This window comes from Anopheles ziemanni, chromosome 3, assembly GCF_943734765.1.
Source record: "Anopheles ziemanni chromosome 3, idAnoZiCoDA_A2_x.2, whole genome shotgun sequence".
Taxonomy (NCBI): Eukaryota; Metazoa; Arthropoda; class Insecta; order Diptera; family Culicidae; genus Anopheles; species Anopheles ziemanni.
The window spans coordinates 20,871,885-21,016,063 of record NC_080706.1 but is presented as its reverse complement, the minus strand read 5'-3'; the positions used below and the strand labels follow the sequence as shown (position 1 = coordinate 21,016,063).

General features: G+C 47.5%; 5 protein-coding genes across 5 annotated transcripts; 4 read left to right on the top strand and 1 right to left on the bottom strand.

Moving 5' to 3' along the window:
* Positions 1-47,063: 47,063 nt before the first annotated feature.
* Positions 47,064-108,374, top strand: LOC131284332 (transcription initiation factor TFIID subunit 1). The gene is made up of 13 exons (XM_058313188.1): positions 47,064-47,147; positions 101,422-101,526; positions 101,627-101,751; positions 101,844-101,941; positions 102,027-102,235; positions 102,305-102,457; positions 102,534-102,682; positions 102,756-102,953; positions 103,488-104,345; positions 104,475-104,621; positions 104,696-104,842; positions 104,912-106,052; positions 108,129-108,374. Exons 1-13 carry the CDS (start codon positions 47,064-47,066, stop codon positions 108,372-108,374), a joined length of 3,660 nt encoding a protein of 1,219 aa, XP_058169171.1.
* An 8,442-nt stretch (positions 108,375-116,816) lies between these two features.
* Positions 116,817-121,516, top strand: LOC131284331 (pickpocket protein 28). Its single transcript, XM_058313187.1, has 5 exons — positions 116,817-117,419; positions 117,493-117,644; positions 118,538-118,907; positions 120,720-120,924; positions 121,068-121,516. Exons 1-5 carry the CDS (start codon positions 116,817-116,819, stop codon positions 121,514-121,516), a joined length of 1,779 nt encoding a protein of 592 aa, XP_058169170.1.
* Positions 121,517-123,336: 1,820 nt separating this feature from the next.
* LOC131284330 (prolyl 4-hydroxylase subunit alpha-1-like) lies at positions 123,337-124,284 on the bottom strand. The gene is made up of 2 exons (XM_058313185.1): positions 123,652-124,284; positions 123,337-123,582 (listed from the first exon to the last, which is right to left on the bottom strand). The coding sequence occupies exons 1-2, from the start codon at positions 124,282-124,284 to the stop codon at positions 123,337-123,339; spliced, it is 879 nt and encodes a 292-aa protein (XP_058169168.1).
* A 5,138-nt stretch (positions 124,285-129,422) lies between these two features.
* LOC131287442 (heat shock protein 60A-like) lies at positions 129,423-133,098 on the top strand. The gene is made up of 3 exons (XM_058316490.1): positions 129,423-129,542; positions 130,973-131,136; positions 131,367-133,098. The coding sequence occupies exons 2-3, from the start codon at positions 130,975-130,977 to the stop codon at positions 132,924-132,926; spliced, it is 1,722 nt and encodes a 573-aa protein (XP_058172473.1). The 5' UTR covers positions 129,423-129,542; positions 130,973-130,974; the 3' UTR covers positions 132,927-133,098.
* LOC131287443 (uncharacterized) lies at positions 130,049-130,795 on the top strand. The gene is made up of 2 exons (XM_058316491.1): positions 130,049-130,380; positions 130,444-130,795. The coding sequence occupies exons 1-2, from the start codon at positions 130,156-130,158 to the stop codon at positions 130,681-130,683; spliced, it is 465 nt and encodes a 154-aa protein (XP_058172474.1). The 5' UTR covers positions 130,049-130,155; the 3' UTR covers positions 130,684-130,795.
* Positions 133,099-144,179: the final 11,081 nt, after the last annotated feature.

The window sequence follows — 144,179 nt, the reverse complement described above, 5'->3', positions numbered from 1 at the left end:
CACCAGTGGTCCTTTTTATTTCCGACCTTTTCTGTGTTTGGGTGTGCTTGTGTGTGGTTATCGGTTTCCGGACACTTTCTCGGATCACTGATGGAATGCATCGGACTCGATGTGCAATCGATTGAAAGTGTCGCACCCCAATAGCCGTGTTTTCCTCGATCTCAAAGGGGAGCCATGAAAGAAAAAACACCATAATGACAATTGTCTGTAACTGACAGTCTGAATTTCGAATACCGGCTGTCTACCATGGCGAACCAGGTTGAAAGGACTAATGGAATTCGAACATCCGGGAGCATCAGTTGTATGTGACTATGCGTAAATTAAAATTGAAAGTTTATCATGATACGGTATTTCATATGCGACATTCCAGGAAAAACCTTACTGGATATATTCCACATCAATACATCATTCAACTGTCAAGTACATCATACCGAAATAGACAGATAAAGTATCACATATCGCTTTAAAATTGGTCGTTTTTTCACTATTAATCATAGCACGATTTGTGAACAAATTAAATATGTTTGTATAGGGGTAGAAAAATCTTCTCCTAAGTATGAAAAGACCCTTACAGTCACAAAAACGTAATTATTTATGTCACGTCAACATGCTAATAATGTTGGATTCAAAGCGAAAATACTATCTTAACTTTTGATGGGATATTTTCTACTTTCCTCGGATATCCATCACACGCTTGTCACGGTTTAAATCCCTACTTAGGACCCTTCGCCCTTCGATGCCCACGGCACACGCAGCGACAAACGGACCAATTGCACCAAACACGACGACTAACGGATTTTATCCGTGGCGAGCCACGTTTATCGCTCAATCGCCGAGAACAAGCCGACGAGCGAAACTTCTTGGCCGGACCTGGCGTGTCCGACCCGCCCGGACTAGCAGACTTTAATTACACCATCCGGCAGGTAGTGTATGTTTCTGGCTGCATCATTTTATTTTATTACACTTTCCTTCTTGTCGGCGGGGAGAAAGGAATCGCCAACGGAAAATAACATAACCGTCCGGCAAATCGGTCGCCAGGGTCTTCTCCTCTTTGGCAGACCCCCCTCGGCAGAACCGAAAGCTGCGTCGCCGGTCGAACCGGTTTTCCATTTCACCCGGGCGGCTTTGGCTTTCCCGTGCGGTGCCATGGGTGCCAGGAGGGCGAAAGTTGACACTGATGGGAAATAAATTGTAGTCTTTAGAACAACAGAAAGCGCTCCATTAATCATGCATGGACAAGGAGACGGGTACAGTTGGCTGTTGGGTGCACGGGGTTGGTTCTAAGTTCTGTTCCGCGGCTCGCGGACAAGTTTGTCGCTTCCGTTCCACCAGTTCCATCCGGTCGAACCGGCGTCCTAGGGCAAGGAGTGCCCTAGCTGTACGTGTTCTGGCGCAAGGCAGTGAATAGATTATCACAAATTTGCGCTCCTAAGCTCCACGAAGGCAGGTTGTTGATTCATTTGCGCAACAGGGCCGAAGATCGTGTAGCGCCGTCTGAACAGGAAAGGATCCGTCACCGCGTTCGAGAGTGTCGATCGGACATGCAACGCCATTTGCCAAACTAATCGTTCTACCATAAAGCATACGGTTTGGAGAAGAGCTGAAGAGAGATTGATATTTGTCAATTAAAATAGATGCTTCATAACATGGATACGAATAAGCCATTTTAGGTGGATATTAAAAGAATGGTGAATATTATTATGCATTAAAGGAATGGAAAAATTCCCATAAATATTCTGTACTGTAGCATAATATAAAATAAGAAAGGAATAAAAAAAAGAAATAGAAGGACATAAAGCCATTCGAATCAAATGCAATATAACATGAAATGCAATCTCTCCTCAATTAAATTTTAATTTGAAAGATTTCACATTTTAATTTAACGATACATTTCCCTATTAACTGCAAGTTTCTGAACCGTAAAAAAAGGAGAAAAATTGTAAATACCCCAGAACCTCAAAAAGCGATAGAAAAAACCAAAACTTTTGTTAAGAATTCATTATATCGGGGCGTGTAACTCTTGCACTCGAATACTCGCATAAAAACAAGACAAGCAAACAACAAACTAACAATGACTGATTGTGTCGAATGCGTCTGCCATAAAATGGCGCTCGCATGAATAAATGGATGAGAAAGTCTTTAGCAAAAAAAACACATACACACACACACACACGCATGCACCGCGAGCCACGTTGTTCTGCATACAAACTACGCACAAAACGGGCTTCACAATGGGCCCAAAACAATGGCCTCGTACGCCCGCCTCCGCACAATGGAGCCGAACCCCATGGTGGAAATTCGAAGGCAAGGACCGGCGTACCGGGGTGGTTTTTCCTCGTCGTGTAGGGCGCCCACTTGCTTTCTTCCATCCTGTGGTAGGACATCCGAATCAGTGGGTGGGAATGTAGAAAGGTTGTGCGCTGGAAACGATGTCAGTTTGGCGGGTTTTCGCGAGTTGCTCTGCCCGAGCAGAGTGGAAAGCTTTTTAATTGATTCACGAAGCGATACGATCTTTTGGCTCTGCTGATGCAGATTAATACTTCTTGTTTTCAAAGTTTCTCTGGTTGCCGGCAATGCAAATGAAAAATTTTCCACTCCAACTACTAGCAGCAGTGGGGCGGGCGGGGAAAAAGGAATCAACACGCAACCCGAAACCGAGGGTAGTTCGTGAAAAATGTCAACTCATTTGTCTTGAGTGTGGAACTAGAATGAGAGATTGCGAATGCGGAGTGTATCTATACCAGAAGCTTTTGGCGCTTTTGGGAATCCTTAATTTTACTGTTGTTGTTTTTTCTTGTTCTCGAATCAGTCATTTTGGTCTCCCGGGGAAGGCGGGCACTATTTGGCCATCGGAAAATGGGGGCTCGCTAGCCTTTGAGTGTTCGTTTGCTTCAATTTACTTTTTTCTCCTTTTTACAATTGCCCAGATAGAGGGAGATTTATATGAATTTTATGTTTATCAAAGTTGTTAGAGCAGCTTTGTGTCGCCGGAACTGTATGGTACGGGCCATACCCTCTCCCTCTCCTCTTCACCCAGAAAGTAGCTGAACCTCGCCAACCTCGCCACGTTCCCCATCTCCGATCCCATTCGCTGGTGGAAAAGGGTTGGTAAAAATGGTAAAAGTTGTGCAGCTTGATTTAAAGTTAGTCGCTGCGATGCTGCCAGCATGATAAGCCGTCCGGATTGCGTCACACGAAGGACAGAGAAGGGACGGGACCGGAGCCCATCCATGCGAACCCTAGAGGCTAGTGTAAATATTTAACGTGGCCATAGTGGCAGGACGGCACGCGGGTTGTCCATTTATCTACAAAATCAACGCCGGAAGGGTAAGGCAAACTGGGGGGAAAAGAGGAAAAATATATACACACACACAAACACCCTAACATACGCACACGGAATCGAGAATATAAAATGGAGAAAAGCTAGATCCCCAGAACCATTTCCACCCCAACCGGGGCGCGGGAAACGGTGGCCCATTTTGTCCGCTAGGCAAATGAAGCGTAGCAGATTTATAGTTTGTTTGCTAATGAGTTGAAAAATGGGTCGTTTATGGATCATTGGCCGGCTGTGAATCGGTTTTCCCGGGGCCACTAATGGTGGGGCGGCGATGGGTACAGAATACTCATCCCGTATGCGAGCTTTGTTTTCGGAGTGGCGAAAAAAAGAATACCATCAGCAATATTGCAATGCCGTTCATTGCCCAGTTTTCTCATTGCTTTCGGTGGTGAAGCAACCCGGCCAGAATAGGGGTTGAAAATGAAGAAACAATAACATTTACCCGGCATGTTTGTTTCAACGAGCTTGAGGCGAGGGGAAAATGTTGTCTACACCATTTGCTTTACTGATTTTTTAGTCACTTTTTTTTTTGTACGGTTGGATTTTGAAAGCTTTTGTTCCTATTGAAGGCAGGTAAATTAACAACAAAAAATTCGCAACACAAAAGTTTGGTGCCTCGCTTGGTTTTGCGTGTATTATTTACCACCGTTGAATAGAACCGGCAGCGCTACAGGCACAGGACGAAACTGTACACCTTTGGGCCGCTATTCTCTCGAAATGATAAGCAGTCTGGCAGGGAAAGTTTACATGAAACTTGAAACGATCCATTCAGTCGAGAAAATTCGCCCTCGAATGAACCTGCTTGAGGCTCGTGCTGCCAATATCAGAACCACAAAGCTCTACACAACAATTAGGGGGAGGTAAATCAACTAGTTTTACTCTACTTTCCGACATAAAGGTTAATTTTCCTGTAAATGCTACCAAAATTAATATTATTTAAAATAAATGTACATTTTTTATAGATGAAATTTTGATTATTCATTGATTGAAGCATGATAGGTTAATTTTTTTCTAGTTCGCAATGAGTAGTGTAGGATTATTACAGGTTTTAAAAATTTTATCTGTAAAAAAGTCAAACATAAAGTTGAAAATACCGTTGCATTTATTCCATTTATTCACATGTAAATAATTATTCTAACCGCTAATTTTGTTTTATTCAAATCACAAGTTTAGCATTCGTAAGATTTGACAATCATTTTTCTGTACATCATTCAAATTTCAGCTAACAATAGAAGAAATGAATTTGTAGAACAATCTATCTCTACCATAACTATTGTAAATATGATTTGGTATTTTTCAATAGATTCAAAAGAACTCTAAAGAATGGAAATATAAAATAAAACATGAAAACGGATGGAATATGAAATTCTTTAAAAAATGCAAAGCAAACAATTGTTGTTCTGTTTTATTCAATTTAATTTATCAGTAATTAAGCCCTATGTGTGTTTGAAAATGCTTTTTTATTATGTTTGCCAATCGAAAACCACTTAACAAATATTTGAAAAGCCTATGTCTATTATAAAACAGATAGCATATTAGTTTTTACTCATTAGTCAGTGTAGAGATGCTTCAAAAGCAATTTAAGGGCAAACAATTGTGACGAGTATTTTTTATGGCCCCGTACTGGTCCCGGATACTCCATGGAAAACGCACCAAACAATTGTTGCGAGGTGTCAACGCACCGCGAAAATAAAAGCCCACACCACGGTACGCAAAACAAACATCAACATTCACAAACACCAAGCCAACGCCTCCATTCATGACGGCTGCCGAATGGAGGCCCGAAATGAATGACTTTGGCGCTCGATAAACCACCCAATCGCACTGCCCCGTTTTACGCACCCTCTCCTCCCGGGGGATTTTAGCAAACCTCCACCTCCCCCATTATCCTACCACCATCGGTGGTGGTGAAAAAACAAATTATAATCCCATCAATCATGCCTTCCGATCAAATGTTCACGACACATTCCAATTATCTTATCACGGATGGGTTCAGGGAGCGAGGAGAATGGTTGGTAGAAAGTGGTGTTGGCCCTTAGCCGGTTCGGTTGCTCATCAGGTCGCCCTTTTCGAACTATCGAACCGGTCCAGTGAATGCCACCCGTTCCCAGCTCCAACTCCTCCGGGAGTCACGGTGTAACGGAGACTGGAAAATAAAGAAGAGAAAAAAGAAAGGGAGCAACGGGATGGAAAGTCGGGGCTACACTTTCGATGAACAAACAATCAGCACGATTGCATGAACTGGAAAAACGATGGAAAACTCCAAACGACTCGAACTTCCATCGAGACGCCGATGGAAAACAAGGTTCAGCCGAGCGTTTGCTTGCGTAGAGGGCTTGGTTTGTGTTAGGTTTCCTTTTTAGGGAAAATGTTGCTTTTTTTGGTATCTTGCGTCCATTTTACTCCAAGTCTTGGATATCCTGTTCAAAATTGTAGCACACTTGATAATGGGCGGTTTGTTTGAAGGACAAATTTACATTTTCTACACTTTTTTTTAGCAATTTCGTACATCTTAACATGTACCCATTTCTGTAAAGGCGTTTTAAATCAGAATATTGGTTGTTTTTCTTGCAAAAACTGGGATATCCCTTGATAGAACTAAAATTTTAACATTTCCTCGACTAGAACTTCACTTCCGTTTGTCAATATTTCCACCCTCTAACTTTGTCCAGCTTCCTTTACCCACTGTTCCCAGCTTGCCCCAGTTTTGTCGCTTGCGCCTTAAGGAGCGGATCATAAATCAATTTCATCTTTCCGCACGCTACCATCACTCACCAGCTGACGGGGGTGAAAAATCACCGAGCGGGGGTGTAAATTTATGTTGATCGCAGACCGGTCTGTCGACGAACCTGCCGGCGGTTCGAGGCTTTCCTCGGATTAGCGGTAGCCCCGACGTGAAGAAAAAGGAAAAACGCACGTTGCCCCGAAACGATACGGCTGGGAGCAGCAAAATTCGATTCGAAATCTGTTACCATATCACCGGGGAAATTGTGCAGCGTGCCGGGGCCACCTAATCGTACGGTGGTGCGATAAGAATCGAGGGAAAATGGTTGGGATGAAGAAAAAAATCTTCCCTTCAATATTTTGCTCCGGGTCTTGGGATTTGGAGCCGTTAACAGTTAATGGTGTGCGAGAGCCCCGGTGTGCCATATCGAAGTCAAATCAGCTGGCCCGGGTTATGGGAACACATAATCGCCGCCCGTTCCGTATTATCGCGATCGGTAAACCACGAGCTTGGACCGGGCGTTCTTATCGTCGGGATCTGCACAGTGGCCAGACGTTGAGCTCCAACTTGCCTGTGGAAATGTAGTGCTAAATTTTGCCTTAAGGCACGTGCAGATCAACTCGGTCAACATCGGTACATGTTTTTGTTCTGCAAATCCATCGGATTTAGGTCGATGAAAAAGTATAGGCGTATTTTGAAAAAATGGTTCAAATAAAATTCATTCGAGTTCTTATCCTCAGGAAGTCAGGATAAGTTTATTCTGAGGAACGTGGGTTCATCAAGAAACAGACTTGCGATAGTATCTTTTGCACTCGCTTTTGATAAACCCAACATCATCCACGACCATCGCAGAGTGTCAGCATGGAATTTCAGCATGGAACCGGCCAAAGTGGCACCACAATAAACCGGCGCGTTTGCAGCAGCGCACTCGTAATCATAACCCTCTGGCCGGCCTTCACAATCCATCATTTATGCGTCTTGGCTTCGGTCTCGGGGCGCAGATTAACGGTCGTCAGTGTTTCTCGGAAGTTGTCCGTTGAAATATTTGTATTAAGGAAAGGGGGGGGGGGGGGGGGGGGGAGCTGAAAGGAGACACCGTATGGAAACTGTTTTCGCAGCTTCTTGCGCGTTCGGTTGCAGGCTTCCCGTTTTTCCCCCACTGGTGCTGCCGAACGTTATGGAAATAAAATTCCAAGAGAAAAAAACCGGAATCCTCCTAAAACTAGCGAAGATGAAAGGGATGCGCGTGTTGGTTCACTGGCAGCGAAGATCCTGTGGCGTATGTGTATTTAATCGTACGCTCCGTCTGGGTCTGCGCTTCGAAAGTGGGTTATAATTTGATGCCGACCTGCGCCCAGCCTAAATGGTGGGTGTTCCAAACGGGAATTCTCAGAACAACATTCGTTCACTTCATTCACCCGGGAGAGCGTATATTTTATGGACCGCTGGATGATGGGGATGAAGAAGCGAAAGCAGCTCCAACAAATCTCAACGAATCGGGTCGAATCCTTTATGGCGATCGACGCTGGCGGTCATATTTCATCAATTAACCATTTATAAACCATCCCCGACGCCGAAGGATAATGTTTCAGCTCTAACAGTGTGCAGAACGCTGCGAAGGGCAGAAGTGTGAGTGGGCCTCGACGACGCCACGGCGTTGGAAGCTATAAAAGCAAATTTAGATCACTTGTGGGATTTAAGCCGACGCCGACTGTCTAACGGCCAAGGTTGTATGTCCTCCCCACACCAACTCCAACCGTTCCCTTCTGCAGTGAATATCGAGTCCTGATTGCGTCCCGCCATAATTTTCCCCGCTTCGCCGCTGGCGGTACCACACAATTTACGGATAGCTCCAAATGATTTGCCCCGAACAGGTACTTCGCGATGGCCAGACAATTGAACTAGGTTCGCCCCGGTTCAGCGTTCGGCGGGTCCCATTTTCTTGGGAAACGGAGCTCGGAACGATTACGCATCGTCAAATGGCGTTGGCTTGCGGCTGGCTCGAGAAGCTGCTAATATTTGCATGTTATTGTATCATTAAATTCATTCACAATTTTTCTCCCGCCCCTGTCGGCCGCTTTCCCAGTGCGGTGGCCAGGATGGTGCTGGTGGTGGTGAGCACGAACTAAATGCAGCTCAACAGTTACAGGGCAGTTCTCCATTACATTTGCGCTACCGCTCGAAGGGCAGAGAAAATTAGCAGAAGAACGTTGCACAAGCTTCTTCGTTTTACGGTGGCTTCAGTTGGGGCGCAGTGAAGTTCTTTGTGTGCCGTTTCCATCGTGCGGTCAAACTCGACCACATTCAATTCGAAACCAAAAATTTGGACGATCCTTATCCACTTGAGCGGCCGACCAATTGGGATCGATTTGGGTTACAAAAAGAGCGCAAAACCCTGGCCATTCCCATCCATTGTGGGCTGTACAACCGTGTGAATTTACCCGTTTTGAGAATTTTCTCGAGCGCACTCGGTGAACGTTGGGCTTTGGGAAACGCAGGACGGATGTACTGGAAAGGCCCCAGGACCTCCTCGGCGGAGATCAAGTGATCATACACCGCAAGGATTACGTAGCCTCGGGCCACCGGGTCGCGTTTGTCGGAGATCTCGCAAACCCCATGCCCCGCAGGATGGGTGAAGTGGTGCAATAGGTAAGTGCATACTTGCACTTGCATCCTCCGTTCTTCACCACTTGACTTGGGGCGCTTTTTGTGGGTCAATTATGCCGGCCGGGTAGGAAGTGCACGACTCGATCGGGTTCGCTAATGATTCATCCGACGATTCTGGTCCGAATGTGCGTGTTTTGCTTTTCGAGTTCAAGTATTGGTAGCGTTATGCCTTTTGTATCTTTTTGTTATTTTCCTTTTCGGCCAAGGCTCTGTTCGCGAGCGGTGGTTATTAATTTTTGCCTGGATCCTCCTCTCGACCGGCGGGTTTAGGGCTTACCTTATAGATGGTTGATACTGTTTTGCTTTTTTTCTGATTTTGAAGGTTCTTTTGTTTTTGTACATGTGTGGTTCTGCAAAACTCGGTCCCGATTGGTAACGGACGGTGGGCGATTAGTGTGCACTGTGCATCGAAATGCAATCGCAATGCGCCACCGAATCGAGCCAACCCCGTACGGATTGATCCCCTACCATTAGCGGGATGAAGATGAGCCCAACATGGGAGGGCGGAAGCAGTGGAAGTTTGCTTTTCTTTCCTTCCCCTTTCTCTCTTTTTGTTTCTCTTAGTTTGGCCACGAGAAGGTTGATGTTTGAAGGGTCCTTCATAAGTCGAAGCCACCGGTTTGGAGTAGCACATCCGTATGAAACATATAATTTCCGCATATGTTCTTTAATTCTTGTTTCTCCCGAAATGACTCCGAGAACGTTTGGGCAGGTTTGGGATCGGGACAGAATTTTATGAATCATAAAGCAACAACGGCAGTAACATTAGCCACACTTCGTGTGATGGGAGATTGGTAACTAATAAAGTTTATGCAATTGCTCAAATTGAAGATTTATTTGCTCCCAATTTGGACATTCCACGCGGATGACCAATGGTTCGTGCAGAATGCGGTAAAGGATGTTTGCCAGTTTGAGTTTTGATTCCCGCTTTGCTTTTAAATTTAAAAGTTTAAACTTTAAAAATTTAAACGTTTAAACGGTTAATGAACTTTCTGTGCTGAGTTGTCTTTTATGATTATCATTTGCTTTGTGCAATAAATAAATAAAATCGACTCCGAGCTTACAATAAGAGTTGATTGTTGTTTTATCAAAACTCGACATCAAAATATCTGCAGGACGCGTCGAGTTTTCGTCACATAAAATTGTATATAAATTGTAGATCAAATATTATCATGTACCTCTCAACTGAGATTGATCGGTTTGTTTGAGCTTTCAATTTAGAATTAATTTGTTTTTGGGCCGACCCTCAATTTCATTGGGATGGTAAAAGTTTCATTTATTTCCGAAAATACAAATCCGATGTTATCAATCATCGCTTTTCGTTTCAAATCGTTTAGATTGAAACTCCGAAAAATTAATTGATATCAAAAATGTGCCGGCAAACGCTCGCGAGTTCGCAATGACAACTCGATCCATTTTGCGCGCAACAATGGAAAAAGGGCAACCCCCGCCGAACAGCCTTTTACGCAAAGGGGAACCCGGGGATACCGAGCCGGCGTCAAGCCATTTGGGATTGGTACCCCCATCCCCGGGATGACAGGTCAGATGACAGCATGGCCATCTGGGGCAGGGAGTCAACGGACAAAGTAAACTTTTGCCCGGGTGTCGTTCGTTTTTCATTTATCATCGATCTCGCCCCGTCAACACAACGGTGCTTATCGAAACGTGCGATTTGTCCTCCCGGACGGTCCCGCAAGCAATCCGCAACAAGTGAATCGCTTCGGCAGAGTTTCATTTTAATTTCGTTCTTTCTTCCATTCTTCTTCTGTGCGTTATCAGATTTCAGTTCGGTGTTGATGATTTCATGGAAGATCTAGTGAAAAATAGGAAAACATAACATTTGTTTTGAATTTTTCAATTAAATCCAAGGTAATAATCAAAACGATAAATTTATCTATTTATATGCACACTCACCATGTGCCTCGATGCAATTCGACTAAAGTTATTTAATCTAATGAATTAAATATAGTAAAATAAAAACTGATGGATAAAACACATCTATCTAATGGCAAGATGTCTAGCAAGGACAATATTAATGCCCAAAATTTTCTATTTTAAATAAAACTTTTTAATCCATCTCCCAATAATAAAACGGTGGTTCGAATACTAGTGCACGAAGTGTACCATCTGTATCCGAACCTAGGTTTCTCGCAGCGTGATTCCATCGAAAGGAACGCTCCCTATCCGATTACCGGTTCGACGAACTTCAGCGGTTGCTTGAGGTCGCTTATTACCGTTAACGGAATAGAGAGGGCAGGTGCAAGGGAACTTCGGACTTGTTTCATATTTCGGACGGAACGCCGGCGGACCTGTTTGGAATCTTGCGAACCGGGACAGCCGAAGCGGGACCAGTTGCCGGCAAGCTGTTGAGCAGTGAGGTTCGTGCGAGCGAGCGAAAGTGTAAGCGCGTGCGTGTGTGTCGGTTTATTTTTCCAACATTCGCTGTACGCAGTTCGCGGTTTAAACACACGAGCTTCCCACCCCTTGGCCCCCCGTGGACGTGTGGTTGTTTTTCCACCGTGTGCTCAAGGAAAACCGTTCGTACCGGGCGCGAAATCCCTCCGCCCTTGGATTTACTGTGCGGAACGTTTCCCCCGCGGGTTGCGGTTTGTTTTCCAACAAGGGGAGAAGCAACCTAGAGGGAAGGAAAAAGCGAGAAAAACCAGTGCATGCGCTATGCGGCGCGGGAGGTCCAGCAGGGGAGGTAGCAGGGTAGCGTGGTTAGATGCACCCCATTAGATCGCGTACTGGTGCTGTGTTTGGTGATCCAATTTTCGAATGTAACTTGCCGGCGCAGGAGGAGGCGAGGCAGGCGTAAAGTGGAAAACCCAACTGGGAGGGCTGAAGAGAAAAAAAAATTGATAATTAAACAGAAACGCGTGTGTGCGTTCCGGTGCATCGATTGCACGCATTGTGCAGGGCCGTGTAAATGAAAGTGAGCCGCCGAATCGTACGCAGGTGAAATGACGACCCGGGGAAAAGCTGGAAAATCACCATCGATACTAACGCACCGTTTGCAGTGATCATCGCGAGGTTGATCCACTTGGTTGGTGATGTGAAGTTTTCCCGCCGATACAAAGTATGTGAATGATTCGCTTTTACTTCTCCGCCGATATGTCCACCGGATGTTGTGTTGTGTGCCCACAGTGAGCAGATAATTACTACAACTTAACAACGCGTCCCGCGTGCCCAGATCGTGTGAAAGATTATGAAGGTGTGATAGCAGACAACGCGACAGGAGGGCAAGATTTCCATCCTTCCGTTCATGTTTTATATCGTTTGTATTGTTGTCGGCAGTGAAAGTACAACATTGTGTTTTCCTTTCCGCCCAACGGCGAACCAATAGCGTTCTGGTGGGAATTGCGAGCGTGAGTGCGTCGTGTTTCGCGAAGATCCGCAAACCTGTGATTGTGAGCGGCTGAATGTGAAAATATATACCACAATCTACCCGGTCGTTACTCCACGATCCTTTTTGGGCGATGCGTGGGTGTGGATGCAGGTGAAAGTGAGCAACAATAGGACAAGCGGCATCCGAAAAGCTGCGCTGCGGAAAAGCCTGCAAATCGTGAGGAAAAGCCCCCTGTGCAGCACGCCGTGAGAATCTTGAAGCTGGGAGAAGCTGCAACACACAAATAAAAAAACGTAAGATCTGAATGGCGCTTGTCGCATGGTAATGGTATAAGGTTCTCATCATTGTCCGACGTGCTGGTGTGAAGGTCTTTGGCATTTTACGGCCTTTGCTGGGTCTGTGCAGGGTCACGGTGGACATTCGGTTGCGACCGTTTGGACTGGCATTTTATTATTATTACATCGAGTCAACAGGTTCTCTGCGGAAGTGAAGCATTCGCGTTACGAACCGCCAACAATATTGCTTCAAAATGTCGGACCACTTGAGCCAACTCTTCACGTCAATCATCCTAATGGAAGTGTGGGGCAAAAACTTCTCCATCTCGCTAAGCTGTCGAAAGAATTCCTTGGACATTCGATGCAAGTTGTAATGCATCAGCAACCGGTAAGGTTCGTGTGTTTGAAGCTCGATTAAAGATGGAGGTTGCTTTTGGGATTCTCTACCTCGTACAAATTTTATACCGCGGCTAACAAGATTGTATGGAAAAAGAGTCTTACCCAAGGTTTTTTGGGGAAACCTCTTCCATCGCAGACCGATCGCAAACGATATCCGCTTGCAGAGTCTGGGAGAGATCACCATCAGATGGAGAATAATAATTGAAACGTCCCTAAAGAGGTGTACACGAAGTCATCGCCTAAATACACGACACCGTCGGGATTTTTTTTCGCTAGTTCTTTGTTTCGAGTAGGCTCCCCACACCATCCCTCCCACCATGTAACTACTCCATCGACTCGAGCCGGTGCAGATCCGCCCGGGATGTAATTACAAGTCGCCAAGCGAAAAAACAATGCTCCGGGTGCGTATCTTCCGAGAAGAGTCAACTGGTGAATTAAAAAGCTGATGCGCTCCCACGCCGCCCACCCCACGCCGAGAAGGGGGAGGATCGGTTGGGGCCGTCTGATTAGGGTGGGTTTGCTTGTATTTTGGCTTGTTATTGTCTTTGTGGCCCGCCGGGAAGCGCTTTCGAAATGGAAAATTTGTTCCTCCTTGTTGTCGTCGCGCGCGAAGTGTGGAGGAAGAACACGGCGCGGGGTTGCAAAAGAGGACGTTAAACTTCTTTCCCGAACCGTCGCACGATCGTATCGAGTTTGATGGATGGGATGGGATGTTTAGCAGGTTTCAGCTCGCGCTGATGGCATAAATCGATAACACGTTGGGAACTTGAGAGACCCGCTGGGTTATAGTTAGGGCATTGTTTTCACATTTAAATTTATTTCATAGTTAAAAAGACCTATTAGACGTTATGAAATGATAGGTAAGAGTTTGGTTGATTGATTCTAGACGAGCGTTTTAAATCAACCGATTCATCTCTGGCCGCCCTAGAACTATCCTCAGGGGCGACGAAAACCTCTTCACTTTCCAAATACGCATCGACACACACGCACACACACACACACGCACGGGCACATCCTACACGTCCGAGATGATCTGAATTGCTGACAGGTCCTCACAGAAGTCATCCGATCATCCGCTAGCCCTTTCAAAGCTAGTCCGACCGACCCAAGAAGTCGGCGGGATTTGAAAAACTCATTAAAATTTCATAACAAAAATCCCCGCCCCCTCCCCCACCCCTCTCCCGGCATGGCCACGAGATTCCCTTGCTTGGGAAAATGCCGGGGCGTCTGGGGCGTGGCACGGCGCCGGACCGACTGACTGCACCGGCGCGCCGAAAGACGACTTAGTAATCGTGAAAGTTTTTCAATTAAAATTAATAATTTTCCAGAGCGGGGGGAAGAAGGTAGCCGACCAGGGGAGGGCGCGATGTGTGGCAAAGGGTTGGTTGTACCGGGGTTTTTTGACGAGGCGGTTTGAGCTGGCTGTCTTCAACCTGCCGGCACACATCAGAGGTCCACGCGTATGCTTCGTGCGCGTGCCAATTTGCTAAGCGTGCATACAATTTCGATGCAATCGGTATGCAATCGAGGAAAATCACTGCCGGCCAACCGGTGGAGGTTGATGGGGCACGAAGAAGGGAGGGAGCTATTGTTACGCTTCGATACCTCAAAACACTCACCTATGTAATGGGAAAACAAGGAATGAGGAAAAACGACGAGCTAGTTAATCACCGAGGTAATGAGTTGCGAGTTCGAGTTCTAACCATCGACTGTTGGTGGGTGTCCTTTCGAATTTTCCACCCGGCACGCAAAACGATCACATGAATAATTAATGCAGTGAAAGCAAACGGGCGCGCTTCCAATTGCGTAACAGAGTGTGATGAATAGGTTACGACTGTTCCTTACCCTGCCCTACCCTATCGCGTTGGTTTTTCCATCCGGGAACAAGTGAGCGGTATGATTTTCCCGCGTGCGAAATAAACCCCCAACACCACCCTACACCCTGCCTAGTGGTTGTTGCTCGCCTGTTACAGCTTGCTCGGATTACCTCCGCCAGTAAACAAATATATCATCGGTTATCAGGCAATTTGTCAGCTTTGGCTTCCCCCTGGCGGTGCCCGGCGGGCGCAAGGCCCATCTCCGCGAAATGGGCGGGTGGAACACTAGTCATCGGCACATCCTCGGGCGCCCATTGTTGGCGCTCCGGTGATGTACGCGGAGAGCGCTTGCGATTATTAGATTGATACTTCCATCTCCGGCCCGCGCACGGCCCGGATCCCGAAGAGTGCCATAATCTTTGGCCATATTTCACCGAACCCTGCCAGGGGTTAGGGTTGGTTTCTGAGGGAACCAGACGTGGGTGTCGGTGGAAGTCGTTTATTGCCACCCATTAGCCCAGGCGGGTGTTCGATGGCGCCACAACGACACACACACACACGTGCCCGCCTCAAGGAAACGACGCCGGAGGATTAGAAGCAGAGATTTATCTGTTTACCGATGATGGGAACTTTGATTGACAAATTGATCGTCGAAGTTTCACACGCGCCACGAAAAAGGTGGTAGGAAGGTTTTTATTTCGGTATGTTTATTTGTTTTCGCACCGCGAGAGTTTATTCCGTGGCTTTCGGGCGCCTTGCGCTCATCAATAAGGAAGGGGCCAATTGAGTTATTGTAATTTATTCACTGAACGAGCTTTTGCGACTGTCAATTTGGGGGGTTTTACCTTCCCAGTGGAGTGGCATGAACTTGGCATCGGGTGGGAGGGGGTAAAATAAAAGACACCGGATTCACTTCCCGTGACAGATTGCCCCGGCAATTGTCGATCCCAATTATAAAAACAAACCCAAACGAGTCCGATTTGTGTTGTTCGCATTCGGGTTTTCTTCCTCCGAGTGGAAATTTGGAACGGATGCGTCTGGCTTGGCAAGGACGAACGGGAACGGTTTTGGTTGCCCGACGATCTAGAGCACTCGAACTCCCCGGGGACCACGAGGGTGGAAATGGGGAACGTAGGAGTGCTGGTTAATTAAAAATTCCTTTGACTTTCGCACTACTTTTCGGTTTGTTCGGTGCGGAAAACGGCATTTCGGTGGGATGATGACCAGCACCGACCGACCTATTAATTGTTGCCAATTAAAAACGGCTCTAAGGTTGGTGGTAATGAGAGGGGAGGGAGGGGGACCCACTGTGGATGCCATTAGATGCGGTGCGTAGTAAAAGAAGTGCAACAGAAGAAGAAGCGACTGTCCGGGGCTTGGCCGGTCAGATGAGTTTCTTCTGATTAATTCATGAACTCAGCAAGGCGACTGTTTGTTCCAGCGGCGAGGACGGGGGGCGGGGCATGGGGTCCGTTTGCTTGGTGGTGTTTTGGTAGGTCGGAACGCTCCAATTAGTGGAAGCGCTGGGTACGAGACCAAAGGATCTCGCTATCTCCCATGCTGCCGTCTCAAAAGCGCCAGTCCATCCGAAAGCGAGTCCTTTCCCCGGGAGAAGTTGGTATTTCTAATTTGATTCCATCAAAGGAACATCGGTTGGAGCATTGGGGCTACCGGCTCCCCCTCCCCCGACCGTCGTCGCCTGCAGACATCAAAACAAAACCATGTCGAACCATAAATGTGCGAGCGGGCAGAGGGTGGGCTTTCATCATTTTCATCCTTCGTTGGCTTTAGAAAATGCAAAGCGCCACCAGCAAGCGATTCCAGAGATTACCGGCTCCGGGGGCCATTACCGATGTAACTCTGTGAACATGCTAAAGCTAAACGTAAATGGTTCCATTTTGAGTAATTTGTTTGAACATGAAGCAAAGCGTTCGGGTTGGGGGTGGAAGAAAAACGGTAAAATGAATAATTTGTATCAACGCAAACGTTTAGAAAAGACACGATCTAATTACTAGACCGGGCTTCTCGCCGGACTGAGAGCCCCTTCCCCCCCTCCCCCTCCCTTTTCTCGACCTTTAACGCGTCCCACGTGGAGGGTAAATCAAGCTTATCTTAGAATGAAAATATATATGTTTCCAATTCGAAGGAAAAACGGAAAAATAGAAAGATTCATTCAACTCCCACCAACAACAAGTGAAAGAATAACTTCTACAAAGGCAAACAAGGGGCTCCCAGCCCACATCGATACCGATTCACCACTCGTGTGCGGCCGCTCGGCATCGTTTACACGACAATTTCACAATTATCTGTTTGCCGTCTGCGACGAAGCGTGCAAGGGAGCGCGCGCGTGCACGAGGGGAGGAAAAATAAAGTCCCAACAAACTCGAGCAAAGCATGTTTGATTTTGTTTTTCTTTGACCCTCCCACCCCCCGCCAAGTACATCCGGGCCGGGAAACAACGCTAGCCCTCGGAGTTCTGACGAGCTCGGAAAATCCCACACCGCAGGTGGGCAAATGTGCGGCCCGGGCTCCCGGGAAGTGCTTTTGCTCTTTTCAATTTGCCTACTTTTTCGGCTTTGGCGCACGAGTTTTTCCGGGAAAATGTTGTTGATTTATCGTACAGTGAAAAAGAAAATGGAGATAGGCCACCCCCCCGAGGCCAACGCAACCATTGAGCAACATTTCACATGAACACCCCACCGCTTGGGAAACGTTGGGAGACGGTTGGAAAATTCGCTCCAAATCCATTACGAAGCCACTTGGCACCAGGTTATCCGGAGGATGGATGGATGGATGGCTACAATCCAAACCCGGCCCCGGCGAAAAATGTGTTGACCGAACGGCAAAACAGCCAGCCAGCCTCCGAAAATGATTTGGTTAGCAGTTGTTTTACTTTATCTCCTGCTTGTTTCTTCGTGTTTCGTTCCACCACCCCACAACGAGCCCGATAATTTTCCGGATGAATAAATAATGAACCAGTTTCCGATGAGATTTCGAGCTCCCTGCCCTTCGCCGGGCCTGGCCGCATGCGAACCGGCGTCAGCCTCCCGCATTACGCTCGTTATCTAATTTTCCCTCGTTTTTTTCCCCGGTGCGTGACCTTTGACGGGCTTCGGGACGGGCCCGAGGTTTGTACCATTTTCTCTGGACCGCACCGCACAGGACGAGAGGGAGAGGAAACGGAATCGAATCCCCCGCAAGCAGGGAGCAAGAACAAACGGATCGAACAGACTTTTCCCTCCCCCAAATGGGTTGTCCAATTTTTCCTTTTATTCGGTTCCCTGCTAGCTCGTTCTCTCACTCAGTCCCTCTCTCTCTCTCTCCCTCATAACCGGAGAAAAGGTTACGTTGCGAACCGACGGTCGTGCCAAAACAGGACCATTTGTTCAACCTCTTTTCCGGCCGGAGAAGAAGAAGAAGAAGAAGATCAAAAGCAAAAAAACAAGGCAGAAAATAAGTGCAAACATATCACAAACACTCCCGGATGTTCCGGATGCTCCGTCGACGGTCGGGGGTTTGGTCGGAATATATGTTCCGGCTTGTTTCCACCGCCCGAAGTGCTGTACGCCGTTGACAGGAAACTGATAACGGAGATTTACGTGCTCGTGGCTTGCCCTAACCCGTCCCATCACAACCCCCGTTCAACCCTCCCCCGGGGTGGAAGACAAAAAGGATATTTCATATTTTTCCCGCTTCTTCCGTTCGCTCTTGTGTTAGATATCCCGTGCGGTGTTATTTAATGCCGAGCGTGAGTCGGTGCTGACTTTCCCAATTTGTGTGCGTGTGTGTGTTTGCTAGCTGAAATCAAATCCCTTTTGCGTACGTGTTGCTGACACACGTCTCCTAATCGGTTACAGATTGAACCGAGGGAGATAATTTGATACACGTCTGGTATTTCGGTCAGCAATGATGAAGATGGAGATCGATCATGTTAGAACCGAGGGCCCCAAATCCGGTTGCCAGCGAAACGTCCATAACGGTTATAACCGGAAATCCCTAGGCGAGGCGCTTCCACCGGACGGCTAGCGAAATTTCATTGCACTTTCCGGCAGCCTTTCCGGAACACCAAATCCAAATCTTGTTGAAATGAAAATTGACGAATGCTCGAATTTCCTGTCCGGCGAAAAGAAAAAAAGCCCCCTAGTCTAAAGCCCCTGACCATGCTACGCTTCGACTCCGCTGCTCGAGGTGGAAAACGTCGGTCCCAGTAATCTTAGATTCTCTTTGATATCCGAGCGTTCAAACTGTTGCATTCAGTATCGATCCTTCGTGTTGGGCCATTTTTGCTCCCTTGCTTCGGTTCACCCTGCTCCGATGGCGTTGATCAAACACGTTCAAATTACCGTCCGGTTGGGGCGGGAGGGCGGGAAAACGATGTGCACCACGACACAGTCCCTTCTGGGTTGGGAGAAAATGAAATTTCTTTCCGACCTCGCCTTTTCTCGGCTCGGGCCTGTCACTGAAGCGAGATGAGCTGAGGCGGAGAAAATTGGCTCACAGGAAAAACAACTTCCCCCCCTCTCCTCCCCCAAATGACCGACCGAGGTGTGTGTGTGTGTGTAAGCTACGTTTTCCTACGGGAATGGTTTGGGCTTTTACGATGGCCGTTTCGGTCCCACGATTGGTTTATGGGTTCTCGTCCCGAAAATGGCACCAACAAGCAGGAGACGGTAAATCAAATGGATCCGAAGGAAAATCTGTCCATCCCTGCCGGAGAAGACGATGGCTGCGAACTGCTGACAGGGCTTTCCCCAGTCCCGTGGCCTTAATGAATAAATTAGCCATTTTTTTGGGTTCCACAAGACAAACAAGCCACGAAGTGGGACGTAGGACGAAGGCAGGAACGAAATTGGTGACTAATTATTTCCTTTCCACGACGACGGTGGTGATGTTTTCCAAGGCACCGGTACTACGTCCTTAAGATGCTTGTGGAGTTCGAGTCCAGTTACGTCCCCGGGGTGAAGATGTGCGTTTTATCGATCGGCCTGTCAGATGCAGGATTACCGTACCGGCTTCGAGATTAGGGCTAGGGCGCTAACGGTAATGACAGCGTCGTAAGGAGTGTGACATTGTAACACTTCAATCCGCTAATCAGCAGTTTGTTCTAGCCCCCCTCGGATACCGGGCCGGATGGTCCGGATGGTGGTGCCATTCGCCGCACTTCAACGCGAGCTGTCAGCGAACCGAACCGAACCGGCTTCTTGACGAGTGACTTCCGCTAGCCGCGACTGGTTTACGTTCCTTCGTTTCTTGTCCCTCTCTCTTTCTCTCTCTCTAGCAATTTTCTTCCACTCATCTTCGTCCAAACCTCCCCCTAGAGCGTGTCGTACGGCACTTGTTGAACTTGTTATGCAAATAGGTGCCGTGGCACCGTAATCGATTTGAAGATGACAATACATCTTACATGCGATAACGATATGTGTGCACATCGCGTGCGACCATCCGCCTGCCCCTTGCCCGAGCAAATCGTTTCAAGTTGACAAGACGAGTTCGAGCTGCAACTCCTTGCGGGTCGGTTGTGAAAAAAAGAAAAACGAATGAAAACAAACGAAGGAAGCGGTAAATATTGATCCCGAGCCGAGAGGAGGTGAGGTGAAAATGATAGTCTTCTCGCGACAGCCTCATCCATCCATCCGGTTTGATCCACCTTTCTCGCACGCGCGCCTGTCCGTATGTGTGTGTGTGTGTGTGTGTGTGTGAATAAAGCTGAAAAAGCCATCTCAATCCTTTTTTCCCTTTCCCTACCGACCCCAACCAAGCCAGTGTCACTCAACTTTGATTCTATTTTCGACGCGACATTTTCCTCGAGCGAGTCGAAATCCTCGTTATCGCTGTCGTCAGCACGCGACACACGGTGAGGTGGGGGATGGGGCGGTATGGTGGGGCTCGGACGGAACCGGAAAGTGACTCTTTTTCACACCACACCATCATGTGAGCAGCTCCGCCCCATTCGGTGTAGTGCGGGATACGCTCAAAGAAGCGCCGGGAAAAATGTAGTTATAATAAAAGAGTTGGAAATTTGCAGCCCTTTGCTCTTTGATCAAAGAGGCCAACGTGGGTGACGTTATTTTCCGAGTGTCGCTACAACCCCCTCCTCTAGCCGTAACCAACGATTTGGCGCATCGTTGTCTTTTATTGCGAACAGTTTTCCTTGTCAGATGATGCGAGTTTTCGCCGGAGTGATGACGGCGTGATCATCGTTTGCAATATCATAAAAGAGGTGAGATGCGTGCGTGCCTCCCCCCCCCCCCCCCCCCACCAAAAAAAAGGAGTCATAAAAACACAGCAGGGTATAGGGGGAAGAAAATACCATCCGAGAAAGTCGCTCGTTCTAATGATATCGGCGAGACTCCATCGCAAACTCGTCGAAGAGCGGAAATAATCAACCGAAGATAATCCCACCCGGATTGATTCCGCGTTTTTCCGAGCCCCCTCTCGGAGAAGGGTGTGGGACGGTGGGAAACGGGGTGGAGATTGATGTTGATGATGATGATGATACTTCGGGGTTGTCGGAAAGGGGGGTCCCGGACCCGGAGTTCTGGCCATTTTCAAGGTATCTTTTTCCTGATCGTGAGCGTAAAAGGCGTAGAACGTTAATCATTTCCCCGTTGGCCGTGGCCGATCCCGACTGAAGGCAATAGAATAGGGGGTGAGGAGGGGAGAGAGAGAGAGGGAAGCAGGAAGATGCCGAGTACCAAACCTCTAACGAATCGAAGAACGGAAGGGCCGGAGCAACGCATTAGCGAAATTCGTACGGATAGCAGGATGAAATGGGGGGGAAAGAAAGAGAAACATAAAAGTGGACGAAGAAAGAAAGCAAAATAAAAACCACCGACGGAAGAGTAAAATTCCCGTTTTTGGGCTCGAGGTTTTTTTTTCGGGTTCGACGCGATCTAATCGGGCGCGTCCGTTTAATTCTCGCCCATCCGGAGTTCGCGCGGGCCGCCCGCGCGGGGCCACCACTTCCCCTGCTCGGAGTTTGTCTGTGTCTGTTTTCCCTCTGTCGGTGCGTGGCGTCGTTTTCCCTGCCCGCGACCGGTTGACCGGCTCGGGAGGACGGAAATTTTATCGCCGATATGGTTGGGAATCGTTTTCTTTTATCATTTAAATTGGATTGATTTCCTCCTTCTCCACTCCCTCCTCCCCGCTGGGTGTGCCGGTTTTCCTCCGGAGATTCTCAACCGGTACCTCGGCCAAGGGCCGGCCGGCCGGTAGTGTTACGTAAAACGTGTTTTTTTTATCTGCCTGATACCAGCGGGGAGTCTCGCGACGAGGTGTTAGGGACTTCGAGGAGGGGAGGGGTTGGAGGCTAGAAGCAGTCTTCACATTCGCAATCGCAAGCGATGGGGATGGAATTTGAACGAATGGCCCATTTCGGGGGGCCCCCGTTTGGACGAGGAGCGATTTTGTCCGAGTGACCGAATGTGTACGTGTGCGCGTGTGTGTGTGTGTTAAGGACGGGGTGAAAAAAGGGACCCGTTTGTTGTTGTTGTTGATGATGATGATTATGATTATGATGATGCTTTATACGGTTCCGATCGATCGGTTGTTTTGTTGCGTCGAATCGGTTTTCCTAAAGTGTTATGACGGTTGTTTGAAATTTTGGGCAAAGTTTAACGGTTCTTCGGGCGGATGCCTTATTTCCGCGCCCTGTCCTCCCCCGGAACCCCGGGACCCGTGGAACGGAAAAGATAATTGTGTTAGCATTGAAACAAAAGGGCGCGCAGTGCCGACCCCCGGATAAAATTGGAGCTTATAAAATTTTAAATTGCTTCATTAATGGCTAATAATGCTATCCCTCCGCGAACCGTAATTTCAATCAGCTTTTGAACGTTCCGTTTTCTAGCTTCAGGCTCGTAACCTTAGGTTCATTGCGGTAAATTATGGGGCTTTGTGAAATAGCAAAAGTTTAATCTACAGGGCTGCATTAAACTAGAGAAACTGCCTTAAGGTCTATATTTTAATATGTTCTGAAGAGTCTATCATGAACAATGTACAATATTCGAGCGTGTACTCTATCACTCTCACTTGTTTCCAAGACTCCCGAAAGCTTCCCCCCGTGACAATGTGTTAATTGACGGCAAAGTGTAGCATCATTAACACGCGAAAGAACAACGCGCCGGGGCTTGCGCCAACATGCTTTTTACCAAACGAGGTGTCTGTCGCCTCAACCGGGCTCGTTGTCAGCATAACGTCCCATGGGAAAACTGAAGAAGAGAATCCGTGTGGGTTTCAAATAAAACACGAGGAGAAAAAACTACCGCCCAACCCGGGATGATTCATGGGGAAGAGGACAAATTTCGTGGCAACGGTGGTGCTGATGACAAAGTAATTTCAATCCCGGCCAGAACTTGCCCAACCTCGACCGACCGACAGCCAGTTCCAGCTGGTAGATCCAATTGTCGACGAGCTGCCGGACCGGATGCTGTAGCCTTTTCTTTATGCCAGCTCCCTCGTGGTTTTCCTTTTCCTTTTTTCTTTGTACGTGTGTGTGTGTTTGTCCCGGCTCGCTAACTAGGGAGGGAGTATCGTTGGCTGTCGGTTTTGCGGTCGAAAGACAAACAGCTTCCATTTAACTCGATCCCCGTCCCAGGATTCCCTTTCCACGGCGTTGGATCGGGCTCATGTTACGGCGATCAATTTCGTGCCGGGCTCCGGTGGAGAACATACACAACACATAAAAAAACAAAAAACTGGGACCGAATCCGCACGAAAAGTTCCGGCTGTTGTTCTGAGGCTCTGTCCTTCCCAGCCCCTTCCTCGCTCCCACCCATCCGGTGTGTTCTGGGGCGCTTTTTCTCCTTCCTTCGCTGGCGACTGAAGCGTTTAATTAATTAATTAGAGAAAGATAAACACTCATACGTTTCATCCCCGGGTCGATGTTGAGAAAGACTCCTTCGGCGGAAGGATGGATGAAAGGAAGAAAGTTGTGTCACGTTGGAGAAGAAAAAAAGTAAGTTCCAAGGTTTGAGGTTATTCTTCCTTCCCAGAGCGCACATTAAGAACGATCGTATGTTGGAGCTCTGCTCTGGAACTTCGCTGTCTCCACTCCCGATCCGGTTCCGGTTGAGTGCGCGGTCGAGTTTCTTCGTTGCTCCAATCAGCTTCTATGACATTCCCAATTTGAAGCCCTTGTGTGCCCAGACCGACCGGTCCCGGGTTCGAAATGCTGCATTTCCATGGTACATGCTGGGAATGGCACAAGGCGTGAGTTGAGATTCTGCCACGCTTTTGGCACACCTGAAGTCACCTGAAAGCTGGGAGGAGGAACACGACACCGAACGGAACGGTTTGGTGATCCAATTCCCTCGCAGGGTTCGTGCCGGGAAACCCTTACTCCCGTGGTTTTTACTGCCCCCGCCTGTGTGACGTCCGCCCATCGCGGAATCTCTTTCTTTCCGCGGGAACCAGGGAACGGTTATACGGTTCATTTGAATAAAAATATAAATTGTTAACCGCGTTCCATCAACCGGAATGAAAACAATATGCCTACCCATCCCGCCACCCTGGTTTCTCCCTCGTTTTTTTTATTGTGAGGAGTAGGAAAACTGCGAACTGACCCGCTTCTTTTTACACTCCCTTTCCCAGCTGGTGGTGTCTGGTAACCCTTTTTGCACCCCCTCCGACGATCTGACAGCCTACAGACCGGCCGCTCTGCGAAAGGAGGTCAGAGAATCAAACAAGGAATCTTCCCATCAGTACCGGGGGGGAAGAGTGGAAGTGGTGTGTGAATGCACGCGCGTTTTGCGCGACCTGAAGCGCGAGATCATGACATTTACCGTGAGTGGCAGACGTTCAGGTGAAGTGTGGTGGCCCGACCGACCTGGCGTAACAGGTATAACAAAGCGTAACGTTTAATCTCGTCAAAAACACGTCGAGTGGCGGTATGTTTACGTCGTTCGCCCCGGAACGGAACGGAACGGAATGGACGGGGAAAAAAAGTAGGACCCCTAACGGGGAGGACGCGCGCGCCCTCGAGTAAAAGATGTTTGCGTTTAATTTTCTCTCCCGATGGTTGCTTCTTTTCTTTGCCCATGAGTGTGTGTGTGTGCGTGTGTGTGTGAACAGCCTAGCGCCCCACGCTAAGTGTGTATCTTCCACGGTTTAATCCGTTTTGTACCGTGACAATACCCACCGGGCGGGGAAGCCCTGGCGATGTCGAGGTTAGACCTCATGTGAACTACAAATTATGAGCGGTAATTCTGGATCGCTTCCTTCGCCTATTCTTTGGTGCACCACGCTGCGTATCTAGGCCTCTGAGGCGAACCATTTAACGTCCCATTCGCCTCCATTTCATTAACCTCGTTCGGCGAGCGATTCGGATTGTGTGCCGCCGCGAAGGAGTTGGAGGAAAGCTAAGGGAATCATGTCATCCTCCCATTGTGCGGAGGGGTGGTGATTACTGGCGCTAAGGTACACAACTCCAGCTGCATGTCTTCCAAGCCGAAGGCATCCCAGAACATGGTGGAGTTCGGGCCCTGGTGGAGTTTGTATTGCTTTATCCAAAAGACTGGCTCACTTTATAACCGAGCTGAATCGACGCGTGTGCGTGCCTCACCGCTGAGTCATTCCGGCCATCGGAAAACATCCGCACGGAATCGGTATTTCTCGGAACAACCGGCGCAAACATCTCCGCCGCGTTCCATTCGCTTCACCGGAGGACATTTTCAAAGCCGACCCGACGAAGGCGGAGTGTGTGTGTGTGTTAAAAATAGTTCTCCAACCGGGACGGCCGGGCGAGCGGATGCCATCCATCGTCGCCCACGACCCTCCCAACGCCCTTCCGCCGAGGGACAAGTGGACACTACTCTTTGGGAAGTAAATGGCAACCATCTGGAGTCATGCCTGTTCGATGGCGACATCGGTTCCGGTTCATTTGGGGTTCAAGCTTAGGGCGCCACTCGACCGAAGTCTGCCTTAGTCTATAGGCGGATTATTTTCGTCCCGGAACGGCTGACTTTTGGTTTCGGCTTTGCGATGATTCCTTTTTGTGCGGACGCACTTGATTTGCCATTTTGCCGCTGCTTCGTTGCAGGTGGAAGGGCACTTCTAGGGAGAGTTCATGGTTCTGGTGGATCTACACGATACGACACGTATGGAACGGTAGTTCTTTCACAAGTCATTGGTTTTAATGCGCTGCGCACGGGCGAACGACCTCCCGGAACTGGCCGGAAAGTGAATTCGTAGACCAAATGTTTATAATTAAAGAACCTTTCACCGCGGGCCGCCCGCCATAAGAACGCATTAGCGGAGGAATGATGGGTTGGAATGGATTTTCTTGCGTGGAAGGTAGATACTCCTTCGCTTCTTCCCCATCAGTCCATCCAGCGCCTTAGCCGTAACAACTAGGTATCAGTCACTGTGTAAAAACGTTTGCAGGTTCGTGGCGTCGGACCAACCTACGGTTTCAGCTCCAACGAACCATGGCGGACGGGCTACGAGGTAGAAGCTTCGTGCCAATCGATTCCATCTTTCATCCCCACACTGGAGAAACGGGTTGGGTAGAAGAAGCATGGTAGAAGAAAGATATCAATCATCTAATGAGATTCTATTCCTCGCTCGGGCCAGGTTAAATCGGGAAGATGAAGTTGCTGCGATGAAGTTGCGCTACCAGCGAATGGGCGAAAGTGATTCGACGCCAAAAGAAGGGGGCGATGCCTCCGGAGTCTAGCCCTGCTTGTGCCGCTAGACGGATCACGGCAACCACGGCAATTGGAGAAGCACCATATCGAACCAACGAAACCTCATTCTTTTTTTCCGCCTCAGATTCCATCTCATGCTCCAGAACGCGATCCAACTTCCGATAACACTTGCCGGGCGGGCGTGCTGGACATCGTTCGTTACGTTTCTTGACGTGTTGGGGGTATTTTTGTATTGTTTTTTTGTGTCTGCTGCCTGCTTGGTCTGTTCTGGTTCCCCTGATTGAGATATGTGATTATCAAGCCGTGGTCTACACACTCCACCACATCGTTGATCGCCGGTACAGATCGTGCCTGGCGCATTCCTCTCGCTATTCCCTCATTCCAACTGCCACGAGGTAAATGGCCACCGGAGCCACCAGTGATGGCGGAAATCGGAAAGGTAAACATGCGTTTTGTGGATTGTCCACTGTTTTTTGGGGAGAGGGTTCTCTTGCCAATTCCAAGAAATTTCCAGGAATTAACACGATATCGATGAGGAAAATGGAATTGGACTAGATCGTTACTTCGGTAACCGGGAAGAATTCAGGTTGGATTGATGTGTCGGATGCCTCTCCATGTCCTATTCTCCTGCTTGACGAAGGTGCCAATAGCAGGTACTCAATTGTCTTAGCCATCCACCCTCAAGTGGACCTCAAGCTCTCACCCATCTGTTGCTGTTCGAGGACTTCTTTCCTGCTTGTACTAGATATCAACGAATTCTGAAATACGGGTTTTGGGACGTATAAAAGAAGCACAGTTTCCGGTTAGTCCTCAGTTCCTGCGCGTAAATAAGCCCACGTACATTAGTGCCTCTTGCAACATAGCCCCGAGAAGGGAGTTGGTCTGTACGCAAATTTGTCGTTGACAAATAGTCGCTAACGAGATGAAATAAATGGCAAACTTCGGGGTGCCGCCTCTCCCTTCCACTGCCTTCATGGTCCATGGTTTTTTTTCTGTATTCCAATCGCTAATGATGCCCGCCGGTAGCATCCGTCCGTCCGAGGGACAACATTCTTGTGTAAATCAACAGCGAGCTGGAGAAAGCAGAAAGCGCACGTTCTACGCAAACCACGTCGTACGGAGCAACCCTCCTCCGGGGGACTGTTATTAGCGGTAATTAATTACATTAAGTTAAAGTACAGTTTTGTTCACCCCATTCGGGCGAAACATTGGTCAGAGAGCGTTGCGATGTTGGAGGAAATGTCCTATCATTCTTTGTCCAAGTCAACCGTGGGTTTCGGGTGGAGTAACTTCTTTGCTTTCAGGAGACACTCCTTCCGGTCAAGTTATTTACACCCAAAAGTGGCAAGAATTATCCCCCCTTGGAATGGGATGGGAATAAAATTGTGTGGTTATTTAGTTCGTAACCAAAATTCGGCGGTTTCATCACGAACCACCTCGAGAGGAACGATCTGAACTGGCGGTTCGAGGTTAAACCGATAGTGGACGGTGAAGCGCTTCGGGATTCGGAACAGAAGGGAATCTGCAACTGCGTTTGGCCATTCTGCTTTGCATCCGCGTACGTCATGCGGGGTTAGCGTAGCGAGCCCCTCGAGCCCGTGATCCTTCGGTCAAAAGGGCGATGCTATAATCCACCGGAAACCACAAATTATCCGTCCTCCCTTTCCTCTCGTGTCGGTGGCGGTGTGGAGTGTGGATCAGAGAACATTACGCCTTCCAACCAGCACTCCTGCCTTCACACCACAGCCACCGGCAAGCGGATGTTGTCGTCCTGCCCAAGGTGGCGCGAACTGTTACGTGACGCGTCGCCGGCTTTCGTAGAGAGAGATAGAGCTTTCCCACTTTCGAAGGGAAGAATGATGCCGATGTCGGTGCGAGTTGCACACTGGAGGCGACGGGTCGGGTCGGTCTTTGCTGCAGCAGCAAACCGCTACCGACTCATCTCACCTCGATCGGTGACCGGCTTAGGAACCGCAATGCCCGGGAACCTTATCCGTTCTTTAATTTTGGCGTTCGACCACAAAGTAGTCCACCGATCGGGGGCGAGGTGGTAAGTTTTGGGGTAGGGTAAAGAGAGGAAACAACCGCAACGAGAATCACTCCGAAGACGACAAGACATCCTCTGGATGGCCTGCTGCTGGAGTTGAAGAAGAAAATTTGCATTGAAAGAGGAAATTGAATCATAAAATTTATACCTTTAATGGAACAAATTCATAAATTTTCCTCTCGCCCGTTCGCGGGGAGGGTCGGGAACGGGCAATAGGGTGATGGTTAAGGCCAGGTGGTTGTTGGCCCCGTTCGTAGGCCGAGCTGTCGTCATTCTTTCACTCGGGAAAACCGACTGGCGTGAACCGAAGCTGCGTGCGATTTCTCGCTCGGAATGAAACGGTGGGAATGGGGTCCAAACCCGGTGGGTACGGGAAAGACGATGGTCCGCCAGTGTGCCGCTTCTTGTGATGATGCTGATCATGATGATGATGATGATGATGATGGTGATGAACTGCCGAAGCAGCTCCGCAAACGTTCCATTCTATTCAAATTTTACGTAATGCACGTTCCGGATGGAATTGGGTTTGAGGAAGCACCGGATCATCGCGCGGGTAGAAAGAAAGGGCCAACAGAGATGGGAAGCATGGAAGGGCCGGCGAACACGGCGCGCTAATAAACATCTGCGTGCGCCCGTTCCATTCGCGCTTCGAAGGTACCGGTTGAGAGCCACTAGGTTTTCCACGCCGTCCGTCCGTTGGGCATCCAGGTGAATCTTTTCTTCGGTGTAATTGAAAGAAATTAAGCGAGCGCTTGGTTTCCCGCTGGGAAACGGCGCAGGGAGGGGAAGGTGGGGCACGGATGGACGGTTGGCAGAGGAAAGCCAGAAGCTGCTGGCGATCGGTAGCGTCCGGTGTAAATTGCTCTAATGCCCATTTTCCATAAGTCACTCCAGTGGGCGAGGCGTTGCGCTGGATGAGCAAAGGAATGTCGAACAAACACACACGCACACACGCACCCGGGAGAGGGCTATATAGGGCGGACAAGCACTGAATTCGTGCCAGGAACGGTATTCACTTTGAGATCGAATTTGGTCTTAAGTGGAGTTATGCTTTTCGAATGTCATCATATCCGCAATTGCGGGCATGGAGCTCGTCACGGAAGACTTTCAACGTTGAATGTTTACACCGGGCAGACATGGCACGGCAAAGGAAGCGAAGAAGGGCCGTCGGGTGGAATGGGGGTGGATTTTATGGACGATTTCGTTCCGTGCGGAGGGATTGGGCAGTCATAAAAACGCTACGGAAAAGGCACATCTGCAAGCATAAACACGCGGGACGGTGATGTAATCCGGGAAGCGACGGATTAAAAGGAAGAATTGCATGTGCAACTGTCGTCAGACGAACAGGCAATTCGGTTCCAGTAAGTGCCGGGCAGATGATGGTTCACTTTATGTTGGGTTGGAATACTTCTGCCATTAAAAATGTGTAGCAGAAAGATAATTAAAATGAGAGGTCATAACCTCCATGAACGGCATGCAAAGTAACATTATGGAGTTACATTTAAATATCTAAATTGAATTGCACAGCTTAAAACGTATGCAAAATTCATATTGTTCAATGGCGAGAGGGGTATCTAACTTCTTGGAAATTGTTTTTTAATTCTCGACAAAGATCGAGATGGAATATTCGTTTTATGAGAAAATCCTGTAGAGGAAGGCATAACCGAATACAACCTTTAAGCAAAAGAATAAGCATTTAACAGTTTTGGTAAATAAGAACATTGAATTATCTCTTTCTAGTGTAGACATACCTTTTAAATGTTTTTTAAAGTAATCAGTACTCTTTAGTGTTTTATACAATGAGTATAACACCTTCCGTTAGCTTGTCTCCTTAAAATGAAAAGCAAGATAAGCAAGTGTATTTCCAAGGCTTCGGTGTCCGCAAATGGCGTCATTCGATTAACACTGTCGATCGAAATTGCCAAAAATCTTGGCGCGAAAACCCCCCCATGTGCCACTCGAGGGATGATTTATTGCGGATCATCTTCAGAAAGCGCAAAGGTGACCGTGCAGATTGGGCCGGTTCTTTTCTGTTTGTCTTGTTGGCTGCCTTGCTGACCTACGACCTGGCGGATTACATCACAGCGCCACAGGTCACCGCCGGGCCTCGGGGTTTTTTTTTTCTGTCGGTTCAATGTTGGTCGAATGGTGGCCACGATCGGTGGGAAGATTAATGAATCGCACCCCGTACGGCGCGAAGTTGGCCAATGGCCGAAAACGGAGGGAGGTCGCGGTGTAGAGGTTGCCAGTGATGGGTAGGCTTGACACGGCGGATGAGTCTCGTTTCTCACGAGCCGAACGGGGCGGGGAAAGCAGTGTCCACACCGGGGCGTACGAAATCGGCGCTAATAAAATTTCATTTAAACAGTCTTGTTGCGCTCGGCGCGAGCTTCGTGCGCGAAGATCCTCACGCGGTCGTTGCGGCTTGCGGGATTCTGGCGGGCTTTAATTTTAACACGCCACCGATGGGCGGCTGGGAGGGGTGTGCAACGGACCGTAAAACCTCCAACCTCCTCCGAGCCGGGAAACCATAAACCAGGTGTAGAGTTTATGGTATGCCAGTTTTGCACGGCTCCGGGGGTGAGATTGTAATCTTCTTTCGGTTTTCAAATCAAATCAAATTACAATCATAGGCTCGGCGACTAAGCGTCCGCAAATAAAAGTCGTTGCCGGCGAGAACCGACCATCCGACAAGGCCTGTGGACACGGGCTAGCGTCGAAGAATTAGCTCGCACTCGAACGGCTCAAGCAGTCTCGCAGCTCAACTCCAACGCCTCGTCCTCCTCCCATCCTCGCCCGCATCATCCATGCGCAAGACGGCGGAGTTAAGGTTTTTTGAAGTCAGCGATGCGCAACGACGGATTTGTGATGCGGTCAGTCAACGCGTAGTTATGGCGCAGTCATCGCTGGAGTTACCTCAGCCCCGGACGTGGCACGCCGGAGGGCGATGGCTTGAATATTTAATTTTCCCCGAAACACCCGTGGCAAAGGGTGGAAATCCTAAAATAACATCACAAGAACCTGGAGTTGGACTGGAACGAACAAACCAACAAAAAAAAAAACACAATCCCGAAAGAACGGTTTAGTTGCACGAAATGAAGCGTGTTCGTTCGGCGGTGTTGAAAGTATTTAGCTGTGGCTCCGTGTGGAGGCCTCCCTGGTCGGAGGCGGGGTGAGTAGTTAGAAAACGAAAACCTGGCGGGGAGAAAGTACCGCGAGTTGTAGAACGATTGGCCCCAGAGTAGGTTGCTATGCACTCGGACAAGAGGTGAATGTAAATGAATCCCGAAGCGATCGCGTGAGTCTGTAGGCGGGTAGTTAGAAGCGGCCAGAACTCCTGGTTCGCGGCGTTCCAGTACTCGAAGCTGGTGAAGAACAAAAACAAAATGCCAACAGCAACGACGACGACGACGAGAAAACACAACGTCCAGAAGTTCGGGAAAAAATGCTCGGGATGATGGAATATAGACAGGCGGACAGGATTCAGGGGTACGGCAGCACTAGCAGCAGGAAACGAGTTACATCGCGAGCCACGGAGGGACGGAACGAGTTGTTGTGTATGTGTGTGAACGAGGGTCTGCCCGGCAGACAGTAAATATTTTTCCCGTTATTTATGATTTTATTGAAGTTGAATGAATTTTTTCCACCGCTCCCGGGGTTTCTTGGCCTCGCGTAAGTCGCATAAAACAGATCTGACGAATGGATGGGCGGATGGATGGATGGATGGATGGATGGATGGACTGATGAACAACCCTTGCGAGGGGCAGGTGGCCAGGTCCCGCACGGAAGACACAAGAGCTCCCGGCAATGTGCCAGTCCAGCGGGCCGCGCACGGGAATGAACGAAAGACCGGTCCAATGTTTATAGTTCATACATCACCTCGAGGGTGCGATGAGGTTCGAGTAGTTTGAAGTTTCGTCTCGATCGGGTGCATCGGGTTACGTGTAAACAGAGGACGAGTGCACGCTAAGGAAAGTGTTTGCCTTAACTACATGATGGGTCCGGACCATCCCGCTGCAGGAAGAAAGATAACATTCTTCATCGGACGAATGGTGTTCTGGAACTCGTGGAAGTAATGCAATGGCAAACTTCTATTTTCTCTTCAGTTAATAAAAATTATTTGTTTTGTTTTCAACCGGCGTTTTTCGAAGAGATCTACTGTACATCGTCACTTACTCGATTCTTTCTTCAATTATATTTAATTATCTACTCAATTCTGAATTTTTGTTTGGTGTTTAAAACCTTTAAGAAATTGTTTGTAACATGGTATGAATTAATCCAAGCAACAGTATCTTCTGTATAAAAATGGGTTGATGTATTAACCACGAGTTTGATAAAAAGTTAGTGGTGAAACGTGGACCAGATTTCTGGATTAGTCCAGGCTATCCATTAGCCTATGGTTAACCATAGCCATTAATTTAAGATGATGTTTTTAAATTTTTTGAAATACCGTACTGTTTAGAGAACGAACGATGTGATGGTTTCCTTATGGTCGGCTCGATCGATGACTCACTTGACGGAATCATAATATTCTCTTAGCCCTTCAGATTTGTGGTCATAAGGAAGCAAAAGTAACGCCTGATGTGGTGCAGCGTGGAAAGTTTCCTCAATCTCGTGGGAGGACCGGAGATTTTTCAAGATATTATTGAAAATGATCCACTAGGCAGGCAACTGTCGGCTTGAAGACGATATGAGAAAACTTTTGATCCGGGAGGCACTTCCTGGAGGTCGGGAAAAAGTGAACTGACCAAAGAATTTATTCGTCGTGAGGTGGCGCACCTCGGCGGAGTTGTGTCATGGCGCAAGATGAAGGAAAAACCCTCCACTACGGGCCTGGCTGGGAAGGGAAGAGTGTGTTGAAAAAGTTATCACCGTAAGGAAAGCGCACCGTAGCGTAATATGTTCGGGTGTTTCAAAAGTAAAAACTTTGCGTGCTTTATGTAACCGTTCGCGAACGATGGGCTGCCGGGGTTTGGCTTTCGCGGTGGAGACGGTCCGAGACGTTTCGCGTACTGCCCATTGCACCATATGGTGCACCGTCCCCTTCCCTGCTGCCCAGCTGCTGTAGTAAGTCCTCGGAGTCGACGAATCGAAACTGACTGATGGCGCATCGTGTCGACAAGCAACACGAGGGCGCTCCGAACCGAGTTTGGCTGGCGTTTGTTGGAATTTTCTTCACCGCGCGCAAGTTACGCTCCGTCTGCCCTCTAGGAGGAGAAGGGTGGGAGGGTTGTGTGGTGGAAAGAATTTTGCAATTCCCGATTGCATTATAAATCACACTGTGCCGCTCCTCCCGGCCCATCCGTCCCTTCTCACGCTCCGCTCACCCCACTGGGGGGTTTTTCTTGCACAATGCTACGAAAAATATCCCTCCGTTTGCCGAAATGCAACCCGGCGGGCCCGAAAGAACAACTATCCCGTAATGGGGCTGCTCCCAAGTCGTCGGACGACTCCACATGTTGACGCTGGCCATTATTACGATCGTGACCGTTCCGTTCCGTCGCCAGCAGCGGCCCGCTCGACGGGCGGACGCCCCGGAACCAACGGGGTGGATGAAGAAGTGGTGCTAAAGCGGCGGACGGTCGACCCCCCAGCGGGTGGATGGACACAATTTTCGACCCACGACACGCCGACAGCCGAGCCAACGGTAGAATGGCAGCGTCGTTACGTTTCCGTGACTCCGGAAGACTCGTTCTCGTTTTCCCCGGGGCAGGAAGAGCGATTTAGATTTAAACGATTGTTGACGGCAGCTGACTGAAGTTGAGCAGCCCCAGATGGTGGCCCCGGACGGTAACGGGCATGATGTACCGATTTTTCTCCCCCACTCCACCCCTCTCTTTTTATTCCTTTCCTTACGACTCGGCGGAAAGCTGACACCAGACCAATCACGACCTCACAAAATGGTACATTTTATTGCGATTGCCTCCAAAAAAGCGCCCATGGTGCATTGGCCCTTGCGTCTAGATCCTGTCACTGGGGCTTCCGTGTGATCGGACGGTCTGCGTAGGGGTTTCATTGCATTTGAGAAAAAGTGCATCAAAATAGAAGCACTGTTATTTAATTGTTTTGTACATTTTCATTACTTAAAGGCTGGTAATTTGAGACGAGAATGCTAACACCATTATCTTAAGGATTTAGGAACACCATTAGTTCAAGAAATTTTTTACTAAATATTGTAATTGAAAAGTAAAGTTAAATTTTTGTCAAAAAATTAACAAAATACTCAAGACAAACTAATTTGTTGCGTAAATTCTGATGCAACGACAGCTCACATAATAATCAAAGGACAAAAATACAGGTAAATTTCAAGTATCTCATAAATAGTAAAGGCTTACTTTTTTGCCAAAAACTACAAAATTACAAGCACCCTTTGGTAAGAAATATTTTAAAGGGTTCATAGCTTCGATAATATTAAAAGTATTCTCAATATATAACCACATTGAGCTGGATTAAGTTGAAAAGTTAGCAACCATTGATAACGAGGTTTAGATTTTGTACTGAATAAAATAGTATCGTTTTCTACAGTACAAAATATGCAAGTTCATGAATAATTTAGATGATATAACAAAACTTACGAAGAAACATCAAGAAAAAATAAAGAATGTGGTTTTCTGAAGTAGTAAAGGTTTAAATTCTTTTTTTTCAAAAATTTAGAATACAAGATGAAAGCATCTTTTAGTCAAAATCAACTCTTCAATCGTTCAACATTTAAAAAATATGGATAGTTGAAAATAGTCTCAATTACTATGGTTTTCACATGTTACTTAATCACATTGAACTTGATTTATTTAACAAATCAGCAACCATTCGCACATGTTAGTTACATTTAGACTGTAAACTGTATAGAAAGGATTGTTTTATACCCTGCAAAATAAGCACGACCATGAATCATTTAGCTGATATAACGAAACCAACCAAGTTGACATCGGAAAGAAGCACCAACAAGTGGCAAGAAAGGCACACATGAACAATCAACTTTTACATGATCCATTACTTAGAGCAAACACGCTTCCCGCCACGTTTGTCCAGGTGAAGTTGCTGACGACCAGGCCACTAAACGCGGAGTGCGCTGTCACCTACCTTCCCGGTGGAGATTTTACGGCTCGCAATCTGCGAAGACAAATGAGATCGCATTTTATGTTTCGCTTTTGTGTGCTGCTCCTTCCCTTGCGATCCTATCGCAGCCATCGCACCCCCACAGGATGACATCAGGAGGCCGAAGAACTAGAGAGCGAGAACCGAACAACCACAACTCCCCCAACGAGTTCACGCAAATCCCGGTAAAATTGAACCAAGATGAATGAGTTTGTTGTCACTTTCGGCAAATGTAAGGGTGGTTAGCTTCGTTTTTTCTTGCTTTTGACGATCGTCCATTCGTTCGTTAGTTCGTTTTTTGGTACGCCGGGTTTATGTCATACTTCTGCCGTCGCCTTTAACGGCTTCCTTATTAATTTGATGGCGATGGGCCGTTCCCGGTCAGAATCATGGGAGCAAACCGTGGACCTACCCTCTTCCCCTTCCTCCCGGTGGTAATGGTTTTGTGGCCCAAATTTGTTCGTTAGCGGTCGCTCTTCGATGGCCAGATGGTCGCCGGGCGTTCGGAGCTTTGTGGCGTGCGAATTCGCCGACCATCCCGAGGGTCGATTCGGGGAGTTTTAGCCGGTTCCGAGAACGAACGAGCCGGTAGAGGTAAATGTAAAGAGGATTATTTGAAGACGTGGGCTTTTCGCTGGCTCGGTAGACTACCGAAAGCCTGTCCGCGAGCACAGTTGACACAGAAGGTGACATCCCGATGTGACCGCATGGTTTGAGAGTTCGAGGCCCCAAGGGATCAACGGAAGGCTGCGGGATGAGAAGCTTCCCCGGTTCGCCTATGCAGAAAATTGTGGAGGTGTCCAGCGAGGGTGACACACACACACACACAATCACGTACCCAGTTATGCAATGATTTATTGTTCAAGTATCCATCACGTCCCTCCGCCGCACAATGTCCCTTCCTCCACGCGAACTTAGTGTTGCCACAACTGCGTGACAGTTACGCCGGACACGCCCGTCGCTAGCGAGCACTCACGCACACCCCATTCCCCCTTCCCTGGCCTCTTGGAGACCACATTGAAGTTCTAGCGACTGGAAGTCATCAACGCACCGCCATGACGCTTTCTTCATGGGGTGTGGTTCCGCTCCGATGTGTGACATTAATTTTCCGCCAAGAGTGGTAATTCCGTGCGCTCGTCCAAGGGTCGTCGCACGTGACGGGATACGGCATCTTGCACAGTGGACCGTGCACCGCGGACATAACCACCGGGAATGCGTTTGACGGGCCGAGATGCAGGTACGGCCGAAGCGCTTCTAGCTGAAAGTACTTTGTTGGCTCGATTGGCCCTGGTCAATGTTTGCCCAGGTGGAAACGGATCACCGGGCATATGGATACATAGTTTGACGTCTAGCTGGCAAGAATCCCAAAAGCTAACGGTGGTTAATCATATAGAATTCGAGACATGGCCGAGTAGCTCCTTCACATCGTGCACATCGATTTCTCCCGACCCCTTTCCCCGAGGGAGGGGGCCCATAGGCCGATGACCCAGCACGGGTGATAAGTGGAATTAATTAGGCTCGCAGGAGACGAGCTTGGAGCTCCCCCGCGGGGTAGGAGACCTCCCGTTAGTCGGTGGAAACGACTCCCGAGGGAAGTGAATACGGCGGCGACTGGCAGCGAAAGCGAAAAGCGTGCCTTACGCAGGACGAACGACACAGACAACGACGTTGACGTAATGCGCAGGCCGAAGTCGCTCGGCTGTCTCGGGAACCGTTTATGGGCATCCGCCGTCCCAACAATGTCGAGGCAGTCTCCCTGTTAAGCTTGATCAGGTTTTCCCAACAAGCGTTCGTCTAGGGCGGAAAGGAGTGGAGTGATCGCGTGGAGCTTTTTATGCGTTGCTCTTCTTGTGCACCCCAAGCCAGCACCGAGAGGGCTTTGACTCTTCGACAGGCTCTTCCCCGTACACTGGGTCAAAGGTATCGTGTGGCAAGCACGTCTTCCTGTGTCGAAGCAATTTTGCAGACTCCGCGACTACGCTCCGATCGTGTTGGCCTCGAACTTGAATCGAGCTCGGTAGCAGGGGAGTTCCGTAACCCGTAAATCGTAACCGGACTCGAACCGAACACAACCGAAGTCAGTTCCACCTGGGACCTCCGGCATGGACGCACCTGGTTGGATCACTCGCCAGACGCAGAACGTTAAACTTAGCTAACGTTAAAACCCTCCACAAACGCTCCAGGGTACAAGAAATCGCTCAATGAAGTAGATAAAATAATAACGATGCAACAAAATTGAGCAGAAAAAAAACAAGAACCATAAAAATGAACACACATTGAGTGTTCGATAGCGGAATGACAACACCCGGGTGCTTAAATTAGGCTTCGTTCCTAATGTGCCTCGGGGCGTCCAGCCTTAAAATGGCTAACTGCAAAGTGCATTTTCCTATTCAACCCCCCCTCAAGAGGCGGGGTAAGATTACGGTAAAAAATACCCACCGGAGAGGAAGTGTGGGGGGTTGAGTCAAACCCGAGGCTCAGGAGATCGGAGATGAATGTACTAATAAAAACGTCACCCCGGTGCCGATCGAGACGGTGGTTCGGTTCTCGATGGCCTCGGACCCAACCGAACGGTAGCCGGCGTGGCCGCCGGTAACTCGATCACATCCGCCCGTGGTTCGACCGTGCGCGCAACGTAACGATGCACTTTGCGCGAAACGTTAGCTGCGCAAAGACCGACACAACACCGTGCCGAACGAGATGATGAAGCACATAATACGATAATTGGCCGCGGCATGCGCCCCTGGTTCGGAGTGGGAGGGAGAGGAGCGAAGGGGTGGGGAGGTTGGAGCGACCGTAATTGAAATGAATCCGCGCACTTTCATCCGCGTTTGGCCGTTCTTCTCGTTTTTTCTCGTTCCCCACATCTCCTCGTTCGAGAAGAGAATCCGCGAGAGCCGGTTAACTTTGGCGTGTCGGGTCCATCTTCACGATCAATTACTTGCTCGTGGCGAGGGGAGGGAGATTGAAGTGGGGGCAGGAAGTGTCCCGTGGGTGGGTAGTTTATAAACCGTAAGGGATATATTTAATCCTCCTGCTGCTCGATCCAACGATCGGTTTATTATGGACTAAACGCTCCAAATGTGTTGGAACCGCACGACTCCAACGTCAATATCGGCTTCTCCTTTTCCCTGTTTTTTTTTTGGGATAGCCCACTTCCGGTAGCGCCACCCTTGGAATGGGTAGTGATCTATCTAGAGGCACTTGTCCGGGAGGTTTAACTTTAACTAACCTTAGTATTCTACCGTTTCTTAATTGGGGATCGCGCACCCACCGGAGAGGGGAGGCTAATGTTGAGCTAAATATTATGCTTCGGTCCGACTAATGGCGTAACACCCCGTTGGGTTGAGTTTAGTTTTTGCACACCGAGGAGAAAAATGACCATCAATTTTCAAGCACAACCTAACGGGAACGCGAACCGGGCGGGAGTTCGCATTGTTCGTGCAGATTAAGATGGCGCGCAGCGGCAGCGACGTCGAGTCCGCACACACTCGGCCCGTCTTTATCTGGCCTTCTGCCATCTTGCCAGCGGGCCTGGCCGAGCGTCGCCAAGCTGCGGTCGTGGTAATTCTTGGGAAAGAAAGCCGTTTCACCGAGCAGTTACTCGAAGACGATCGAGATCGAAAACCGGCCTAGCAAATGCTAACAATAAGTAATTATTTTATGATGACACGATGATTTGTTTCGTCGCGATATGGCGAACGGTGGACTAACGACATCGGTACATCGACGAACCGTCCATTCACACACCCACACAATGGCGGGGTGAGAGTGATGCGATGCATTCTAATGATTCCGATTTGATGATGGTACCGTCTCACCGTCAGAGGGAACTGTGAACGCCGTGGGACCTAAACGTCTCCAGCGTTCCTTCATCGTTTTCCGCTGAAAAGAGGCTCGGTTCTGCAGATTTAAAAACCCGTCCGTATGTGTGTGAGTTTGTTTACTTTTTTTTTGTTACCGGAAGGATCATTTTTTCCTGTCCACCATAGCCGTTCCAGAACCGACGGTGGCAGATGTTTGGTTGGATGTTTTAACCTCACTTTTGCACCCCGGATGGAGTTCGTTGACTCGCCGGCCGACGGCGGCCACTAAGCGGCAAGAAATATTACCTCCTTTCTGGGCTAATGCAGTGTCGAAGTATGGATTAAGGTAGAATGCATTGCTGCAGTTGTATCGCGTGGCCTCTCATCCAGTCTCTCGCTGCGTTGTCGCAAAAAAGGATCATGTTTTATAACTGGTGGCAGCTTGGTGGACCTAACGTCTCGGAGGGAACGCGTGCGCACGCGATGGAAACACGAGTCGGGCAATTGTTTTTTTTCTCCTTAAGACCCCGCTTTATGTCACATTTGCCTTGGGTTCGCTTGAGGTGCGATCGAACGAATTCCGTTCGCGGGGAAAAATGGGGCCACCTTTTTGGGACCAACAAACGACGACGACAACGACGATGATCGTGATGGAGATCATACTCACGGTGACTCACGGTGTCGGATTTGCCCGCCGGGGGATAAGGTGTCGCGGAATTGCTCACTGAAGACCCTAAACATTCATGATCCGGCCCGTCTAATTCTTGGTGACAAAGTGAGTCGGAGTACAATTAACAATCACTGACTCGACCTTACTCCAATTGTAGGACGCCATGATCGCAACGGTGCGAACCTCAAATCGTCGGAACAGCAGGACCTGGCCTCGATAGCCTCGATTCCCTTTTTTGAACCCCGCTGACGCAAGTGGCGTGCCGTGGCATTCTTCCCTCGCGTTGCTATTACTCTGTTGCGAAAGCGAAAGTACGCCAACTACGGCGTTGTTTCCGTCCTCGCTGAGTTGTTCAGTTGTTTTCCCCCCTTCACCGTGACCGTGCCGTCCGACTCACTAACAAGTAACATTAATTAGAACTAGCACGGACGCCCTGGCATGATCCAGGCTCGGGTCCAGCTCGGACTCAGCTCGTCGCGTCAGCTGGGCGTGGGTTTGGTTGTCTACTCGACACTACATCGTCTGGACGTCGTACCACCGGACATTGGCACGCTGGCGAGCCCACGCTGCTTTTGGATTTCTTAACCGACGCAAGATTATCGGGTTGAAATCAAAAGTTCTATTCGCTTGCGAAGCACGGATGAAAGAGATACCTTTTTCATTAAGACCTTGTTGGACACAGTGTGTTCGAGGCTGAACACATTGTAGTCTCATACTTCACCTCAACATACATTCACCCGTTATATTTTCAATGGCTTGTAAAATGTAGGACAAGTAGCACAAGTAGGAGTTCTGGACAACAATTAGTTGAGATTTACTATATTGTTCAAGGATTATTCTTGTTGCAAAAAACAATAGCAATGGTTAGCAATACGATACTTCACAGTGATTCGCACTTGACATGGTTGTTAAAAACCCGTATAAGGGTCAAATCAACTAAAAGGCTGTAAATCATGTACCAATCTTGTGGTGTACAGAAAATACCCCATTCGAAGGCAACAGTAGCCCCTAAATCAACATTGATGAACTCTTTATGAAGTCTCCGAAAAGTCCTTAAAAGAAAACCATGAGGTATTTGATCAGAACATGATACATATCGCGCTAAATCTATGTTTTAAGATATCTCCACCCAACTACCAGGAGTAGAGCATTCAAATTCTTTACTTCAAACAATTTTTGACTCCAATATCATGTGCTTCAAAAGAGGGCGCATGTAAAATAGTGTCTCTTCACATACCGTTTGAAGAATTTACACACACCTTCACCAAGGAGAAATTTTACCTCCTTATTCCGTTCAGAAACCGTTCCAGTCGGATTAATTTACGCTTCCACCCTCGAACCCTGCGAAATAGTACTTTCTCACTTGCCGGGGAGACTTGTATCCTTGTCGCTGAAAGTTTGCATCACACAAGACAGTCTTAAAAGATGAGAAGAAAAAATGGCGGTGAAGTGTACCCGCACGCTGTTCGTGGGCAACATAACGTTGACGAAACCTGGCCACGACGAACTGTAGCGTTTCCTTTTCCGGAAGAATCAAGAACGTCGCAAAACCACACCTTGCTCTCCCTGGCTCTTTGTGTATGTGGGTGTAGGCGGAGGTCGTGGGCGAATGGTTTCAAATATTCATTTCATCATTTCCTTCTGCCTCTACCCTGCCACACCGCCGGTTACAAACCGACCTCCGTTGGTTACGTTCTGCGCCAACCATGTAAAACCTTTCATCTTTTCCTTTTGCGAAAGCGGTTGGAGCCATCGTCGACATCCCACTCGCCTCGCCTATATTGCTGCCGCTTTTCGATGGTGAAGAATTTGTCTCGCAATCTCCCAAAGGCTTCCCCCTCGCTGTGCTGTATCGTCAAACTCTCAAACTCCCGGGATGGAAGCTCAGGAATTGGCATGTTCCTTGCCGCTCGCACGGGACAGAGGACGAAGAAATTCTCGAAATTGTTCCAACGTTTTTCGGGCAAACCCTCCATGGCATGGCCCGGTGAGCGCAGCGCACGTGAGTACGTCTGGTTGGCCAGATCCTTGTCAACAATGTTGGGTGCGAACCCGGTGATGAAGTTGTTGCCCGCTATGTGTGCGAGTTTGCGAAAACTTGCCAGCAATGTCGATGAAAATTGTTGATGTTGCGAGGGTGACGCTGTATTCGGGGAGATCCCTTTTCGGACCACAAACCTGGAGCTACGCGTTAGTGTCCTTAGTGGCTACAATTATTATCAGTGCACAATTATGGCGTTGAAGCGCCGTGAAGTCAGCGAGGCGTTCTAGTTTAATGATATTGTCACCACCTCACTCCTCGAACTGGTGGGAGGTGTTCCAGCAGGCAAAAGACGAAGGGGAGGCAAAAAATAAAGAACCCGCATGAGGCGGTGCCTTTGCGCCGGTGTACAACACCGCAACACTACGGGACTCCGGTGAGCAACTTCTGTAGCAATTATAGGGCAAACTATACGGTGCCGCAGCCAACAACCCGCCCACGAATGTCCTGCCGAGTGCCGGGCCCCATGTCCCGTCCGTCTTCCACCCCTTTGGCCCGTCGGCGTTGTTATGCTTCGGTCCCGTTGTTACCGTTGTCACCCGAGTGAAAGGAGATCGACGATAATTGCCAACTTGTTTGGTTAGCTGTGGATGTTCAGGCCCGGTCCAGGCGAGTACGCGCGTCCCGAGGGACAGGTTTTTTCCTACTCTTTCAACCTCACGCTCTCCATCGCGAGAGTGCTCCACATTTCGGTGGTTCTTGGTGGTACCTCAGGTGGTGTGGGGAAAGGACCCAACGGGATCATTTGGAAATGATTCCTGCCCGGAGCGAACAGCACATGTCAACGGCGAAGGTATCGTTCGGCCGGGCACGCTCCGCCATATTGCCGCTGCCTTAGGGAGTTTGTTGTTGTTTGCAAACGCTTCTGCAGGGGTGAAGGGGTGATCGGGAAAGGGTGGGAGGGGGGGGGGGGGAGGAAGAACGATAAACGCGCGCGCGACCCGGTGCACCGATACCGTTAATGATGTGTCCCTGGGAAGTGTTCGGTGCGCGCGCGATGGTGAGAGGTGTGTTCTTGATGTTTTTTCGCTACACCCTTGCCCGGGCGTCGGAATGTCACCGTACCGGAAGAGATTGGTGAATCGAGGGGGTGAATGGCGAGGAGTGGGGCCCCCCACTCACCACACCCCGGCATTCATGGTCGCGGCGAAGAAGCGACTCGCAAAGAAATAGTCGTAATCATTGATTGGATGGAAGTATCTGGGGACACGCGAATGTGTCATTAGCGTGATTTGCAGTTCGCTGAAGGTCTTTCGCTTCCACTTTTCCTAGTTTTTGTTTGTCGTTTTGTTTCCCCTCCGCCGTCCCGTGGCAACACCCGAAATGGCGTGCCGATGATACAACATCACAACACCGAGGAAGCATCAATTTTCGCGCGGTTAAGCATCCGAGGCATGTTAAGCGGATTTTAAACGAACCTACCGACGTCTCACGCTGCGACGGAACCGGGGCTCCCTGCTTGTGGACGTTTTGATATCGATGTTGAAAATAAAAAAAGAAAAACGACAACGACCGAAAATGGTTTGCTAATTTTTGAAATAATTTTCCAACACCAACCGGAACATATCGGAACGGTGTGTTGCAGGAGGAAAAAAACATCTTTCGAACAATGTCCTGCTTTGCTTAAGATATGCCTTCCTTCGGTGCTCCTTTTTGCTGCCACCGTTTGCGGAGGACACGTTTGGGCTGACGCGCCCTCATTATGTATCGAAGCGGCACGTTTCGTGCAGAGGAGAAGGAGGAGGACACTCTTTCCCTTTGCCCTCAGAATGGTGTGCGTTGTCATTAACTGATGTCCGCGGTGTGCGTAAGGGGAGTTTCGTAATAACACGAGCGGTGGCGCGCGGCCCATAGGCATTTGAAGGCACTCCACTAGGCACTTCATCTTCGTTAGGTCTCAATTTCGGGTGCGCTGCGCCAAGGGTGTGTTTTTAATGGGAAAAACTGCTTTATATAAACCGGAGCCCATTGCCAAAAAAACGGAGCCAAGCATAAGAAGCTGTTTTAGCGTACCCAACCTGAGGAAACGGCATCTCAAGGGACCTCAGCGAGCGGATGGCCAATTTGGAGATCCGATAAATTAGAGGGACGGTTTTTCTTTTGGGGAACGATGTTTTTTTCCCGGGTTCGCTTGGGTGGCCCTCGGATAAGTTTATGAGCTCCACAGCATCAAAGTGCTGGTGTCGAGCAAAGCAAAAAAAACCAAGTGAAACATAAAAGAGAATATTACCTCGCTGTTACGCGATGCTAAGGAGACGAATAATTACAGTATTTACCGAGTAAAAAGCCGGCTCAAGTTTACGATGGAAGAGGACAGAAGGTGAGGTGTGTGTGTAAATCTCGACCTAACGACGATGTAATTGAAATAGTTTCCAAAACTCCGCCACCGGTGGGCGTAGAGCCAGTTCACGCCAGGTGCACCAGGTCCGTATGCGAGACGGACACCCGTCTCTGACACCGATCGTCACTTCAAACCACCTTTCCCAATGACACTCTCCGTCGAGAGAGGGAGAGAACGAACGATGGTCCACTTGAAACCGAGCTGGCAAAGGTCGCCCTCGTTGGAAGACACCGTACCGGCTCGGGAATCTCTGCTCTGGGAAAAAAAGGCGTAGGATACGGTCGAGTCGAAGCTACTTGAAACTGCTGCCGGTTGCGTCGGTGAGTGGACAACCTGTCCGTGCACTACCTGGAGGTCGTTACCTAAAGTGCGCTCGATAAGGAGCGCGTCCCAAAATGGCCGGCATGACCAGGGCGTCGCATGGCGTGGAATCTAAAGTGTCTAACCACCACCAGTGCATTCACGCCCGGTGTGGACGGTAGCGCATTTCCTTCTTTGAAATCTGAGAATCTGCTCCTCCGCTCGATAACCATGTGCCATTGTGCCGAGGAGTGTTCCCGAAGGTGTCGCAAGGATGCTTCCCCAGAACTCCAGCCGAGGGAAGCATCGGAGTTGTTGATAATTTATTTCAATTACTCTTCGCTTTTCCTGCCACCGCTTTCTCTCGCCCACCGACCAACTGCGTGATCTGGTGACTCCGGGTTGGTCCGCGACTCCACTTGGGAACTGATTGGCACATCCAACTAGACGCGAGACGGTCTCGCTATCGATGTTTTCCGCCGCGCGATTGAATCATCCCACCGAGTCGAACGTGTGGTCGCTTGACGGTGCTGGGAAGAGTGTACGACCAGATAATCGGAACCTCGAGTACGCGATCGCTGGAACCTCCCGCCGGTAGTCCGTTGATCGGCATCAGGCCCGCGGACAGGGGTTTGGGTGAGGAGTCCTTTTTCCGTAATTGCTGCATGATATCGTTTATTTGAAGTCGCTGACAGACCGACCGCCGACGAGAGGTCAACTAAGGCGGCAACTGGAAAATCGTTTGGCTTCCCTCTTCTGTGTGTGTGTTTGGTTTTTTCTTTTCAACTTCCCACCGATGCCTCTGCCTTTGCACAGTTCGCCAGCCACGGCGGCGTCAGTGGGGGTAGCAGTCTTTTTGCGCATTTTCTCGCTCGCTCGCTGTGTGCGATAAGTTATGACCGCATCGTTGCAACGCATCGCTCGTCGACGACATCGGACCGGCAGGTTGGACTCGTTAGTTCCTCAAGAGACCTCGTTTGTGCAAGGTGGATGTACGACGGTGGGGAGATAGTTAACTCGAGTGTACGATACTGCCGATGATTTGTGGCGCGCTGGATGAAGGGGAGGAATTGGAAATGGAGCAGAAAAATCCCACCAGCGTGGTTGCCATGTACCGGCACCTCCCCCGGTGCCGAAGTGATGCAACTATGGTCGAGGCGATATTTAAAGATAATCTCCATTCTGCCAGATGGAAAAGTAATTGGAATTCTAGAGCGCCTCATCCATGAACGATTATCACGGGATGGGATTTAGATATTAAAGATAGATTGGAACAAAAACTTAAAGTAGTTCCTTAAGAAAATGGCTATTGAATGAACGGTCTATGCAAAGTAGAACAGCTGGTTCGGAGGCAGCAAATCATTGGACATTTTCGCACAAAATAATTGGAACTGGAACTTACCCGGTTGGATAATAGCACAACTTTCCATTACTTTTCGAAACCCGCTCGTCGTGATTGAGTACAGCTTGCATGTGTTCGACGTCTGGAACTTTTGGTTATTGTGCGACTTGACACTCACTACACGCTTCTGCGATTGTTCTGAAACACAAGCTCAATCTGATGTCATGGCTTGCCTCTCCTTGCCGGCGCGCACAACTCCAGTAGCAACGGCGTAAATCCCCGTCCCAAAATCCACAGCAACTTTGATGTTTTCCTTTCAACTGCCAACATGTTCCCACTTTTCACACCGACCGTTGCGAAGATAATTCGACCGTTTTATATCTTCACTCCACATTCCGTGCCTTGTAGATTTTAATATGGTTTCCTGCTTTTTATTTTTTATTTTTTGCGCTAACTTTTGTACCCACTCTTCTTCCATTCCAGGTGCGCGAGATAATTACGTGTGAGACTTCGGGCAGGTAATCGCCATCAGCGGACGAACCTCGCGCGCACATTCCGGCGTGTAATTTATCAAGCTCGACCAATCAATCAATCAATCACGCCAGTCACCCGGTCGATCCTGTTCGGCTTGGCCAAACCTCAGTGCGAAGGACGAACCGCTCTTCCCCAGTCCGGTGTGATACGATCGTCCGTACGTCCTGGCTTCTCTGATAGCAGTTCCCGGGCGTGACCATATTACCATTGTTGGCGGGGCGATAAATACTTCCCGGTGAATTCTTCGCCGTTTCCCAGTGCAGTACTGGTTCGAACCACTGGTCCGTGTTTGTGGTTTGCCAAGGGGAACAACAAAAAGCTGAAGGAAAAAGAACCTAAACAAATTCGCTTGAACTCTAGTGATAAAAAAAGCGGAGATCTTCGAGCGTCCAAGGAATGATGCTTAGGAAGCACGCACGTCGGAAGAGCGATGAGCTCAATAAGTGATCGCCGCGTGATGTCAGCAACCGAACAGCGACGACCCGAAACGACTTCCAACTGACCCCTCCGTCCAGTCGGGGTAGCAAAGGAGGAGGTGCACAAAGCTGGCGCGTGGCAGCTTTTAAGGAACGGTTTCGCGTGACCGAGTGCAGTGCGAGCAAGTGTGAACGGTGGTGCATACGGAAAAGAGGTGTTAATTGGGTTCCAGCACGTAACCCCCGAAAAAAAACGTAAAATGTACTGCCTGTGCCGTTCGTCGAAGACCATCGCGGTGCGGATCGTGCTGCTGGACGAGACGGACTTTCTTCACGAGCTGCAGGTACGTTCAGTCTTCGCTCATCAATTTCCCACCCTCGACCGAACGGGCGCCGGAAGTCAACGTAATTTCTACGCCCCGCCAGAACCCATGCGTAAATCGTAGCCCCCGGTAGTCTCTGACGCACGATGGTCTGCATGCTCAAGCAAGAGCTGAAGACGAATTGAAAATTGAATGGAAATTGAGCTCGTTAACAATCGGCACCTGTGTATGCGAAACCCTCTGGCTCGCCCCATCGTCCGCAGGAGTGGCGGGCATCCTTAGGAGCCACCACAGGCGGGGCTCATCGGACCAACTCCGTAATCGGGGCGTACCGATCTCGGGCGGTAATTCCCGCAACCGGATCTCCCGGAGCCACCGGCGGGGGTTGGCGAATGAAATTTATTCGAATTGAAAATCAAATTTATTCCATTCCATACAATAGTTATATTATCGCCTCATTGTTCTAGGCAAGAGCGGCGCGGTGGCCATCTTGTCTTGTTGCCTGCGGCCAACCCCATTCCCCCAAGTTCCCCCACCGCCCGGGCATTAAGGACTAGCTTCGATCGTAATTTTCGTGTTTCATTCCGGAGAATGTGTCTTTCGCATTATGGCGATTGCTTGCCGTGGGGCTTCCTTCGCAAATGGCTTCCACCCCTCGCGGCTCGGGTTTACCCGCGGGAGGGTGGGTACGGCGAACGAGGGATGGCTTTCGATGGCTGTTTTGCACCGAACCCGGTGCCAAGTGGCTTTACGGTGGCCGGTTGGTTGGTATTGGATATTGAATTCAATTGTAAAACGTTATCGGTCCAACCGGTGCATGGCTCCGATGGCTTACGCCCGGTGGAATACATTGAGCGTAAGGAAAGTAAAAATAAACAGAAACCACCAACACACACTGAAGCACAATGGCGAGCTTACGGAGAATGGAAAAATATCGTAGCGGAATTTTTATGAAGCTGGATTTAATATAATCTTCCGTAAGCTTCCGGAGGAATAATTTGCGTTCTCGGTAGTTTCTCGTTATCGCTACATTTTCTTCCATTTTTTTGCACAGTTTGCAAATTCATTTTAGCTTTGTGGTTAAGTTTTTCCAATTCCAAACATTTGCTGGAGGATAAAACTTGCTTTTCAATTCAAATGAACATTTTTATTATTTTTAACAGTACAGTTCTAATCGTTTGTCTTTAAATTTGAATTTGTTTTTGTCCTCCATGTTCTGAATACGAAGCAAAACATACTCTTTAGCAAACACACTCACACGGCGTGGGAGTTCGAGAGCTAAGTGAACTTCAGGCGAGGTGAATAAAGTTGTGTGCTCCAAGCCGAACCTTCGCCACGGTCCTTGACCGCTCCTGCGCTGGGCACCATTTCCCGATAAGCAGCAAGCGCTAAAGCGTTGGCAATTTACAATTGTAAAATAAAACTGTCCTCCGTTGGCATTCCTTCTTGGCGGCACGAACTCCGTCTTGGTCTCGAAAAAGATGGTTTCCCGGCGGGGAAGTGGAAGACCGTCAACTGACCGCTGCTAAGACCCTGAACCCGGATGGTGGCAAGATGGTAGCACTGTGCACCTCCCGGGCACTCGAACCGCCCCGAGTAGAGGAGTGAAAATTATGTGTCTTAAATTCCAACTACGGGCAGACCGGAGTCTTTTCCCTGTCATTGGCCACGCTTCCACGGGGTTTGTTCGCCATCCCGATGTGGACGACGTGATGTCGCCGACGGAGAACGGCGAGCTGGCAGACTTAACTGGGCAATAGATTTCGATGAGATTGCTGCCGGGGATAAGCTTGTGCCAGAGATAAGCAGTGAAGTATTCCGCCGGAGTACGTTGGGAGTGAATTGTTATTGAAACGAAGCCATTTTGTAAATGATACACACACTTTCGAAGGCCAGATTATATTTTCAACACAACAAAACCCCTATGGTTACAGTGGGAGGGTCGAGACTAATCTAGAATTTATGCGGGTTACTTCTGGAACAAAGTTATGACCTTGGGAAACCATATTAAAAGTTGTGTCAGGGTTGACTGTTTGTCCTGATCAAAACCACAACCGCCGGGCCAAGGATCAGGGCCGAATGGAAACCTACATCAAACAATCGGTCTGGGGGTATAACGGTTTCACACCTAAGGACCGTACCGTCCCCGGTTTACTATTTACTGATTCATTAGCCCAGTGGAAGCTGAAGACCGTCGCCCCCATTCCCAACTTCCACCAAGCCCGAAGAGTCTTCCACAAACCCGAAAAGGACGAAGAGGAGCATAGCAAGGAGCGTCGCTCCACATCGATCTTATTTATGGGGCCCGGGTCTCCGTAATGCCTGGTGCTTGTCGTCATCGTCGGCGTCCGGCAATTACTGCCACTACCACTGGACCGAATCTGCCATGAGCCCGCATTCGGTCTGTGGCGCACCGGGGGCACCGTACGTCTTAAAGATGAATGGTCCCAGGCGGCCGCACAGAGGCAGCAAACTGTTATGCCAGTGTTTGTTATCGAGCCGGGGCCCATTTGTTTTTACTCATCCAGAACGAAACCGAGCCTTCACCTAAAATAACTCAAACGTGGGTTCTGGGTCCGAAGGTGGTACAGATGTCTGCTAGCTGGAACTTCTTCTGTTTTAATGTTCTTCATCGATAAAAAAAACCCCTGAAATGGAAGAGAGAAGCACAGATACGATCGATGAAAGGATGTTTATTAAACTCTCCCCGGCGCAAGGATAAACTGTCCTTATTCCTTCCTGGTTGGTTCCATTTTCGGATCCGAATGGTATATTTCGTTGTAGTCTGTTCCGTTCCACTGGACGACGGTAGTGTTCGTAATCACTTAATCGGATTGTGCGGTAGGCGGGTCAGAAAGCTGTATAAACTAATGACAACCGATGCATGGCTTGATCTTCACCGGGTCGTATTCGTTTGGCAGAACTATTCTGCTCCACACAGACGCACCAATCGGCTCCAAGTAACAACTTAACCAGGGGGCTTAGTGTTTTGCTCCAGTTCCGGCGGAACCGGCACCGGCAGCTAATTAACTTCTGGATTATGGGTTTGGCATCTTATTTATCGCGGTGCCAACGGTGAAAGCAGGCGCTCCAGTGCCCGGATAAAAGCATATCTTTGCCACGGCACCATCGGGGAAGCTAAAACTGCCAGCCCAAGTCGAAACGAAAGACAATGGGTAATGGGGTTCTGCTGCCGACAATGGTTTCCTAAATGGGTCGGGCGCGGCCGAGAATCGTCTCGGGCTCGGGAAAAAGCATGAGCCGTAAACTCCCGTAAACTAGGTGAAGGTTATTGGTGGGAAAATTGAAATAAGAGAAGAAGCATTAAGATAGAACTGGCTCACCGTAAAAGGGCCGGTGTCGGATCTCGGTGGAAGCCAAATGGAGCATAAGTAGCGTCAGCAAAGGCGTTGACTTAAAGACTCTGGTTTTTTTGGGAACCTTTATTTAAAGATTGTGGAATAGATTCGGATCTTTAGCATGGAAATAAATTGTTTATGCTAATGCATGGCAGCACCAAACTGTCCCACTTTCATACGGCAGCTAGTCCGTTCTCACGGACGTTTTCAATAAAACTGTACAACTTCTTTCCGTTCTCCCTTCCCCCCACGACATTCGCTTTCCCATTCGACCTGTTACATACGTCGGGCCTCGGGTAAAATGGATTAAAATTTTAAAGGATCCTCATAAAACCAGTCGAATTGTTTTGCCGCCCGAGAGCGGATGTCTTTACCTTCCCAAAAAACACTCCGGTTTCGATTACCCTCAAGTACACGACGGCTATAAAAGCTTCCGTCGCCGCCCGTCCGGTAACGCTCGTAACGATCGTCGTTGTGGTATAAGAAAATAAAAACCGGTTCACTGCTCCGCAAGATGCCCAAGACCGGCGGGTTCGGTACCTGGGGCCGCAAATCACATACACTTTCTATGAAATGACTACTACCCGGCCCGCCTTGGTTTTGGCCACTCGCGCGCGGTGCTCTATAAAAGTGAGAGGACGCACATCAAATCGACAAATATGGATGCACGATGAACCGCGATGCATTCCGCACCGCTGCACACTAACGGCCGACGGTTTGGGGAGATCGTTGGCGAAGATGATGGCTGCTGAACGCTTTCAGGGTTGGTGCTGCGAGTGAAACAACAACCCTGGGAAAGTGCAGCTAGCTCCTGGCTGCGCAAGCAAAACCTTCCCTTCATGGAATGGGGGATTTCTTCTCCTACATCGCGCACCGATACCGAAACATCCCCGTCAGCTGCCAATTAGTTCGATCATCGCATTTGATATCGGAATGAAACGTACCCGGTGAAGATGCTTCAGTTTCAATAACCATTTTCAGCGATGCGTTTTTCTCTCGGTCGCTTTCCACCGCCTCCCATTAACCATCCCGGTGGAGCGGATATAATTCAGTTTTCACTTTTGCTACCCTCCCAAAAAAGGACCACCTCGCGTCCACCCGCGCACCCGATGGGCGGCCGTCTCTCCGGCTACGCCAAATGGTTGGAACAAAGTTAATTATGCACGTGCGTGCAATCCATCGCGCTCATCGTGGGCTCGATTCGCATCGAAAGGCCCTTCAGCACCGTGAGTGCCCAATTGGTCGATCGAGCTCGGTCCAGTGCCCGCATGGCAAATTATCGCGACCAGCTTTGATAGACCAGCGTTTGGCCGAGGTTTTATCGATGGCATTTCAGCTTTAATTTATACCCACACACCCACCCTGGGTGGGAGGGAGCGCCTCGCCAGGACTATGTTGATGAATAGTTCGATGTTCGAATAATTGCGTCCGAATCGAATTTCGGTCTTATTGAGAGTATGAAGGACTTGTGGAGTGGCGCTGCGCATAAAATGGCCTTTACCAGGGAAACGGATAAAACCCATGGGAAACGGGAGAATGGGGGAGGAAAAGAGAGAGAGAGAGGGTTGGGGAAATGACACGGTTTTAAAAATCATTACCTCGTTTATTATGCAAATTTAAATTTTTGATCTGATGCGAACCGGAAGAGAACGATTGGCGCGGACGGGGGAAAGGGCGTTGCATCGATTGGCAAAATGCACTCGGTTGCATTGCAAAGAGCAAATGATTATTTTTTCGTATGCTCATGAAACTGAAGTCCCAAAAGCTACGGGGGAGTAGAGTGGGGGGGGGGGGGGGATTCAACTCGCGGTCTGCGTGTTTTGGTGTTGATGCTGCGGTTGATTTTATTTGATGAGTCCAGGGTTGAAGGGGAGGTAGGATGTGAGAGGTAATGCAAATAATTAAATCATATTTATTCTAGGATCAAGAGAAATTATTCCAACCCATTTCCACCGGGAACTCGGGTGATGTGCAGGTTGCTAGGGAGGAGAGTAGGAGAGGTGGTGTGGGCTGCGTTGAATGTGCGTTGAATTTTTTTTGACTGCTGGTTTTAACCACTGCACGATGGAGCGAAGCCGGGATAAAAATCAAAAATTCATTTTTGGATTTCAGAAAAAAGAGACATGTTTTCTTAAACTACAAGATGAAACTAAGAAATGACCCAAAAACTAGAGCCTCTGCTCTTCCAGGTTCTGAGAAACAGCCTCTCAAAGTCAAGATTTGTGAAAATATTGCGTGAAAAATTGAAAAAAATCCATCAACTTTGAAGGTCTGTAACTCCTATAATAATGGTCGGAATCGGATTCCAAGCACAGTTTTGGAAAGGTTTATTATCAAGCTTTAAAATTATTGACAGTTTAAGCTAATTGAAATTGAATGTCACAAAATATTAAGCATTGTTTCGCAAAACTCCCGGAAAATTTTTCAATTTTCTGTTTTTAACCTTATGCCATCGCTAAGGATTGCGAAAGATTGTAATATGATGCATACCCACTTATAGCCTAGAATGTTTTGTAACAATAAATGATAGTTTTATTTGCGCATACGCGCGCATCTTTACGTTATTCTGTACTTTAGATGTGAAGCTTATAGTTTATCAGCTACTAGGCGCCTCCATCATGCCATATGCAGCATCATGTGTGGTAAGAAATATGAATTCTCATTCAATGCATTCAAATTTGAAAGTCTCATTCAATGAAAAATGTGAAGCAGGGTAGTGATTGAACATCACATAAAAGGGGAAAGACAAGCCAAGTCACTGGCAAAGAATGAAACTTGGTTTGGTTTGCTTTGAATGTATCAGGTCGCTTTTACTTGTTCTACAGCTCACAAACCCATTTTTTTATACCCAAAATTCCTCGGAATAATGTACCCTACACTAAAATAATAAATAATAATAAATGTACCCTACACTAACACTTTGTTCTGTTTGTACCCTTACCTGTAAAAGCCGTGAATTTTGGGTAGATATACCTGTCACTCTTTTTCTACCCTAATGGTAAAACGCCGCTAATTGTGGGTGGATAACTCATAGAAGTGAACACAAATATTTGATAATATTTGCTTTTGAAAACAATATACCCTAACCATACAGTAACAGCTAAGGTAGATGTTAAAATTTTGACCTTCGAACGGCATACCATAGCGGTATGCATTTGAAAAGATACATATATAACATACGTTCGTTTATAAAAACATCATTCAAGCTTTACCTTGAACAGCATAAACACCAATTGTCAGAAAGCTCCTTGGAGAACGAACAACGTTTTTCTAGTTTTCAAGTAAATAATCTATCTGAGATTGATTTAATAATTTCACGATGGGTTCCTTTATAATCAATGATATCATAAACGTTTTGAAAAACAATGCTTCTTGCAAGGAAAACATTGGGTATGCTTTACAGTTCATTGAAAGTAAAGTAAGCATCAAACCGTGTGATAAATTGAAAGTGACTAATAAGTTGATGATACTGGAAAAAAGTTTCAAGGCTAGATTGAAGAAATGTGCTAGAAACTCGAAGAATTTTCAAAAGGATTCGAAAATCTGGTTGAACAAACCATTTGACATTAGTGCCTATACGGAAAACAAAAGTCGTGGACGGCCAAAAAAAGAGTTTAATGATCTCTGCGTGAGGAATAAACGTCGAAGTGTGGCCAAAGAGACAGATATCAACGGCAATCTCGAAAAGGAATTATACTCAGTGAGGTTGTTAGCTTTTAAAGAAAAGCAGTTAAGGCTGATGAGTATGATAGACATGTTTTTGAAAAATCCTTCAAGTGTTATGCCAATGACAACCAAAAGTGATGTTTTAGTATCTGCCGAAGAAGCGTTGGCATGTTTTATAGACAATAGTTTCTCAAAATCCCAGTATAATGATTTGCATAAAGTATCAAAAAAAGTTTTTCCGTCATATTACCAAATCAACAAACTTAAAAAAACCTGCGCACCAAGTGAAGATTTTATTTCTATTAGTGAAACAAAAGCTGAAGTTAATCTACAAGAGTTGGTTAATCACACTGCGTGTAGAATAATTGAAATACAAAAGGCAGAAATCTTGCGACACCTTTCATCTTCTTTGTGTGATTCACTAAGCGTCGTATTATTGTGCTCGTGGGGCATTGACGGATCTAGTGGACACAGCATTTACAATCAACCGCTTCATGGTTCCGGAGAAAATACTGCATCAGACAGTGATTTATTAGTATCGGCATTAACGCCTATCCGTCTTTCGTTCATCAGTGACGATTCAGATATCATCTGGATAAACTTGATGCCTCAAAGTGTTAGGTTTTGCAGGCCAATTGTGATCGAGTTTGCGAAAGAGTCAAAAGAAAAAGTTTTACAAACAGTAGACGAAATCAAAAGCCAAATAACCAGGTTAGTTCCTTATACAATTCAGCTAAATGAAACAAGTAATGTGACGGTAAACTATTCATTTTACATGAGTTTAATTGATGGAAAAATTTTGGCATATTTAACCGACACTCTATCTATGCAAACATGTTGTATATGTGGTGCAAAACCAACCGAAATGAACAGTGTAGAGCACTTAGAAAATGGATTTATTCCAACTCCTGAGAATTTATCTTATGGAATATCTCCACTGCACTGTTGGATCAGATTTTTCGAATGCTTGCTTCACATTTCGTACAGAATTGAATTTAAAAAATGGAAGGTTACTAAAAATTTTAAAAGCATGTACAATGATCGAAAAAAAATTGTATTGGAAAAGATGTACAAGGAATTTGGTGTAAAAGTAGATGAACCAAGGCAAATGGGTGGAAATAGTACGACGGGAAATGTTTGTCGTCGGGCTTTTTCAAACATAGAAAAATTGAGCGATATTTTGCAAATAGAAACAGAACTCATAGAAAGGTTTCGAAATATTTTAATAGCCATCAACTGTTCACAGCCTTTAAATCCAAAAACTATTAGTCTATATTGCAAAGATACATACAAGTTTTACATACATCATTACAATTGGTACAAAATGCCTTCCACTGTCCATAAAGTTCTTGCGCATGTAGGTGAAATCATTGTAAATGCCCCAGCTCCATTGGGATCCTTAGGAGAGGAAGCAGCAGAAGGTAGAAATAAAATATACAGAAGGGATAGAAGAGAACACGCCCGTAAAATGTCACGAGAATTCAATATTAAAGACATTTTTATGAGAGCATTACAATCATCCGATCCATACATTTCAACAATATCTCTGGCTAAATCGTTGAAAAATAAAAAACAAATTCCATACCCAGACGCAGTAAAAACATTCTTCGTAGATTACAGCTCCTCAAATAGTAACAGTCCCTTGCCAATTCAAACCCAAGAAGATGATGGTACAAGTTCAGAATATTCAGATAGTAGCTCTTCGTTAGGAGACGTTATGTCCGCGTTAGATGCTTTGAATATCAATTATATTCCAGATGACAATATTTTGAATGGAAGTTTGTAGTAAATTTAGTTTGTTTTATATCAAACTTTAAAAAATCTTTAAGTTAGTATAAAAAAAAAAATTAAAAAATAATGCACCCATAGAAAATTCCAAAAATATGAGGTTTTTGCAGCGCCACCTGGCGGGATTGTCCCGAAACATCATAATTTCGTGTAATATAATAGTATTACACGATATTACAATGAAAAAATTGCAAAACATTTGATTCTGAATTTTATCCCGGCAATTTGCTCTTTTCGCTCCATAGTGCACTGGGCGGAAAATAATTCCGATAGTCTAAATTGAACTTTATTGAAACGAAAGCTTCTATTTTTCTGACGGAGATCAATTTTTCCGGTTTTTACTGTTTTCTCCTAAATTCTACAAGTCATCTTGTAGGTGCGAAAGCTAAAGTTAAAGGTACGTTAAAGTCTAACTTTTGTGGCAAAGGTTTCAATATATTTGATCCTGGAAGAGTTTTGGCAAACATTAGTAAATATTACACTGCAGCTATGGTACTATTTTGAAATTTTTGCTTATGCGAATTTCATTACAAATTAAATAAAAATATTTTTGATATTGATTCTGATTCTTATTCTGGCACAACTTATTATACGAAACGTGAGAAGTGTTGCTGATTTACAAGCGTGCTTTCTTTTTGCACTTTTTTATCATTTTCACCGTTGTACAACTTGATACTAGAACTAAAAATAATAATTTTATCATGTATGTTTATTTGCTTTGTTACAAAGCATATTTTTAAAAGCATAATTTAAAATTAGTAACAAAAAACAAAGTATATTTTTGAATTTAAAAGATGGTTTGTTTAGGAGCTTTATTTTCCTTGTCCGATCCGGGTGTCATTGGCCGCTTGTCCGGTTTCGTGCTTCGGTAGGTTCCTTCGTCAAATTGATCGTATTTTAGCCCGTTCGCCCGTTCAAACCTCTAAGTGTTCTGGTTGCGATTGGGTGAACGAAAAAAAAAATGCTTTAAAACCCGACGCCACACTCGGTTGGAATTTGAATATTTTATAATGCCCTCGATCGACCTTCACTCATCAATCAAACGACGGCTCCGTTTGTGGCCGGGCGCTTCGTGCGCCTCGATTCTTGTTTTTCTTTTTAAGAGCATCTCATAAATCTGAATAAGTCAATCCGAGCCTCAAACCTGGCCCGGTCACAGCTGCGCTACCAGTTCGCTGTTGGCGAATAGTTTATGTTCTCTTCCTTTGTGTATGTGCGCGTTTCATCCCTCTGGCCCGCGGGGCGAAGGTGTTTCGACGTTGCTCGCCGATCGCCCCGATCAAACCTAGCCATCTTTCCCTCCATCGCGGGACCCGCGAGTGTCGAATTGTTTCAAAAAACGGAATCGAACGTCGCAAAAGGGGTAATCGATTTCAGTTCATCCACCCAAAATGTGCCACGGGCGCGGGTGCCCAGAGAAGAACGCCAAGATCGATAAGCACGGCGATGGCCCTACAGCAAGCGAGCAAGTCTGCAAATCCTCCGCGACTAAGTAAAACCGAATCAAACTGCGAATGTGGATAGCGTCTTGGCTGGGAGGATAAAATATTCACCCGCACCAGTTATGCGAACCGGGGCCGATCTGCGGGGGATGATTGTGGTCCGGCCAGGGTGAGGCGAACATTAAAGCGCGCCACGCTCCGGTTTAGATAGGATCGAATGGTCGAGCGGACGCCATTTCGATTGGACGCCCGAGATACGGCAGTGAAGCGCTCATCCGAAAGGCGGGCTGTTTTTCCTTCGGACGCGTCCTGGAAAGTAATGCACTATTAACGTACCATGCCCATCCTATTTGTATCGATGTTTTTATGTATGTGCCTCTATCGATCGCCCTTCCTGCCAAGGCTGCCCGGGTTCTCCACGTGCGTCATTAATGCGAATGTCTGGTAATAGTGTGGCCTGCCAAAAGGACCACATCTGCATTGTCTTTGGGCGGGAAATAAAGATTGAACGGATGAGAGAGAAAAAAAACCACAAAACTTATCTTCAATCGACCATCGGACCGAGGGTGGATAGTACAAAAACAACCCCACACGGACGTTTCGCTATTTCGCTAAAAGTAAACTCATCCGCGCGTCCATCAAATAGATCGGAGATTTTTTTGTTTCCATACTCATCATCCACTACCTCCTTCCGAGCGCTAGAGAGTGCTTATTTGCGTATAAGTAAACGATCCACCCGGCGGGGAGGGAGGGCCACCTGTGTCTCAGGGTCGTCGCTTTTGTTTTCTATTTATGACTTGCACTTTCCTGCGGACCTTCGATCTTTCGATGACTTCGCTTTTGTTGGCCTCCTTCTGGTTGGAAGCCTGGAGCGGCCGTTCTTGACCGAACCGGGGTCTATCGCTGGCGATCGGTTCAATAGCTCATTTGCTTTTCTGTAACGTAGATCCGCTGTTCATTCTTTTTTCTTTTCTAGTGCCAAATACATATTATTTGGTTTAAAGCTTTTTGTAGGCCAGCATCAGTCATGCAAATGAAGAAAAGTGATTGCTTGTCTCTGTGCATGTTTTTATTCGTCATGCTGTTATTTTTTTTCACTTTTTTTTATTTTTCTCATTTTTTTAACATTTTAAAGTAATTTTAAAAAAATAAAGGGGAAAAAACGACGCATGTTTAAACATGCCAAACATTTATTCATAACTCTTGAACGGGGCGCTAGAATAAGTTTCGCGAGTTGAAAGCAAATGTTTATTTTCATATTGCAGCAGAAATGTAACAACTTCTTTAAATTAAATCAAGCAGATCACAAGAGAGTATTAATATTGTTTGCAAAAACCAAGCGCACATAGTGGAATGAAACATATCAGGGTGAGTTCTATATTAAACTTGAAATGATTACATTTTAATTGAATATTTCAGCTTCATGGAATTTCATTGCCTTGTGTTCAATTTAATTATTTCCAGTAGTTATATGTTTTATTATTACTTTTATGCAATTGAAACAGTTTTTAATCATGTACCTATGCAGTTTGCTTTCATTTATAATAAACTATACACAGAAATTAATGTAAACAGGTGACTTGCGATGTAAGGTACAATCGCTGGGAAATGTAATTAAATAAGCGCACAACTGGTCCACATCGCTCGCACAATCAAAAGTGCAAACATCCCGCTTATGCGATCACGTGGCACAAGAAGAAGCGCACAGCTGTAACGAGTGGGGCCTCACAAAATGGGTTGCAGTTGAGGACGGTTCGCAAACAATGAGATCAGAAAGAAACAGAATACCACCCCCCCTACACTTCCAATCAGGCTGCATAGGGAAAGCGGCGCATAGGTCAAGCTCGTTATGTGTGTTTTGCTCGTTTGTTGTCCGGTGCATGTTGCTGTTGGTTGCAACTTTTATCGTTATTTTTATATGCCTTCGCGTTCTCGTCCCAGCACTTCGCTGTTCCCAAGCAAGGAGAACGGAAGAGTAGAAAACGGTGTGCCGCTGACCGTGTCTCCGTGGGGCCAGCGTTATGCCACGAGTGTGTATGCTCTGTATGTCCTGTCGGTGGCAGCGGCAGCAGCATCGTCAAGCCCTCGGGGAGGTCGATCCACCGTCAACGTTCACGCGATGGGAAAATGCAAAAGGGAAAAGTTCAAAGCGACACTGCGGAGCGGACCGGGTGTCCGAGTGCTCCGGAATCTAGCTTTGTTTCTGGCCTCGGCGCGCGATGATGAGTGACCTCGGGCTTTGGCCGGTATGAATGCCACAGAAGAAAGTCCCGGACGAACCCGCCACGGGCGAAAGGAGGGCCAGGAGGAAATGAAGCGCTTGCCAAAAAGTGCATCGTGAGAGCTGCAACATGTACTTCCCTGCCGGAATGACGCTAGGCCCTGACTTTGGTGGTTGCGATGGCGTGCCGACCGGACCAGTCAACATGGCGTCGGAATGCACCATACACTGGCACCGGAGTACATCTTTCCCCCTCCAACCCTCGTCCGGATCGTGCCGGGATGCTGGGAAAACTTCGACCGCTCGGCGATTTCAATCTCCCCATTTGGCGCCAGCCTCGTAACGGGTCTCGGAAATCCGTGCAAGAATTGTTTTACGTTTTTCCGGTGAAGATGGCAGATACAACATAAAAACCGAAAAAAGCCTTTCCTTCACATACACACACACACACACTCAATGGTAATTTCATTGTTTCCATGGGTTGCGCGGTCGTCGGGAAAATAAAACCATCAACACACGGCATCATCGTTCTTGGCAAGTGAATTGTTCTACCCCACAGTACAGGGTGGCCAGCTTCCATATTCATAGCTGATAAGGGGCCGGGGTGGGGTGTATTGTTTTCATTTCCCTCCGTCCTTTTTTTTGGGGGGCTTTTTCATTAAATTTACCACCCGAACGAGCGCATCCTTCCGCTGGGAAGCGAACGAGCTGAAACAATAGGGCAGCCCAGAAGATAAAGCCTAATGATTATTTAATTTTCTCCACTGTTTATTGACTTCGAGGCTTTTCGAGGTACATGTGTGGGTGCTCGGGCTTGCAGCAAGATGGAGCCCCCCGCGCCCCCCCGGGAAAACTCCTGCAGAATAATCCCGAGAAGAGCGGGAATACATTGAATATAAATAATGTATCAAACCCAGCCGTGCGTGAAAAGTGCCGAAGAGGGAATATTTACGACCGGCTGAGCATCCTTTTCCAATTACTGCCGCCGGTGGTTCGTCTTTCCAGAAAGGAAACCTGGCACACTCCGCAGTGTAATGTGTTGGAATTATCGAGCAAAGTGTGCATATTTGCTCGGGCTCGGGCGGGAAGTCTCGGTTTGCCTCCGGTTTGCCGTGTTTTTCTTCGCCGAACTAAAGTGTGGTCGTTCGAGAAGGGGAACGGACCGGGTAGGTTCGTGAGTGCTACTGTTAGCTCTGGGGTGGTTTTGGGTATAAAAACAAGAGCTTTTTCTGGAAGTTCTGGCTGTGGATACGAGTCCCGGGCGATAGTCTGATCTTCTCATTTGGATGGAACAATTTTTTTTTTTTGCAAGTTCAGCTTGATAAACACAGAAGCGATGAGTGGTCGTACGAGATTGCATACGCAATTTTGAAGCACATACTATTTTGAAGTTAACTTTTCTGTTTTAAACATTGCTTGATTTCTAAATCAAACTATCACAATTCTAGTTTAACACGTAGACTACCTCGTCACCCATATCCCATAGGAGATTATAGTAGTGCACTTTTTCAATATAAAACTAGGCACACAAATGTATCTTCTGGGAAGTTTAGGCTGTTGGTGTAGATAAATTAAAAAACCAAATTTTATCAACAGTTATTGCATCAAAAACATTCACATAAAACAACGCACAGTCAACGTGTTGAAGATAAACTATGGTTTAGAGCAAAACACAATCAAAAATATGTAAGTTTGCAACATTTTGTCTAAATATAGCTTAATCTGACAAAATAAAGTTATTCAGGTTAACATGGGCGAACAAAGCTAATTAGCGCACGCGTAGTTCCTTATCCGGGCAGGACGGTGGTTCCGTGCGCCTCACGTCTCTTGAAGTAGGAATTTATGCACACTGCTACCGTGGGATTGTTCTTCCGTAAGCTTGCGCTGATTGAAGCGCGAGTTTAGTGTGGGCTGCAAATGGCTTCGCGTAGGAATGGGCAAAACATAGCACCAACAATCATTCTCCCCGCGCGATGGTAGCATGCTAGATTGAGCACAGCATTGCTACTTTGTGCGTGTGTGAGTGTACGTGGGTTGTTTTTTTCTCTCTTTGTTTCATAAATAATCATTAACAATTCAAAACAACTACATAAATTATAACGCAAAAATGACAAGCTGCGCGCTCCGTGTGATAGTGGAACCCCGGACGAACTTCAGAGGAAGCGGGCGAATAAATCTAGCTCCGATGGAAGTAACATGCAACGGTATCAAGTAGATCTTTTCAAGTACGACCGGGGGGGGGGGGGGCACTTGGCTTCTGATGCCTCTTGCGTTTCTTTCGGTTGATATTTTGATGTACCAGACCTCCACTCCACGCCCGGAACGATGCGACTCCATTAGCCTCGATGCGATGCTGCCGCCGTTCGGCATTCGGCACAAGTGGGTTCAGGGAAACATAAAACGGCAACCGGTAGTAGTGGGACCATGAGGAAACAAAAAAAAAAGGAAATCCTGCATAGAACACAGCATCGTACGGTTGCCTCTCCAGGGGATTCCGAGTGTGTGCGATGGGTGGATGACATTACAAAAAGTGCCCGAGTGTCACAAGCGGAGCAAACAGGCGAGCACTTCACCCGGTTTTTGACCCTTCCCCCGAAGGGTCCTTCCTGGGTGCGCCAGGATAATGAAGTAAAAACATTTTCAAATATTACAAATGCAACAGACCGACAGACTAGAGGCGGGGGAGAGCCAACTCGTACGTGCAGGTGTGTGAATAGATCCGATGTTGGGTCCACAGGCTGGGAATGGGAAAGAATTGACAGAGCTTTATTTTAGTACAAGCCCTCGCATAAGAGGGGCCAGGTGCAACGGGCAACTGTCCTCGTATTCATCGTGTTGTCACATATGACAAGTGAGTTTCCAACAGGATAAAACAAAAAAGAATTTATGCAGTAGAACTTTGTTGTGATGCAAGTGTTTTGTTCATCGGAAAAGTTAAATTTTTAAGTAGGTTTAACGAGGTAAGCTTTAAATTCAGCTTGTTTTCCAACCGTTTTTGAGTCTGTTGCAACTTCAACAAGCTTCTTGTCAAATAGACCCATCTTCTCTATAAATCCTGAACACCAACGTAGAGAATCAGCGTTACACAGTTGTCCAAACATACGAACGGATCTCCTACCTACCTCGTTGTAGAACGGCTTCTAGGTGGTGGCTTCATGTCCGCGCAACGATGTATAATCCATGATGACCGATCATAACCGTTCCGTTAATATAATCTCGCTCTTAACCTCTTCTTTATTGGACCACGGAACAGCGGCTCGGTTTAATGTGTGCGCCGTGTAAACAGAACCAACGCTGGTTCACTTTCGGACCCAGCCCGTAGATTAGACTTGGGTCGGAATAAAATGGTATAAACAGCGATAATAGTTGCCGATTATGGCCGATTCCGTATAACTTAATATCGGCAATTATCATTCGCCATTACCATCGGCCCGGGCCCGGAGACCGGATACAGCCCGGAGCTCGATCGAGAACTTGCAATTCAGAATGCACAAAACGGCACGACCACGTTCTAGCCGCAATCACGCTGCGTTCTGCCAGCCTGTCCTGGCCGTAGCTTCCAGCTTGCCAGCTCGCGCCTTCTGCATACGACGCATGTAAAGGGGTGCAATTTTCGCTGCTGCATACTAAACAAGACAAGAAGCAATTCTTCGCGCCCCGGCGACACTAATAATCACGGCCGCCATCGTTGAATAAAGTTCAGTTAATGAGCTATAATTACGCCACCCGCTGGGTTCCCCCCCGAGTCGGAACGGAGCAGAATCCTCGGGCGCGAGGTTCGGAACGACACGGCTTGCGTCGAGGGACCGAGGACACCCCATTCCTTCCTCTCATCAGCGGTGAGCTACATATTCGGCAGTTACAATGCGGTTTTTCCGGCAGGACGTAGGCAACTCCCTTGAGTGTGCGACTGCGAATGACGGGTTGGAGCTGTGAACTCTACAGGATGGTATACAAAGGAACGGAACTAGAGCGGTGGAGACGGGACGGGGATTGAATAGCATTATTATCGACGGGAAATTGGCGTCGAAAGTTGATGGGATAACCATCAGCACGAAGGTGTTGCTCGAGTGTCGAAGTTCATTGAAGACGAAGTGATTAATTAAGCTTAAGCACACACATTCTACAGCCTGCGGTTGCAGCTGGGAGCACTCTTTGCCAGCACCCTTTGCGGGTGTGACTTCTGTATTCTGTATGGAGTACGGTTTGAGTTCACGATGGTGGTTTTAATTGGATCGTTTTTCACGTCCCGAACTGTTCGAAAGCACATAACGTGCGGCCTGGTTTTACGGTACATAGGCTTTTATACGCGTGATTATGCCAACCTTATTACCATCCCATGTCACCGGGAAGGAGAAAGAAAACATCCACCTTCTGCACCGAGGTCTAACCCTGGCCTCTCCCAAAGCGTAACGAACCTATATCTGATCCATATAAAGACATCGAAACTCGCCCAAACGTGTACGGGTCCTTTTTTTTCTCCCACTCACTGACCCGGTCACATTTCGCCAGCAAAATGCCATAAAACTGCCATTTAGATCTCCCGGAGCTTATGGCGTCAGTAGCGCCCTAGAGAGCTCTCGGCCTTTTATCTCGTTCGTTCCAACGTTCCCTCCTAAGCGAAAGGCTAAGCTAGCATTGCAAATGCATCATCGGTCGAAGGTCACTAGATCGTCGCTAGTCGTTGCGCTCCGTTTGAAGTCGTGTCTAAGGGATACCGCCATATTCGCTCCAGATGACGCGCGCGATGCCGGGATCGCGGTGGCAGTGGGGAAGAAACCCTGGCACTGTAAATCTCCTCTCCCTCCTCCCTTCGGCGCGTGATGATGGGTCGTGAAGTGGCTTCATGCTTTTTTTCAGCCGCTGCACTCGAATGCCGGGTTTGGTTCTTTCTCCTACCACTGCGCGGGGAGTACTATCCGTATCCACGGAAACTCCAAACGCTTCGCTCATTGTTGCAATGCGCTGGAGCACGAAGCCGATGGACGTGGTGGGCAAAGGTACCGTGATGTCTTAATTATGGAACTGAATCCCTCACCGACCGCACCGACTCCCACCCGTTGGCCGAGGCGTTTGGAGGGGTTGCTAATGTGCGCAATTCGTCGCTTCGTAATTCCGTGCTGCTCTATTTCCACCCTTTTGGTACTGCTTGTGAACTACCACGCGGTTTTCAGCTGCTTCTCGGCAGGAATTCGCTGGGGAATATTTCCTGGAGACCCTTCGTGGTAGTATCAAGAACAGAGCTGAATGTACCGTTCGGCAGGAACGCTGGACCGCGTTCCAGTTCTCGTAGTCAATCGGGGAATAAATTGGTTTTATTCTGCCTGGTAAAAGTTGAACCTATTTCAATTTGTTAGTATATTAGAGATATCCTCATCATTTATGGCTCAAATCATCACAAGCGAATTTGGATTAAAATATCTATAGTAGGTACTATAGTATCTATCTCCTATGTTGTCCGATCGCTTGCACATACCAAAACCCACTGTGCAGCTTGCAGTGGAATGAACGATTCTAAAACACCTTTACCTTGCACACAGGGGAACGTCAGGCGAATGGACATGCAAATCAGACGTCACTCATTGGGACGTTTCCAGAAACAGAAAAAAGTTTGTTGAAATTGCGGAAAAGCGGCATCAATTGCTCCACGGCGCCACCTACACCGGTGCGTCCAGGTGTTTTCCTTCCCATTGCATCCGCAGTTCCACCCCACAAATTGCCTTGCCCTGCATCCCTAGTACCAAAAAAAAAAGCCGGAAGCATACGATGCTGCTGTTTCACCAGCGGAAAGCCCTTAATGAACAAGGAAGTTGGCCTTGCTCCGGTGCAGTGGCCCCACTACCATCTGTTTAGGACACCCTCTAGGCGTCCCCCGCCTTCCTGCCGCCACACCGTGACGTTATTATACGAATTTCCCGTGCAACATTCTACCATATCGCGGATCATGTTTCACGCGTGTCCCGCCCTCGCCCCATCGCTGCGCGTAGGAGTAAAACCCCCGACGTGGAATACGCATGCCACCCGCTCGACTTCATCATCCCGCTTTTACGGTTTACCCTTTTCACCCTCCCATTTTCTTTTCCTTTTGTTTTGTTTGCACAATTCCCCATTGACATTCAACGGCAGGCATTCGAGGCACTCTCTCGGCGTCGTTACCTTTTCACCGGTGGAGCCGCCGCATGAGGCAGGAGGAAGGTTGAAGTGTAAATTTACAATTAAATTATGTGTTTTATGCTCTGTTTTCCTGCACGTAATTAAATGTTTCCCCCGTGTGCAACCCACGATCCTTGGCCGGGGGGTTGTTGGTGGAAGTCAGCATCCGTGAGTTTTGTGTGCGTTTGCGCGCGCTCGTGTGTGTGTCGGTTTGTTTGCTGTCGTTCTTTATTTTAATTCATTTCTTTTGTATCGTTTGCGTTTTGCTCACTTACGAGTGTGTTCTTATTGCTGCTGACGACGCGAAGTGTGCTCCCGCTGGCTCCTGGCGCCGGTTCGGTAATGCTTATTGACGGCGACGGTGACTTTTGCACGATGCTGCTGGAAGCCACGGTACATGATTTTACCATTTTGACGACCTGGACCTGCCCGGTGCCAAGTGGACGACGATACGTTTATTCAATTCCATCGGCGACATTAGAAGAGGGGGACCGTTGCAGACGACAATGTTGGCGTCCTTCATGAATCCTCTAGCTACTTCTCAGATTGTTTAATGTGGATGTTGTTAATTAAGAGGTTACAAGCTGCAAGGGTGTGCAACTTAGCAATTTAGTAAATGTTTTATTGCAGTCGATGATTCTTTATTTTCTTAGAATATTCACCAAGAAATGAAGGATGCAAAAATTAACGTATGAGCAACAAACTTATCAAACTTCATTCCGGACAGACTTTGGTTCTCTTGTTTCGACAAGTCGTTCTACTCCTGAGCCGATAGCTGAACGTTCAGTTATTAAACCTTTGACAACAGAACAATTTCGCTCCTTTTATTACTTGCCGTTTAAATAAACGGACATTTGAATTTGTTTATGTAATACAGACGGACAAATCTTACGTCGTTATTTTTTTTAATCTGTACCAAAAATGTCAAAGACTATTTGAGACGCTAACCGGGAATGGTTAAATATTAGTTCACAACTAGTTTGTCAACATGAAGTTTTCGGTGACCAGATAACCCATATCAAATGCAAACTGGTCGGAGTCCACTTCACGTTGGGGGAGCTTAAAACTATTAGTTTCATAATTGCTCCGGTTTGCCCGATCGGAACATACGAACATTTTAAGCATGATTTGTGCGCTTGATGGATCATTTGTGTACCAATCTGACACTCCTTGTCATGTCGGCGGTGCCCCAGAGTGCGTTTATGACCCTTCGTCTAGGATCAAGTATAGAAGGTATACCATAAAGACGAAGACGAGGAAGTAGAAAAGAGTATATCTGTGCCTTGCTCGCTCACTCCGGCTGAACCAGCTGGATTTCGCGGGTTCGATTATTTCAACCTGTCAGTTGGAGAAACGAGTTCGATCACTCACATCACTTTATGACAGCGCCGTAGCGTATGAGGCGGCCCCATTTTGGCCCCGAACGCTCTGGGCTTCACCTTCACTTTCAGCGGGTGGATTTGTAAGACCTAAGCCCCCCACCCCCCACTCCTCTTCCACCCCTTTGGTTCCAGAGGTCCCAAACGCATCCGAGTGGAGCGATTTGGTTTCAACCAAAAAAAATCAAATAAATAAAATAAACCTACCCAGCAGTAAAACAATCCATCCGAGCAGCTTGGCCATCCGAGAAGGCACTGTTTTGGTGCGTGTGCCTTCCCATGTGGGGGCATAGACGCTCCACAGAACGGTTCAAGGCCTACGGCGCGCTGGGCAAGGATTCGCGGAATGGCCGCGGTCTGATCGGCGGGCCTAGATACGTGTTGAACCCCGCCGTACGACAGTGGGGTGCACAATTTATTACCTTAACCCGCCAAGAACACCGCTAGCACCGTGTTTTGCGATCGCCCGCCATTCTCGATCGGTGACGGATTACTGACGGGCTTTTCCGCGTTCGATCGAGCTAATCCCAGCGGCGGCTATTCGCTCGAGGAGCCGTGGGGCACAAATTAGCGATCGACGCAAGACCCTCGACGTGCTTAAAACCGACCCCGCAAAGTTTCATAGAATCGCGATTAGACGCAAGATCAATACCGTCCGCAAGCGCGCACTCCACTCGAAGAAGAAATAAAAAGCAATCGACTAGATCAAAGCCCAGGTCGTGTGGGGTACTGGAAGGCGGAGGTGGGCCGTGTTGTCGATCGCTTATCTCACCCAAGGATAAGCCTGGCGCGCGAAATGTGCCCCACCGGAGGGGGTTCGACTTGATTGATGTCTAGCATTTGTGAGAACAGTTGTTGAATTAATTACGGCACGCCGGAGACAACAGCTACCCCCAGAGGGACACACGAGCGGAGGGGTGAGTGGAGATGGTCTGAGCAGCGCAAAACCACCGGCTGCCATTTGGCGATTTAGATCAATTTTGCCACATTTCTGCCGCAACTTTGTGCCGTTTAGTTGATTTAAAAACCGGAGCGCCAGGCGAAGGAAAGCAAAACTGTCGACTGTCACTTTCGTCAAGGTCTAACGTTGTGATGTTCGCATCCTCGAATGAGGTTTTTGGGGATGGGTCACCGGTGCCATTTTATTGTCGCATTTATTGAGGAAACTGCACACCCGAATATTTTAAACCGAGTCCACTCGATCACACTCCCAAGCTCGAGAGTCGCTCGTTCAAAATGCAAAAATATTTAGGAAAAAATCATCGAAAACAACAGAATGCTCACCGCCTTGAAACTTAATTATGATTTTCGGATCGGTTTTACGAGCGAATGGCCCCACGAACCGATCGGATCGCCAGAGCGAGATCGGGCTTTCCGGTAGCCGGTGTGCGAGTTTGATCGATTTGTGTGATTTTATGTTTTATGGCGCCACCCATAAAAGATTGTTTTCCATCTCGAGTTTTTTTTCTGATTTGTTGTTTTCTCTCGTGGCCGTTTTTTTTTTGGTCCGACCGAGAACTGTTTGCTTACCCATTATGCTGCTTTTATTGATTTGTTGGTAGATTTTGGCGGTTCACGACTGCTGGCATTTACACACCGAGCGAAGGCACCCCGATGGTGCCATAAACACTAAACGAAAATACGAAGCGATTCCAAACAAACGAAACGTTGCAAAAGCTCCGAGCGGGGACCGTAAACACAACGCGGACCTTTGAGCTGCGCTGCTGATTTATACCGGATGGGACGGGACCTCATTTATTTCCTCACCGACCGAAGATTAAGTAAATCGGACAAATGTACTCACCCACCCCCGGTCCGGCAGCTGGGTGACACCTTTTACCCCCTATTCCGGCCGGCTTTTGCCCCTTTCTGCAAGGAAGCAGTTCATTCGCAAAAAAACCACTCCTCTGACATTTACTAAAATTAGTCAACCACAAGCCCTCATTAATATCGTACTTTTCTCCTTTTTTTGCATCTCGTTTCTTTCCCTACAGGTACGTGGCTTAAGCTTCTTCACCTTGCGAGGCCGACTGCGGACAACTGACGTAAGAAATGGCCGATCCTCCCACTTGCGGCACATTAGCACACCGGGAAAGGACTTTCCACCGGCACGAGGGGGAGGAGGGGGAAAGATGGCTCTCGTTGATGGCAACTTTCGCCCTCTTCCGTGCAGGCAACGCAAGGAACACAGGAAAAAAAGCGTCCCATTCTCGATTTGTATTTTTCCACGAAAAAAGGATCATCACCACAAACGAAACGGAACGCCCGGAACGGAAGTGGGAAGTCCCGGGAGCAGCGAGTCCCGGGCCGCGACCGATCGTTGATAATTTGCTGCTGGCAACAGAATTAATTACACCATTAATCAGTTCCCATTTCGGGGCGAGATTGGAAGAGATTTTGGAGTGCTCACCGCCGGTTTGGCCTTTTCCATCTTCGCCCGCAACGCATTTGGAGGAGGGGGGGCGAAAAACCGCGCGCACGTGCGCTCTGGTCGAGTTGTGCGGTTTTTGGCCTTCCTTATCGGCCGTGTTCAATCGACTGTTTTGTGCGGCCGAACGAGGGAGTTGCTGTCCGGGGCCCACCTGAAGTTTGGACGCGCACTAATAAAGCGGTTCGGATCCGAGCTGATGGATCGATCGATCGTGCCCTGAAGGTGAAGGAGGAGGAGGAGGAGGAGAGAGGTACCATGCCGCAGCCGTGTAGTTACAGCTTGTTGGACAAGATTGTCGAAGTGCGGGCAACCGGTTGGGCCAGCCGATGTTCGCCAAAGGTCCGGTGAGCGATACGCACCAGAATCGACATTGACAGCTGGTCATAAATACTCATTAGCATTTTTCGGGCGAAAACCTAAACCCGCACGAAGCGAACCGTTCCGGGCAAGGGCGCTGGCCCGTGATGGAAAGAGCGTGTGCGACTTTTTTGGATGACCCGCAACAGGACGAATGTGCTGCGGCAGATGCCCGGGTTGCTGCAACAAAGTGCCACAAATATGTTGCACCCGTCCCAACACTGTTGATGACCACCGAGCCTGAAGTTTTCCCTCCGCCCGTTCTGGGGCTTTGTTTACAATGTTTTATCAATCTCTGCGCGGGCAGCTTGGCTTTGCGAGCGCGCGCCTCCACCACAACATGGTGCAAAAGCGATGCATAATTTATGGGCGAACCTTTTTAAGTGGCGGTGCCGGTGTCCTTTCCGTATCATTTCCGTACGCGGAACGCGGCCAGCGAGGTGGCGATCCGGCATTCCGAGGGCGGTGGGATTCTTCGGCTACGCAGCGAACTAACCGGCCTCCTCCCGACTCGAGTGAGAACCTCCTCACCCTTTCAGGCTGGAAAAGCCCGTCCGGGGGATGCGAGGCAGCGAAAAATCCACATTCGTTTTCAATAATAATCGCATCGGTGCAATCGCGATACCGCGAGCGTCCGGCGAAAGAATAACTTGCACCTGCATTCCATCGCGAACGGGCATCCCGCTCCGGCGTGCCCATACCGGGACCTAAAGTCTTCGACTTCCGATAAGATCGGCGTAGATCATGCGTGTGTGTGTGTGTGTGTATGTTTAGGTTGGTGGGTGGATTGCCTGAGTGCGTGCTTACTCGTCCGAGCCTTCGTTATACACCGGTCTGGTGGCGGCAGAATAGTGCATAGCTGTGCATCGTCGTGCCGCAGTCAGCGAGCTTATCGAAGGCGGTAGATAATAGAACATGGACAAGTTTATTAGCGTTTCACTACTCGGACACTGCTTTTGTTGCGTGCGTTTCATGGGAGTTAAGGGTTCAATCTATAGACAAAGGTATTCAAGGACTTCTCAAGAAGTCAGGAAGAGTCCCTTCGAATTAAGATTTTCTTTGATAGTTGATATTTTTAAACTTACACACACTCACTTTTTTCCATCTTATACATTGTAAAAGTTTAAAATATGATCCTTAATGAGAATCAACTCTGTACTGGAGCATTGAGACGAGTGTGTGTATTGTAAAACGAATTAAATTTGTCTAAGTTTTCAAAACGCTTTAGTCCATCGAATTTCTAAATGAAATTGATGAAACGATCAAGCCTATTCATCCAAAAATTATTACATGGTTGAAACCATTAACAAATGTGGTGTAAATGATTTATTCTCACCATTTAGAGATGCAAAACAACCATAATAATTGATAGCATTCTGTTAACAACTTCCTATCGCAAAAAACAAATACGATGTAAAACTGAGAATTTTCCTACAGGAGAGAAAAGGATAAAATGCCAATACATGGCAGACATTTACGGTTTACAATACGAAATAAATGGCACTAGTTCTGTTATTCTATAAAAAAAACCGTCATATACAATTGTGCTTGCCATAATGACTTTGAACAAATATCGTTTGGTTCTTTTCTGGGGTTGTTATTTTGTTCTGTTCTGAGGCTGACGCAAAGAAAACCGTTCAGTATTGGACATCGATATTACGACGAATATCAGTATGATGTGCTATCAAAATATAATGCATCTATTCGAAGCAAATTACAATTTTCCCACACACCAGTGGAGCTCGCCAAACAAACTACGCTTCCGCACCACACGCGGATATCAATCAGCGAAACCCATTAAATGCAGTTCACCTAGAAGCCATTGACCACGAGTCCGCGGGCACGAAGTGGACAAATACGTCCCTCGACGACGATGGCGCCGCTCGCCGCGCTCCAAGAACGTTCCAACGGCAACGTAAAAAAGCCTTCCCAGCTGCAGTCGGCGAAGCCCAACCGCCGGATCGCCCGCCGTGTGGCTATCGTGATTTATTGTTTTCCACTCGCTGTTTATAAATAAAAGCGTTCCGGGCGATATTTTATTTGTTTCTTATTATTTTTCGTTAATAAATCCTCCAATAATCCGCCGGAGCACCCCTCTCGGAGCGGGCCCCTCCCCATGCGAGGCGTGCACTTGCATATTTATTCCGCCGTCCTGGGGCCGGGCCTGTCCACTTCCTAGGGAAAAACTAGTTTCTCCGGCGTGTGATCGGCAGAACGGTTCATCTCCGAGCGCTCCGGGTAGGAGCGATCGGCCGGACGGGCGGTGCGCCGGTTGGTCTTGAAGTTCGGGAAGGATTTATGGGCCAATAAGTGGCAGCAATGGCACCCCGCCCCCCTTGTTGCCCACCCCCTCCTCACCTGTTCCATTCAAGTGTACACTTTGTTCGACGATGTGGAGTTTTTTTGTTTTGTTGCTCTCCATTTTGGTTTCGCGTAGCACCGATCCTGTGTAAGCTGGTGCTGCCTTTGAGTTTGTTTTCATTTTTCCTTTGCTGTTTTGTCTACGGCATGGTGAATGGCTTTGACTTTATTATCTTATGACGCTAATCAATTTGACTTATAATTGCAAATTGGAGTAATTGTTCAAAGTTCGCCCGGACCGTGCGCGGACCTGTTTTTCTTACTGTGCAAATAAATCCTCCGATGGCGCTTTCCCACCTCGAAGGTACGTAGAGAAAAAAAACCTAACGAATTCATTATAACCTTTAAACGGTGATTTACGACAAAAGGGATGTGAGCAGGAAGCCATCGCACCGGCGCTGACTTTAGCGCCCTCCAAATTCGAGTGCTCCCCTTACGAGTAGCCCTTCCACTTCCCCTTTTTCTCCACCCCGGCAAGCGCCATGGAGCGCTAAAGTGTTTGTTGTGCCTGCAGGAAGACGGGAAAAGGAAACACAAGCCGCTTGGGTTCCGAAAGAAAACCTTCCCTACAGAGAGAATAATTAATACCTTGCCTTCCCGCTTTCCGGAGGGCCGAACTCCATTTGCATCCCGGTCGTGCCAACTGGAAACGGGCTTTTGTCCCGGTAGCCTTCGGCAGCTTGCACTTGCGAATGTCCAGCCCCCCCTAGGCCCCCCGTCCGCCATGGCGTAAATTGGTCGGAAAGCAACTCCCAGCGTAATACAACACGCGACTGAAGGAGGCAGATAAAACAAACTGCGCCTCGCCTGGTAACCCTTTTATCTGGCAGCGATCCGCGCCGGCTTCTCGTCTTCTTCAATTTATGATAAAATTGTTTAAATAGTTTTAATTAATACCTTCCAGCGGGGTGCACTGTGGACTCGCCCCCCCCCCCCCCCCCCCTCCCCGTGAGGGATGCAACTGTCGGTGGGTCTGGCATTGCCGAGCACTCCCGAGGAGTTTTTCAAGTCGCGTTTTGGCTTTTATCTTCCGTTTTTCTTACGCTCAACGTGCCCAAGGGTTGGTTTCCCGTGTGTCTGCAATATGCCCCGCACTTCTATGGTGCTGAAGACAGGCTCTTTTCCAACTAGATTTTGGTCGATGACCGGTGCTGGACCTGCAGTATGTGTAGCTTTAAACGATTCCTTCTCTACGATGAGAATCTATTATACGTATCGAGAGCACTCAGCAGAATATTTCAATTATGCAATGGGTGGATCATTTTCCACAAATTGAAAACATCAACATTGACTATAACTATCCAACACTTAACCTAGCCATAGAATATATTGGACAAGTGAATGTATTATATACACTTTCTGTAAATACAGATGGTAACCACAAAAAAAACAAACGCAATTGAAAAGATCCTCCAGACGAGAGTTTAATTAATTACCGCGCACGAAGCCGAAGTAAAAATAATTATGTTGCCTTATCACAATGTTAACATACCGTACCAAACTAAATAATCAAGTAATGGAATCGGCAACCGGTGAAAGGTAGATGCATTACCGCAAATCCACAGAGTCGTGTGTAAATAAAAATGGAAAAGCCTACGCTAGTGCGCATCAGACCGGCAGCCATTTTCTGTGGGCTGCAGCATCCATTACACGATTCGTTTAAAACATCCGGCAAATTTACACTCGATGCCGGTGTCGAAGTCGAACGGTGGGCAGGAAATCGGGCCGGGCCCGTTGTTTTTCCTTTTCATCCTGCCAGGGTTTGATAGTTGAAAATTGTACCACCCGGTGCATACTGTTTGTCTGCATATGTACTTGTGTGTGTTGAGGTAACAAAAGGCGCAACAGCGGCAGCCTTTCCCAGCGGATGCAACGATTGCCGCTCCTCCAAAAGGATGCTCGTGTGTGAGAGAGCTTACGCTCGGGGATGGAAGGGGAGTGGTTTTTCTGTTTACGCGTGGCCGACTCCATTTGGGGAGCGGAATGAAAATGTATGTTTTAATAATGTGCCCTATTCGACGCGCCCGGTCTAGCAACCGGGAAAAAGGTTCTCGCGGTTTTCCCCGACCCAGACCGGGCTCGGCGTTGCGAGGATCGTTGGAACATGTGATTAAATTGTAAGAGGCTTTTCGACGTGCACACGAGGGCTCCACCACCACCACTCTCTCCCTGGGATCCGTAAAGCGGCTCTGTCGGGGTGGTAAAAAACCCCCCAGATACGGATCATTTTTCGCTCCCATTTAGCTTTCAATCATTTGTGAAATTCACTTTCGACGAGCTACCTTTTGAGGACGCACAGGTTGTTGCGCATCGGGATTGGGGTTTTTACCGGCAGTGAGGGAGGGCCTTGTTTTCGCAAGGCTTTTGATGTGGGCTTAGGTGTACCGGGCAATCGGTTTTTGTGTTGGTTTTAGCAAATATTGATCCGTGCCCATCGTTGGTCGAAGCGGACGGAGAAACAGGAAGCGAACCTGTTTTAGGCCCGTTTCAGAACGTTCTTAAACAGGCAAACAGTTTAAATTCTTGTAAATGTGGACGGAAAACCCAAGTGTCCCACCCCATTAGACACTTCTCCCTGAAACGACCACTGGGAAAACGCCGCCGCGCACATTCACATCTGCAATAACGATATGGATTTTAATCCACTTTATGGACACCTAACTTTCATTCCGGCTGGCCGTATTTAACGTGAAAATTCCCTGCTTTATGGACGGAGCAAACTTTCCTACCAAGCACCAGGGCTTGCTGCGTGTGTGTGTGTGGGGCACCACAAATCCTTATTTATGTAACACATCTTTGCTGTGTTTGAATTGGTCGTTCCCTCGCGCCCTCCGGCTCCACTTCAAGTCCCTCGATTCGATACGACCAGGGGAGGTGGATTTGAAGCATCGCAGCAGGACCTCCCATCATCGACCCAACTCGGTCGGTTATTCGTGCTGAAACAACGGGAGAGGAGGTGAAAATGTTGTCATAAAAATTCATGAATTATTTTATGCTCACAGAAGAGGTGATTTTGTCGGTGTTTTGTTTTGTAGCGTTTTCTTTCTTTTTCGATAATGCGCGTGCTGGAAAGTGAAAACAATCAGCAAAACTTCCCGATTCAGAGTGAAGCTGGTGGGTGGGGGCCTGGGGGGGGGGGGGGAAGTAAGCTGCTCGCGGGAATGGACATGAAACAGCATCTCCAGCATGTGGCACATTCCCAACATAATCGTTAAGTTTAATTTGGACCGGCGACATTTGCGCTCCGATCGCATGCGATCTTCCTTTGGATGTGTCTGTGTGTGTTTGTGAATATTTTCGCATCACGTGAACGTTTTTCCTTTGTTTTTCTCCCAGCCCGTAATAAAAGATCCAGAGTCCTGCTGGTCGAAGTTTTTCCGGATTTCGATTACGCCCGTGACGTTTCTTTTGCTTGGTGAATCAAGTTTAACCACAAAACGCTTGTCTAATGGTTGACCGCCTTTGTTGTTTTTAGTTGTCTGTTTGTTTGGTTTCTTGCCCGATCCTTATCGCGTTCCGGACACCTTCGGTGCGGCATAATGGTGCCTGCACCCGGACGGACCGGATCGGTAGCGTTTTGCATGACTCGCACGTCCTGGACGTCCTTTAAACGGTAGCACGAACACGAACGCGGAAAGGCACACGGACGGACAGTTAATGCATTAGCCCGTTCCGGACCGGGGCACTTTAATCAGACTGGGCGACCGCACCCTGTTTCCGCTGCAGGGGTTGGCCATCACGACGGTGTGGACAGGTGGCACGCCCGAAGGTGCGAGCGAAACACGACAGCTCCTTGGCTTTGGGTTGCGACAAGAATCAAAGCGGGTTGCGTGCGCGTGCAAACGAACAACCCGACTCGGTTCCCGAGGCGGTGTGTGGTATGAGCCCATTTTACTTATTTCTGCCAGCATACTCGACGGAAGCAAGTGGAAACGGTAAATGGTAGTTTGGAGAAAATAAAATGCAAAAAACGTTCTCCCGCAAATATAAAGTGTAGTTCCCTCAAATTACATCTGCGATGATTCCTTACTCCACACCGTAATCTGAAGTACTCACCCAGGGAAACCCGGGAAGGTGCAATAAAACCGAGGAAGGGTCGAACATGGAAACTACCAGCCACCGGTGGTTTCATTCGAAGCGAAAGGTGGTTTCATTCGACTGCGCGTAATAAAATGTACCGGCGGCAGTAAAGTCTTCTTAATAAATAATTTGTAAGCTATCTGGCCGGGGCCCGGCGTACCGAGCGTAAACCCAGAACGGTTGGCTGCGGGAAACGGGCGGTTCGGAAAAATGAAGACCAGACCGTCGTTACGCATACACACCCATACTACTGCGCACCGACAAAGTAATTGAGCAACGAAATAGAACCACACGAACGGATTCCAGTCGAGAAGGGGAGACTCCACCGGATTCTTTTCAAAAAGGTTACCCGCGGGGAAGCGGGTAGTGGGAAGGATGGCAGGGAAGGCGGCCAAAATGGCATCGGAAGAAAATCTTTCCCCAAGGAGTTGCTCGGAGTAATGTGTTTGCCTTTTGGCTGCGCAATCAAGGAATCGGCTTTTCGTGCCGAGTCGAGAAATCGAGGGGAAACCGAACCGGGAACGTTTCTTCAAGACGGCGGATGAAAACGGAAAAACGCTCCCGGAAAAGGGTGTGCCGGACGGGTGAGCCGTACCCCAGGCGTTAGGGGGAAGGGGACCATAAAATTTCCTTATGTGATTCCGGCTTTTCCTTATCGGCGCGGGGCCAAGTGTCAGGCCGTGTTGAGGTTTCGGAACTCCGGGAAAATGACGAGTTTGTCGCCTTGCTTGCGGTTTATCGAAGCGAACGAGTGCGTTTGCAGAACGACCCAAGGCAGGCCGTTATCGCACTACAAATTGAAACTTATTGCGGTCAGCTTTCGAGCGGCAACTGGGACGTGGAAACGGTGACGGCAAGCCAGTGATATCCTGTAGGCCTTTCGGAAAGGCATTTTCAAAACGACCTGAGTCAAATTGATAGACTGAATTGACAGAAGAAAAGTAGGAAAAGAAAAAAAAACATCTCCAGCAAAAGAACTGCACCTTCTTCGGTTCTCATCAATTTCTAGCTTAAAGAAACATGCGTACGACATCAGTGAGGACGCTATTTTTCTTCGACAAACTTTGCTATCACTCTCCCCTCGGCTCGATGGTCGGAAAAGGATGTCTTTCTTCAGCCCAAGATCGATCGAAGAAAACGTCAACGAGAAAGCCAACATCGTTCGAAGGCAATCGAAGTGAAATGGAATTCTCAAATGGGTTCGGGGAGGACGAGACAAGGAAAACCTTTTCAATTAACTATGTTTTTATGTTTTCTCTCCTTGATCTAACTTTGGTCCTTTCGATCCATCGAAACCATTGCCAACTTTTCCGTACGAACAAATGTGAATGCTCTATTGATTAGACGGAGATAAAGTTCACCCGGACTGAGGATGTGTTCTCAGGCATTTAATAAATCCCTTTGAAGCAACCACAAATGGTGTTCAATTTGCACCCGCTTAGAGAGGCTTTACAATGTAGCTCCGGAGATACATTAGAAGATATTTTATCACATTCTGGTCCCAGCGAGTGTCCCGTGCGCGGGAGGACTTTACAGGAACGAGGTAGTGTACGCCAGGTTGAGGCATCCCCGCATGTAATAAGAATGTTCAACTCAACACTTTATGGCCAGGAACGCTTTAAAGTGACGAAGTAAAGCCATCCCGGCGGGTAGTCCGGAGAACGCAGTCACGCGTGTTACAAACACAACCCATAAATATCGGGGCTACACCATCCAGAGCGCTCGTCCGACAGACAGCTAGCAACCGCCGCAAGAATACGTACCGGAGTGGTGGGCAATAAACACTTCAAAAATAGCGTGACCGGTTTCGATGGCAGGATAACATCGGCACTCTCTAGACGGCGCAAGTGTTTTACCCCGTTGAAAGGCGACACAAAGAAGAGGGCAAATGTGCATTACCCAACCAATTGCTGCATGTGCGTCTTGAAACGACGCCCCACCGCAAGTCGTTCGGTTTTGGATTTTGGTTTGTGTTTTTATTTTTCTCAATCTCTCAGTTCTGAAGATCCGATGCAAATGTCATCCGTATCGATCGGTTCGTGTGAAATACACGCGCTGCGAGAGCATACTGCACTTGCACCGCATCCAATACCCACCTGTGCTCGGACTCGCTGCGGTGAGGTACACAATCCAAACACCCACCGCCTACGAGCATCGATCGAAATGGAGCGATTTTACAAACCTGCCCAGCGTCCGTTTGCGCCATAAATTTCCCAACGAACGCGGACAGTAAAACACGTGCTCGTGCCAAATGTACGATCCGGATGGTCGTAACGTATCCCAACACTCCAGTGTGTCGCCGTTACAATTAGCCTTGTTTATCGATGCAACCAGGACGCCCTGGAGGCTTGCATCTAGTTGGCAGGCGCAAAACCTGGCGAGCATCGCCTTTAACCGTTCGCACCTTTTATTCGAGCTTATTTTTATAGCTCCTTAAAATGATGCCGACCCAAGGGTAATAAGATGTTTTCTTTACTCCTTACACCTTTTATCTGCCCGATTTGGCCGACTTTTGTTTTGTTGATGCTGATCATCATGGGTGCATGTGCAATGCAGTAATGGTTGGCTGACGAAAAAACCAAACGCGACCAACATAACCGGTGCTAAGGCGCAAGGACGCAAATCGCGATGGATTTCTCACCTTTTGGACAGGTCGTAAATTTAGCGATTTTATTGTTAGCAACGATCGCCCGACATTTACGTTCACCAATTTTTCCTTAGCTCATCTTACAGAGAATAATGATCTGATCTACTATACTTGGATTACGGAATTTAAAACATTTATAGGTTATTTAGTTCTAGTAAATTCAGTCTTGTTCGCCTGGTTATGCTTCCAATTCGATTATTTATATGATTTCATTTTTCCAACCCTCTACAGAACAAATTTGCCGTTGTTGATAGCTTCGTAGAACCGATTTTTTAAATGTTTTGATAATCAAGCTTTGCATAGTTGTCAATAGAATCAGAACCGACCATACTATCGGATACATGCAACTAAAAACACAAGTTGATAAAATTATAAACTAGTTTTTCAGATCATGTTCTAGAACAAACTGCAGCTAAACAAGCAATTAGTTAATAGTTGCAGAGTGTAAATTGCATCCGTAAATTAATTAAAAAATAACATTCCACATAACAGATTGTTCCTGTTTGGGAGCACATTGCAAAAATTTTCAACTGAGAGAATTCCAACAAATATTTCGTTCGCTTTGAACTATAGGCAACTCTTCAATTTTGAGTAGGATTATAAATTGACATGATAGTTTTTGATACTTCACTTATTCCGTTGCCTTTTTGAAAGTCACTGATGCATATTTATTGTTTGCTTGTTTGTACTCTTCTAAAATCCTCAGAGTTTCACCACTTGGCTTTTTTCCAGCTATACCTACAAGCAATCTGCCACGCAGGAGCATGTTTCAAGTACCGGAAATAGTTCTGCCTCAAAGGTTCCACGACGCTTTCTGCTTTCCGAAGCATTGTTCCCCGTCAATTTCGTCTGAGTAGAACGACATACGTCACTTACAGCGATACCAGGGTAAAATTTGGTCCCTTCGTGCTCGTCCGCTCCACCTGGCGCATCAATGCCTGGCACCGGTTGCGTAGGTAATTCGAGAATTAATTATTTGCTTCCCAGCGTTCAAATGGCAAATCTCCAGAATTCATCGCCCTGGAGTGGATTACAGCCCGGCGGGCAATAGAGAGTGGCTTCCAGCTGGCAGCGATATGGAAAATATGGGCCCGTCGGAAGCGGTGAAAGGGTAATCCTGTGACCCAACCCCCCGTCCTGGCGGATTGGACCGGTTGCGGTTAGGGCGTCACCGGTAAACCACATTTAATACGGTTCACGCAGCAGGCACCGAGCAAATTGTCTGAGACCTCTTCGTTGCGAGTTCGGTAGACACAAAGGACTAGGGTGGTGTCCGTTCGTTTCCCAGTGTGTACCCCGCGAAACCCAAGAGCGCAAATCTGGTTCCCTTTGATTGAAGAGATTTCGCGTTGGAAACCACCACGATGGATGTGGAGTTTGACGCTTTGATAAATTTTGAAAGGACCCACGCCATTTCCTGGGAAGCTCTCAAAAAGTTTCCCTTCGACGAACCAACCGCAAGTGCAGTTTTCAATAATGGTGCACTATGTAATGCCTTTTTGTGGTGCACATTTATTCCTGTAGTTTCAATTTAAAAAAGTTAAATAACTTACCTATGGAAAAATGTTGAGCAAGAGTTTCGAAAACGAACGACAACTTTCAATAAAGCTTCCATTACATTTCCATTTGAAAAAGTCCCGTGCGCCCTCTGGGTGGTTGTCTATTGCGCAATATTTTTTTGAGTCATAAAACACATTACGCCGAGCCCTCGTTGCCGTTATCACCGGCAGCAGAGGGGGAAAAAAACAATAATCCCACCGAGAAATGGCCCCCGAATGGGAGGCGAAGAAAGGAAAACTTTAAACGAATAAAATGGAATGAAATTCTTTCAATAAATTTTACCACTCTATTACCGTACCGTATGGCCGGCGTTAGGTTGGTGTTCTATCATGGCTGGCTGTTTCTCTCTTCAGCAGAATTTACCTGCTCTACCGGGGCACGGGATTGCTCATTTTCTGTAAATTAACAACATTAAAGAAACATCACTCGACGAGCGTCAGGTTGGGCGAGGACGGTTGAAGCTGCTTCCCGTCCCGATGGGGCCATGATAAGGCGCAAGGAATACGGGGAAAGTAAAGATGCTGCCCAGAGCAACACCACCACCACCACCACTACAACCACCGCCATCATCATCATCGCCGACGGGCGATACACTGGATCAGCAGGTGGAAAATCTGTTTTCTTTATGCTTCGCCCCGCGGTACCTGGGGCAGTGAAACTGTAGCGATGAGAAGCTAAGCGCAAAAAGAAGAAAAAGAGCATAAATACATAATAGAAAACAACGAAACACTTCCCGACTTGCCCCGAAGGTCCCGCCGGCAAAAGGTTGCATGTTTTTATTCGGTGAAAACGGAAAATATATTCACTTTTCCATGCTGCTTTCCGTCCCGCACGGGGCAGAACAGCGCAGCACATTTTCCAATTAAATATTATAATCTAAATTGTAATTCTATCCAATATGGCGCCGATGTAGGTGATGGTGAAGCAGAGGGCGAACGACGATGCAAGTGTGGGGGGACATGGGGTAATCCTTTTTGTTTGCTTACAACGAATCATCCTCCCTGCCCATCCTCGGGTGCGTTTTGGGGGAGATTTTCATTTAATTTTTCGTTGTTTTGAATTAAATATAAATTTGGAGATAGAAGGAAAAAATGTAACGCGTGCATCTGCAGAATTTACAAAGCATATTGTAATTTGTTGTGATCCTTTTGAATTTGGCTTTCCCGGAAAGAGCTTTCTTCATTTGTCACGGATTTTCCCCGCGGTTGCCATGGGGATGAAAAAGCTCCGAAAACGGAGGAGTGCGTTAATTTAATCATGGACACACAACACAGAAACCGCTCATCAAAACGGAAAGGCGCGGCATTCGGTCCCCAACCATCAACGTGAAGATTCGTGAGTAAATGTTTACCAAAAAAAAAAAAAGAACAGCAAACCAAAGTGCCCTAACACATTGTTGGCCGGACAGTGCCCCGGGGGGGTGGAGGTCCCGAGGATAATAAACAAGCGAAGAACGGGATGGATAAACGCACTCGTGAAACCGACGGTGCAAGTGCGTGGCCGAGTTTTCCCAGCGTTTCCCGAACGCTCGGAACGGGCCGGAGAGCCAGGTGGGAAATGGTGCGGATTTGAAAAATAGATGAGATAAGGGAGTTGACAGCCGACACCGTGCGCCGTGGTGTGGCGCTGACGGACGGACTGGTAAGGCCGGGCTAATGGGGGAATGGAATGAAGTTGAAGCTTGCGAAGCTGAAGTCAGCGCCAAAGCTGGGAAGGGCCGAGATGATGCCCGGCACTTGGCGGAGCTAAATGAAAGAAAGAAAAAAGAAGCAAATAAAAAAAAAGATTAAATAAAGCCAACGAGGATAATGGATGAAGAAAATGGGTAAAGTAAAACAACCTTTGCCAAAGCCAGCAGACCGAAGAATGCAAGTACCTGTGTGCGCTCTTGTCAGCGTTGCGATTTCGCGTTCACTCGAGCAACGGCATCCGCGAAGGTTCCTCGCCATGGCAACGGAAGCGGCACTTTCGACTTTATGTAGGTGTGTGCCTATGTGGGTGTTTGTGTTTGTGCGAGCGACGGTTCTAGAGGCACACAATCACGGACGAGTACTCTCGGAAAATCTGATCCACCTTTTAGTCTCCCGCCCGAAGGAGAGTGGAAAACCGACCCAAGGAGTGGGAAAGGGAGGCAGCGGGGGGAATGGGCCTCGGCGGAATGGGGGCGGTGCAACCACGACCGCACCAGGAGTGCAGCACATCATTGCGCAACTTAAAAGCTTCCTTCCTACCACGGACCGAGGTTCGCAATCCCTACCGTCATTCGATGCAATCCGATGCGATCCGGTTGGCGGAAATGTATGACGTCTGTTTTTCCGTACCAACGGCGGCATTTCCCCGGTACGGTAAGTTTCGTTAGCTAGCAGAAGGGAAACGCCGGGGGGGGGGGGGCTAGGAAAGGGAACATGGAAAGCCCCCAGCGATCCTTTATGCCCTGCTGATCACATTTGACGGGAAGATGATGGTTAGATCCGTTTTGAAGGACGAGCTACTTTGTGGCACCCTCCTGGAGCTGGTGCAACGCTGAGGAGACGTTGTTGGCTGAAGTGGTGCTTCACGGGAACGCGCAACAGACGACAGAGCCCGGCAACGGTGACGAAACGGTGACGAAACGGGGATCCGGTGATAGCAAAGCAAACGGTTATGCTTAGTTTACACGAGGCGCAAAACTCTGAAAATACACGCGCAAATGTCAATTTTGCTGCCACTTTTTTTCGCTTCGTGTAGACGTTCCTATTCGTGAGCCGATGCAGATGTAAGCGCATTCAATGTTGATTTGATTGTTTAACTGTAAAAAAAACAGCACAGAGGTATAGTACACACCGAAATCTTATCAACAACCATTGTACATCATCACAAACAACTATTTTCCATCCACCGGCACTCTATACCTGGTGCGCAAATTTTTGCAAAGCTATTTTTCACTCGCCGACCGAAAAACACATTTGCGCACATTCTGACAGTTGACTGCCCATCTGACAGCATTTTACCGCTAACTCACAGCATTTTACCGTTTGCAAAGGTTGCTTTGCGCTTCGTGTAGACTAAGCATTATAGTTGCTCCATCCAGCGTGACACCCACTTTTCCATTGCGATGCGAAAGCATGCGTTGACGCCGGGTTCGCGGGTTTTGTTGCAGGTAAAGTCATTAAACGAAATGGAAAACTGAACCCCGTTGTACTGTTTTATTCGATAACTTGTTGAAAGCTGTCTGTTTCCGTGGAATGGCATCAGAACACGTTAACGAATGCGTATGAATACGGTTTGAAAGTTTGTATTTATATTCCAATCATATGACATCGTTATCCTGTGGAATCCTTTAGAAATTTCATGATCCTTGCAACTCCATTTGAGCTATTATTTAAGTTTTTATAAGATAAACGAAGTTCATAATCTAGTCCATAAGATTTTAATTGTTGGTTATGACACTTATGCATTTTCAATCTTTATAAAATTTGTACTTTGTTTACTTTCATAATCGAACAGAATATTTATTTCCTTGCGTTTGCCATGTAACGCTACCACAAATTTTTTGTTTAGTTTTGAAAGATTTCTATATTTTAGAAAATCAGAGGACTAGTGTTGTGCTTAATGAATCTTTTGGCGAGATTAATTCATATGAATCTTTCAACTAAGATTCATTCCGATGGATTCATGAATCTATGCGGATTCGAATCTTCAAAGCTTAATGAATGTTTCGAAACCTTAATGAATCTTCATGAATCTTTCATGGATCTGTCACGAATCTCCCCAATTCTTTCGTAGGCGTGGACAATGCGACCAAAAAAAAAAGCGGTCCCTCAACCCATTTTTGGCTGGTGACTTTTCAGCAGTTGGTGTGTCTTTAGGATTCATGAATCTCTCGACGAACGATTCGTGAATCTCTTATAAGGCAGGGATTCATTCAGATTCATGAATCTGAATCAGATTTACACAACTCTACAGAGGACTTTTTTGAAACTGATGATCGCTACTGAGCGATGAACTACTTTTAATACTGAAGTGCGTGAAGTACAGTTTTGTTATTCCATTTACCTGAATGAATCAGGTACCTTTACCTTTACCATTTACCTGAATGAAGTACAGTTTTGTTATTCCATTTACCTGATCAAAGGTAAACGATTTAAAAAAACGTAAAATAGAAATAAAGCAGTCATTCAGTATCTTTGTACTTCGTAAACGCAGATTACCTTACCGAAGATTGGTGCTCGACTAACTCGTTTAGCATAGTAAAAAGGGCAAAGGAAGTGCTTTGTAATGTATGAGTAATGTATCATGTGCAGGAGCAGTTTCCCTTTGGAACGGTCCTCTACACGGGGTTCTGCGGTTTACCGTTCGGAAAACCGACACTACTGGGCGCCTTCCCGACTAAATCCTCCCCACAAAGGGTTTGTTTGGTCAGCATCAATCGGTATTTCCGTTATTTCGCTGGGAAGAAGTGTAGAAAGCGTACACTCGTATTACCATACCCGAACCAGGACACAGTTGGCAACATATCGCTTTCGGGGGGAGAAGGCAAGGAATCGTTAGCTGGCGCAGTTCGGAAATTTATTCCCGAACAGTGCAGACGTCCGACAAAGGGGTTCCCAGCGCCGAGGTCTGGTTTCTTGATTTCAGGATCAAACCAGAAAACAAAGTCACACACATACACACAGACAGAACCGCAGCACGTTGCTGGCTGGTTCTTGATGCTGCATTGTGGTACCATCGATACCTACCGACATTGGACTTCGGCCCAAACTGGCGCCGACAAACGAACCAATACGGTTGTCCACACGAACGAAAAATAGAGCCATCTCAAAGGAAGTGGTGTATGCGACATTGGGTGCAATATTGAAAGTATCACCCCGGAGTTCGGATAACTAAATTACTCCCGGGCAGGATGGGGTAGCCTTTGACTCCCGCGCTGAAGAATGACCGTTTAAGGGCTCTTAATTCCCATACACCCCGTTTGAGTCCACATCACAAAGGTTTGTAACGCTCGGTCGAAGACGGGAAACCGAAGCCACCAATATACATGCCGTGACCGTGGGAGGCCACCCGAGGACTCCCAACGTTGTCTGGCTTCCCGTTGTTGTCTCGGTCCGGTGTACGCTGTACGGCTCGGCATCGAAACGTTAACCGCAAATCCGTTCTGCCCCGGTTACGGATGGGGTCCCGAGCTCCCCGGCTCACCCCAAAACGTGCCTCACTTTATAAAAGGAAATTCGCTTTTCGCAATTTGCCCCGAAAGCCTCCGACAATGGAACACCGGTGACAGTTCCACACGCTGTGTCAGGTGAACTATATGCTACGTTCCCAAGCAGTTCAACACTCTGCAGCCTCCTTACTTCCCAAAACCTTGGCAAGGAAGCTGCTGGCAGCGGTTAAGTCCATCCTGCACCGCAACGGCGAGCAAGAAGCAATCGGAAGTCATACCACCGGCGTCGTCGGCCTTGTGCCTGGCAAGAAGGAGGAAGCCGAAAACGATACCCATGTGCTACCGCACTTACGTACGGATGGCGCTCGACCCAGATTGGCTGAGTTATCGTGAACCGTATTGCGACAGTCGCCAGAAGCCGGCCTGGCACTCGTTTTCGGCCGAAATCCGCAAGATTGTTCGCCGGCGAGATTTATCGCCGGATTGCCGTCGGAACGGTGGAGACTGAGGGAAGTGGGCTAATTCGAAGCCATCGAAAGCCTGGCCGGTTCCATTCCGGATCGGATGGGGAAAAGGTTTGCTCTTTTGTCCGGACAAAGCTCTAGTGTCAACCCCTCGTGCTCGGATGTCAAGTGGGGTGGAGATTTTATCATTGGCAGAAAATTCAATTCCACAAAGAGATAAAACCAAAGTAAATGATGTGATTACATTTACCACTTCACAAAAACAACGAACTAAATTTAGTTTTCGGGTAAACCGGATCCCCATATTCACCGAAATAAGAAACTCTGCAACTCGACGCTCACAGACGCCTTATCGCAAATTGTCTTTGGGATTGGTTTATGTTTGTGACAGGAAATCATAACTTTTCTCTGCCCCCCCGTAATGAGCACCGGACCGACATCGAATCGCGCTTGTTTCGCTCTAATTGACTCCCACCCACGGATCCTCGTGCGAAACACGTCTAAAACAGTTCTGTTGGCGCCACTCTCGGGGTGGTAGATACAGTCAAACAACAACAAAAAAAACACCTTGCCAGTTGGGTTTCTCGGTCCTCTGTTCAAAACTGTGGGCGTTGATGTGACTTTTGCTATGGTTCCTAATGCACATTGTCTCTAATGTTTCCTTCTTTTCTCTCTTCCCTCCCGGCAGGTATGCGCTTGGGTGCAGATTTGGTGACAAGACGAACAAGCGATAAGTAATGGTGTCATAACGTTTAATACGACAGCGTTGAGTGCACACTAGAGCACTATTTATCGGGACATTCAATCGACAAGATAAACCGGCACGGTTGCCGTTGGGAGCTTGAATTCGGTTCGAAATGTCGCGCTGCACCACCCACTGTCGTTGTTTGGCAGACTCGGGATGGCAGAAGCATGGCAGGATTACTGTTCACCCACCCATATGCGGCAAAACGTTTCTTGTGTAGTCGTTTTAGATTTTATTCTTTTGGTTTTCAACCGTCAGTTGGGTTTTTTGTTAATCAAACTATACTTTGCCGAAAAGATTACAAATTTGAAAATAACACAAAGCAATAGGTTGCTCGCCGAAACTAATTTAGTTTACGAAATTCGGAACATGATTTCACATTAGGAAATTATATATTTTTTTTATTTTATGCATCAGCTATTAACACTAGAATACATTGGCTAGGAATTATAGCGACAGTTATAGCGACTCAAAAAGAGCGGTCAAAATGACCGCTAAAAAGCAAAAGGGCTGGTCAAACAAAAAAATCTGAAATTGTTGTTTCAGATGTGACTTTGGATTTTAAGAAAGGATTATTTTTGATAAAATATTCAGTCATTTTTGAGATATTAAAAAATCCGAAATTGACTGCTATTTAGATTTGAGTGTTAAGCAATCGTTGCTTCTAGACTTTTGTAATAAAGCCAGGAAAATTCGATTGAACACAAATCAACTCATCCACCACTGCTGCGGCGCGGCTTTCCAACTAAAAATCATAATATTTCGGAGTCTGTTATACAATTTGAAATCAGTATGAAAATCTGCAATCATTTTAAAGCTTTTCAAAAATAATTTAAAGAAACGATTGGTTTGAGAAGACAAATCCACAAAGCTCGTTGCGAAACGAGGTGCTGCCCGTAAAACGGGCGTAAATGTTTCCAATCAAACATTTCCCTATTTTCATTTCGCGACTCTCTTTCATGTCGCACACGTGCAGAAACGCACCACGGCTGATCGGTAGGATCAGCAATCGAGCAAAACGTTACGAAGCTTTTATCACAATCCAGGCCTCGTGTGGCCGTGGTTCGCTTGCGTAACGTTCGTAATCTACCGGGTGGGCGCTTTCGATCGCGTCACTGTGTCACGCGGCGTGTTTTCCCTCGACTACCGGTAATCGCTGTCGGCGGCTGAACCCCGAACATGATCGAAACATTCAAATTAATAGATTATATTAAATTGATATGAACTCAACCCAAACAACACCCCCTTTTCCTGGTGTGCCACGTTGGCGTTGGCTCCCACGGGGCGTTTTGCGCGAGGTTCCTGTGGAGCTCCTTCGGGAGCATGAGTGGGGCCACAACCGGGAAAACCACAACCGTTTATGCTGCGTGCAAGGTTCGGCCCCCTCGATCTTCGCCATCGATGCCGACGCACAGCTAAGATGCTTATCGGCGAACCCCGCGGCTCCCCGTTTACGGCATCAGAACGCTGCACCACGATGCACCTTTGAGATACGAGTGTGTGTGTGTGAGATTCTTCGCGGGAAAATTGTCTATTGACGTTGGACCAAACGGCAAACTCCGACCCGCCGGTAGTAGACGATGATTAATCGATACGCGCGGTATGCAATTAACCGCGCGTTGTTTGTAGGTTTTTAATAAACCAGAACCGTTTGTCGGGAAAGGCCCCGGTGCGGTCATCAGCCTGTCCCCCTCCCTGGGGCCCCACCAACGCCGCCGTGCGTAGTGCGTAACAATAACACGGCACAGATTTTCTAACGGTACCACCCTCACGGATGGCGTCCCGACCGGGGGAAGATAAATGAAAGAACGATCTGCTGCAGCAACCTTGTTAGATGGGCCTAAAAGGGCCCGGGCCGCTCCGGTCTGCAGGTCTCGGAGGACGTTAAAGTTCTGTCGGTTTGCGGTACGCACGTTCACTTCCGCCGACCCGAACTAACGAACACACGTACCACCGGGGGGGCGGACGGGGGACATGGCAGCAAGTGGCTTCGTCCTTCCGCCACGGAGCGTTCAGTGCGTGTCAAAGGAAATCATATTTTACTGTAATTACTTACCTTCTTCTTATGCGCAATTGGAAAGGGGCGGAAAAGAGTGAGGGGGGAGATGCGTTCGTCACGAGCTGTAGAATTGCTGTTGCAGAATGATTTTGTTTTATGGACCGCCGTTACCCTTTCCATCGTACAACGCTACCAGCCACCGGGAAATGTTGCCCTCGCGGCCTTCGATTACGGTTGAACCTGAACCCGGCGCACAGAAGTCGGAGAAAAATGGAAGGAAATGCTCATACAAAGTAGCAGTCGGTAGGTTCTTTACCTCGAAAGTGAATGCAATACTTTAATGAGAAGAATCGTATCCGAGTCCTAGTGAAACGCAATCGGAAAAGATATCTTTCTGGAATCATACTCCAGAACTTTAGAGCATCAGCTTTCAGAAAAGCAAATTCTGAAGAATTTTCGCTTTGGGCATCGGGCTTTTTCTGATTGTTCAAAACAAAATCATTGCAATACAATGGAATTTCAGATTTCACAGACACAGAATAATTACTCTTCTGTCAAAAACATATTGCAATTGTATGAAATGTTGTGCCTTTAAATAAACTCTCGAAATAAACATGTACATGAACCTGAAATTCTTGAATAAGTAATAATTCTATTTTTTTAATTCATAAAAACTTTTCTGTAGGCGCGTGTAACAAAGTTTAAAATGTAAGCATACCTTGTATATACTCACCTTGTAAAAGAAGTTGTCACAACTGTTAGAAATAAAAAATTCACTTTAGGTTGGACCGCCAACGAAGTCAAACTTACGAACTTACGCTATTGGACTGCTGTTTTGTATCAATTGAAGTAAAAAGTGATTGCCTCATTTTAAATTTCTTATGAAATGTTTGCAATAACATGGAACGTTATGCCTTAAAAAAGTCACCAAAACAAAAAACCAACAGAGTAAGATGACACTCGAATGAAGGATTGTTCAAAGAACCGATTGCAAATAAAAATCCAACCTCCTCTTGTGGTTGAACCTTCAATCATGTTCACAACGATCACCGAGAGTACATCACAAACCGCTACGGTGCATAACGCACTAACAGAACCCCAGTCCCAGCTCTGACAGAGTCTCTCAGCTTAGTGAACCGCTCAGTGTTCCGCGACCCTCGGTAACGGTCCTGTAGACACTAAACTAGCTTGACATGTGTCAAATTAGTCACCATCGCTACCCATTTGGTGCGACGGCCAGAGTATGCGGCCACTCCATGGCCCATGGAAGAAGGTGTCTCTCACGCCTCCTCGCAGTCGACGGTCGAGTCTCGGGGGAAGAAGGGACACATACCGAGAGTGGCGGAGTTGAGTTGCAGTCACGAATAATTTTTCAACACGTTGTTCGGCAGCAATGGTCGTGTTCTTTACTTTATTTATATTACTCCCTTTTCCGTTGGCGAGGAAGGAGCTGAATATCTCAATTGATACGAGCCGTTTTTAGCAAGGGGGGAAAATGTACATACATTTATCTTGTCGCCCGGTGGAGAGGCGTGTAAAAATCGGAACGGTTCACCCGAGGACGGCGAGCGCTACCAGTCTTTAATTTCGCGATCCTTGCCCTATAAATCCGACCGTTAGCTCCTTTTTTTTTCTTCTTGCTGCAGAATATCTAATCAATAGACACAACCTAAAACGGACTCCATCAGCGGGCGGTGGCCGACACGATCGAAGCAATTCCGAAGCAATTCGATTTGGCGGAGGTCGCTGGATTACCTGTTTCCTTTTCCCCCCCGTCCGTCCATCCCACCTTCTGCACGCCCGATGGGGCGCAACCATTCGATTTCTACCAATTACGCTCCCCGAAATGGAGTTTTGAATTATTAATGGCGTTCAGTCGGGCGGGCGTGATTGGGCCGGGTCTGGAATTTAATTCTGGTTTTACTTTTCTTTTTCCTTCGATTGCTACTATGTCGTGGTTTCCTTTGCAGCCCCAACCCGCGCCTAATCAATGGCGTCTTTGGAACCTCAGAATAATTTATACAAAAAAAAAAAAAACAAAAGTCCCCAAAGCCTTTTGCGGCCTTCGGTGAGGCTGATCATAACTTTTATCGCGCCACTCATATCGTTACGGGTTGCGACAAATGGACAACCAGGTGCCCCACCAGGTTAGCTGATAAATGACGGGCCCGGGCTAGAGTAAATATTGTCGTTTAGCGTGAAGGCATTAATTTATCGAAAGCATTAAATAAAGATAGCTTCTCCGCCGCCCGAACCCCCCGGCGGTTGCCTAGTGCTTCGGGTTTGCCTTCCACCTTCGCCGGTTTATGTTATTCCCGTTGTAACGAGTACACTCAATCCATCCATGGGCGAGCGAGTTTCCCTGTAGCCGGTGCGCTTCTGTTGTGCGTTGTATGCTGCAGCGAACCGGCTGATCCCGCGGACAACAACAACAAAAACGCCTCGGAGCCCTTTCGACTGCCACACTGCAGTACTTCTACTAGCAAGCGAGGCGAAAAACATTGCAGTATGCTGTATGCTGCGAGAACGCTCCATAAATCAAGTGCGGAAGCACCAAACGCGCCGATGAAGCTACAATTGCATCTGGTTTGCTGCACAGGATACGGACTGCAAGCTAGCCGGTCTTCCGAAACCCTCTCCTCTCGGTTCCTCTCCACCAAAACGTACGGCTCGGTGTGAATCGAACGAATGTAAACGATTCCATTAAGAGAATGGCGAATGGAGAACTGTGCAGGAAAAAAAAAGAAATCCTATTAAAAAGTGGTAAATAAAGAAGATTACCACCGCGATACAGTGTGCACAATGACCATAATTATGTCGATCCGATGGACTTCGGGCGAGCAACTCGTGGGAGGCAGCTGCGATGGACCTCGAGCTCGGTATGAAGCAAATAAAACAGTCCGCGGCTTCCTTGGGAAGAAAACATATTTGATTGAGATGCTGGGCGGGTTTCGAGGAGGAATCACCAACGTGAAGGAGTGTGTAACCTCCGGCATGCAAAACCACCCTACCTCGGTGACCTTGCCGAACCGCGGAATCGGACGGGCATGAGAAATGCTTTTTAATTAAAACTTATCGAAACTGAAGTGAATCATCAAAACGGTGGTAGGAGATTTACCCACCAGTTGAAGGTAGTTATTCATCGCCCGGAACGCGAACGTTAATGTCACCCATAAACTGAGACGTATCGGTTGCATCCGTACGACCAGACTAGAGGGTCATTGTTATGTTCGCCACTTGCACTTCCAGCTTGAAGGAGGATTTCTTCAAAGTTTATGTGCGATATTTTTCAGATGATTGCAATCTGAGTGAACTGAACGAGTGCTAGAAATGTTCAGTAATTGACTCCGGTTGGGGAAAGGATTTTAAAATTACATTCCCGGGTACAATTGTATCCGTTGTTGACCGCTCTCAAGAGTAACTCGAATTTAATATTAACTTTTCCTACTTTTCATTCACATCAGCACACACCGATGCTCACTTTCCCAACTGAAAATGGGTAACTTGTTTGCATTGCAATATGCATTTTTTTCTTCATCTCAGCAACCACTTCGTCACGAGTGGCGATGATATTACATAACTTTGTCGTTGAGGCAACACGGCTCTAAGATTGCACTTTACGCTTCGGTGCAGCTTTAATTAATACAATTTATGTTGCTCCTGTGCACGGTTGAAGGAGCTTAGATATCCCGATTTTCCTCTTTTCTTTCACCGCCTGCCCCGATTGAGATGCCCGTGCAGTGTTGCGTTTGTTCAATGGCGTGAACCTGCCCTTTGCCACCCATTGGCCCCCCGCTTCTTTTACAGGGGTTCGTGGAAAGTGCAAAGGTTTTCTTGCATAAGCGTGGAAAGGCCGGGCAGATGATAACCGGATCCAGGCACTTCATTATTATTACGAAGTTCCGTACCTTCGGGGTTGGATCCGCTGGATGATGGAGCCACTTCCCTTGGACCTGATGGTCCTTGATATTTTCCTTTTTCTCTTCCTCGCTTTCCTTCGGGATCAACCGAGGCGGCAAAGTTGGGGTCATGAAAGGCAACCCCCCATGCTGGGTTGCTCTCCGGTTGAAGCACGTTGTCGTCCTAGCTGCCTTTGGTACGGAACGGCTGGACGACTAACACTGCAATACAATTTGCACGCTATAACTTCCGGTTCTTTGCTCGGTTCGTTTCCGGTGGAAAAGTTGCCCAGTTTTTTTTCCAGTATATCCCAGCTGGTGGTGTGTGTGTGTGTTGGGGTAAGGAAGTTTGTTGGGATTCTTACCGTCCTACGATTAAACTTCCAGCGAAGCCATTGGAAAACATTGAATAAACGGTGGGAATCTGTGGCCGGTAACCGTTGGTGCGCCGGACAACCAAATCACGTAGTTGAATTCATGCAATGAGTGGTCACTTGTTGCAGATTTTCCACCGCTCAAACATTAAGGTGTATTTTTTTCCCCAGAATACGAATATGAAAAGAACATTGCATACCGAACAGATCACGTAGCTTGGTGATCTTAAGTTGTACTTCTTTTTTAATTCTATTGCCTAGAGATAACATTTTATTTCCAAATTTTACAAAATATTTCGAACCAGTTTATATGGAATGTAATTGTTGATATCATATCGTCCTTGTGAATGCATCTCTAAACTCGTATAACTATTACGTTCTCACATTTAAGAACTTAAATTTTTTAAAATTATAACGAACTCCTTCCCGCAACTTGCAAATCATAGTTGAAACATCAATCTCCCGCTTAGTTATCACGTAAATTATTATGATTTCATAGCAAGATTTTTATCCATAATGAGCAACTTTGACAATGTCAAAATAATGATTGTATTAAAATTTATAAAAACATAAACGTTGAACTATTGAAAAGCTATGTAATCGCTTAAAACTATATCAAACTATTGAAAATCTAAATGTAAAAAACAGATCTCAAACTGAATCTCGTGTTTGTTGAAAAAGCATCTTAAAGCATTGGGTGGTTAAGTACAATTCATTTTTTCCCCGCCATTTTGTCACATCCACTTTCGTGATAATTGAATTGATTATTTGCAATTTAAACGAAACAAAATGAAAGCACCACCCAGGAAATGGGGAAAAAGCCAAAAAAAATTAAATAGGTCATTTCCAATACGAACGTGACAGGAAACCGTGATGAGCGAAATAAGTGGTGATAATTTTCACGTTTCAATTCACATGCTGGATAAAATTTCGGTCAGCCCCAATCGATTACTGTGCAATTAGTTTTCATTGCATTATCATTTATCCAATCGTGCGCATCGATTTGCATCCGGCGCAACAGCTAGCACCGATCGGCAATAATAGAACACGGAACACGGAAGGGATTAAATTCTGGAGCAATAAAAGTCGACACCACGGATGGTGGATGTTTTTTTACCATCCTTTAATCCAGCATCTTTGTGACATTCAAGGAAAGTGGTGAAGTGCTGAACGAAAAAAAAGGTTCCCACCCATCACGCGAAACTGCATTCCCATTCAGCGTTGAAATGCAAGAAGGTCGGCAAAAACCGGGGGAGAACGTGAAACCGAAACCGAAAGCTCCATGCCCGGGTCGACTGGATGCAGCCGCAAATGCAAGCGCGCGCCATTGCGGCCCTCCTCCTTCCCGTGTCCACCTTTCGGGCGGCTGACAGCTCGCTCAGGTGTTTAGCCGAAGCGATCAATTAGTGTCGATGAAAGGGTAAAATCAGCGACACGTCGCCAGCGATGGCACAAAAACAAGAAAGCCGCAAAAGCGATCGCGCTTGATTGGCATCGGTTACGGTGAGCCGCCGCTCGAGTCGGAGGCGTTCCGACACCCGTTTGCCCTCCACCCAACCCCCTTCCACGGGCCGCTGTTGTGATTAATACTTCAATTTTTCTTAACCGATGCTGTTTCCAGGGAGGCTTTGCGCCATTTGTGGTGGGGCGCCTCCGTTCTACCCTCCCCCCCTTTTTCGGGGCCAACCATGCGAGCGGGGAGTGGTGGTGTGCTTTTAATGAGCTTTTTCGAAATTGAATTAGGAATCATTACGCGTACGTTATGGGGGCCAGGCTCAGGTGTCGGGCGGAAAGTGGCCGGTGTCACTCGCGAACACCGGCATTATTGCACGTGAGGACGCGTCCAGGGGGGGTTTTCACCAACGGTGTTGGGTAGAATTTTCCACCAAACCGAGCCGAACTGCTCGGTTCGCACGCACGTCCGCGCACTTGATTAATGACACCACTCCGCAAGAAGCAGGGCGTCGCAATGCCACGGCAAGGCACAGAAAAGATTTGAAAAGTGGAAAAAAAGGAAACCAATATCCGACTCACTCACAGCATTCCTGTGCCATCAATTGCCCCCTCCCTCCCTCCCTCCTACCTCACAGCCGATTCGAATCGAGAGGTTATTATATTATTGACTTGACGTTGCGACTGAATTGGACGTGACGCGCAATTAAGTCTTACGCGATTGATCGACTGTAAGCAAATTGTGCTGCGCGAGCCAAGAGCCACCCTGGGAAATGGGCCACCTCAAGGCCACCGGCGGGCCAAGGACACCGGACACCCGCCTCCTCGATCGGTGGTTGGACAATTGATGGTTTTGCCGCAACCCTGGACCCTTGCGCACGCTAATGAATCGCACAAAAAAGGTCTTTCAAGTGCAAAGCCGTTGCCATAATTCTTTTTCAAGTTTTCCTTCGTTTCTGGTTTTTTTTTTTGTTGTTGTTTTTTTGTTCCGAAACCAAGAAGCAATGCCTCTTAACAACGGTGCGCAATCTTACCAATGGGCGGTGGACAGCGCGCGGGGTCGTAGGTCGTGAGCAATGATTTTGCAAATGGCCTACCTCATTAATGAACGGCCCAGGAAACAGCGAGCCGCCGCGGTGTCCGGGTTCGGGTCCGCGCGCCGGTTTGCGATGATTTGCGTGATGGATGCGTTTAAACAAATTATGCTTCGCTTTCGCTGCACGGCAAAAGGGGACGATGCACTCATCATCACCCGCGACCCGCCGGCCGGGGTTCGCCGACCGATTATGTTGATGGTAATGAGCATTGAGCTCCCACTGCAGGAAGCTGATGGATGGATGGATGCTGCAAGTGGACCGTTTCGTGCAAGCGGCGTCCGAACGCCGAAAAGTATGCAACCGGTGGTGCACGGACGAATCGTACGCGAGAGATCACGAGGGCATTTAGCGTAGTGTTTCGTCGCGGCACGTGCTTGATGACTACTCGATGGCCTAGTACCGGATACGGTGTGAATCTACTGGATGTACCACTACCTGGCACGACGCTTCCTGCCGGAGCGGGAAAAGTGATTCATTCGCCACGACGCTTCATTATTGGCCGGTGAATGAGCGAATGCACGAACGACGCCATCATCGTTCCCCTGTGCTGGCATGGGCCAAAGGTTGGCCGGAACCGAGATTCCCTCCTTCCGGTGGCGCATTGTGGATGAGGCTTCGCTGCTAATAAATGCCACTTCGCAAACTCACTCCTACGTCGGGGACCTATTCAATGCAAAGTGGCCCAAGCAGCAATTAAGTGATATGTTTGCTTTTTGGGAGCTGCGTTCCGCTGGTTTTCCCCCCGAAAGCGCTGGGAAATCGCGGGAACCCATCTCCGGCACAACGGCACAAAATGAAACAAACTGCCACCGTCAACCGAAACTGGCGGAAGGAATGATTATGACGTTGAATAAAATATGAAGTCTGGTTCTAGCTGCTCATTGCTTCTTACCGTGCCGTGCTTGATCGTTAAGCTGGTACCTTCATAAATAATTAATTATATCAGGGCTCATTAAACACGCGCACAATGTCCAAAACGGGCCGAAACCCCGTTGAAACAATTCCTTCAGAACAAACGCGAGAAAGAGAACGAAAAGAACGAGTTTTATATAGTAAATAATCTCGCTGCAAATCGTTTCTCGTTGTTGCAAAACCAACCGGCACTTCAATGTGTGTCTGTGTGCGAGTCTTTTGACAGGCGAACGGTTGGACGCTTTTCCGGGACACCCCCACACTGATTACTTCCCCATCCACCGAATCGGACCGCTTCCGGCTGCATTGGGAAGCTTCTGGTTCAATCTCCCTCCCTGAGCCTCTAAGCACAAAAATCCCCGCCAGCAAATGGAGCACAAAAGTTCACTTAAATAGATGATGACAGCCGAATGACGAAGGTTGACTCACAGCGGAGCAATCCCGGGGTCGCCGGGAAGAACAGGGAAAAGTTGAACCCCGTCACACAAAGTCACAAATCGTCGACCACCTGTTAGTGGGTGAGCTTTCATGGGGTATGAAAGACCCAAAAAAATGAAGATAAATACCGATGCCTCAGCTGGCAGCTTTCGAGCAAGGATTCATCTTTCATTTCCATTCTACCGGTTTCCTGACGATGCCTTACGGGCATCAAGGATCGGCACTCGAGTGGAAACTCGCAACGTTAAGAGTTGTGAAAAGAAAGTTGAGCCACGGTTCGGGAGCGGGGTTAAGGGAAGGGAATGAAACGTGACAACTACCACCGAAAGAAAACTGCTTCCCATTTTCAATTATCTTTGCGCTTGCTAAGATGATTAAATGACACATCAAAGGGCAAACGAAGGTTCGTCGGAAAATGTTGAAGTAGTTTGATCGATTCTGAAACAAGAATCTTTTGCCCTTTTTTAATACAAGTAGATTGTGATTTAGTTTTTTTTTCTCTTTTACATTCTTATGCCGCATTCTTTTGGTATTAATATATAAAAAGTTCTATATCAAGATATTTCTTTTCTCTGAGCTTTATGAAAGTTTTCTTAATTTAATTTTAAATCAATCATTCTACAAAAAGTAGAACGCTCTTTTAGCGCGATGTAATCAAAGTTCTAAAGAACGGCTTGCACAGTCGTATTTCTTTGCACAAACCAATAAGGCCAATGGTCACCCCGACGGCTAGACGACGATTGCCGTCGATTAGTTCCGTGCGCTGGCAAATCGATTACAGACCCCGCTTCCGGCATGCTCGTATGATCGATGATACGTTCCATCTCGCCCCAATCGGAAGGCTCTTTTTTGTAACCGCCTCTCCAGTTGTCCAGCCCCCGGCCAACGAACCCCGTAGGCCTTGCCACCGTAGACCCACCACCGTGCGGTCCGTTTCCGACGAGTAATTTAAATCCCATCAATATTAATGCACCAGCGAGCTCGGGGCCGTCCACAGTCGCATGTTGTTCCCTCTGGTGCCGCATTGACCGCGGTGCACCACCCAGCCCGGAATCGCACGCAAACATTCCCAGGAACAACGGGTGCTTATCAACGCAAAGCATGAGACTTATTAATGATCCACTCGCAAAATGCACTCGCTCCGGCAGCTTGAAGCACTGTGACCGACGGGGAGGCTTTTCGGTGTCTTACAATTTGCCCGGTTTTGCGGAGAACAATCAGGGTGAAGGCATGCTAGCCTGAGGCATTTCATTCAGTGATAAGCATATTTGTGCTGCATTCTCGAAACGACGTTCTACAGGCTTATGGATGGTAATGCTACTGTAAATTTAAAGCGACAATCATTCCCCGGGTATCGTACTTTTCGTTGGCGAATTGGTTTTCTCACATCTGAATGTGATCACCACGTCGACAAACTACAAATTAATATGCCTTTTGATGATTAATGAAAACCCATGGTAGCGGGAACTGTAGCAGAACTTACCTCAACAAAAGGGAAGTTCCCCACCAGAGACTAAACGGAACTTTGCAAACCCATCGAAGTGATGTACGATGAGCATAAAAGATAAATTCCTTTCACTGTTCAAATCTTCACCGGTAAAACGTTCATGATGGGTTGTTCCCTGCTACTGAACGTGAAGCATCTCCGGGCATGGAAAATGCAGCATGTTTTCCGGTAACATGCAGTACACGAACGCACACCCATCCCATCCTGCGGGGGCGTGGTTTAAAACTAGACTTCGCTAGTGGAAAAATATGCGTACCATAAATTTTGGGGAAATAAGATTAACGAACACAGCGCATCCCAATGCGAAACCAGAGAAGGAACGAGAGTGCGATGATGCCAACTCAGCGAATCACCACTCTGCATACGATAGATTCCCTCCCCAAGTGCTTACTGCTGCAGGATGTACGTGACGGAGGGGTGGAGGAACAAGCTTGGTCGAAATTTCAAATTTCATCTACAAAACCCTCCCGAAGGCATCAGGAAAAACGGAGTGCAGTGGAACGCTCGCTACTGCGAGCAAAGTTAATTTGTTCTGATAACGGAAAAGTTTGTGCTTCGGATGGCTGAGGTCGGACGGGCACGAGCTGGAGTCGACAGTAGCTTCCCGGATCCCTAGGAGTTGGGTGTGCTACCTTTCTTGTGCCTTTTATTCGAAAGTTTGCCTGCGGGTGCAAAAACTACCTCCTAATTGATTTCACCGGAGATTACATTAATTAAGTGTTTATGCAGGGAAGCGGGGGTTGTCACCCACAATTTCTGGCTAATTAGGAGGCACCGGTGGGTTTGTCCGGGGGCAATCGTCGTACCACATATTTAACCATTTGTTTGTGACTCGCTCGCGACAAAGCTCGCAAAGGATAGAACACTTCTCGCTCCGGTTGACGTTGGAAAAATCCATTGAACTTCCACCGAAGATACCGTTTTTCCCGAAGGTACTAGCCAATATAGCCTAACATGACAACAAGACTTCGATCCCCTCAGCTTGCTTCCCGGCGCGTCGCTTTCATTTATGCAAATTTCCACCGCCAAGCAACGCCCAACGTGCTTAGGCAAACAATTTATCATTTCCCACAAACCCGCGGGTCGATCGTCTTCGCTGCAGAATTTCAAGACATGCAGCCAGAGTGCTCTGCTGACTCATCGGCTCCGACGGTGGTGATTTAAGGCGGGACACGAAACATCGCACCCAGTGCCAGCGAGCTTCAACGAGCCACAGCGGGAAGTCCTGGTTCTCACCGTCCAGCCTTCTAGCTCTTGCCCCTTTTCCAAAGCTTTGGCATACAAACGATGTCAGAATGTGATTATTGAGCCTGGAGGGTGTTCGAGGTAGTACAAATTTATCCTCCTCTGTACCCGCGCGGTTCTCAACATGAATAGATCTTCAGGCTTCCGCACGCCATGTTCTTGGTCAGCGGATCGAGTACCTTCTTAGCGCTGTCAACAAACAAAAACACACACGTATACGTGCGAATTGGCAGCAAGAGTTACAAATCGGTCAAAGGGTGCGGGTCTCGGTCCACGGTTCGCTATAAGGCCAACTACGCGGCGGGAGATGATCTACGACGCGTACCGGTGGGTTTGAAGGGCTACGAAGTCTTAAGTCGCCAGTGGCCCCCACATCAATAGCCAGTGACGCGGCACAAAAGGATCGAGCTAGCACGGGATGGACAACACCCGTGGCAAACGCAGCATGGGACTGGATTTTCCCGACCCGTGTACGGGAACCATAGAGACCGCCTCATGCAGCTCCGCGAATCGATCGATCAGGAAGTCCACGGTCGCGAGTTGACGTGGGTGTGCAGGAGTTGCGGCCAGGTTTGCTTTATTCAGGTCCATGCAACAACTGGCAAGCGTCGTACTGTCCATCATCGGCCCCGGCGAGGGGTGGTGTCGGTGGGCTTCCCCACTGCTATTTGACCTGCATTTCTAGTGATGCAATTTCGCATCGAATTGTGGCCTCCTCGTGTGGTGGCCTGAAATTGAATTATTCTATCCAATGCACAATGACACACACACACACAGAGCAACGCTGGTATACATTCGCGGTGGAATAGCAATCGCAGCCGGACATCGGAAATCGGACATCGAAAGCGGCAACCATAAACCACTGAACCGGCACACGCCATAATAACCCGCACGGTTCATTTCGTCAAATAATTGCCTACATTTAATATATCCTCCGCATTGTTTCGACAACCTACCATTGACGGTCGTGACAAGTCACACTGCACGGGGGACATCGTCCCTCGGATGGCGAATTGGGTTTTGATTAAGCTAGCAAATATTTTGCTGCCTACGCCATTGTTGCCAAAGCCCGCTCCCGGTGGTTTACGGCTAGCGCGCTTCAATTTTGTGCGGAATTTATCATCCTCACCCGAAACCCATCGGGCGGTTCCGTTTGCCCGGCAAACAACAATCCTAGCTGAGCTGGTTCCCCGCAGCGCCGCACCCCTTCCGGCAGAGATGATGATACGCAAATAAGCTCCGTCAGCTAACGGTTGGTCCCGGCTGGAATGTTCTACCGAGGCGTTTGTACTTCACCCACCCAAGGCACGCATCCGTGCGTAGCTGATCAGGCACCTAGCGGGAATTGTTGTTAGGACACTGCCACCACCACCACCATGCCCTCCTTGTAACCACAACATTCGCCAACAAATCATTAATTTCTGACTTTCGCAAAAGCCGGTGTTTGGTTGGGGTCTATCCGGGGTGCGAGTTTCCGGACGAATCCCGTCGGTTAGGAAAACTCGACGGGACCTTTTATTGTCAAATATTTATTTTTCATTTTTCCTTTCCCCTCACCTTTTTTTCCATTTCCGCACAGGATGATTTACCCGGCCAAGCGCTGCTGGACGTGGTGTTCGCCCGGCTCAACCTCATAGAGACGGCCTACTTCGGTATCCGTTACATAGATCAGGACAACCAGACGGTAAGTATCCATCCATCCAGCGCTTCAACGAGCGTCCGGACTTCCAAGTATTTTGTATCCGGTATAAACGCTTCCTGTTGTTTTTTTTTTGCAACTCCAGCACTGGTTGGACCCGGCGGCCCGACTTTCCCGCCAGCTGAAGGCGGGCAAGGTGGCGTACGATCTCTACTTCGGCGTCAAGTTCTACGCGTGCGATCCGTGCAAGTTGGTGGAAGAAATTACCAGGTAAATACATTGGCCTTTGGTGCTCGTGTTTGTAAAGATATACTAAATGAGAGAATACATTTTCCTCCGCTTCCACTTCGCCCGTTCCGCAGATATCAGCTGTACTTGCAAGTCAAGCAGGACATACTTCAAGGCCGCTTGCCGGTATCGTTCGAGCTGGCCGCAGAGCTGGGAGCGTACGTGGTGCAGGGTAAGTAAACTATCGACCTTTCGAACACACAGCCACGCGGCAACACACACGCCATAACTCTTTCCCCCGGATTCTCCCATCGTAGCCGAGCTGGGCAACTATGATCCCCGAAAGCATCCGCCGGGTTACGTGTCCGAGTTTCGGCTGCTCAACAACCAGACGAAGGAGATCGAGAGCCGCATCCACGAGCTGCACATCCAACTCGAGGGAATGTCACCGTCGCAGGCCGAGTTCAACTATCTGGACAAGGTCAAGTGGCACGATATGTACGGGGTGGACCTGCATCCGGTGCTGGTAGGTTGCGTACGGAAAATGCGGGTACCGGACGTGCCCTTGTTAATTTATATGTCATTCCGTGTACAGGGCGAGGACAGCGTGGAGTACTTCCTGGGGCTAACGCCGGGCGGCATTGTGGTGCTGCGGAACAAAACCACCGTTGCCCACTACTACTGGCCCCGGATAGCGAAGGTCTACTACAAGGGTCGATATTTTATGCTTCGTGTCTGTGATAAAAATGTAAGTAATGACGTACAACTTTGACGTCGTTGGCTGAGGTATCTTCTAAATGATTATTTTTTCTTTATTTTTGTAGAATGAAGTTAGTACGTACGGTTTCGAGACACCAAAAAAGAGCGCCTGCAAGCACCTGTGGAAGTGCTGTGTGGAACACCATTCGTTCTTCCGCCTGGTCCGGGTAGCGCCGATGCAGGCCACCACCGGGACGCTCGGTAGCAAGTATAGGTATGAACATGACAGTAACAAAACGACCACCATTTGACAACTAACTTCTCAACGTACTCCCTCCGCTTGACAGTGGTCGATCCGATCGGCAACCGATGAAGGATGGCGCGACCCAGCAACGGATCCAACCGACCTTCACCAGGACACCGTCCCGTCGGCAACCGCGCCGCGTGCTGCACGACCCACAGCAAGAGGCGGAAAAGCTGTTCGATGCACCAAAGTACATCCAGCAGGAAATCAAATCCGTTTCCATACCTCAACCGGCTCAATCGTAAGTGACACTGACAGGTTTTTGCCAGTTCTGGAAAAATATGGCTCCTATGAGAAGTAAACTGTTTATTGCAGAATCAATTTGCTTTCTTCTGATCAGATAATCGTTATTTCATTCTTGGTAAGAAAATGTTGATCGAACGTTGTCATTGGCACTCGGCTTTTAGTACTTTAAATATTAACAATTTGTACACCTTCGGTCAACTAGAGTTTGACGATCCTATTAGAATTTGACGAACTGTAAATTATCTACGAGCAACGTAATACCACTGACAAATCGTTAATTCTTCGTATCCAAAGCTACTTGACCAATCATCTATAACTAAGATTTAAATTCTTCTGACAGCTTTAAAGTTTTATTTGTTTTATGTTACATCTCACGATTTCTATCTCCTTCTTTCTCTTTATCTTTCTCTCTTTCTCTGATATTTTTTCACCATTTCCTTTCAATTGTTTTGCACAAATTTCCACCGTTTGATGTTCATTCCGGATGCTTGATGTGTCGCTCGTTGTCGGGGACACCGTTTGCCGTTAGATTTGAGAGCCCTTACCGTTCTACTTGCAGTATACCGGCTGCATTGAACGGGAGCGCCAATGGCGCCGTTAAATCGGCCGGTCCGATGCCACCGGACTCCCCGCGCAGTACCCGCAGTGCCCCCTGGATGCGCTCGCAACAGCGCGGCCTGTTCGGTATCAACTCCAGTCCCAAGTCGGTCCGGTCGGCATCGACACGTATGAGTGCGCCGGCCAACAACACCCGGATGCGGTCGAGCTCGGTCGAAAGCCACTCGTCGAACGAGTCACGGTCCGGGCGTCGCCGTCGGCACCGCAGCCGCCGGGTGTCGGACAACGAGAGCGAGATGAGCCGCGGTTCGGGCCGGTCGGGGCGATCGCACAACTCGCATCGGAAGCACCGTCGGCATCGCTCCAAGAACCGTCGCAACCGGTCGGATACGGAGAGCCGCGATCGAAGCTACTCGGGACACCGGCGATCGACGGACTCGATCGAGCTGGTCGACTCGGGCGAGCAGTGGCTGGAGGTGCAGCGGAAGCAGCACTCGGACGCCGTACCGAAGGCGGCTGTCATCAAGAGCAGCCAGGTGATGAAGGGCGCCCATCCGGATTCGGGCATTGTGCAGCACCACCAGCACCGTAGCCGGCGTCACCGGAAGCACCGTTCGCCCTCGGAGAAGATCTGGTCGAGCGAGCTCACCAAGCACCTGCAGTTCGATCTGGTCGACACGACCGGCATGACCGAGGATCAGCTGCGCGAGATCCCGTACACGGTCGTCGAGACGAACCACGCCGCCAAAAAACCGAACACGCTGAAGGTACACAAGACCAGTCACCATTCGACGACGTCCCTGTCCTCCTCCCATCACCATTCGCATCACCAGCTACAGCAGCACCAGCAGCACCAGCAGCAGCCCCACCACCACAATCAGCACCAACCAATGCACCAGAGTCAGCACCATCAGCAGCAGCTGCAGCAACATCCGAGTCAGCTGCATCTCCACCAGACGGTGAACAACAACCGCATCGACAGGATAAGGGAGTACCCGAAGGGTGATGGTAGCCTGGGGGAGAACGGCGTCAACGGTGGTTCGATAAGGTCAGCCAGCACGATCAGCTCGTCGAGGGACTACGATCGAAGTTCGGGACTCATCAGGTAGGTAGCCCTGGTATCACCTGATGTTAAAAATAGTCTACTAACCTTTGCTGATTGTTTCCTTCCGCATATAGGATGATGTCCAGCATGAGCATGGGAGACTTTATCTCACCAACCGGATCGAGCCTAAGCCCATTGGACAGTTCCGGCCTGCGCGTTTCCCACGAACACACGGACTCCGGCCTTGGAGCCGATCAGGACTATGCATATTCATCGGAGAGGTACGCTACGCATCCTAGCAACCCCTCGCAACGCTCACTAATCATGCCTACTTCGATACTTTCCACCAGGTCCAGCGATAGCGCAAAGTATGGTACGAACAAATCTTCCGGCGCGTCGGTAACGTCAGGCCACACGAAGTCGTCCTCGTCGAACAACATGAAGTCGCACCATCACACAGTGAGTAACAGGAAACCACCGCTCTGCCCGGGTCGTTCCGGGTCGCAGCTACCAATCACACAGCAACCACAGCTACAACAGCATCAACAGCAGCCGCAGCAGCAGCAGCAAACACATCCACAGCTGCCACAACCATTTTCCCCGGTGCCCGGTGTACATAGTGCCAACGGCAGTAACAGTCGCTTGATTAACACCAGTAACACGCACTACCAAAACAATCACTACACCTTTAGCCTAACCCGAAACACCCATCAGTCCCATCATGCGCCACTGCCTCATCAGCAACAGCTGCGCCACCATTCGACTAACAACCCGGGCGGCAACCGGCATCACCACCAGCACCAGCAGCAGCTGCAGTCCGGTGGCCGCCCGCACCATCCAGGTAGTGGTAGCATTGGTAGTGGGTTAAGCACTAGCACCTATCTGGACACGGTTGCCACGCTGTCGTCATCGGCGACACCGTATCACTACTTCTACGACGGAACCGGCTTCCGCACGAACGTCGGTCTCCACCATCCGATCAGCTCGACGATGGGTACCGGCGTTCGCGGTACCAAGTCGGACATCGGTGTACCGATACGCCCGAAGCGGCACCACTTCCAACAGCATCAGCAGCAGCAGCAGCAACAAGCGGCTGGCCAGCACCTTTCCAGTGTGCACAGCTTCAAGCGTCAGCCGACGGCCGACCGGAGGCAACCGTCGCCGTCGTCGGCCAAGTCGATCGACTACCTGGAAAACTACAAGACCGGCGTCGAGCGGCTGAACCAGGGCAACGGACTGAACAATAATAGTCCGGAAACGTTCGCCGGCCTGCTCGGACGCTCGAGCTCCGGCAACCAGAACGTACTCAATAACAACAACAACGAAGACGACAGTCACCCACAGGCCAAGGGACAGGGCGAAGGCGGGGGTGTGGGCGCGGGCGATGTCGTCGGGCCTCTGATTTGCTTCGATTCCAATCGAAATCGCGATGAGTCGACGACGGTGGTCGGCACTCCGACTCGCGACGGTGGCCAGGGAAGCGCGGCCAACGTAAGTAGCAGAGCGTTGTTTTTCGATCTATGTTGTCGCTTCGATCCCCCCGTGTGCTACTTGCATGTCGCGATTCAAGCCACCCTCCACCGGAGGGCGAAACTGCATGTTCCAACTCCTGCACGCATTCCCTGGTAGCCATTTTATGTCTTCCCTAGGCGTTACTTAGACCAGAGACAGTGTATGTCACACACGCCATCTGTTATAGCTACATACCGCCTGTGCCTTACGTTCTCCCTTGTGCTCTCTTACCTTTAGTGTGATTGCTTTCCCTGTTTTGCATGGATAACCAGAAGGATATTTTTGTTTTCTTTGCATGAGCCCAATCCCTCTACACTAAGACAGGTCCACTTTTTTTTACAGCAGAGATCCGACCGAAAACTAGGACCCGGTCCAGCTTTTCGCGTACCTCGGAAATGCCCAGAATGGTACGGTGCGATGGATGGAAGGATGAATGAAAAGTTTTTCCGACCCACTTCCTCCCCCACCATTGTTCTATTGTGCTCCCGCGTAAGCGTGTGCTGCGTGGTGGGTTCAACATGGGATGGAGTATATACCAGTACGAAAGTTCCATTTCGCGAATACAGGTGTACCGGAAAAGTACGCTTTTCCCACCCATCCGGGACCAAAGCAAGAAAAAACCCCACTCACTCGACTCCCTTCGACTCCATCACCGGCCCCGGGGGAGTTTGTCCGTTGGCACTCATTATTGGGCTGCGCATGGCATGCCAACCTACTTTCCGGCCCGCCCCTCGTCCAACCCGGCGCTCCCATCAAGCGTTTTGATGCAACCGCGTTGCATGCTTGCGAACGAACAAAGGGCGCCCATTTCCTATTTTCCTTTCGCGCGCTCCATGCACATTGTAGGGTGCGTTGGTTTACTTTGGCACAACAACAACAACAAAAAAGTGGAACACCCAAACCAGTACACGGGAAGGGATTTTCCTCCGATGAACAGCAAACTTCTTCTACTTTCCCCACCAAAGGGGGAAACATTAGCGCCACGGTTCGCGGGCCGCGTAGGTGTTGTGGTGTTTTCAGCGGCGAGCTTTATTTTTCTTTTCCCAAGCCATTATTACGCCCGGGTTTTCCCGCCGCCGCCGACAGTGACAGTGTCCCCGTTCGCCGCGCACGGTTCGTTTCGTTCGGTTTTTGGCAAAGGTAAACGTTGTAAAAAGTTTCCTTACAAAAGCCCCTATTTCTAACGTCCTCGTCCGCTTAACATTGCAATCGGGAGAAGCTTTTCGACTTTCTTGGGTTCGTTCGCCGGTTTTTTTTTTCCAAGGAAGGAAGAGTTTCAAACTGATTCCAACTTCCAGGGTTCGGGGGAAAGTTAGGAAAGTTTATTTTTATTTTCATTACATTGGTTTTAGTTTTTAGTTTGGCGTAGCTGTTCCCGATTCCGTTCTCGTGCTTAACCTTGCCGGTGGATGAGGTGGGGAAAGAATTTTCCATCCCTTTTTTCCCGGGATTCCTGTAGAGAGAAAAACTGCTAGCTGTCGGGAGTTGTACGACGTAGCTCAATCAAATAAAAGGAGTTTGAATTTACGTATGTGTAAATTCTCCGTCTTTGCAGTTTCGGGAGGGCAAATGTTTGAGAGAACGTAGGATTTTCCGTCGTGCACAAAAAAAAGCCCCAAATGAGTTTTCAACGACTCCCACGGTTTGATCAGTGCTGCATGTCCTTCCCATATCTATGTTGCATGTGTTTATTTGTTGCGCTTCCTTATTTCGTGTTGTCACCTGTCCCGTTCCGTTGCATAAAATCTTTATGTATGTGTTTGTTTTTTAATCATTTTTCCCGCGCTGCACAATGTCCCTAACATTGCATGTGTATTGTTCTGTCACACGGGTCATACGGGGGATAAAAACCCCCAACCCGTTCGGGACAGCGAGTTCGGGTTCGGTGGAAAACCTAGAAGAAACACCAAAAGCACCACCCTCTTCCCGGTTGTTTTGCCGTTCGCCCGGTTCTAATGAAGCGTCTGCGCCGTCTGCTTTTCTCTCTCTCTCCCTCTTTCTCTATTCCCGAACTTTGTTCCGAATATCGAAAAAAAAATGAACGCACCCATCTAGAACGCACGATCCGGCGACAATGGGAACGGCAGCAGCGGGGGCACCGTGGTGGCGTCGCCCACCGAACGCCGCCCGAGCGGCCAGAGTTCGCGGGAAAGCCCGGCAAAGGGCACCGAGCTGGGCAAGCGACCCCCGCTGGCCGGGTCCAGCCCGGCCCGGTTCGGTGGTGGCGCCGGTAAGCACAGCAACCATCGCTCGTCCAGCTTAGAACTGATACTAACACCTATCATACAGAGCCGACGGTAAGTAGTAGTACGCGGTGTTGGGGCTCCCAAGTTCAATTCCCCCATCCGGATAATGTCGATGCTTCTGCAGACAATATTTATGTAGCGTATCTATTCGCGGTTGCTTTTATTACCATCATTATGATTCCCATTTACCCAATCCCCCAAATAAACCCTTCCCATAGGAAAACTCGTTTCGAATATAGCCCTCTCTGAAGACTGTTACCCAGTAGAGAGCCTAAAACTTTGGGGGACTAAATAAGACATGCTTTTACGATCCATCCCATCGCACATCGATATTCTTATTACTCCTATCAGATCTATCTGGAAATTGGCTGAGGTTGGTCAAATATGACCTGAACTGTTCCTCCAAAGTCACCTTGTAACAAACCGAATCGAACAACTACGGCTGGAGCTATCAACATTAAAATAGAAAAATATTATCATAGTATTCTCTGATGTGAAGATGTTCACCATCGATACCGTGTCTAATACACGTACAGACAAGTTTATTTTGTCGAAAAAGATGGAGGATGTTCCAGAGAACGTGAAAACCAAGTTTACAACCAAAGATCCGACCGGAGTGATGAAGTTTAGGCAATTCGCGTCTAATTAAAATGTCATACCAAGATTTATATAAACATTTTGAAGGACAGCGTTCTACCATGAACGAAAGCCAACTTTGAAGTTGGCCCTCCCAAACACCCCGGACTTCAATTCTTTGGATAACTTTATATGGGCATACGTTCAGGTGAAGTCCTGTGAACGTTCTAACCCCATTGTTGGATCCCTAAAAGCGTCAATTGCTAAGGCATGGAACCCGATGACTGACTCATACATTACTTTAAAAAGAAAAAAAACTACAATATGTCCGCATTGGGCTCATCACATCTCTTATCCTTCCCTCGCCAATTGATATAACTTCGTTCGTTTCCTTTATGTAAAGTAAGACGTGTGGATGATCTTCGTCCCTCGGGTCGATTTATCCCTTGGGCGCAGTGGGATGTATTTTTCTATGGCCAAAACTTTACCCTCCACTCGTCTTACTCTGCTTTTAGGTCACCGTTTCGTCTGTTTATTAAATTGCCCCATGCTTCACTTCACTCACTCAACAAACCGTGAGTTTCCACTGGCTGTCAACGATCCAAAAAAGAGCCCCCCTGGGAAACGTGTGTTCACTTCCCGACGGGAACATGTTCACGCCGAGCGCACACATTATCCTTAAACTGTTGTGTATCGTCGTTGCGTCAAAAAGCACATCATTAAAGGTGCCTTGGTATCCTTAAACGCTCCTAATTAAACCCGTTCGGTGGAACGATCGGCTACAGGCAGATGAAGATGTCTCTTTTGTAACTCCCCTCCCCGTGGCCCTTTTCACAAATCTCGCCCGAATCGCCCCGTCCCCGCGCGTTATGTTGTTGTGGCGCGGACCGTTTTTTGACTGTTATCGCAACGGCCGGAAGCTTTTCGGGGTTTGCACCGGGTCTCGGAGGCCTTTTATAACAGTTCCCTTGGTAACCGCACTTCTGTGCATACGACCACGCGCAAGTTCCACAGCTCCTCCTGCCAACAACCACGCCGTTGTCGGCATTCGGAATGGAAAGGAAAACCCCCAACCACGGGGAGGAAACCCTTTGAACTCGGTACGAGATCGAGTGTTGATTATCTTCGCTCCAAACCGGAGCCCGGTTATGATGACAACCAACATTCTTCCTGCCAATGGAGGCACGATACCACCACCTCCCCAGGAACTCCGCTCGGGAGCATGTGTGCTTCGGGGTGCTTTTGATGAACAAGCAGCAAAGTAATGCCGGTTTCAGCAAAGCTGTGCTGAAGATTGTCGTGGTAACGTCGGAAGATGGACGCCTTTACCGATCCAGGGAACCGTTCTGCCGAGGGAGATTGAAAATTTCAAAACCCATCCTTACGGTTTGCTAGTGTTCGGCACGTGTGACACTGCCAGTCAAACACAACCTTATACTCGGGACATACCGACAGGTTTACGACATCGTTACGGAATCTTAGTTTGCCGAGTGAAACACGTTCGTCTGCCGCTTGCCGAGACGTTTTTCCGAGGAAAATCTCACGGGATGCATTGCTGGTCAAAACATTCCACAGTCAAATACCACTGTTGCCGGACAGTCCGTGGCCCGGTTCATTGAAATTACATCTCATTAGGTTTCGAGCTTAAACAAACCGGGAAAACCCATCAATTAGCATTGAACTGAAAAGCTGCCAAAAGGATGATATTCATAACGGATATGGCAACACTTTTCCACTTAACCGCATCCGATCCAATTCAAAGTAAGAACGGGGTTTTATGGACGAGTCTCTTGTATCGTTCAAACCCATGTTTTCCCACCCGGCACTTGTTTGATTTTTTTCCAAATTCAAAAACACCAACTCAACCACTTCCGCCCTATCAAGTACGTGCTCACACGAGTAATGATGATCCCAATTAGTAGAAAAGATGAACATAATATATGATTCAGATGATTTCGTGCTTTACTTTGCAATGCTCACCAGTTTCAACAACTGCTTTGGAGCCAAACGTGGTCGTTCAAATAATAGAACAGTTCACCAACGCAAGATGAATACAACAGCGGCATATGTGTGCTGGGAATCGCCACATCACTCAACCGATTGGCTGCCAACCAACTATAAATGGTACTTATTGGTAAAACTAAGCTCGGCCGTGCTAATTAACTCTTCCTGCAGTTCCGATTCGACCAAGGAAACAGAAATGTGAAATTAAAAATTTGAGATCCCTGAAATTAAAATTGGAGGCAAGGTGGAGTGGCAAAAGCAATGACGCTCGAGAGTATGTTTGCTTTTCAAGTCTGCATTTGCATTGAAAATAAAAGTAGTAGCATCATTGTCGGCGCAATTTTTTATTGAAGTGGCACCTTATCCCCTTTTAGAGTTTTGATGGTTAAAAAATGTAGTTTCAAAATACATAAAACTACGTAAAAACATCCTGGATAAGGAAATTAATGATCATTAAACTCAAAAACATATGTATATGTATGAATTTCAATGTAGTATCAAATCGATAAATAACCAAACTTAACCCATTTACAGGTTTTAGTGTTATTTTACTGTAGTTTATTGTTTAGGACATCATTTTTTTTTTTTCAAATTTTTGACAATTGTTCAGAGCTGTGAAAGAGTCACTGTTAATGTTCATTTATATTTGTATTAAATATTTAAATCTTTAGCTCACCCTCATTCATTGATTCGGCAGCAGTAAAAAATTATCCCCTCTAGCTCAAAAATACCAACGATTTTCAGAATAATTGCTTCGTGATCGAATGTAAAATACAACAGCCCGATCTGTATTACCTTCCACTTTCCTACCCTCTACCAATCAGGTAGGAATGTATCATTCAATATCCAACCAACTTCAAAGAAAGCGTACGTTGTATCATACATTTTCCAAGCCGCCAAAAGGTTCCATCCCATCGACCGGCACTAATCACATGCGATAGAATGGCATTCTGATCCGGAACAAATAAACCACCCACAAATGGTGATATTTCGAACGGATGAGAATTGTTCATCCGTTGGGAAAGCAAGCATAGCTTTGTAACACAATAGCAAACAATTTCTCATCATCGAAACGCTGGGATGTTACAATCTATCAAGCACTCTAGCACCTCATTCGAGGTAGGCCTATTATATGGTATAAAGCCCTTTTCCCGCAGGGTGTCCAATTTTCAATACCCGCTCTATAGGCCACGTTCAAAATTCACACATACACACACAAACACACATGCCCATGCAGACAGGCCAATATCCTGACGATGGTTTATCTCGCAATAAAGAACCCATCAACCCCACTTCGACGCCCGGCAGGAAAATGGAAAATGGTACCGACATAAACAATTATTTCTGAAATCAATTCGCCGACAACCAACACCGACGGTCGACTAATAGAGCAATCTATTTGCTGTTAAAACTATGATTAATTATGCACCAGCCAGCCAGAAAGGGGGGGACGGTCGACGCCACCAGTAGGTGTTCGGGTTGGGGTTTGGGCTTCCCACCGTTCTGATCGTCCTTTTTTCCATTCTACCGTTGCAACGCCATCGTGTCAGCAGGCTTCAATCGATGCATGTTTCCATGGAATGAGTGACACAAGGGGATTCTCTTAACTCCACAACTGCCGAAAATGTCGGAACTGGGCGCGCTCGATAGTGGATCATTATTCACTTAGTATTCACACCCCACTGCCGGCTATGAAGCGCAAATTTAGTTCCAAATTAGTTGAACAAATTTAATTTAATCCATGCCCTATTTGCATACCCGGTGCCGGCTCGGGTGCTTCCACCCGGCCAATGCCCGGAAGTGTGCTAGGAGCCGCTTCGGTCGGAGGGTGTCACAGCCAGGATGTACAAACAACTTGTTGTAACGTGTATCGTGTGTCCGACCACGTGAAAGGAATCTACTTTTATTGCTTCGTTCAGTTCAACATGAATAAATAATACCGAGCAGCGCAACAAGGCCGCATTTCGCAACGATGTAGGGGAATGTGTGGCAAGATGCCTGGGTGGGGTAAAATGCACCGGAACTTTTTAAGCTGAATTAAATCGTTTAAAACAAATAAAGTAATAGAATATGTTCTTTAGCTCGTCTAATATATCATATGTGAACTTTCCGGCTCTAGAATAAGATTTAACAGAGCAAAAAGGTAAAACTAACTATGCCTGAAATCATGTAAGATTTCCCTACAATAGTTTAAGCTACAACAAGTGTTGTAAACACATATTTCAATAAAAAAACTATTCATCAAGTACCTTAAAATGGTACTTAAAGAATGATGAACCGAATTAGATGCATAACTCTTGCATTCTGGTCGAGGAGACAATATTAAAAACATCCTCATCAAAGTTGAAAGTACATGTTATTAAATTTCTTGACATATTTTTTTTATAGTGGAATTTCAGATACATTAATTGAATAAGTATAGATCTTGTTGAATAATTTTTAACAAACGTACTACAGTATAGGTGCCATTACGCCTCCCAATTGTACATGTCAAATGTCGTGTGAAAAAGAGTCCCCTCAAAAATCTTCATTTTGACAACAATTCAAAAGATTTGATGTCGTCTTCTTTTTTTCGCATTAGAAGAGAGACTAGATAATCGGTCTATGAAAATGAGGGGCGTTTTCCGTGAACGGTCTGCGAGAGATCAATGTGTTCCGCTCAAAGGAGGCATTTTGCCTCACATTGCCTTACTAAGCATTTCCTTGTCAGTTTCATCACTGGTTTTTTTTCTATACCTGTATTCTGTAGCATAGTAGTTTGTTTTATATTTTTATATGACTTTACTTTGAGGGTATTTTAATTTCAGAGTAGCCGTATGCAGTTCGATACATTCTCTTTACATTACAAATAATGGTGGCAGGTAAATTTGTAGATACTGTACAGACAAATTGCCAAAGGTTTACATTACCCTTCGATTGCTCAACATTGTAAGCGAGATGTGTTGCATCTCTGCAGCCCTATACACCACAGCAGACGTTGGAGGAAAACTTTATGCTGAATGTGGCCCCATTTTCACCCTTAAGCAAACACAAAAATACACACATACACAATAAAACCACAAATCATCAATTTTCGACTGCGAAGCAATTCATGTGTCCTTTCCCGTCTTTATTGCAGGGCCCAGTAATCATGGGTGAGATGAGCACCGAGCTGTAAGGAGCCGTATCGAGCGTTCCCCATCCAAAGTCAACATAAAAGTTAGACAACAACACGGCCCTCGGGACGTTTATTCGAATGGGAACGTAAAATAAATGTTGCCTCGAAGGAAGGTCCTCGGTTCTAAGCACCCCACGCGGCGGTAAGTGCCACGAAGTTAGGTTTTGGAGCCAAAAGTGGCACAAAATGGCGGGGCCGAGTTCCCTCTGCGCTCTGAAGTGGACTGATTAGTGAGTGGTTTTTCCACAACTCCGGTTTTGGAGTTCCAACTGGACCCAGGGGCGGGGTGGGAAATCACAAGGCAGCAAGAAAACATAACCAGGTGCAACCAGGAAGGGTAGGTGCAGTTGCACATGCAGCAGGAAATAGTCTTTTTTAATCAATGTATTGCTACATAAATGTATTAATATTATTATAATGATAATTATTGACACCGAAGGAATGCGGTGATGAAAATGAAGGAAAAAGAGTGAAGGAAAGCTAGTGTAGGGTATGTTTTAACAAAATGCAAAATGCAGTACCACTGATGCAATCCAGAACCAAAAAAAACGAAAATATAAACAAGATGTAAAACAAATAGGAAAACATGGGATGAGTCAAGCAAAGGGAAACATAAAGTAAAACCATCAAATCAAAGCCAATCCGAACGGAAACGAAACAAAGCGTACGCTAGGGCACTAAGGGATAGAGTAGTGTTGTCCGAACCGAACGAAGAGTGAGACATTCTCGGTGTTGTATGTTTAGGGTATGTAACGGTGTTTATTTTTAAACGTTTCCTTTTTCTCCTTCCTCATCGAACATCGAACAGTCTCGGCTGAGAGCCTGACTCACGTGCACGTCAAAGTTTAATCGTTAGTTAGCGTAGGGTCTAAGTTCTAGATGTACATTCGTTCGTTCCCGTAGCGGGCGGTCCCTAGGGGAATCCGTGCCTACGAGCATTCATTCTGATTGTTAGATGTTACTCGAGCCTCGAGTTTGTGAACTGTGTTCAGGCAAAATATACGTCTGTGCTCCTAACGATAAACATAATATTACATTCGTAAGCTTGTAAGCTATTTCCTATATTACCATCGGTGTCTGCCTGCCTCGCGATCGGGCATCCGTACGACCATGCGCTTTTCTTTCTATCCCTCTCCACTTTCCCCGTGGATCGATGTGCGTAAAGCAAGGTTTCCTTTTGTTTTTCTTATGGTTTCGTTTTTTTTTTGTCGAATGCACCACGTCGTGTGCCTGCACAGATTATATTATTACCTCTTTGCGATGCTGCCTCTAATGCACATTACATTACGACTGACGTTACGATCATCAGGATCAGGAATGCATCCTTTGGTAAGCGATATTGCGATCGCCAATTGCCTCGAAATCCATTGCGTTTATATGTAAACTGATAACGTTTGTACCGATGAACAGTTTCTCATGTCGTGGTAACACTTTAACCCCAAGGAAAAACAATAAAATCGAAGATGAATTGTAAAACGAATGTGTTAATTATTTAAAATCAAATTGTTACACTCCGATAGCCAACATCCGAACATAACGGTTATAACATCCTGTTTATTCTTTATTGCAAATATCTGTGAGATGTAATTATGCGAAACGTTCCGTTTCGCTTGACTTCTCTTCTGCGCAATGACACACAGCCGATGTGTCGATATTTGTAAACCACACTCCACGTTCAAGGACCTGTTCGAAGGTCCTCCGAGGAAGAGAGAAATGTATCCGCATGGTTGGGTCATTATTTCAATGCGATCGCAAACCATTCGACGCAGACACGTCCCATCTTAAACGGCTACCGGTGCATTATTTAACCGTTTATGTTTAAGTGCGTTAACCGCTTCATCGGACTGGAATTGCTAAGGGTACGGGTTTTATTTCTCGTTTTCCATCGGCTCATAAATTATGAAAAAAACAATTTCAACACCATACGCCACCGAGCGTTTGCACAGTTGTAACCATTTGCCGTGTGATGATAGTGAATAAAAACATACCTCTAAACATGTACACACTTCAAATCGATCCTTCAAAGAGCCGGTGCGGGGAAGTGATTTGCTACCGGCAGAATCGAGTGGTACCTCAAAGCGAGGGCCGACATGAATATTAATAAAAGTCGGTGGCATCGTTCTGTTTACGAGGCTTCACAGAATGTGGTGTATCATTACCGGGAAGAACCCAGGACATCAGAGGCGAAGGGGCGAAGTCCCGATATGTATAGACCTTTCCTGAATGTGCACCCTGCCGTACGAATCGTTCTTAATGATTTCCCATCCGTCCTTCCTTTGCCGATGTGTTCAGACCGACGGATGGCCCAACTCGAAGGTGGCAAGGAAGACGACGGCACCAGGGTATCCTCACCGCATGCGTCTGTTAGCGGCAGGAGAGAGTAAATATTTGATAGCAACAAACCAAATACGCCCGGTTGAACGAAAATGGCGCAACCGAAAACGGAACATGTAGAGCACAATCAAACCACCGTTCGAAGTTCGGGTTCCGCTGGGCAGAGAGGAGTGTGTTGTTGTAGCTTTGATGTCGCTGAAGAGACTTAAACACACTGTGTGATGAAGTTGTCTGGATGGAAGACAGTCCGCTCGAGGCACGGTTCGGTGTAACAACGCTAGAAAGGGTTGGTGCCTCGATAGTGCTGAGTGTCTGGATTGCGAGTTGAATCGATGTGGCAAAAGCCATTGGCAAGGGTCATTTAAAAATCGAGTTCTAGACCATCTGTCGGGATCGTTGGGTTTTCTTTTCGTGCAAATCAAAACCATGATAAAACCGAACCAACAGCGACCCCGGAAGTTCTCGACCGTTTCGAGTGTGACCGTCTCCACGCCGAACGTGGACGAGGCCCGCTCGGAACTCGCGTCCCAGCGTCAACGGCGGTACGGTTTCAAGCGGGAGCTGTTCCACCTCTTCAACACCATCACCGCCCACTGCTACCGGCAGCTGGCGCAACCCGATCGGACCGTCTGGGAGCGGCTGTTCTGGCTGCTGGTGCTCATCCTCGAAGCGGCCACGCTCGTCGCGATCATCATCTCCGCCTGGGGCAAGTTCACCGAGAACCCGCTCATTACCACGCTGCACGATACGCTCTACCCGATCGAGCTCGTTCCGTTTCCGGCCATCTCGCTGTGCAACAACAATCGGATCTCGCGCACGGCCGCCCACCAGTACGCCCGGCAGCTGGCCCGGCGCGATCCGGAGCGGCGCAACGCCAGCTACTTCCTCGAGCAGATCCTGCTGCTCGGCAAGCTGTACGATTTTGACTTCGAGAACGTCCACCAGATGACCCGGTTCCAGGAGTTTCTTGACCTGAACGACGTCACCAATGCGACCGGCATGTACAGTGCGTTGGATACGCTCGAGCGGGTAAGGAATGCCCGGGAACTCCCGGGGAGTATGGTTGGTACTGACCTGGCATGAGGGATTTCCATTTCCCTAGCTATCGCCCCGCTGCGAGGACATGCTGCTGCGGTGCTTTTGGAAAAGCATCGAGCTACCCTGCATGCTCAAGAACGACATGGTCGAGGTGCGCCGCACGCAATACGGATTCTGCTGCACGTTCAACTTCATAGGACACAACGAGGACAACGAGTAAGATCCACCGATTTGGTTTTAGTACATCTCATTTTAGAGCTTACTGCACCTTTTTAACGGCTTTTTGGGAGGAAAATTGTGTAAACAGGTTTCCAAACGGAAGAGAATCAGTCTGAGCACGGACAACGATCGAATTGATCCGATCCGATCCGAGGTGTCAATTTTCATCAAAGGAACCGAAGCTTTTGCGTGAATCTATAAAAATTTTCAACTCATCGGATCGGATTCATTAGATCGAAGGCTGAATAACTGTTTACATTTAATTCTACAATATTAAATTATTTTAATCGTACATTAACTCTCGCGCGACTTCCAAGGACTAAATATAGACTATTTTATCTACATTTGTAAAATTCCTTGAATGGCCGAATCTTAAAGCCATAGTTTTTTTTAGATAAGAGATCCTTTTAAATATAATTTCAACCAAGTAAAACTGCATCTTTTCTAATAATGTTAGCTGGATATGATTCAAGAAGTGATAGTATTGATAATTTAACTTGAAGAAAAGAAATGACATTTTTGTTGAAAAAGTTGGGAGAGAGAAAGCATCAAGTATGGAAACTAAACAAACTGAAACATTCATAAAAAATAATATACTTAAATTCTTAATACTTAAATTCTATTGAGATGTTCTAAACTTTGTTAGTTACTTCTCCAAGCATAGTTATTGATACATTCTCCCCGTTCATCTGTACCAGTTGTTCATTAATATTTACCGTACAAGGTTTATTCTCCTTCCAAAAAGCAAACAAAACTTCCAAGCGTTCTGGGGGAAAACAGATGTCTGCAAAATTTCGACAAAGTGCCCTACACAAATTTGTAAACCATAGCTTTTTATTTCACAACATCACATTCCTTCGCCACTATCCATCCTCACCCTGCGCACCCAGGATACATCCACCGTCGTACTTTCTGGACGTCACCGGACCGGAAATGGGACTGGTGCTACTACTGAATGGATCCTCTAATGACTATTTCTACAACTTGTTCAACAACATCGGTTTCAACGTACGAAACAGCATCCGAAATCCGACGAACCCCGTGCCCCAGCCGGCCTGTAACCTACCGTTCGACTCTTTCCCGTTTCACGCTTTCGATATTTTTCGGCAGCTTCAGATTTTCAACCCCACCGAGGTACCGGACATGACGTCGGGCGGAATCACCGAGCAGTTTATCCACCTCGGCACGGAGACGTTCATCCGGGTGGACGCCATCACCATCAACAGCGAGCCGGATGTGCTGCGCTACTCGAGACAGAAGGTAAGCACACCGGTTCCGGTGTGATGGGCAACGGGGGACGCGGTGAGGCGCGGGTGGCCATTTTGGTCACACGACCATGCACTTTTCTATGCCGGAGCATCGGTGGAAAGGTAATTAATTTATTTCGAAATGCTTCATCGGTGTAGTGGCATCATCGGGAGTTTGTGGTACCGAGGATTTCGCGCCCTTCTGCCCTTCTCCGGGCCGTGCGGAGGAATGTGTGGCTGTGTCTGACATTCCAGGCACACAAATGGACCACATTTCATTCGCAGCCCACGTGTTGGGTAATGGTTGCTCGAAGGATTTTGTGTGGGTGCGAGAGATGGGGTGGAAAATGGTTGGTGGGGATTGTGACACGTGTTCAAAAATAATCCAATTAGATGCCTTTTGTGAGGTGTTTTGGATAAAAGAAGATAAACCTTTGCAGATTTGGGGCTTGCATAATTTTATAAAAAAAAACTATTTAAATTTTTATAGTAAAATTGTGGTGAGCAACATATTCCCGGTATGTTATGAGAATGGAAGAAAAAATAACAAACCTGCCATGTTTTCGAACTCAATTATTTATCCTAACAAAACATGTATAGTACAAAACTGATTGTCAACGTTTCGACACACGGTTTTCTGTTATTTTGGGGTTTACTAGTGTATTTTACGCCCCTTTATTATTCCCTTCTTCTCATCTTTTTTGTCGACGAGTTGTTTGATTGAATAATATTTTGTTATATGTAGGGAATAATGTTTTGTTATATGTACGCAGTTGGAAATGGTACACAGGGTTCCGGGAAAACAATAATGGAGTTTTCCTGAAATTTGTTCAGTTAAAAAGGGTCACTGTGTGAATTTACTGCACAATCATGTAGAATAACACCTATCTTTGAAGCAGTATACTTTACTCTGTTGATTTTATGTTAAGCAAGCTTTAAAATTAAGGACTTTCATACTCACTGCCAAATTTCATATTCAACTGTAGAGGATTCTTTGAGTTTTTTTGATGATTTCATTAATGAATATGATATAAAATAAGTTAGAATAATTTTGGTCTAGTAAATGGTCAAAGATCAATTATTTAATTAACCTTAAAAAGAAGTAAGAACCTCATAACAATCCCATGTAGCTTTATTCATTCGTAACCTAAAGTGAACTATAGATTCAGAAACGATATTGTTGAACTAAGTAAAAACAAATTAAATAGAAATAATCATGAATATCCCAATTTTGTAAACAAAATTCATGCTCGTGACTGCCATAATTACTAAGCCAATATTGTAACAAACTACCGTGCGCCACTCGGGATGTGGTGGAAACGAAAGACGGACCCCTGTTTACCGCGAGTAGCTTGGTATGAGATTTTTCGGTCACTTTCGGTTTGCATCACTGGCCAGAACCTCGTGCCTGGAAAGGATGTAACTTCCTCGCGACAGGGTGGGTGTATTTTGTGGACTTCCTAGTGGGTAGATTTAGCCAATCCTGTCTGGTCGCAAAACCACATCGTTACCAGCGGGGCGGGATGTTACTCTTGTGGCCTCGAGAACCCTCTTTCCGGTTCCCTGTAATTCACCAGCTTTCGATGCAAAGCAGTTTGGTACTGTTTTGGGAGTATGGCTGTGGACAAACAGTACAGCCGAGGGAAAACCGAGGCACAATATTTATGGACCCATGCACTGTACACACAACCGGTTCCCACGGATATACGGGAAGGCGGACTCCGTGTCGTGGGCATCGCGTCGCCGTCCATCCATTTAAATAACGATAAAATATGTTCTGCGGAGTTTGACCAAACGAGCCCCATTCTGTCGCAATTTGAACCAGCGCCAGTGCGTGTTCCGCAACGAGCTGCTCAAGTACGGTGGCAGATACGGCCGGAGTAACTGTGTCGCGGCCTGCCGCATCCGCAGCGTGCTGGCCCTGTGCGAGTGCGTACCGTTCTACATGCATACGGCCGGCAGTATCGCCGGCGGCAGGTCCTTGACGACCTGCAACCTGCAGCACATCGCCTGCCTGAACAAGTACAAGAGTAAGTGGCCGCGCCTCGGACTGCGTGTAAGTGCGCCAACCCGATGGTACCGATAATGTTTCGACAAATTCTCACTTTCATTCGATGGCGCTAATTTGGCACGGCGTACGCTGCACCCCGGAATCGGGTGTACGACTCCCCAGTTAAATGGTCCACCGTGATAACGGACATCGTGCGCATCCCGGGGCTGGAGAAGGAGATGGAGGAGTCGCTCTACTGCCCGGAGTGTTTGCCCCCGTGCTCGGACAGCAAGTATCAGATCACGGCCTCGGAGCTGCCCCTCATCCGGACGCACCGGGACGGCTTCAGCGTTACCGCCGGCATCGAGCAGGTGGCCGACGTGAGCGTCGTGCGGATCTTCTTCGGCCAGCCGGAAACGTGGATGTACAAGCAGGACGTCGCCTACTACTGGTTCGAGATATTCAGCAACTTTGGCGGAATGTTCGGCATCATGGCCGGCATGTCGCTGATCACCCTGACGGAGGCTGTTTACTTTGTGGCCCGCCAGCTGCTGCTGCTGGTGTACACGAGCCGCACGTGGAGCGCCCGGCGCCGTCAGCGGCAACCGGCCACCCTGCAGCTGCTCGAATGAACCTCGATTATTTCGTACGACCAATTAGCGCCCGACCCCTTCCACCACCCCACGTACGTTCGACGCTTCGGGGCCCGGTTTTTGCGGTGTGTCGCAGTAAAGGTCACAATTTGTAGCCCCCGAACGTCCAACTTTCTGTTCTACTAACCACTTTACTAACCGCATGCTTTCCGTGACTTTTCCACCCAGGGCTCGTTCGGAGCTCCGGTTTCCCGCATCCAGCATCGGATGTGTTTAATCGCCGAAAGTAGTTGAATTTTGGTGCCTTTAGTGGGCGTTCATTATGCTGCGGGCTCGGTTCCCATGCGATTCGTGGGGTAAGGACCGCAGGACACGTGCGCTTTCGGACGGTACTCCGAATTTCAGATTGTATGTAAATTGACTCGGATTTGGGAAACATATTGTAATAACGTGAATTTGCTTACCAAATAAACGGCCAACCTTCTGAACTGAAACTGTAGAGATCTTTTCAAGTATTGTTTTCTTTAAACTGTCTTAAAGTAGTGATCGTTGTAGCAATTTCAATACCGATGATTTATGCTAAATTCAAACACTTTTTTGCATTCCCGACGTATTGGCAAACCAAACCAATTGGTGTCAATTTCTGATTTATTTCCAAACACTTAAAATCAAACGTATTGATCCTTTCTCAAAATTAGTTTTGAGTATTCATAGAGAAATCTGAATCATAAACGATAATTTAACGCTGCGTTGATTTTCGTTTAATTTGAATTTTCCCATAATTTACAAAATCTGACTTATCCTACCTTTGGTGTTGCAACAACTGTGGTGGCCATATAAGGAAAATTTGAAATTCAAGAATCCGTTTGACTTCATATCAATTCCCATCTACATCATTCTACATCACTGTTTGTAGTAAGTAGAATTGCATGGGGAATTGAGGAGGGGTAGTGTAAAGTTTGTTGAAATATTTTTTTCCGTTTAGTTGTGTATCCGGGTCTTAATCCGGGGAATACATTTTCCCAACTATTCCGAAGACGTCATTGTTTCTTCATTAAATTAAAGAGTATTCTCTTTATCAAGAAAATGAGATAGACAACAGAACAAACTTTGTTTTTAACCTTTAAAAGATTTCGGACAGGACCTTTAATGTTTTCTTTTATAAGAAAAATATTTGCTAAAGGAAATGAATTCCTGTTACGTACCAAGATTCGTCTTTTGTCTAGTTCTTCTTCTCGTATGTGCAAATTTTATCGTTCAATCGTGCAAATTTTATCGTTATCGGTTAGCAACAAAGATAGATTTACCTTTTAGTTACTTCTCCATTGATCGTTAGTAAAATGTAGCGAATAGTAGAGGTTAGCGGAAAAATGTTCAACCACAGTTCGAGCCCATCTTTTGACAGAAAAGAAAGGAGAATCCCTTGCGAAAGCGCGTCCGTTTGAAACAAACAGATATTTAAAGTGATTATCACCACCATGACACTGCTAACAACCCTAGTCGTCTCTCGATTGCCGGAATTTCTAAAAGGGTGGAAGTTTTCCCAACATAACATCGAAGTCATAAAAGGAGAGCGTGAGGGAATTAGTTACCGCGAGCGGTAAGGATAAGCAGACAAGCACGTGCCCCGTGTTTGCAGTGGCATGTGTTCAGATTCACGTTTCTCCCGTTCCATCAAACCTAAGCTTCAAAGAGCGTTCAACTAAGCGCCCGTTTTACGGATTCACTCAACCACACACAGACATTCACTTCCAATGGTTTATTGTTACAGTTGTGTTTAAGGTAGTCCTCCTTACATCATCCCTAGCGTTCGAAAAGATGGCGAATCGTCACGTGGCTTCCGTTACGGCAATCCCGCACTAATTGGCGCTCGGTTGCGCTTTCGGACGGCACGGATCACGGAACTCGTTGCCGCGGGTGTGGAGGATCTTTTTGGCCGTCCACTTTGAGCCACCCATCAGCGGACAGTTGCTGTACTTCATGAGCTCGTGCGGCTCGCCCGTCTCCTTCAGATTGTACCACATCGCGGCCGCACCCTTCTTCGGGCGAATGGTGAGGCGCAGCTTCGGGAAGATCGTGTAGCCGCCGTCTTGCTCATCGGTCAGCTGCGAAGTAGACGCCCGAAAGGTAGGCAATTAGTGCGCGAACAGGCCGGTGATTCCGGCAGTACTTACGAAGAACAGCACCGTGGCGAGCCGGTTGCCGGAGTAGGCGAACCGACGCTTGTCTTCCGGGGTCTGGATGACGTCCATGTCGAGCGTCTTGTACGAGCCAATCTCGTCGTAGATCACCTTCAGGTCCTCGGCCGTCTCGCAGCTCAGTCCCGTCACCTGCTCGACGCGCTGCGTGATCGTGCTCACCACCGTATCGTCCCGATCGTGCAACGTGAACGTCTGGTGATTGTCGTAGAACACCGGCACCCAGCTGTCGTTCGTCAACCCGGACACCTTGATGATCGACTCACCCAGCTTCTGAAGACGGGCGATCTCTCCCTCGTGCAGCACATCGTGCAGCAACACGACGAACGGCTCGTAGTTGAGCAGCTCCACCCTGGTCGGCGCAAGCTCACCGTACGCGTTGCGGACGTCGTGCCAACAGACCAGGAGACTGGTGTAGGCGACTGACCGCTCATACGTACCCCGGCACAGCTCCATGAACGGATCGAGCTGGATCCTGACCGGTTCGTCGCCTGCTTTGGGCTTCCCGTCGACAACATCGGCACTTTCGGCCACAATTGCCGGAACGAGCAGCACCATCAGTGCCACCAGCGTGTAGCGGGTTTTCCGCTCAGTCCCGTGAAAATCCATCTCTTGTGCGGGTGTGTGTGTGTGTGCGCGCGACCTATCGGTTCGTTGCTCCGCGATACGACTGACGGTGGATCATGAAAAAGCACAGACTGAGCCCTCGTGGTCCTAAGAACCTGCCATAACTGACGTGTCGGATTGTATAGGCCAACCCGGCAGTTGGCAGTTGATCAAACAGCCACCAAGACAATGCCACTTCGGTCGCTCAGCCCGTCGTACGAACGCCGTATGTAACCGGCGCATATATTGTGTCTTTGTTCTGTTTGTTTTTAAAACAGTATTTTACCGAATCACTTCCATCGCATGCTGTCACGGATGCAACCGTCCCGCGGGGTGTGAAAGTCATCTGTATAGCGGAACGTAGGCGGAAACTCAACAACACCGTGGCGCCGTGGGGACGTGGAAATGAAATGTCACCAACAATCAAATGCAATCCTCCTTATTTTCCCTCCCCGCCCTGGTTCAACACTTTCCCTCTCCCAGCGTGCAATTATTACTCAGCTGCGGGTGATGGAAAATCATCCGACCATTATTGTTTCGGTTCCGAATCCGTCCCCGTTCATCACCAAACCACCCTCTCGATGGGAGACTTTCCGATGAGAACCCTAAATATCTGGCACCTGGTACAAAAAACAAACCCGCTCCTTCGGCCACACCACCACACATTCGGGCGTGTCTCACCGAAACCAATATAAATTCCAACAGAAAACGCGCCCTCCTGCAACCCTCTTCAACCTGGCTCTTCACAAAAGCTACCCCGCGAATGGAAATGAATGTGCTCTCGTTGATTTGGCGCGGTGGAAAACGGAGAAGAAAAGGAAAACCCATTGCCGAACCTAGCAACTGGTTGGCGGTTCATTCCGGGGTCGTTGTGCACCTTCGCGAGGTATTTGGCATTGATCGATTTCAGGAGTGCATCCACCGACGAGGACAGAAGGACGGGCACACACCCACACAGGGATACGTAGGTTGCAACTGTGTATGCATTTCGATCGTTGCTTTGCTCCCAACCCCTCCGATCCGTTGTTTAATGTATAAATTCATTTTTAGACCGTTGTCGAAAATTCATCCGACTATCTTCCCGCCTCGGTCAAACAATGGCCAGACTGCGGGCAACATGTGGGGCGTAACGGGGTTAGGGTTAAGAACTAGGTAATCTAGAATGGACCGCGATGCAAATAAAACTCCATCATCGCGCCAACGCCATTGAAATGTATAGCTGCATCAATCCAAAGGGAGGGGAAGAGGAAGAGAGAGTGAAAATCGCACCATCCGAAAACCCAACATAGGTTGGCTAGGCGAATTGAAAAGAAAAAACCAACCCCGTTTTCACATAACTGGAGGGTGAAGCGAAGCGAATGAAATGCATGAAATATTTAGTTGTTATGAAATCCAATCATAACGATAAATGTACTTTCAATAAATTGTTTTCCCGGGCCCCCGGGGTTGGTTTGCTGGCTTTTTCGGTTTTTTGTTAACTAGAGCAAGCGACCCCGAAGGGACGTGACGCTTTTTTCCATCAATACCACGCCCGCACAGTGATACAAAGAGTCGGTCGTTTATGTGACATTGAAAAGGACTAATAATGAATTTTGTCATTTAAAATATCCCGCAAGAAATGTCTTTTGAATGCAAAAGTGGTGTTACGAAGTGCGAAGAAAATAGTAAAGCAACCTTCTTAACTTGGTTTTGACTTCAATCGTATGATTTTCAAAACTGTTCCAAATTGCCTCATTAACAGTAAATGTAAATTATTCAAAACAGATTTAAATCTAACATAGTTTCAATAAATATTCGGCGTCAATTAAAAGCCAGCGTTTCACTTTACCTCCTTTATCAAATGTTATCGAAGTGGCGGTAAGAAAAATTAGCATAAAAATCCACAGTGCATAGAAATACCAACAACCCTAATTTATATATTCAGCATTCCTCATGTATAAGTTTAATTGCATTTTGCACAAGATTAGCAAAATGTTAAGAAAGTGGAAAATGCAATCAACTGCTTTCCTCGCTGCTCTTGTTTGAATAAATTTTAAATGTTTGTGTTTTAGCTATAAATGATATGTTAAAGTAGCTATATTTACCGTAGTCGAATAGTCCACGTGGCGCCTTCACTGGAACCACTGTGTCCCGAACGCACGGACGGCATCGTTTCAAGGCATTCCTTGAGCATCTACGCACATGCACCCCCTTTTTTGCCACCGGCACCCGATTTTCCGCACGATCCGAAATTGTGGAAATAGTCGAGATTTTGATGTGGGCGCACTTTTTGACGATATGTTTTTTGTGCGTGTGTGTGTATGATTTTTGTTTCATTTTGTTTCCATTTTTTCTAACTTTTGTTTCGGCACTTACGGCGCTATCGGACGGTTGCCTGCTGGTTGCGCCATGCCTTGTCACATATTAATGTTTGCGTTTTGCTTCGGGCAATTTTGGGCAAATATTTACCGAAGCGCGTCCCTTCGGCGTAGGAAGTCCGGGGCTACACTCGCGAGTGTATTATTTTTACCCAGTTTTACCCTTTTGCACCGGCGCCGGACGGCCTGCCTCGTGTTAACCGTCGCGTCAAACCGTCGACCAAGGACCTTTTTCTGACTGTTATTTTTGCACCGCAAAACGAGGAAAAATCATCCACAACCAACGGAATCCGGAGGTGGATAATTTTTCCCTTGAAGAGTGACTAGAATCACTGTCAGCCGTGGAAAGATGAACTCCGGAACCGAGGAAGAAATGTTTCTTCACCATTTCTCTACTTTAATGAAACGTGATGAGGCTACCGCAATTGTACCAGCTTGAAGTATGCACCATGAAGTATTCCTCTCAAGGGTCCGTTGTTGCAAAAATCGCTGCACATAACTACTCGAGTCGAGTTGATTGATGCTCGATGCAATGCAAACTCTATGGCTGCCGATCGATTGGTTCCGTAAATACACATGTTTCCATCCATGCCCGATGCATCGATCCGGGTGCCATTGGAATTTCCCCTAACAAGAGATTGATGGGAAACTGTGACCACAACCGTTCGACAAGAATTGAATAACGCAAGAAAAGAATCACTTCTGCTTGGAAAAATATATGTAGTTCTACGCCGAAGGTCTCTCGATGGCTGGAGCTGAATTCACCGAGCCAACATGCATAAGCAGCTCGTCCGGTTTGGACAAATAATGATGTGATGGTAAGGTTCGATCTAAATCTCCTTGGAAACTGGTCGCTTTCATCAACCGCAGACCATCGTTTGGCCAGCTCGTGCATGAACTTGGACATCAAACAGATGCAAACATGTCCCGGGTATCGTCTAACTCAAGGAACTCAAGGAAGGTACGGAATTTACGTACAGAAACTACTCTCCGAGACGCGACGAAGATTGTTTCAATCTATAATGGATAGGTCGGCAAAAATAACAAGTCTCGTGTTGTGTCCGAAGACACCGATGCATCCGAGCCGGTTGATGAATTGTTGGATAATTGAACGACTCGCATGCAGATGCACACCGTGTTGCATTCGAACGGATCATGCAAGCCTCTGGCATCCATCCATCCGTCAGTGATTGTTTCCAATGCATCCCGCCCAGGCTGGCCGATCGAGTGCACTGGCTAGTTTGTAAGCAAAACATTTGGAAATACACGTGCACCAACACTGCTCCTGCTCGTCTCCAGTCCCAAGCGTGGTTAGACTCTTCAAACGGGACCGTTTTCGATCATCAGGCAGACACAACAATCGGATTGCTTCCGGTTGGTCAATCGATGCGTCCGACCGGCTGACCGAGTTGCCATGGGGAGGGAGCTGGGTAGAATCCCCCAGTTCGATCCGTTCCAGTCGGAAATGCATGAATGGACGTAGGTATCAAGTTTGTCATGCTATAAATTTAAAAAATTGAATCATTTTCACAACTGCTTTTGCTTATATATTATCGACTATGTTTATCGCTCACCGAATCACCTTCTTTAGGAATGCTGCCTGCTTCAACATCAAACTTGGGTAATAAACCATTTAAACCACCTTTACCTACACACAAGGAAGTGATATCGATTCATCTCAGAATCTGATTGATACCACAGATTCGACGAGGAGAGTCAACCAACCGTAGCACCCCAACAATCCCCAAAAGGATACGTCCGTTTGCCATGGGTACGGCCACAGGTGTCGTTTAGATGAAAAATATAACATCATTAAAGTGTCCGCTGGAAGCAGGTGATGTAGTGGTGTTATCGCTTGTGCGACGGAGTATCTTTGGCATCCGGTGTGATTTTTCAACCGCGTTGTTATATGTTTCTATTTATGAGTGATTTTGGAAAAGAAGTTTATTATCCAATCTTCTTTTGTATGAATGGTTTCGAAAACGACCCTGATCATTATTGAGCAGGAAAAGGATCAATTGATTCAAGTCAATCAGCATCATGTGATAATATTTGTGACAATTATTTCTTACGATTAAAATTAAAATATCTTCCGAAGGTCGATTCCTTCCATGATAGTTTAACATGCATAATTAAATTCCTCTTTTAAACCGCTGTAACATAATACCGATCGATTCAAATGAATGTTTGGAAATATACGGTTGTTGGTAGAGGGCGCTAGGAGATCCTTTAAACCCATCTAGATGTATTTGAATCACACAATTCCTAATTCCTGTACAATTATAATATCTATGAATATGAGTTAAATAGATCCATTTTATTCAAATAGCTTAACATTAAAGATATAAAACCATACAACAAAACATCTGCTTCTGCATTAGATAACCTGATAAGATTACAACATCATCGTATTCCAGAAACTTCACATTTGACACATTCCTACTAGTGATGGAAAAATCGGATCCGCAATCGGAGCCGACTCCAACCAACTCCGGAAAATTTTGAAGCTAGCTCCGGAACTATTTTCGTACTAACGGCTCCGAACTAACGGCTCCGGTGCCGAGTCTGAACAAACTACACAAACTCCACGATTGTCGTAGATCATGCGACTAAAAAACCGGTCAAAGCGGGAGCATGCTCCGGAACCGTCGGTGTGGAGCCAGCTCCAGAGACGTTAGTGCGCTCCGGTGTGCCCACCACTTACTCCTACCATTGCTATCTCTTTCGTTCCGCCGGTGAATGGTTCCTTCCGAAGGACCGACATTTGTTTCTTCAGTTCAAGAGTTTCAATCGCCGGAATAGGTCGCCTTGCCGCACGTATCGATTGAATTGAAGTGAGTGTGTAAGTTGTGTGTTTAGGCAGAACTTTTGCAAACTCCAGCTTCCGTTCATCGTAAAACAGAGGTAATTCACTAATTGGGTAGGAAAATCTAGCAACATTGCGAAACCAATGTTTACCTAACCGCCGCTGGAACCGTCGACAGTAAGGTTAGGGTTTGGCCGCATGTTGTTCGAGTTCTCGTATTTTCCAGAAGATTTCATCATCCGTGTGCCGGCTTGCCGGGCCGGTCTCGAAAACAGATAAGACGGGTTCAGAAGATATGTGAACATTGTATGTAATTGAATTGAAAGAGAGAAAAATGGGGTGTGATGAAATCCATCTGTCAATTTTCCTGTTCCGATGTAATTCTCCACCGGAATAACGCACCGCAAGCGGCCTCGTGTGCTTGCGTAATTACGTAATGCACCATCTATTGATACTTGTTGGGTAGCTTTGCATCTGCTTTTTCCGAATGAAGACTTTCAAGCAAGTGTAGTTTTCAATGTTAAGGTTTCTAAAACTTTCTTCTTTCATGTACGTTTTCCTTACCATTGTAGTTCCAATAGCCCTAGACCCACCAACAGAAACCTTTGCCCCGGTAAGCGCCCCTTGGCTTGTTGTCTTCTTCTCGTTGTCTGTCGCTTGGGTGTAATTGCGTGTGTTGCCAAGGAAACGTCCATCTCATCACCCGAGACGATGGCGGCGGCTGCTGCTGCTGCTGCTGCGATGGCAACAAAGCTCGCCGACCAGCGTAAGGTGACGGAAATTATTCTGGAAACTGAGCGCGTGGCCGACCGGATCCTGGCCAACAAGCAAGAGCTCGTGGAGCTCGACAAGCGTCGGCAGGAGACGCGTGAAGCGTTGCGGGTGATAGAAAAACATTTCCCCCTTCGGACGACCACGGATGGCGATCCGGAAAACGTTTGGGGCGTTCAATCTGCCGATGAAGCAGCTGCGCCCCCCGGTTGCCAAATGCAACGGCAGCGCATTTGGATCACGATCGGCTCGATGCTGGTCAAGCAAGACCGCCAGGGAGCGGTTGATCTGCTTCGAAAAGACCAGCAAACGACCGAGGCGGACATCGAGCGAATACGCAACGAACAGAAGCTGCTCATCACTAAGCAGCGCGATCTGGAACACGAGCGCCCATTGCGCGGGTTCAATCTGAAGCCACTGTCCACGGCGGAAATTGCTGGCATTCGTTCCAACCTGCCCGGTTTCTAAACTTCTGCACGGCTTAACCAGTTGCAGTGGGTTTTTGTGTATGTGTGTGATGCCTTTAGCTATAGGGGAATAATCAATTGCAGGAGGACGCATTCCGATAAGAATATCTAGAAGGTTAAAATTTGGAAATTAAATTAAGTCATTTTAGGATCACACGCGTTCTCGATCTCATATCTATCTCGCTGTCAAATATTGTACCGAACGTTAACCAATAAAACAACAACTATTTCTCTTTAAGAAAAACAAAACGTACTAATCTTTTCGATGCCGTTGTTTTTTCTTTCTTCAGAAATGTTCCGCTTGCCAACAGTGTTGCGTGTTGCCGCCGCCCGGCAGGTCGCCGCTAGCCGCGGCTACGCCAAGGATGTTCGCTTCGGGGCGGAAGTGCGTGCCCTTATGCTGCAGGGTGTGGATGTGCTCGCCGATGCCGTCGCCGTTACCATGGGACCGAAGGTAAGCCGCTGCAGCACAGATGATAAGGGATACTCCATTTCAAACGACTTCTTATCAACGTAAAATGATGCACGTTGCATCTCCAAGAACTATTTTTAGTTTAGCATTCCTGTTAGTTTTAATATATTTTAATTTACAATCGAGCCTAGATAAAGTGAAATTGTCAACCTTTTCAAGTTATGGACTGGCCATCCCATTAGGTTACTTACCCTGCCTTATTTGCTTTCTAGGGTCGCAATGTCATCTTGGAACAAAGCTGGGGCTCCCCAAAGATCACCAAGGATGGCGTGACGGTTGCCAAGGGTATTGAGCTGAAGGATAAGTTCCAGAACATCGGCGCCAAACTGGTGCAGGACGTGGCGAACAACACGAACGAGGAGGCAGGCGATGGAACTACCACCGCCACCGTTCTGGCCCGAGCAATCGCCAAGGAGGGCTTCGAGAAGATTTCGAAGGGTGCCAACCCTATTGAGATCCGCCGGGGTGTGATGCTGGCAGTCGACACTGTCAAGGATCACCTGAAGACGATGTCCCGCAAGGTCAACACGCCGGAAGAGATTGCCCAGGTGGCAACGATCTCGGCCAACGGTGATCGCGCGATCGGAGATCTCATCAGCGAAGCGATGAAGCGCGTCGGCAAGGAGGGTGTGATCACGGTCAAGGATGGCAAGACGCTGAACGACGAGCTGGAGGTGATCGAGGGAATGAAGTTTGACCGGGGATACATTTCGCCGTACTTCATCAACTCGAGCAAGGGAGCGAAAGTAGAGTTCCAGGATGCGCTCGTGCTGTTCTCCGAGAAGAAGATTTCGACCGTGCAGTCGATCATTCCGGCGCTCGAGATGGCCAACCAGCAGCGCAAACCGCTCGTCATCATCGCGGAAGATGTGGACGGTGAGGCACTGAGCACGCTGGTCGTGAACCGTCTCAAGATCGGGCTGCAGGTGGCCGCCGTGAAGGCACCCGGATTCGGTGACAATCGCAAATCTACCCTATCCGATATGGCCATCAGCACCGGTGGCATTGTGTTCGGTGACGATGCGAACCTGGTGAAGCTGGAGGATGTGCAGCTGTCCGATCTGGGACAGGTCGGTGAAATTACCATCACCAAGGACGATTGCCTGCTGCTGAAGGGCCGTGGCAAGCAGGAGGATGTGAACCGTCGCGCGGAACAGATCCGTGATCAGATCGCCGAAACGACGTCCGAATACGAGAAGGAGAAACTGCAGGAGCGTCTGGCTCGGCTCTCGTCCGGAGTGGCCGTGCTGAAGGTGGGCGGTTCGAGCGAGGTTGAGGTGAACGAGAAGAAGGACCGCGTGAACGATGCGCTCTGTGCGACGCGTGCTGCCGTCGAGGAGGGAATCGTGCCCGGTGGTGGTACCGCACTCATCCGTTGTGACTCCGCCCTGGCAAACCTGAAGGGTGCCAATGCGGATCAGACCACCGGTATCGAGATCGTGCGCAAGGCTCTACGTATGCCCTGCACGCAGATTGCCAAGAACGCCGGCGTCGATGGGTCGGTGGTTGTCGCGAAGGTTGAGATGCTTGAGGGAGACCACGGTTATGACGCAATGAACAACGAGTACGTCAACATGATTGAGAAGGGTATCATCGACCCGACCAAGGTCGTCCGGACGGCGCTGTCCGATGCGGCCGGTGTGGCTTCCCTGCTGACCACCGCTGAGGCGGTCGTGACGGAGATCCCCAAGGAGGAACCGGCTGGTCCGATGGGCGGTATGGGTGGTATGGGTGGAATGGGAGGAATGGGTGGTATGGGTGGAATGATGTAAGCACCTATGCGCCGCTTCCCGATTGCCAATCGTTTAAGTTCTTAGCTGCTTTTGATGCTCCTTTTGGAAGATTGCAAGGGCGTTTCTGGTCCGATGAATAAGTCCTAGCAAACTCAACCAACCGGATCAGGAACACACGGCTCACTCTCTCTTCCCTAAGGACCTTCAGAGCTCGGCGGCTGAATTCAATGCATTTATTATTTCATGAAGCATTTTCCAACAGCAAACACACAAAACTCCGGCGTTAAAGCAATGGAGTTGAAGCACTCCACAACTTTTGAAGTTGCAGGCAGCGAAAATTATATCTTACTATAACTTGTTTTAAATTAAAACGCCATCGTGTGGTCATAAGTCGAACGGTCGAACGAACAATCTTAGAACGATAAGAACGCAATGAAGAATCAAAGGCGGTAGATTTCCATCGTTAATGGACAGCAACATAGCAAAACAGTTAGTCAGTAATCCAAATGTAGCTAAGCGCTAAGAAAAAAGCAAACAATACGACAACCAAGGGGAGATGTCACCAGTTTGTCCTATAAGCCGCCATCCGGGTGCGGTCTTTAGTTGTTAAGAGAGATGATTATATCATAACCACCAGCTCCTTCGAATCCGTAGTTGAACTAATGGTAGTAGTTTGTTGCGTGCAGGAAAACGTGTTAAAAAGGGCTGGCGTTTTAGAATGTAGGCATGATTGTGCGAGTTGTTTGAGTAGTCGGATAGGACGGTATGCGTTTGAAGCAGGCAGTAGATGATTAGTAGAGATGTAGAGATTGTCTTATCTTTTCTTTCGTCTTCAATGTTTTGGTTTGTATAAGGGCATTCTTTAGTTTATTTCTCACATATTGTGAAGAAGGTTACAGCTGCCTACAAGTATGGGCTGCGCACAAGTTTCATTTAATATGCATTTTTCTCCTCAGTACAGTTTCAGTAAGGATTAAGCTAAGGGGTCCTCTATCTTGACAAAAGTAACATACACGACATTTATCCTGACGCTGGACGGCGTGTTCCTCGGAGAAAGATCCTCACAGATATGCTTGAATTTCAAGGCGAAGGGCAAGAGACATCACCATTCAGACATGAAACGAGCGTATTGCCCATTAATCTGTAAAAAGAAAGCAAAATCATTTAGATCAGTAAGGCTCGTTGAAGTCTTATAACAACCCGATGGAAGAAAGTAACAAAGACAAAACAAAACCATTAAATCTGTATTGTTGTAAATCTTTAATTAGCAAATCGTCCGGGTTTCCGTGCCCAACACAATGGTCTGGGAAAGATGATTCGATTGTTGTAATTATTTGTTTCGGAAGTTTTTCGCCTGATCTGTTGGTGCTTGAGTGACCTGGGGCAAATGCTTCCCTGCGCAGTCTAATCTTATAGCAACAGGGAATGATACCACGGAATAAACAAAGATTTTCGTATCATAAATCTTTTACTCAACTGGGAAAGAAAAACGAGGAACGTTGGAAAAATCGCCACAAAATTGTTTGATTCGTAAGGATCTGTAAATTGAAGACTCAAACGACTATCGATAGATCTAACTTGATTGTGCATCTGGCTTAATTATCTATTATTAGCCATCGATTATCTATAGAATTGATACGGATACTTGAAGTAGCGTTCATGTAATTAGAAGACCGAATAAATTCTATTGCTTATGTCTACTAATTGCGTGCATATCTGCATTAACCGTTTGTAATTATATTCAAAATCTTTCGTTCAAAGCTTCCTTGCGAGCGATAAGTTTTGCTAACAAATTTGCTATTTCAGGTTAAAATACCAACTAACTAAATCCCATTCAAAAACTAAGAGTTGAGAAAGAATCTTTGTTGTATAATGTTGCCTGGGTAAAAGAGTAAATGAGGCCCCGGGCTAGATTCTCCTCTTCCTACTGGTTCACATTAAGCGCCTGAAGCTATGCAAAGCGCGACGCATGCATACTTTTCAAATATTTGATCGCTAACGGTTCGCTTAAAAGAACATAACGGTTTAAACTAATCACGCAGTGGAGGTTGAATGCGGGTTAATATACTTTTACATGTTAAGTTACTGTAAGTTACTAGTAACTAAACTATACCACACATGATGGACAGCATGAAACAATGAGTTTAGTCGAAGAAATGAGTTGGAAACGGCGGCGCGCCCGCAGCGAGCGCAGCGAGCGGACTGCGCTAGGTCTACTGAAAAAGAGAGTTTGTTATAGTTTTGAGAAATAAGGGGGGCCCGTGGGCCCCCCTCATACCGCACCCCTAGGTTGATTGCGTAGCCGAAATTAACGGTACACACTACGATTCAAATACTCGTAGGTTGAATTTAACGAATTAATGTATCACCAATTGCATACATTCAGTTTAAACGTCCACAAGAGGTGTACCCACGATCGAAAACATGGCGGCCGGGGCCTCATTTACTCTTTTACCGTTGCCTGTCTTCAAAATACCTTAAATTTGTAGGGTCTATTGCTAAAATTGGCCAAGGCAGTAAAAAGTATTGGACAACGTACATATTTCTGCCTTCATTTCAAATTGTGACCAAGGGTTTTGAAACTGGTAGATGCCAATGTCAATGTTCGTTCGTAGTGATGGTAAAATCGAATCCCTTACTAGGCACTCGAATCTTCAAACCCAAATCCAAATCCATTAAACAGTCGCGAAACAGGACTGTGAAGGAGTGAAGCTAATTCACGGGAAAAACTCAATCTATATCAATCCATTCTACCTAGCGTTCGATTAGAGTAAACTGAAATCAATCACAAACCAAGCTAGAATCGGACAAATCTGTCAAATGGGAACTGATCCTTTGAAATCCGTGAAGGGATCAAATCTTCGAATCTTCCGAATCTCTGCCAACACTAGATACACGACACTGTGCGGTTAGGTTCGGATTTTCAGTTGAATTGCTAACTTGCGTCAGGTTTGTTCGTTCACGCGTCCGAGTGTGCCGAGTGTAGAGAAACGTGAAAATAAATAAATCTGCCATTGTGGCCACTGCATCAACGTTGCATTGATTGCTCTGTGACGGTATGTGAAGATCTCGTTGCCCAGAATTAATCTGCAAACTGGAGTACTGTCCCTGGAGCAGGTTTCCGTTCTCGTGGTGTGTAAGTGGTAAACGATAGTGCTGAGTTCGCGGGAAGACGGAGGACGAAAGAAGTGAAGCAACCATAACTGAATCGTCAAATTGAATCCGCAATTGTGCCGTCTATTGGTTCGCAGCCATTTTGGCAGCATCGATGATGTATTGCTGAAGGGAGGGGCTGGACCGAAGCAGCACCGTTGTGTTTTTGTTTTCGTGCCTTGGTGCATACCGTTGCGGTAAGAAAAGGCAGTTTGTAAGTCATTTTTGCACAACTTTTTTCCTTCTGGTCTTCTCCTTTTGGATAACAACGGAGTTGGAGAAGAGGGACCCCTTCCGTTGTTCCTCCGTTCGCCTGCGTGTTTCTTCACTTTATCCTGTTGATTCGCGAGGAATGCGTCGTGGTCAAACGTGTACGCTTCGCGTCCGCGTTCGTGTGAGTGTGTGTGTGTGTTTTGCTCTGCGCGTTCGGTGTCACCGACGTGGAAGTGTTTGTATGCGTTCGCACTTGCGACGGCAGTGATCGAAAAGAAAAAGTGGAGGCAGAATCCGTTGGAATCCGACCTACCGAATGTGCCGAGAGTCAAATAACAAGGTGGAGGAAAAACGGCACTAGCATTTCGGTGATCTGTGCGTTTTCCTGGTGCGGTGGAGTTGAAATGCAGAGAAAACTCCGATGGAAAACGAGTGAACGACCGTACGACCTAAACGGGGTGGATGCGTCGGTGAAATGGGGATGATGACAGCAGCAGCTCCCAGAGGGCTCCAGTGTGCGTGAGCATCTTTGCAGCCTTCCGGAGGGTGGCTCGAATGGATGGATTGGATGGATGGACCGAGTCGTGTCTTTCGCTGCTCCACCGAGGGTATGGACCCTTCCGCAAGGATCAAAGGAACCGAGGGAGCCGATCGATCGACAGCTCGCTCCACTCGCCTCGTTGGCAGGATTGGGGAAAATTTTCCAATCAAAGTAGCAGGTGCGCGTTTTCTCACACACGTAGCTTAGTCGAGTGTGGGGTGAGAGAGCGCGAAGAGCGGCTCGGGGTCTTCGAATCGAGTGATCCGTGAATTAACGACATTTCCGCGAACGAACCACCCCGAATTGACGTTCCCATCGCGAGGGCGCTATGTGTGTGTGTGTGTGTGGTGTGTGTGCTTGTGGAGATGATGAGACAAGACGATGGAGTAGTGAGAGTGATTTCGATCGCTTGTGTTCTCCTGGATCATTGCTCCATCGTGGATCCTTGTTTCAACAATTGCTTGATAGTTGGCCATCCAAATAGCGTACTTCAATCGCTAAACCTTTTATCGTCTTAATCCCTGCATCGGCATTCATTGCAACAGTACCGAGATAAAAGGCTTTGAAACAAAAAAAACCGTAGCGCATACTTGCTCCGTTCCCAATATTCTCCGGGAGCAATGAAAGCGCTGAGAAAAATCCGCCGTGTGTCCGTGTGCGTGAAGAATGTTTTTGGAAAGTAAAAGAGATTCAAACTGTGTGCGAGATGGAGGTGCGGGCGAACGTGTGTGCGTGTGTGAACAGGGATTGCTACTTGCATGTGTTTTGTGTGTTTTTTTTGTCCCCCCGCAAGTGGAAGAATTTGTTGTTGTCCATTGTGATTTCGAAGTGAGGGCTTTTCGATCCTGAAGGCAGTGACACTCGGCGTAGACGTTTAACCGATAACCGAAAGGCAAGTGGAACTGTGTGTAGTTGATATTTCTCCTATTATTTCGTAGCTTACAGAAGAAGTAATAGAATCCCCCGTGGCATAGCTGTAGGCTGTTGGAGCGACTAGTTATCCGCAATGCCAATGCCATGTCGCCAGCATGTTGGTCACTATTTCCGCTTCATTTATTCGTACCCCCCGAGACGTATCGGTTTTGCTTCAAAGTTCTATGCTCGCGCCACCTCCAATCGTTCTCAAACAACGGCGACAACCGGTTGTTACGGATGGCTGTGTGTTGTAGGACGGACAAGCGAACCGTGAACACTTGCACGGAATGTTTTCCTTCGCTTCCCGCACGTAGTGGTGTTCGGAAGCTGGTGTGCGCATTTGTTGTGTGGGCGTGCGTTTTTCGACGCGATGAGCATGAGATTCTTGTCCTCCGGACGGACCTACAATGAAGGCTCTTTTACTCGCGAAGGACTTCTCCGTGCGAGCAAAGCGCACAATTGGAATAACAACAAGAAAACTGTTGTCTCGGCTAGCGCTGAGAGATTTCACGCGAAGGCCATCCTTTGGCACATTTGTCCTTAAATTTTTTTTTTCTAAACCGACCCACGCACGAAACGAAAGAAACACATACCACAGGGATGGTGGAATCACCCGACAGTCCTTCCGACCCCCTGTCCACCCGGTTTTGTCTTCGGCCCTCGATCATCTGCCACTTTATCACCGTTTTCTCCTTGGGGTGGACAGTCTTTATTTTCCATCTTCATCCGCTTCCCACTTATTAATGAAGCAAAGTGATATGAGGGCTTGTTGGTTGGTTGCGGTTGATTTCATTCACCAACAGCCATCTCGTGTTTCGTTTCCATGATGTGTGTTTGGTGCCCGTTAGCATACATGTGTATGTGTGTGTGTGCGTGTATGTGGGTATTTGATTTTCTTCTCCTTTCTTCTCTCCGTCTTGCATTTTCATTTCCCAACCTCCTCCTCCCCCCCTCTCCCCCTCCCTGTTGTGCTGCTCCAATAAACTTACTGACCATCATCGCAGTCATCCTAATCATCATTTAGGAGATGTTACTTACGTTGTTAAACTGAAATGGTGCCGGCTAACGGAAACATATTCGTGCGCACGTGTGTATGTGTATTTCTGTGGGGTTTTTTTTTTGCTGTCCTGATGTTTGTATTTTCATTTCATCTTGCTTGCTTGACAATCCAACCGTGCCCCGTGCCGGAGAGGGTGATATTGGGCGGTGAACTGTGCTAAGATAATAAAGACTTCTCGATAAAAAAGAAAAACCCATGGAAGTAATAGGGATTCCTGCCCTAGAACAGCCTTCGAAGTTTGTGAACGCAACGATTCATTCACAAGAATGAGATTCGAATACGTCATCCGTGTGTTCGACAAACGGGGCATTTTTAATGTTTTCGTATAAAATTTCCAGTTGCTTTGAATTTGTTTGGCATGGATGAAAGGTTTTGTGGCCCTAAAACTAATGTTGTAAATTTTACAGACCTAAAATCTCATTTTTGAAGTTTGAAGTTAATAGCAATTAACGTATCAAATCCTATCTGTATCCCACGAGAATGTCAAATGGAATTATTCTTCGTCGCAGTAGACTGCGTGTAATAAATGTTCCCCCAAAATGACGAGTGACGTGAAGGTTATTTGGTCAATAATACAGTAAGCTCCGGAGTGGCTGGGAATGGATGCAGCAGTGCAATCATAGGGGAAATACATATGTGCGATGATTTGACTGCCTTATTTCCTTCTAGCTTTCACGCAGCATCACTCAGTTGTGCCCCAGCATCATATCGCTCCAGTCTCGTCATTCATTCTTCGCTGAAAGGATCCGCTGACAGCGGGAGATGAGACTGCACTGTTTGTTTGTGTGTATGTTCTATTTCTACTACACACGACGTAATCATCACATCATTCTTTAGAACTGCCTTGGGAGAACCCCTCCCCCCTCCTACATTATCGTTGCCATCCTCTGCCGTCCATGTGTGACCCGGTGCTGCGTCCTCCTGTGGTAATATCAACTACTACCACTCTTGGCACGTCTATTGTTCCGCGACCGACCGCACGGGTGATGGACGCGCAATAACAGCGAGATCAACGTCAAACGCAGCGTCCGGTAGCGGTGGAGCTGTCAGTTGGCTGTCAAAATAGACCTCCCAGCCCCAACTAAGCAGCAACAGCAGCCAGCCGGCTTGCTTAGATGAAGGGTTCTTGTGGCTACTATAAACAATAGTGTGCAAACTGCACTGGAAGTCGGGAAATGTCCGGAAACGAATGGGGGGGGGGAGCCTTCACTTGGTTGTTCATTAAACAAATGCATTAATTTTTATTCTAAATCGCCGAGCGTTTAACTGTCTATCGAAAAAAAACAGTGTTAATCCAGGGCTTACTCATATGGGAAAAGTGTGAAGGCCCCAAGGATTCGACTACGAAAATAATGTTAGTAGTCATGTTTTTTCCATTTTTTCCCTTCTCTTATTTCATCTTTAGTTCTGGGAATTTCGCTAAATGGAGAAAACTCATAATCGCTTCCCTTTTCTTTGTTCTTAGGTTTCGTTCCAAACATTCGTGTATCTGTGCGCGCGCGGCTGGGAGGGGGGTCCCGGTTAAATAAGTTGATCGCTGTGGCAAGCACATAAATCACTCGTCCTGACAAACTCATCTCGTTTGCTCTCCATACCCCCTCCCCACCCACCTCCCCAAACGGCTTAAGTTATTCGAAAATTTGTCGGCGTAAGTCTAAAAATTTCACTCCGTTTGCATTCCACCGACTGCCTGTCCCGTTTGGTTTTTCTTATTTCACTTTCTTTGATTTATTCATCGTAGGAACGGTTTTGTTTAAATGTTCGCGGTTTTGAAGTAACATGTTCCTCACAACAAACCTAACTGATCCGTTGCCGGTCGAAACGGTATAAACATATTTTCTTCCTGCAACGGCAGAACGATATTGGTGACCGATCCCCCGGAGCCCGTTTTTATTAGGGGTTTTCAAGCTAATTGTTTACAGTTTTACGGCCTGCACTGGATCACACGCATCCTCCCGCGTCCCCTGTGGGGGTTGGAATGGGGCTAAGGGAACGCCGGGGGTGTGTGGTATTTAATTTTACGTTGAACTAACATACAGGGTGTTTAAGACGAGCGGGACGAACAGTAAAATGGTTATTTACATTAATTTGTTCCGCGTTTTGTCGTTCGGGCGCGTTACGTTTTATGATGTTGTTTCTGCTAAACAACCGTTTGGTAAGGAAGGTACTGTGGTTGGTTACTACATTCTATTATTTGTTTAATTTGTTGATTCCCACTACTGAAATTCCTAAACCTTGTATCTATTTTTTCCCTTTTTTTATTGCAATTAGAACAGATATATCGGTTGTGTTATGTGTGCTGTGTGAAACAGTTAGTCATCTGGCCGCATCATGATTGTTTAAGTTTTGTGCATTTTAGAACACCATCAACCAAGATGCGGCTTTTCATCAGAAAGATCACAGATCACGGCTTTGGTCTAATGAAGCTACAACTCGAGTAACATTAGAAACTGCTGCAAATTACCTTTTTTTGCAGATCAAACAACATTCTTGGCGAAAGGATCATACTCAGCTACCTCTGGTCTGATGATGCACTTTTTCCGCTTCCTTTTGTTCTCATCTGACCGATTTCTCCTTCTCCCAAAAGGAAATCGAACTGTGCACATCCCATCGAATATCCAGTTTTATTTAGATCAGAGGAAATGTGTGATGTGAATGGCACACACTCTCTCGCAAACATTTGCTAGCTGGAGATGATGTACTTGATGTACTGCACCAAATGATTCACCCATTTTCGCTCGGGCGATAAATGGAAACAAATATGATGCAAACAAATGAGGCTCTGCTTCCTTCCATTGCAGAGCGGCGTGTTGTGGCTAATCCACATCCATCTGTTGTGGCCGAATGTAGGTCCACAGTGCACCGGGGCTTGTCGATGGATCCAATGTTCGTCGTTTTTTTCCACGTCCATTGCATATAGGCCTCCGACTTACTCCCAAGCCCTCCGACAAGCAAACGAGAAACAACAACAGACACAACACACAAGGGGAGAGGGGGAACTACCTAAGATGAATCGTTGTTTGGCCGATGCCGTTGTTAGCCTATCGGTCGTTATGCTGTTACTACTGTGGCTGGTAATTTTTGTTTCTCCGCCTTTCCTCACCCCCACCCTGCCTTCCAGTGTGAAGTTGGAGTTGAGAAAACGGTTTATTGTGTGGTCAGGTACGGTGCAATTCATCGGCTGCAATTGCAAATGGAGAAATGGAGCACTCGGCAACGAGATAAGCCTAAAAACATGAACCTCCTTGGGGGAGGGCGAGGGAGGTATTTATTACACACCAGGATGAAAAGGGAGAGGGTAGCGAGGGAGGGAGAGAGGGAAGCGGGGGCAATCAAATGGAGAAAAATCTGCGTGGCCAGGGATGAAGGGTTTTTCTTCATACACTTTCCTTTCGGTTTTAGTAGCGACCCCCCCAGCGTAAGAGGCCACCGATCATGAGGGGGCGATCGTGTTTGTGTGTGTGTATGTGTGCGCTTTATGATGGCTGTTTTTGTTCCCGGTGTTGGCCCCCTGATTTCGCTACGATTCGGAACTGAAACGTACCGAAACCCTGGGCGTAGCAGCACGGTCCAGAGTGGAGCTTTTTCCCCCAGCATGTTGTTAGCGTGTAGCCACGCAAGACACTGAAAACATACGGAACAACGAACGCACGGGGGCTCTGGACGAATTGGGGTCACCTGGTCGCGGGAGCAAGCAGTGCTGCCAGCAAGACCGATGCCTTCATTTTTCCACTTTCCGTTCTGCCTCTTGCTTCTTTACACAACCGAAAGTCGCGGCTTTCGACGGCGTACTATAATATAGTACATTGCGTTCCGAGCCACGTTTCTCCATTAGTTTTTCGTCCAAATGTCTTCCCTGCCACACTTATAACTTTGATAGTAGGTGGTTTGGGGGGATGTTTTGTTGAACTTCCTGTATTGATTAACCGAATTGTCGGTAAAATAAAATTGTAAAAGCACAAATAAAACAGCCTCTGCTTTCGCGGGTGTGATGTGTTTTGCTATGGAACTGGGCCGTGGTCTTCAGCATAGTTTTCCTCCCACCCCCCGGTTCGGGTTCCTTGCGGGTCGACGCGCGATGATACTCGCGCGGGATTTGATTTATAGGAAATCGTAACGCACGAACGAGCGATGAACCTCTTTTTCGGCGTCCTTTTCCGGGGCGGTTGGTTCGATTTGGATCGCGGATCCAACTACCACACACGTGATGGCCAGATTGAGGGTAACAGATGCTGCTGCAAACAATAACTGTGGGCGGCTTTTCCGTTTGCGCCACACGAACACGGTGTACGGTGTTGGGCCAATGGGAAGGGGGAGACGAAGGAAAGAAAAGATGAGAGAAAATTAAGTGATTTGGAAGTGCGGAGGACAATATAAACAAATTGCACTAAATTTGTCGGAAACGGTTCGCCGCACGTTCGTCTTCGCCCTCGCTGCTCTCGCCCCGGTATAGATTACAGCTCAGTTTGATTGGATTATTTTAAATCGATGTTTTATACATTTTGTTTGAGCGTTTTTCCTTAAGTCGGTCAGACGTAACTGGGTCTTCGTTCGATATAGTTTAAAAAAGGTTGGGATGCACCGCGAAACTTGGAACATTTTATTGCATTTCTCTGATCGCGTTCCAGTTCACATAAAGTGGGGCATTATTTTAAAGATTGATTTAATGCGATTAACGTGAACCTGAAGCATATTGAACGTTTCTGTAAAAATATTTTTTGAAGACAAGCTCGATATGTCAGTATCTGTCTCATTAATGCAGTTTCTCGATCAAATGCGTATAGGTTTATTCATTCAGATAATAAATAAATAATCCTATATCCGAAGCGCTCCTATGCAAACCCTAACGATGATTTTCGTCTTAGAAAATTTGGCATGTAAACAAACCATGTAACTAGGAAGTAGCGTTGTATCTGAGGGAACAGAAAACGTTCTAAAAAGTGAAGAGACTAACGGTATTTTCTGCAAAATTAAATTTTGCCGCGTACACCACTACTCCGACCATTTTATGTTTCCGGTTGGCCGCAGGTTTGCGCCTCTGCATCATTAGATCATGCTACTATTGTTAGTCGGTATGCTCCTTAAGACGAAGATGATGGCAGACGTTGGCCAGCGCTGTCAAAACCGCGCCACCATCGTTAACAATCCGTTCCCAGAACTCCCCTTTTGCCACGACGCTTCCTTTTTTCCCCCGAGAGAGACGACCCCGGAGATTCCTGCTCGGTGGAACTTGGTGGCGTATGTTTAAAAACCGTCCCGCATCGACGGGTAGTCACACGGACAGCTGGTGGGCATTAGTGTAACAAAAAGCGCGTAAATTAAGTACTAAAAATATTTCCTTCCCGCCCCCTCCCCCCGCCGTCTTGACGGACCACCAAACGGCGTTGGTTGAGGGCGAAAATCTGTTCCG

What these genes read in the sequence shown, in the direction of transcription:
- LOC131284332 (XM_058313188.1), top strand. Translation starts at nt 47,064, where the DNA reads ATGTACTGCCTGTGCCGTTCGTCGAAGACCATCGCGGTGCGGATCGTG. An exon ending in GGGAGCGTACGTGGTGCAGG is followed by an intron (nt 101,942 to 102,026) that starts GTAAGTAAACTA and finishes CTCCCATCGTAG; the next exon opens with CCGAGCTGGGCAACTATGAT. An exon ending in TCCCATCACCATTCGCATCA is followed by an intron (nt 104,346 to 104,474) that starts CCAGCTACAGCA and finishes TCTCCACCAGAC; the next exon opens with GGTGAACAACAACCGCATCG.
- LOC131284331 (XM_058313187.1), top strand. Translation starts at nt 116,817, where the DNA reads ATGATAAAACCGAACCAACAGCGACCCCGGAAGTTCTCGACCGTTTCG. An exon ending in GGACACAACGAGGACAACGA is followed by an intron (nt 117,645 to 118,537) that starts GTAAGATCCACC and finishes CTGCGCACCCAG; the next exon opens with GATACATCCACCGTCGTACT. An exon ending in CTGCCTGAACAAGTACAAGA is followed by an intron (nt 120,925 to 121,067) that starts GTAAGTGGCCGC and finishes ACGACTCCCCAG; the next exon opens with TTAAATGGTCCACCGTGATA.
- LOC131284330 (XM_058313185.1), bottom strand. Translation starts at nt 124,284, where the DNA reads ATGGATTTTCACGGGACTGAGCGGAAAACCCGCTACACGCTGGTGGCA. An exon ending in TCGCCACGGTGCTGTTCTTC is followed by an intron (nt 123,583 to 123,651) that starts GTAAGTACTGCC and finishes TCTACTTCGCAG; the next exon opens with CTGACCGATGAGCAAGACGG.
- LOC131287443 (XM_058316491.1), top strand. Translation starts at nt 130,156, where the DNA reads ATGGCGGCGGCTGCTGCTGCTGCTGCTGCGATGGCAACAAAGCTCGCC. An exon ending in CGGATGGCGATCCGGAAAAC is followed by an intron (nt 130,381 to 130,443) that starts GTTTGGGGCGTT and finishes ATGCAACGGCAG; the next exon opens with CGCATTTGGATCACGATCGG.
- LOC131287442 (XM_058316490.1), top strand. Translation starts at nt 130,975, where the DNA reads ATGTTCCGCTTGCCAACAGTGTTGCGTGTTGCCGCCGCCCGGCAGGTC. An exon ending in CCGTTACCATGGGACCGAAG is followed by an intron (nt 131,137 to 131,366) that starts GTAAGCCGCTGC and finishes TTTGCTTTCTAG; the next exon opens with GGTCGCAATGTCATCTTGGA.